The sequence below is a fragment of the Brienomyrus brachyistius genome, unplaced genomic scaffold (genome assembly GCF_023856365.1).
Source record: "Brienomyrus brachyistius isolate T26 unplaced genomic scaffold, BBRACH_0.4 scaffold147, whole genome shotgun sequence".
NCBI lineage: Eukaryota > Metazoa > Chordata > Actinopteri > Osteoglossiformes > Mormyridae > Brienomyrus > Brienomyrus brachyistius.
The window spans coordinates 115,664-253,744 of record NW_026042422.1 but is presented as its reverse complement, the minus strand read 5'-3'; the positions used below and the strand labels follow the sequence as shown (position 1 = coordinate 253,744).

Here is a 138,081-nt window from a genome sequence, read left to right as displayed (position 1 = left end):
CACCAAATCCATTACATTGTCACTTACATTTTATTTAGCTAGCAGATGCTTTTATCCAGAGCGACATACACTTTTGAGAAAAAGAGGTCAGGGTCATCCAGTCTCTCGAGCAATTTAGTGTTAAGGGTCTTGCTCAGGACCTCAACGATGAAATCACTTTGCGAACCCTGGGATTTGAACCACCGACATTCCGATCAAGGGCACAGCAGCCTAACCCCCCCCAAGCCCCCAAAATAATCTTACCTGCACCCCACTGGCCATTATAAGCCACCTCAGGTGATGCAAAATACAATGGACCACTTTGCGGTTCACAGTCTCCCTGAAAGAACTTCGCTGTAGTTATTCGTCCATATTTTTAAAGATATTAATAAAATTCCAAATAAATTCCTCCGAAGCCAAGACAACAAGGCTCCACGCGTACGAGTTAGCAACGTTCCCTGAAATGCCTCAGCGTTTGTGCCTGACACAATGTCACACGTACAATCCACACTGTTCCGGTCTGAACTGGCCCCCGCTCACCCCGCCAAATCCACGACCCCCCCCAACCAGGCATGTCCTTGTTTCTCATCACGGAGACGGGTGTGAGGCAGAGGGTCGGACGCTGATTAGTGGGCGAGGTGCAAGACGCTCCCCCCCCAACATCATGTCAGGCTAAGGGGCGCGAGGAGTGACATGGGTGGACTCACAAACACCCCTGCCATACCAGAATCGGTCTCCATGGAAACGGGGGCATCCACAATGCCTGGGGAGGGATTAGAACACAGTACTCCAGGTTATGCACATTCAAGACTCCCCCAAGTAAACATCATTATTAGCTTGTTTATTCTGAAACAATGTTTATTATTTTTTCACCTGAAGACCCACCCCCTGCCCGTGGATGCTGGCCAGCTGGACGGTACCTGCTGACCTCTGTGACCTTGACCCACGGCAAAGAGATTCACGCCGGCGGCCGTAACACGACCCCCTTCCGGTCAGGAACGATGCCTCCGTGCAATCAGTTCCGGTACAGTCAGCGAAAAAACATTCTCCCTTTCTAGGCTGGAAACTTCCACACGGGTCTACGGGAAGTGCAACACGGAGCAGGAAAGTTTTCCTCATGTTCAGGGCCACTTCCAGCCGATTCCATTGGGACGCTCAGGAGTGGCCGGTATGGCTGATCGCATCCCGGTCGCCGTCCGCGCAGGAATGCTGCGGAAGCTCGACGGGGGCTCTGTCACGCTGCTCCTCCCGCAGCCATCAAACGGTTTATCGGCCAGCTGCTTCCGTTCCACGGTCACCGAAAGATAACGACGTGTTAACGTTCTCTGACCGCTTCACTGTGGCGGCCATGTTTATGATGTTGGCTGTATGCCCCACCTTGACGGTCGTCCCCGCGTTTACGTATCTGAGGCCACGGCCAGGAAAATGCAGGCCGGGGAGCCTCAGAGGCGCAGAGGGAGAGTGGAGAACCTGCAAACCCTGCCTGCCTGAGTCTCCCTGCCAAGTCCCCAATAAACAGGCCAAGCTGGGCCATTTAAAGCGTTTGAAAGTATTTATTACATTACAGAGTGAAATACGCGCTCTGAAGTGCTCGCCGGTACTCCATCAGCACGATTTATTCTCCCTCGACCAAAGACTGGGGGGGGGGGGGATGTGGTCGTCGAGAGGGCAGGCTAAGCACCCAGAGGCACCCTCTGCGGACACTGGGGCCACGGGGGGGCATCTGCACATCTCGGCCGGTGCCAGACTCACCGATAGCAGCCGTGAGACGTTATGCAAGCTGGGTGCAGGGGGGCGACCATGACGAAATGGAGCAGAGGGGATGAATACGAACGTTAAGATGTGAAGCCCACATGCACACACACTCAGATAGACAGATGGGGTGGGTCGAGGGTCCCGAGAGCAAGATGGGGGGTGTCTGGGTGCAGTGAACTGGAAAGCTGTGCCAGGCCTCACGCTGGGTGTCTTTTTTGCCTGACCCCCCCTGCTAACAGGTTGAGTGAGTCAGTACAAGCGATGCTGCCTCAGCGTGGGAGAGGAGCACGGGGACACGGGTGACATAATTACTCACACTCTCACACACACACAGATACACACAAACACACACACACATACACACACACAAACACACACACAAACAGATACACACAAACACACACACACACACACACACACACACACACACACACACACACACACGCGCGCGCCTGAACCTTCCGGACTCCCAACAGTACAGGATCCTGACAAGCAACTCCGAAATAAAGATCGGTTTATAAAACTAAGATAAAAAAAACATAGATATGATTATATAAAGAAAAGAAAAACTATGAGACACAAGAGGGAAAATAATAACATGAGGAATTTTTAAAACCTAAGATCTGGAAAAATATTCATCAGAAAGCTGAACTTTCATTAGTCTCTCTCAGTGTGTGGGAGATTTCCATAGGAATTTCCAGAAGAGATGGGTGGGAAGGGACATAGCAGCTTCTAGAAGACTCCTTCAAAATAATACATTTCTAAAAATAATTAAATGTCGAAAAACAAAACCTTGCTAGCGGCATTTGGGAAAATCTTTTAATACCTGGCTGGGATGTATGGAAACGGGGAGGGGCATCTCTCAACCAATCAGCTGCCAGGTATACTAATGAGCGTCGACGGTCAAGACAGTAACTGGACTTAACCTATCTGCTATATACAACAACAGTTCTGTCTATTTTCTTCATCAGGCCACATCATTGCGTTTTAGTTTTATAATGATCAAAATACCACGAGGGAAACTTTTAAACAGGCACATCTGTCTCTCTCCCTCTCTCTCACACAAACAGCCAAACCACGTCCACCTCTTTCCACCGACTCTGCCCAAGCACTTGACTTCCTGCCAGGCTGTGTGTATGCGTGTGTGTGTAACAGACTCCTGTCACTCTGAGGGAATGCCGAGCTGCGGAGGACACGGGCAATCCCCCCCATAAATCAGGCCTTGGCACGCGGAGGGGACCGTTAACGGCGCAGGGCCCCTCGGCATTCTGGGTCAAGGGCAGGAGGCGGTCGGACAGACCGGAGCCCGAGGGAGACCGGTGAGCTGGGCTGCCCAAAAAGGCTTCAATTAAACTCCCAGCGGGAACAAGTGTCGAGCATATCAGTCGCCGAGGGAGGGGGGGGGGTGGTAAATGTAGCCAGGTGGCTAACCCCGATAACTAAGCGCCCACGCAGGCTGGGAGGGCCCATCCTCCGGTTCTCTAAGACCGGGCCGGACCCTAGTCCGAAGCTAGGCTCGGCCGGCAGAGTACAGAGATCTCCACAATCCTGAGCTGGGGTAGGGATCTCCTCACCCTCCTCGCCTTCTGCAAGAGGAGGCTCATCTCAGGAAATGAGGGCGTCCATCCAACAGAGACCCAATTCCCAGCTTCCCCCGTCTAATTTGCAGCCCCCTCCCCCCCCCCCCACCCCTGGAATCCAGTCCCGTACAAACGCAGCCATATTTTCCTTGAGGAAACAGGAAAGTGGAGCAGCAGCTTTCCTGGCGACGCTGGCTGGACAAGCCTGGCTCCTCCCCCTTCCGCACAACGCTGGGCGCTCGCTCAGGAAAGGCTCGGGGCCCTGGCAGCGCCATCGCCGCCGCACCGGCCCGGTCCACCACTCCCTGGCCTCCCCCTCCGCTCGTAAAGCCCAGCACAGGCCGTTTTCCCATTTTCCCCTACCGGACGGGCCACTTGACCTCACGTCCAGGGGCCTGCTGGGTAGATAAGAGGCAAGCGGAACGGCCAAAACGCCCAGACGGACCCTCCCCCGGCCATAAGGAGCCACCGGGGCCCGCTCCCGCATTACAGCCGGCCCCGGCTATTTTTATTTTTGAGTTACATCACACTCCCTTTCGAACTGAGACGGCACAGCTTTATATTAAACACGGAACGTCCCTTTGTTTTGATTTAATCCCGTGGCGTCCCTCAGAGTCGCGTTCAAAACAGCACCGTTTGTCAACCGCCCGGCCCGTCCTGTCAGGATCCTCTGTTTCTTTCCGGAAAACGTTACGCTTTATCTGTTGCCGAGATGACTTGCTGTCCAAAGAAGTGGAGGGAGGAGGCTGTAATTCAGATTAAAAGAGGGTGACGGTTTGGCACTCGATCCTTGATCCGTTGTCTGAAACGTACCGTATGGTCAGACGTATCGTGCACAGCTCCTCTCAAGTTCTCAGGTGTTTGGACTCACAACACCTCCTGCCTGTAAGACTTAACTCCAAAAACGGGTCCCATGAGGACTGGACCCACAACCAGGCACCGGTCAAACGCTTTCCGTCACTAAGGCAGGACAGCCCTGTGGTCTCCTGCAGCTGCATTCTGGGAAAACTGCAATGCGGACATTTTAATCCACGTTAACATATAATCCCTCAGTACACACACACGGCCCCCTGTTCTCAAGGCCACCATTGCCGTCAGATCTTTGTGAGGAGAATTAACATTAAAAAGACGAGTCACACCAGTCTACTGACAGCTTGAGATAATCTGAGGAGGAGGCGGAGCACAAACACATACAAGACGACCTTGAAAAGGCCCCCCCCCCCCCCCCCCCCCCCCCATGACTCTGACAGTTACCGGATGATTCCGAAAGCTTCACGGTAAAGAGACCACATCCGAACTGGGGAGCACAGTGACGTCAGCCCAGAAAGAAGCAGCACCCGTCAGTCAGCAAGAAATTGTGGGGGGGGGGGGGCAGAATCTCATCCGTCTGCGTGAGGGAGGGTCTCCCAGACAGGCCTACAGGAGGAGCAGATTCTCAGCTGAACCAGAGGCCCAAGAGAGGAGGCCGTGTGATACCCCAGGTAGCGGAGGAGAGAGGAGACAGGAAGATCCCGTCCATTTCTTTATAATCAGGATCCGGGGAGGCTGAGGAGGGGCCTGGGATCCACACGGCGATTCCGTTGTATGTCACTCCTATTTTTAGATGCGTATTTTTGGGTTCTTGATTAATACGTGTATCCCGCGTTATTTTTATGCATGAATAAGCGCCGCTAAGTGTTTCATGCCTTTTCGGCCCTCGTTAGTTAACGGTAACGTGACCGCAACCACCCCGGAGAGGTGGGACCAGGCGGCTAAAAGGGGGACCTCTGACTGCCCCTAGAATCCTTCTCTAAATCCTCTGGGGGGGCTTGGAGAAAGGGGCGTGCTGAATTCCAGGACAACCATCGCCTCTTAGCGGATCCCCAATGCATTCTGGGACAAGGCAGCAATTCCTCCACCCCGCTGCGACACCCCCCCCCCCTCCAGCAGGTCTGGTCAGCGTGAGCAGAAATCAGGCCCCTGCCCCCCACCTCCATCCCCCATGCTGCAGCCAGCGGTGCAGCTGAATACCAGATAAGCCGCGGCAGGATGCGGGCTGCAGACCTGGCCGATGGGGGGGGGGGGGGGGGGGGGGCGAGGCCTCGGATGAGAGTTGCACCCCCCGCCGCGGTTTCACTAAGGGATCTGCGCGCCACGATTCACACAACAGGAGCCGTGCGGGATACACGGCTGTCCTCCCACACACGTATGAACACAGACACTGCTCCCACATGCACGACGTCCCGCCCCGCCCACACACAGGCTCACTAACACCCCACCCCCCTCAACACAGAGCTTCTGCATGACAACGTGACCCACAGCTGAACACCGGTGCCACTGAGACCTGGGTGCAGGGTCTGCAAGAGACACTAACTGCAGAACTATGATGCCTGCCTTACTCTTGCACGTGCCACACTGGGTGGTCTGACCCATACACCCCTGGCTGCCCCCCACCCGCCCGTGAGACCATCTCAGCCCACACATTTCACAGCAACAACAGAGAGGGACAGCTGTCACTGTGTACCGATGCTACTGTGTACCAATGTTACTGTGAGTTTGTGGCAATATTAGCATGTGCAGGACATAATGTGTGTGCATCAATCAGTCTGTACGGGGCAGATGATAATGCCAGCACTGATGTGTATCTGTGCGGATGAGGTATCGTTAACGTGTGTATGTGTGTGCATGAGGCAGTACTGGTGCATGTGTCTGTGTGCATGAGGCAGTACTTGTGCGTGCGTCTGTGTGCATGAGGCAGTACTGGTGCGTGCGTCTGTGTGCATGAGGCAGTACTGGTGCGTGCGTCTGTGTGCATGAGGCAGTACTGGTGCGTGCGTCTGTGTGCATGAGGCAGTACTGGTGCGTGCGTCTGTGTGCATGAGGCAGTACTGGTGCGTGCGTCTGTGTGCATGAGGCAGTACTGGTGCGTGCGTCTGTGTGCATAAGGCAGTACTGGTGCGTGCGTCTGTGTGCATGAGGCAGTACTGCTGCGTGCGTCTGTGTGCATGAGGCAGTACTGCTGCGTGCGTCTGTGTGCATGAGGCAGTACTGGTGCGTGCGTCTGTGTGCATGAGGCAGTACTGGTGCGTGCGTCTGTGTGCATGAGGCAGTACTGGTGCGTGTCTCTGTGTGCATGAGGCAGTACTGGTGCGTGTATCTGTGTGCATGAGGCAGTACTGGTGCGTGTATCTGTGTGCATGAGGCAGTACTGGTGCGTGTGTCTGTGTGCATGAGGCAGTACTGGTGTGTGTGTCTGTGTGTATGAGGCAGTACTGGTGTGTGTGTCTGTGTGTATGACAGCCTCAGCGTGTCCATCTGCCTACATTATGTGCATTTTTGAAAACGAGAGTAAAGCAGCAAACGGGGATATTAATTGCAGTATGTGTGTAAGGCTGTGCCAGGACCGGCAAGCGCGTTTGGGTCCGTCTGCCAAGCGGAATGTGACAGGATCCGAAAAGCTGGAGCAGAGCAGCAGCAGTAAACAGGAACGTGACAGACGGGATTGTGGTTTGGGATCAGAATAAATTTAGTAAAAATCCATGGGCACAGGAGGACCGGTCAGCGTGTGGCTCAGGGGGCTAAGCCTGTGTGCCTGTAACCAGAAGGTCACAGGTTCAATCTCAGCCTCAGCACGTCTTGAACAAGACCCTTAACCCCTAGCTCCAACAGGAGGCTACCCGTTTCAGGCAGCTTACTTTACAAAGAGCAAGTTGAGGGAGGCATAAAGACAATTTCCCTCCGGGGATGAATAAAGTATTAATTATTATTATTAAATGGGCAGAGCAGGCTCAACGTGGCCCGTGTGGAATCGCAGGTCGCAGGCAGGGAGCACACCACCCTGGTCGTTCGGAGGGTGCGCAATACAGCAGTGAGTCCGAAGATTCCCAGAAGCACTACAGGGGGCGTAATGCGGCAGCGGTGCATGTGTCACAAGCATTACATCACAGGGCAATGGGGTGAACCTGCGACCACAGGAGAAATCAACGAGGATCACAGTGTGTCAGCTGTCACGTCCGGGAGAAACCATCCGTCCCACGGGAAACGGGGGCCGCTCTGTCCACGCTCCGGGGCAGCAGCTTACTGGCATATCTCCTTGCGTCGCCCCCCCTCCCCTCCTTTTTCAAGAAGAAGGGGCATGAAGATGAGAGAGAGAACAAAGAGGAGAGAGGGAGTGAAAGTAGCTGGGGGGGGGGGGGGGGGGGGTCACGAGGAAAGACTCCACTGCAGCACAATCTAAGCCACCCTGGACACGTCGCAGATGGAACCTTCTGGGCGAGCCCTGGCGACTCGCGGGAAAGACTGCCCCCCCCCCCCCCACTTTCGTCTGCTCTGTGTATAAGGAGGAGGGGGCTCTAGCCCTGCACAAGGGAAACAGATCTTGGCTCATTTCCAAGTAAGGGAAATTAGTTTTTATACTTTGTTTTTTAATACGGTCCCTGGTTCCCTCACGCCTCGCCCACCCCCCAGCATTTGAAGGACCTGCAGACACGACACCACAAAGGACCTCCAGAGCAGGTCCCCCGTCAGCAAGGGGTGTCGGCCTCCCTGCCAGAGCACTGCATGCCGGGGGAGACCGGGGCAGCCGCGCCGCAGGAACCTCACGCCGGAACCGTCGCCCACAGGGTCTAATCCCGACGGCCGTCTACTGAACGTCCACTGGTTTCGGCCCAGAGTAGCGTGAAAGGAGCGAAAGCTCTGGCCGATCAAGGGGAGAAAAACAGAGCTTTATATCCCTGCAAAGGTATTTTCATAAAATGGTGGAATACGGTCTGAGCAGAAACGCTGGCTTTTCTCAGATCCGCGATTATAAAAACCCAGCATTTTACTAGCCTACGAAGTGTAGTCATTCTCAGCAGCCTGAGACAATCACAGTCAGGTGATTCAATCCTACCAAAGGCATCGCTAACAATAAAACTTCACCCCCCCCCACATGCTTTAAAACAGCCCCCCAAGCCCGTTCTCCAAGAGACTCACATTTATACAGAATCCAAAATGAGTTTTCATACAATGTTGAGTGAGCTGGCTCGGAGGAGAGTGGGGGGCGGGGGTGTCTTTCATTTGGTAAAAGATTTCAGTGGGGGGGGGGTATGTGTATGTGTGTGCACGCATGGGAAATTAACTCCTGCTTGTGTGCCTCCATTTTTTTTTTGGTTAAAATGCACAAGGAAGGAGAAAAGAAATGCGAGACAAACACTGGGAAGTTCAGCTCCTCTGTTGGATAAGCAGAGCTCCACTGTGCGCGAGCCTCAATGCCTTCCCCACCACAACGCCGCCGCACTCCCTCAGCAGTTCCACGTGCCACCTGGGCCCTGGGGACAAGAAAGGGTAATACCCCGCAAAGTCAACTAAATCTTACATCAAACCAAAAGGTGGGAGGGGTTGTTATATAAGAAGATGGTGAATCTGAGGTGGAGGGGAGGGTCATCTCACGTTGCTACGCGATAGCTTCGTATCACACCTGGACCTCAGATGAGAGTGGCATTTATGAAAACTCTGCATATGCGGTTTCCAATTCTGACTACCAGGAAAAAAATGACTTTTTTCGTGACTCCAAGTTAGTTGCGTTCTTTGAGGCGAGAAGTCAGTCCTCCTTTACTGCAACAGAACTGAGGGGGGGGAGGGGCAGCACAGGGACGTGAGGGGGCACATTATAGCACAGCTGAAGTGGGAAAGCGGGCTGTGATTCCCCAGGTGTGTGAGGGGGCCCATGTAACACCAGCCAAGCCCCTTTTCCCTGGTCTAAATGGGTTTTAATCTCGTGATCGAAACAGGAAGACAGACACCTCTATCTGCAGAGTGGGGGGTGGGACATCGCTCATTCCATCTGCCCCATTTCAGAGTATTTACCTGCTTTTCTGTACCTTGGATAGATACAGCGGATCTTCCCTTAAAGCCGCAGTGACTGGCACAGGTTTACACAGGTTTAGCTGATCTTCTCTTAACGCTGCAGTGACTGGGTACAGCTTTGTTTTCCGCCCTGCTAAAATGTCTCTTCCACACATGCTTCCTCACTCTGCCTGCTCCATCTCTGGGAACTGGGGGCAAACACACCACCTCCAACCCCTCCCTCAAAATTCCCAGGTACTGTGCAGCTTCTCCAGCACGTTTTCTTGAAATGCCTGCTGCGCGCTTTCCCAGGTAGACCACTGGCCTGCAGTCTGCTGCACTCGGCCCCGTCCCGCGCTGCCTGGTCAGCTACAGCCCCGCAACCTACAAATAAAAAGCAGCTACGATTCCTTAACCGCGACGCCACCTGGGGATTCACCCGCACCTGTGCAGGAACCTGCCCACGCGGCGGTTCAGCAGGAGCGGGGCTCCCGCCTCGCAGCCCCCGGTGACAGCGGTGACGATCCTCACACGCGCATTCGTACGTCAGCGAGCGAACCGACCCTGGTGCCTCTGGCTGCGTTCAGAGATGACGTCGTGGTTGTAGCTGAGCCGACAACTGCGTCATGCTGCCGAGGAACCCCCACCCGGAGCTGTCCCCTGCATCCTCCCTCACCCCCCCCCCACCACCATATAAATGGCAGCCTACAGGACCCTTAGTTTTACACAGTTAATCCCCCCCCCCCCCCACAAGACAGCTCCCATCCCCACTACACACTACTGCCCTGGAGTGGGGGGGGGATTGTACTGCTCAGGCACATCAAGTGCTGGGCTCTCAAAGTAAGGGGGGGCATTGCGGCAATGTGCACACTGGGGGGTGGGGGCGTGGACGCCAAGATGCAACGCTGCACCCATTGCTGTGGTCACAGCTCCGCCTGATTGGTCTGTTGGCTCGGTGCTCTGTGGGGATGGAGGGAATGCCGCTTTCCTCCTCTCCTCTCCCTCACATTCATTCATCCCCTCACTTACTTACTCCCTCCCTTCCCCCATCTGCACACACCCCCCCCTCCTTTACTGCAGCAGCATCCTGCTGCTAAAGTGTGGCTCTGTTTTCAACGAGATCCTCGTGGGCAGCTCGAAGGGGCTGGGAGGGAACCTGTGAAAGGCGTGAGGCCGAGATCCCTGCCACGCCCAGCAGGGGGCGACACACCACGCATTTCCTGCAGAAACTCCACATAGCATGGATGCAGCCCCGGCCATAACTTGACGACATAACTGAGAACTGCTCAGCCCAGATGGAGGCAGTCAAGGGATCCAGGGACCCCCATCACAACCCACCCTGCCTGAGACTATTAGACTAACAGAGATGCAGTATTCAAGCCGCTGAATTAGCCTTGAGTGAATGTGACCTTGCGGCAAAGATGTGCGCCAACCCCTGGCCTGTCAAACCCCCAGGGAATCGGCACCTTTTATCTCGCATCCACAGACACGACTGCGGATGGAAGTGGCCCCGAATCGGAGAAATTACAGCAGTAAAATTTCACGCCATGCCGGACCCCAAATGCACTCGCAGCTCATGTTACTTTCATCACTCCATGTTTATCAGTGCAGGGCCTATCCATCATCCGAGCCCCGTTGCCCGGGAAACACAGTTAGTATTCCGAGTTCCGAGCCCTGTTGCCCGGGAAACGCAGTTAGTATTCCGAGCGCGAGGCCCCTGCGCAGCCGCTCTGTGGAGATTCCATTGGCTGTTGGGGCGGCTCGCTGTCCAAAGGCGTTGACCCAAACGTCGAATTCATGACTTCAGGAGAGGCGGGGGACTGCGGCTGGGGCTAGAACACACGCCTCCCCCCCCAACACCCATGTTAAAGCCCCCCCCCCCATTCTCAAATCTACCGTTTTCATTCAGTGATGAAGAGGCAGCCCAGAAACTCATTCATAAGCCTTTTCTCTGAAACGGTGAACGAGCTGGAGGGAGGAACCAACCAGCCGCAGAACCGCCATTCCTGTTGATCAACAGCCAATCAGGCGAACACCGGAGGGGTGGGTGTGGCCATGATACCACCCACCCTCCCCAACAAATCTCCATGCCCCCCCCCACCCCAATCTGCCTCTCATTCACCCATTCATTCCATTCATTTTCCTCCTTCATTCATGTATTTCAGTACGCTGTGTTTTTAATCACCCAGCAGGATCCCTGACACACGACATGTGCTCCTCTCTTGGAAACAGTATCCAAGGAACCTCAGTTGCAGGTATGGAAGGGAGGGGCTGTGAATCTCTCCACGATGGTTTATAGATCCACATCCCTACCAGGGGCCGAAATTCACTCTCACAAGAATGGTATAAAAATCCAAGATGCCTCGCAGACGCAGAATCATCTTGTCTGGGGAGGGAAAAAAGGAAAAACTCTGCAAACTGAAATCCATACGACGTTAATCTGCCTGGCAAGTTACCGGCGTACTGCAAAAGCAAAAAACATGCAAAATTATAATCATAAAAATCCGCTCTCGTTATCTCTCTGTCACAACGTTATGGAGCAAAAGTCGATTTTCGGTAAACGAATATGTGTTCGAAAACCTGAAGCCATCCCATTTAGACAATGCCACCGGGTGTGTTTCGGCACTCGGCTGGAACCGAGGAAATGGCGCCTTTGGGCCAAGCCGGGCCCCGTACGCATGGGGGCCAGGGGTCCCGCAGCAGCGCCAACTCGGGCAGCGGGCGCAGCCATTTGTGTCCGCAGGCCGTTGGCGGGGGTGTCCGCATACCGCTATGCTGCACTCGTGACATTTCCCTGGGGAGTCGACCAGGGAGGGGGGGTAACCCACCCGGCCATGCTGGGGGGGGGGGTCACGAGGGGCTGGGATTCTAGGAGGTGGCCGCTGGCCGACTCCCCAATGATATCAAAATACCGCCCCCCCCCGAAGGCTTTCCCCTGTCTACTTTCCATCCTGTCAGCGGCTGTCAGAATTAATCAAATTTTACTATCTGACGCTGCGGAAAATGGAATCCGGGGAGGACCCCCCCCCCCTGCTGCTGACATCCCAGACAACACCCTGACCCCCCCACCCCCACCGTTCGCCCTCCGCCAGCAGGGACCATCCCTCAACAAGCCAGCGTGGGGAAGGGGTACAAAATAACCCACCCACTGGGTTCAGACAGGCCTGCTGAATCTGCTTACTGCAGCCTGGCATTAAACATGCCACCACACATTCTGACGCCCCACTCGAAAATAACGGCAATGTATGTGGGGGAGGGGGTACCACATCAAAGAGAGATCCCTCCCCATCTCTGCATGAGGATAGAGGGGCACAACCCAAGCCTCAAATTCCCTCCCAACCTTTCAGGCTACAGCCTGATAGTCTTAAACATTCGGCCCACAGGTGCCTGTCTCTCCTGAGCAGTAATTATTTGTGTTTCTTTGAACATTTACCCCGGTAAGGCCACACAATCAGTCATCCCTCCACCGCAGACGCCTGGCGGAGACCTAAAAGCCAGCCAGCTTAATCTGGCAGGCATCTTCAGTGACAAACCAATTAAGGAAAGGCCCGGATTCTGGCCCTGGCACGGCCCCCGCTGCGCTCGCCAGCCGCTCCGGTTATCGCCGCGCACAAAGCCGCCATATCCGGTAACGCAGGGCTCTTTCACGGCCTGGAAACATCAGGTCACTGCGGTGGCCCACAAAGGATGGGCCCGACGGTCACGCTCACGTGACACCCGCATCCCACCGCGGCTCTGGTTTCCCGGCGGTGAGCGATCTGTGATGCGCCAGCGGGTGTGTGCCACCAGGGGGCGCCACCTCTCGTCCAGAGCCGTGGTGGAAATTAGGCCCTGAATACTTGTATCTAAGACCATCAATGATCCCGACTCCACAAACGCTCATGGGGAGAATGTTCACTTTTTACTCAGTAAACACACTTTTGTTCCATTTGTCCGTCAGTAGCATCATAGGCCATTTATATGTGCAGTCACACACACACACGTCGGGTAAACATATCTGTATGGCGGCCGCTCATTCATTTCTATGGGAAAAAAGCTAACGCTAACTATGACAACCTTAACCCCTACCCAGCCCTAACCTTAACCCATGAGAAACCAAGCAAAATGTGAGTCTTTGTATTTTTAGTTCTCATTGCAGTCACAGTCACAGAACAGGAAACTGGTCCCCATAATGGAAAAAAAAATGGGCATTCATCACTTTGTGGGGACATTGTGTCCCCATAACGTAAAGTATACCCGCTCGCAGATACACACACAAACAGTTTCATACGTCCGTCCCCCCCCCCCCCCCCCCAGACGGCACAGCTGCTCTCGCTGCTTGGGGAGGGAAACGCGCAAGAAACAAAGAGCTGGAGAGATAGACGGGATGAGAGACGGCCCACCCACGAGCCGCATTGAGCCCATCCACCCGAAGCTCAAAGGGGGGTGGGAGATGGGGGCCCGTTCATGTGCACAGCTGGCACAGGGCGCTCAGGAGAGGGTCTTCAATCCGGCTCACTTGTCTGAAATGCAATCAGCCCCCAGTTCCCTGCGTGCTCTACAATGCCGCCCGTGTATCACACAGAAGCAAGGTTTGCAAGACAGGTAGGTTCAGCGAACTGCCCCCACTGGGGACGCGCTAGCAGAGGTCCAGCGTGCCGAATGTCCGTGCGTCTTGCTGCACCACCTAGCATGTGTCTGATCCTGTATGTATCCAGCAAGTGTGAACTGGCTGCTACGACGTCCTGCATGTGCGGACACGCCTACACATACTGACATGTGTGCGTGGAGTCTCACGGCTTCACAGGAGAACCTGAACACGCCCGTGAAGGGCATCCTTCATTACCCTCAACACAATGATGGAGAAACTTAACACGGGTGGGGAAAAAGCTGAGTGGGGCATAAGGGGTATTCTGCAGTTAGAGTTGGCCCTCTAAGAAAGCAGAAAGCCCCTGTCATTCCCCGATGCATATTTGAAATGCCCAAAAGAACAGTTTTGCATGCAAAAAAGACATTCGTTCATAGTGTCGCAAAGCGCAGCAACAGCGCCATCTATGGGCAAAGCCGTGGCACCGCAACTACTGCGGAAAACGGCATTGAGGTTCAGCCGCACACTTCTGTCGGGTTTTTTTTAATGCCATTTCGTGAGGAGACACTGATTTGCGGGAGGTCTATTCTGATAAATTTGTACTGTGATATTATATTAAAGACCTCATATAAAATAAGTACTACTGCATTTATTCCATTGTAATCGCAAAACATGTTTTTTAAGAGATCCACAGTTCAATAATACAGTTACGTGAGGACAAATCTTTATCACACTGCTGCCATAAGATATTATTTACCTGGAATAAACGTTTACAGAAACGTCTTTCTACTAAGAATATTTGTAAGATAATATTTTGATTTGCAGAAAAAGAAACTATAATTGGCCCAGAGAGTCAGTGAATAAATGTTAAATTGTATAATGTATAATTAAGCATCAGTGGATTTGAAATGCTTAAACCTGCGGAAACATAAACAGAAATGAGCGTTTAATCTGCAGTAAAATACTTGGGGGGGAGCTACCCTAATACAATAACCTTAAAAAAATCATATATGGCTGAGGATGCTACCTATCGACTAAAAACGCGAAGGACACCCCAGCTCCAAATATGCATTTAATCCAAGGACGAAACCAAAGCCGCATTCGTCTCGCCTTTGGCTATCACAGGGGCGTCCAGGGGACACATCATCCGTTTATTCTAATCATTTAATAAACTCTGCGGTTACAGCGCCTCCTGGTGACCGCTTAGAATCTGAAACACGAATGAGAGGAAAAATCATATGTCCGTATATTTTAGGACTTCATATTTGCACAGGTTGTTTTTGCAGTGTGACGTCAAATACATAAAATACATACCAAGAATGAGAATGGCATCGTCCTTCTTGACATGCTGCTCAAGTAAGTGCTGGAATTTTGAAAGGTCTCCGAACCACTCGAACGACTCCTCTCTCCTGTACCTCTCATCCCAGTATTCCACGTCTTTATATCTCGAATTGCTGTCGGGCAAATACTCCATCGTATCGCCGTTGTATCTTTTAACGGAGTTACTGCCCTGGCACCCTTTTCAGACACTCGTCTTCAGACACTTTCAGAGTCCAGTCGAAGAGTCGGCACCCTGAACTGAACGAGATCAAGGCGTTAGAACGACATGCCTTTTTGGAAAGTTACGGAATGCTGTGTGCAAACAAATGTGAAAAATTAACAAAGGTGAACGCAGCCCTTCTGCTTTGAAGCCTATCACTCTTGAAAAATTACATTGACATCATATAGAGTTAAAAATCGCGCGTCAGCAAACCCACGTGTACGAGCTGACACCGGCAGCTCTCCAGTCGCCTCACCTGCGTCCGCATCGCCGCTTGTGCAACGTCATTTTCCTTCCCTCTGGAAACAAGGAGCCGTGTTACACCTTAATGTTCTCGGGTCAATTAAATGACGATGTTTTCATTTCTAATGTATATTAATGCAGTACTATACTAGTAATTAATATACAGAAATATATTCAGGGCTTCAGGGGCACATTGAGCCAAACATACACTAACAGATTCAGGGGACCCAGTACTTTACATATATAACACAATATATAATACAGCGAATAACATAACAAGAACCAGAGATGTAGCAGACAGTAAATAAATATTAGTAAATTAATTTGAATCTTCGCAAATGACTAATGAAACAAACAGCGATTATATTTATTCGTCAGCTGTTGGTACTGATAAGTGTAATGTTAAAGCATGCTATATATATTATGTTTTTCGCCTCTTAAAACGACTTACATTTTTAACGTACGTAAATTCTAATTAATCTACGTTATTATTTCTGTTAATGTTAAAGCGGGCATCAACGGCTGATTCAACGTACAAATGAAAGGGGGTAAACAAATTTTGTTTATGCATTATAATATATAATGAATCGATAATTTGATAGAGGACCATTAATTAACAGTTCAAATGGAACAAAAACTAATTCAACCATTATGCTCCATGAACCAGTCATATTACAAGACAACTGCGAGGCAAAACTTTCTAAGGTCTGTAGTTTGTAGTTTCACACATAACATTTAGGTCAGTGTTTTCAAACAGTCCATTAAGCGGTTAATGGTAACAAAAACAACATACACAGGAGTTCCCAAAACAAGGGCTGGTATACAGTCAGGACTGACAGACACCATTCCTCGACACTTCAACCCAGTTAACCAGTTCAATTGTAGAATCAGCGCGATAAAGTCAAAATTTATATGATTATTTTCTCGGCCTCTAGGGGGAGCATGTCATTACACAAGAGAGTATATCACCATCACACTGTATCGGAATAAGTACTGATAATCAATACATCCACGCTTCCTCCCAGCTACTCATCCAATAGGCTACCAGGATACGTAAATATTTATGAAATATTAATTCAAACGCCATTTGATCATTTTATTCATGTATCATTACATAGCCTAAAGGCCTACTGTAAAGTTTGTTGTAAAGTTTTGAACTGAACTATCGGCAGATGAACATAAGGGTTGCGTCTGGCAGCTTTTGGTGTTCCTTTCAAAAAACAGTGAGATCTTCAGTATGCATATTTTTTTTCTCTCTCCATAAATATTTTCAAATCGGAGAGAAAATTATTATTTCACGCGTTTCTATTTTTTTTTACATACGCCTAGGCCAAGTTATATGGAATTAATTCTATGCTCAATGAGATATTGATAGGCGTACAATATGAATAGCATTTTTGTTAGAATACGTCTTTAATAAATTGTTCTGTTGCACTTCTCGGATTTGAAACAAATGCTTTGACAAAAGTTTTGACTTAGATCTGGTCAGAACGTTTTTGTCCTCGATCCATTTGATATATTTGCTTTAATGATATTGTTTTCTGGTCACGTCATGGCCGTTTCGCATATAATTTTATATCGATTATTAACCCTTTATCATTAGCGGTCGAAAATAGCAAGATGTATTACTTTTCCCTGTATGCTTACAATATAAGTGAATGGGCCGTTACTTTTACGACAGGAGTAGTTAATCGCCCACTACCGTAATAGTTCAATCATGTATCCCTTTGTGTTTAATTTAATGTTGTGTACCAAAGGAATATTCTAATAACTTTTTTTTGCCATATGGAAAACTTGGAGTGGAGCGGCGTCTTGTTGAGGAGGGTATAATGGGGGCGCTGAATAAAATTTTAACATGTCAAAAAAGTTCAGGTCAGAAAAAGCTGTTATCTACACATATAAACGTGCATCTGAACTGTTATGCTGCTGATGTGTCTGCATGCCCTCAGATGTTTTTGCACACGCGATGTTAAATAATGTTGACTCTTCGATCGCGGTGTAGTTCGCTCCGCCTGGAGAGGGTCTGCGTCGGGTTGAATCCTCTGTACCACGTGGGGTAGATGTGTAATGAGAGAGTCCCGGCGGAGCCTGGCATTCCGGCGCTCGGGCATGGGGATGGCGCGCCGGCTCCGCTTCACACTAATCGCCATGCGTCGCTATTTCTGCATGTAACGCCTTTAAAATCGCCCATTTGCTTTCTTTTTTCTTTTTCTTTTCTTTGCGTTTATTTTTAACTAAAAATGGCTTGGCCGTGCATCAGTAGGGTGTGCTGCCTGGCTCGGTTCTGGAACCAGTTCGACAAATCCGATCTCTCGGTGCCGCTAACTATCCAGAACTACTCCGAGATCGGGGAGCAGGAGGTAAGATCAGTCGCCAAGCACGTACCGGCGGGCAGGACGCAGAAAGCCGGACCATCAGCCCAGGACCAGAGAACATCACTTGCAGCAGCGGAGGCGGGGAGCAGGAGATCATTGCGGGGACGGAAGGAACCGAGCTACAAGCCCCGAGAGGACTACCGTCCCCCCGACGTGCCTTTTCAGAGTGTCACTCAGTACAAACAAGATTTCAAGCCCTGGCCCATTCCTAAAAGGGAGAGTTTCCCCTGGATTACCAATGGTAGTAAGGACGACTCCCCTTTGGATAGTCCAAAAAATGCGAACCAGCACAAAAGCGATAACCAGGATGGAAGTAGGCAGAAGCGGGGCGATCAGTCGCTGGGGACGGCCAAAGGAAGCTCATACAGGTACGTGGCATCGGAGCTGTTCATTCAGCACCGTAACCAGGGCGCATCTGTACACCGGTACCAGCGACAGGCTCTTTTAACTTACTCCCTAGCAAACCTTTAGTGTACTTTTGATAGTAGTAAAATGTACAGATTACAACATTTAATAACTAAATTATGTTCACTTTTAGTGTATACAGTACTTGTATTCACATTATCGCAGGATATTTATTACTGACTTTTATTTTTAGCGAAACATTGTCACTTGGATACACGGTACATAAATATTTTCTTTTATGCGCACCCTCTTTTCGGACTTGGTGCATTTTAACACCGCAAATGAATCCGCTCAGTCGCTTGCAGGGGGGCTCAGGGAACCCAGAAAGAAAGACGCAACAAGCTGCTCATTTATAACGCAGCAGTTCTGAGGACCGGTTTTAAAATATCGCAGAAATTTAATGTATAACCCAGATTTTCAACGAATAGTATATTTAGTTGGTCGCCGGAAGCAGATGCTTTAATACTAGTAAGCAGAGGAGAATCTGCACGAGTTATAAATAGTCCATCACCTGATATAACCCATTGCGCTCAGTTTTCCAGCACCCTCCCCAAACGCGGTCGCGCAGAATTTTCTCCCAATTCGACTCATCGCGATCCGCGGCAGCCCCGACGGACTTCATTACCCCTGCTAGATAATTTGTGCCAGATCGTTACTAATTATCTTTTCAATGATTGGCTTTTCTGCCCGGAGAAATTTATTTCCGCCTGTTTTTTTCCTAAGTCCGCAGCGTCGGGTATTGCTGTCTTGCAGTAATAAATGTTTTTTTGTTTGAGACCCTTTTTGCCCCCTCCGTTTCACAAGGAAGGCAACGAGCCTCCTCTCTTACGCTTAACACATCAAATAGGGAGGATATGCGCATCGACGTCACGGATGGGGTGACCTGATTGATGACAACTTTTGAAAAATGGAAATAGGGACAGCAGTATAATTTTAGTTTTGTATCACACCTTTTGTGACCGTGCGGAGATTAATCTACCTTAGCTGCTTGTTGGCCATATGAACCGGTTCTTTATATACATACATACACACACACCAACTGCTGTGTGTGTGCGTATATATATAACCAGCAGGTAGTTTGATAGTCATGTAACTGTGCCAGAGAGATTGCATCAAGCCCCAAGTGACCATGCTGTTGTACCTTTGAAGGGAAACTGCCTCATCATTTTTATGGGCTATTTTTTTTATTTCATCATCCCCCCCCCAAGGCATGAATATCGGCCCTGGTCTGGAGTGAAGTCATCCAAACAGGTCCGTAAGAAGCCCCCCCTCAGCACAGCAGACCTCCCGCCTGAGACCAGCTACCGGGCAGCTTTCAGCGGGGACTCCTTCAGGCAGATGGAGGTGCTCCATGTGGATACCACCGGAGCCTCACGAGGCGACCTTCCTGACGGGCCGGACCTCATCCTCAGGACCAGGGCAGAGGTGAGCCCCTTGGGTACCTCCATCGAGGTCCGATTCAGCAGTATCAGTGTCACATGATTTATCATTTTCAGAAGAAATATATGTAATTATATATGGTATACATTAACTTTTAAAAGCACATTACTGAGATGTCTAAGGTACATTTGCTATGAACATTAGTGAATCCATCCATCCATTGACTACTTATCCAGTACAGGACTATGGAGTGCAATTTTATTTTATTTTTTATTTTACAAATAATGTCGGCTGTGATCAGGGCTGGTGGAGGGGGATTAAGAGATGGAGGGTCAAATGGGGACTTTCCTTGAGGTGTCATCGTGCCTTCCAGCTAGCACCAGCTCCAGTTAACCTGGAACTAACCCCACAGCACCTGACAGATGTTAGCACATCCCTTAGGCAAAAGCCTCTGGGCAGTCTGCTGATTCAACGTTCACCTTTAAACCATTCAAAGGCATTTCCTCTCCAAACAGTGTAACAATCCACCAGTTATTCTAATTCATTGGTGCTATGACACTTTTAGCATAAACCAATCATCTTTGGATTAATGGTTTCAGCGCTCGTGTTACACAAATGCGGCTGTCAGCGGGCAAAAGCGCAGCGCGAGTCTGTGTGATGAATGCACCACAATGTACAGGCCCAACACAAGAATGATCCTAAAAGTATAGACGCTGTGAGAAATATTGCCGAGGTACATTTAAAGTCCAAAAAAACACAGCAGTAGAAGTTCCAGCTTCTGGAAAATTAGAGTTTTAAAGGATTTACTGCCGGGAGCCTCTTTTCCGTTAAATTGGGTGGCTGGCGAAGGTTGAGAAGGTTCTGTGCTGTCAGTTAGTCAATCAATAAGTTTGGCCGATCAGAAAAATTAACTCTGGAGGGTGACAGAAAACACCACAGCTGGGGGGCCAACCTTGATTTACCATTTTCGGAAGGATCACGGAAAGAGAAGGAAAATGAAGACGCGGTATGTTATTTTCATTTGGTGCTTCTTGACACACTCCGGTACGCACTATTCGAGAGTGCAGGAGTGGCCGCAACTCTCGCCGGAACTGCGCCATCCACGCGCTAAAGGACGAGTGCAGCCTAGGTGAATCGCGCCCTACAGAGGGCAAATTGATAAGTAGGGCACACCCGGGCCCCTGGGGGCCCAAATTAACGTGAAACGCAGCACCTGAAGCCTGCCCAGCGCGATGCACATTTTAAGATACTTCAACGTGCATTTAGCTTGGTACAAGGGCGATGGCCAAGTACTCATACAGGACTGGTTAGGGGGTAGCTCACCGAGTGACGCTTCCAAAGTCTAAACTTCCCCACTGCTGGTGGGTGTGACGACACCAGGAAAGCTCAGAAAAATGCTCCGCTCACTTCCGATCCCAAGAGGTAACGCTCCCTCCCTGCAGAGCCATTTTCACACTTCCGGAGACCAAAGCAGCGCTTATGTAAAACAGACGGAGGGTTTACTGCTCTCCGATTTTACTGTCTAAGCTCATTCACTCACACAGTGTCCTAGTTCTGCTCCCCGTTCTCCCAAAACCTTGTACTTGAACAAAAGATGGCATCTACGCTCCACAGAGGTTGAGGCAAGATCAGACGGTTCAATTTTTCTAGTGGGGTCATTGAGTTGGGGGGGGGGGGGGGGGGAAAGGCGCCGTTTGCGACCCATAAAATTCAGACTCTAGCAGTTCTCTTACTCTCGGTCTTGCTCCAGAGGACACTTTGCCCGGGGAACGGCTCTCGGTGCACCAGAGCTTTCAAATGATGGATTATTTTCCATTCTGCCTAAGTGCAAAATCACTGCAGGCTTTTCAGTAGAAATCATCATGAACCGAGAGTGGAGATGGTAGCGAGTATATGTTTGGGGGCGGGGGGTGGGTAGGGGGGGCCTTGCTTTTCTGGAGCCTGACTCACTCATTTTAAAGCCGTTTTTACCGACTGCGCCAAAGCTAAAGCACAACTTCACTGACACCCACGGCAAAACACCGTGCCTCTTATATCTGATCAGAAAGTAAGGGTTTGAATTTCAGCACCATCCATCTGTGCTGGTCAGGGTGGGGCTAGACCTGACCCTATCCCAGTAAGCATGGTCAGGACCCAATGCTGGGCTACACTCTGGATTGGAGAGCATCGACCCCAGAGGTGAGAAACGACAGTGCTAATCACTGAGCGATGAAGCTGCACTGCACACAGCAGCAGAACCTGCAGAACTCATTTTGGGGGGGGAATCAGCAGCACTGATTGCCGGAAACCATATTCTATCCAGCCATAACCGTGTACAGTCCCACGTGCTACACCCTCAGAAAAAAGCGTAAACATTTGTACCCTCGTAATTGTACCTTTTAAGGTACAGAAATGTTCCTCGGAGTCCGTTCCTGTACCCTAAAAGGCACCATTATCTGCAGGTAAGGGTACAATTGGCAGACCCTTGAGGGTACAGCTCTAGTGGGAATTAAAGGTGCACATTTTTACCCTTTTTTAGTCCATCCAACCGTATCCGTTCCCAGTTCCATATTCTAACCTCACTGCTCTCTGTTCTCCAAACTAATTGATTCATTTCCCCCTTTTATTTTTCAGGAGCAGCTGGTTAAAACCAAGCTTTCCCCAAACCCCTCTGCGGTATTTCAGAGTGGATCCCGAATCTTCAATATATGACCAGGTCCCTCAAACATTCTGTCGTCAGCCTAGAGGAGGACAGTGGGCTTAGTTAACCCCATATAAGACAACTATGCAAGAGGTCCCAGAATGCAATGTCTGTGTACAGTTTGCTGTTCATTAAATTCAAAGTTTAAAAGCTTAGAAACTGAGACTGGTGGAGTCAGTAAGCATGTCACAAATTAAACTGTCTTTTTCTCCGTGTGTTAAAATGTTTTAACTACAGGCCTGTGAATGCGTTACACGTTCATGAGCATGTAACTGCTCACCAGATTAATTCAAAATGACTTTTTTCCCTGGTATGCATCTTTGATTAATGAAAGTTATTTTTTTAGTGTATGTGAAACGCAGTTTGATATCCAGTAAAGTACCCTTTATGTCTGCTAGATTTTTATTAATGGGAAAGCAAGCCTACATAGCCGTTCATTTAATTTTCAATGACTTGGGGACAAAAAAACACTACAAATACCTTCTTTTCTTTTTTGAGGTATGTTTATGAGATGTGATTAAAAGTGATGGAGTAAATAACTACATTCTAAGTTCAAATAAAAAAAATATGTTTTAGATGCTTCCTTTTGAGTTTATATGAAGTGTGGTTCAAATTAAATGGCTGGTTTTTCTTTCAGCAGTCCAGAAAAATGGGGACGATTCTTTACAGTGCTGTGTTCAGCAGAAGGCTGGGGTCCTCGCTTTGGCAAACGGGAAGTAGGGGCCTGCTCTGCGTGCCCGAGCAAAAAAACACACACTTCATTATTTTTATTATTATTCTGTAGCAAAGCCGTTAGGAGGACCAGCACTAAGCTCCGTCCACTGAAGACTCACTAGGCCATCTGACCCCGATATCCAACCGCTGCTGCATTCCAGACCCGGCCAGTAATCTCCATAAATCCACCCTGAAAAGAGTGAATTTTCAATTATTAAAAAGACAGCTGCCCATGACAGCGAGTCCCGAAAACCCTCCATGCAGCTGGTTGGTACAGAGCACAGTCTGACATGCCGACAACACCCACCCCCTCCTCCCCCGAGCCAGCAGCAGCATCAAGGAGGCTTCTGGGAAAAATTTGTCCTCTTACTATCCATCACCCAGTCCTCCCCATGCATGGACTTCTCATTTACCTTATACGCAAGAATAAATCACAGATGCTCCCCCACCCTTTTTATGGGAACAAGATCCACCTCGGAAAAGCCAAGCAGCTTCTGCTCGATTTCTCCCTTCAGGATGACAGATAAGGCTGTCAGGCTTTTTGAAGAAAGAAAAAAAAAATCTAATTCGCTTACCAACTTGTAAAATGATTATTTGCCATCCCAGTGAGAGCAGGCAGGGATGTGCAGAAAAATACTGGTGCTCTATAAAGCCACAGTGGGCAGGGATGTTGTACGCCGTCAATCACCACCATGGGGGGTGGGTGAAAACCATGGGGACGGGGGGGGCGGAAATCAGGCAGTGACGCTGCACAAGATCCCACCCACTGCTGCTTCCAAAACCAATTCCGTCGTCACTTGGAAAAAGATTTAATCGCTAATTATGATTAATCAAGAAACACCGGCCCTCGAAACTGGCCTTCCAAGCCTAGGATGCCGTCATATTTGGAAAATAGCATCGTACCCCTGACAGCCACCTGCATGGAAACGCGTAAATCACACAAGCCAGACCCAAGAAAGCACGTTAAATAACTTTTTCATTTTTAATACAAGAATATTAATTCAGTTTTCATGTGTGCGGGGAATGTGGGGAGGGGTCAGGGCCCTAACCCAGCTTAGCACAGAACCAACAGACTCACATGCATTCCAACTGGAAGCTTCTCCACTCTCTGTTCTTTAAAGGCAGGACATAAAACGCGGGGAACCGTAACGGCGACGCAGCAGACAGTCTCCTGCATGCACTCAGTGTCATATTTTAGCCAACAATATATTACAGGAACACCTGTGTTAAAAACAATACTTCCAATATGTTCTCTAGCTGTTGTGCAACTAAAAGTAATAACTAGTTAGGTCACTAGTTAACTCTCCTATTAGCTTTAATTCATTCTACAGAAATACTGATCATAAAATATGAGGAAAGTAATCTTGATTGTGCAGATAACACGCTTTGATGAGACAGTATGTCACTACTGTAAAATGCCGGTGAGCAGCTTGGTTTGCCACACGCGTCATCCTTACACCGTTTTTGCAGAATTCCGACACACCAGGAAACACTGGGATGTTACTGTCGTCGGCCACCTCTGGACCAGACAGAAGACACAAGTGTTTATCACGACGGCTGACTGAAACCAGAAACCCTACACAAATACTTTTAAAACATTGATTCCGTGATGTCACAATGCTATAGTGATAAAACACTGATAAAAGGCTCTGGCGGGGGAGGGGGGGGGGGGTAATTGTAGGTGGGGGGGAAATGAAGGGGCATAGGTAACTTCATTCATGCGCTGACAGGAATCACAGGAAGTTCAAGGTTGAAGAAGCTACCCTACTTAGCGACCACTGAATGTCAGTCATCCATTGATTTTTCACCTCAGTCCTCACCTGCACAGTCAGCAATTTTTGATTTTAGCGCATGTTAGATTTGACCGGAAGGGGTCAGTCAATGAGAAAAGGCAGAATTCCGGCAGCGCTCAACATGGAAACCGTACTGCAGGAAGTAGGCCCGGGTGCGAGATGGGCAGCAGCCAGGAGCTCCGTTCAGCTACAGCTCTGCATGCCAGAGAGACTGAGGCGAAGAGACAGGACTCAAGCAGCTGGCACTAAAACCGACAGGGACTGTGTCTGTGGCCCTTTAGGTCAACCAGCAGTGACCCTATAACCATTCTCACTGCTGGGATCCTGCCGCGGTGAGCGCCAATCCTGGTCTGAGACCACAGCAGAAGTCCTCATGCTCTGGGATTAAACCGATTCATGTTGGAGCACCTTGACAGGGGCTGTGTGGGGACACGCCCCTGCATGCCCCACCCCCCGACCACTGGGCACGCTCAGTCTGTGTGGGCCTCATCCTTCACCAGGCAGCCCATGTACTTGTTGGTCAGGAAGTCGCAGGCGGCGATACCAGCTACTGCCTGGTGGACATCGATGGCCGTGATCTCCCTGGGAGCTCTGGGGGGGGGGGGACAAACCTTAATATCACACAATGCAGTGCGGCACAGTCCTCTAATCTGACTGCTCTGGTCAAAGGAGTAAAGAGACTGCTGACCAGGGAGGGGCATGCAGACATTACCAACACAACCCAATGGAAAACAAATTTAACAGACTGAGCTTCAGAAATGGCTATGAGAATGCATGCTGCAGTGTTAAGTGTGCGTGGGGGGGGGGGGGGGGGGGGGCTCTGACCTGTTTTGTGGAGCTTTGAGGTACGCCCCAGCGAGAGACTCCCTCAGGACATCACTGGCAAATTGCTCCACCGCCTGAACCCCCCAGGGAACGCAAGAGAGATCATTAAAAAAGTCACCAACAGCAATGCCCAAGCAAACGTTTACATTCCGATTTTCACGCAAGTACACAAACAGACAGACAGACACGCACACACACACACACACACACACACAGAACTGCATGCAGGCTGGGCCACACCCCCTCACGGGCATATTACAGTACACAGCCCCCAGGTCTGTTGCCACGGTGATGGCAGGTGGGCTGCGGGCACTTGTCCTACGCACCTTCAGGATCATTTCCTCGACCACTGGGGCGTAAATGTTCTTCTCCACCTCTACCGGCTGGAAGGAAACTCCGATCTGGAAGAGAGGACAGCCAGTGAGCGTGAGAGGCACACGAAGCCTGGGCGGGGGTCAGCGATACCCACCAGCAGGGCACCCACCTGCTGGGCGGCGTCTCTGACAAAATGCGAGGTGGCTGACGGGCCCAGGTAAAAGTGGGACTCCTGCTCCTCGCCCAGCTCTTCCTGCTTGACCCGCAGCTGGCAGACCGGCTCCGCCACGCCCACGATGTCCAGCGGCTCGTCCTCCGGCTCCGCCTCCGTCTTCAGCAGCGCCTGCAGCTCCTCCAGCCGCTGGCACAGCTCCTCCGCATCCAGCAGCGTCGAGGGGCATTCTGGGAAATGCAGGCGGCTGGTGTTACAGACGTCCACATCTCTGCTTTCCATTCAAGCACTTCAATACAGTGTCTGTGTGCGACAGCAATTTTTAAATGGATCCGATACTGCTTGCAATATTAACACGCATCACCATGGAAACGCTGTCTTAGTACACAGGTCAAATACTTACCATAATTATTACTGGTACCACTAACATTTGCTTGCCTGCCTATACGATTCCCTCATTCTGATTGCTACTGTTGCAGTGCAGAAGTTACTGCCTGACTGTATACAGCAATATATATTGTCTCTGAAAAACTTGAGTTGTCTAAGAAAACATAAAGAATTAACAAACCTAGAGATTTCTGAACACTCGAAGGACAAACTAACTGCGGGATTCTGAACGCCTTGGGGTGGCAGGAATCGCAGGCCCCTCCCGCTCCCCCTCCCCCTCCCCACAAGCGCCCAGGGCAGCTCACACGATTCATTCACAGAGTGCTGATTACAGGACAAAGCCCCCCCCCCCATTACTGGGAGACATTACGCAACGGCGCAAGCTTGGCGACGCGCAACAGCGGCCAGAATGTATTCAGGACAAACGGTCCCATCTGAAACGGACCTCAGCGCCGACGTTGTGAGCCCAGAAACAAAAGAAAACCACACTGCAGAGCCAAATAAAGGGAACAGATGGGCTTACAGTAGGGCGGTGGGTCTGTTAGGGACACAATAAAAAGGCTGTTTAGTAATTTTCATAACAGTGGCTCTGGGATTTGATATGTGATCGACCGCATTCTCATATCCCACCCAGAATACCCTAAGAAGGGATTCAAATCTATGACCAGCCCTCGGTGCCGGGAGTGATTAGGCTCCAAACCCGACAATGGGTAGGGTTACAGTCTTTACCTGCCTGATTTTCAGCACTAATTCCCCTATCCCTGGTCTTTTTTGCCCATCAATTCATACACCGTGTTTAAGTTTCGACCCCACAACCTCCTGGCGCCGATGACACACTCTCACCAGGCTCGCTGTCGATCTGGGTGAGGATGTCCTCGATAGAGTCCTCCTGGCTGCGCTGGGGCTCCGGGTCGGGAGGGGTGTAGCCCCTCTGCCTACACCACTGCACCACCTCCTTGGTCTTAGGGAGGGCATTGGCCTGCAGGCCCGGGGATTTCTCCAGCACGTCCTGGACGAGCCCCTTCACAGCCACAGCTCGCTGGAGCTGGGAAAGCAATGTCACCAAGCACCATGCTTCTAGACCTAGTTTTACTTTCACTGGCCTATTTGCAGCCATTACTTGGGCAGTAAGGTGAAGTGTAGGTGAGTTTACAGGACATACACAGTAAAAGGAGATTCCATCATGCATGGTCTCAAACCCTCAAACCCAAGCAGCAGACAGTGGGGGGCACTGTACAGTGATACCTCAGCTGCACGGCGCTTTCCGATGTTCCAAGAGTAGTACTGCTCCAGTGAGTCGGCGCAGAACGGGGGCGAGTCTTCGGCTGCGGGGAACACAGGAGCCGCGCATCAGTGATAACCTCAGCTGTGCTCCCTTGAGTACACGCACGTACGTAACGGGGCTTCGGGGAGAGGAATTAGCCCTGTGGGCGGAAGGAGGGAGCGCCCCCCACAGGCCGCACACGGAACAGCATGCATGTGGACCTTACTCTTCTGGGGGACAATCAGCGGAAACTTCTTCACAGCAGCGGTCAGCAGCTGCGGCAGGTTCTCTATGTGCTCCGTGCTGATTGGAGGAAAAACAAAAAGGGGGCGGGGCCTCAGCAAACAAATTGTAAAGCTTGGATGAACCAACAACCAAGACAAGCGAGCAGAGGACTCGGGCACAGTACTCGATGAGGTCGTGTCCCGACTCTGCTCCCGGCTCCTGCTTGACGGGCCCGGGGGCGGTGATGGGGGTGGAGCCTTCTGCACCTGGAGGCGGGGCAGCACCTCCAGGGGCTCCAGTCACCTCGGGCTCCGTCTTCACTGCGGGCAGGAACAGAACAGGGAAGGATCAGCTCCCGTCCGCAGTCATGTGAGAAACCAGATGCTCATTTGCAAACCGCCTCTAACCTTGAGTGGCGGGAGGTATGGCGGCGGCGGTGGGCAGAGCTGGGGGCGTGGCCGAGCCCCCGCCTGGAGTGGTGCTGCCAGACGCTGCGGCAGTGGCGGGGGGAGGAGCGGTGGCCGCTACGAGGGTGGAGCTGGCCAAAGTTTTCACGGCCGAGCCTGACGGTACCACTGCAGGAGCGCAGAACCAAGAGGCAGCTCCGATTAGCCATCATCCATGACACTCAAGCGGCAAATCAACCCAGCCTGAAAACAATGCCAATGGAGTGTGGCCCATGCTTGTGGGGGCCCTCAGCGAGGCCCCCAGAACCCGGTAGAGGGGGCTTATTCTCACGCCGTCCCAGGTCCGGCACCCGGGTATGGAGAAGGATCCCACTCACCTTTGCTGACAGGCATCAGGATGGTCTGCAGACCCCCCCCAGAGGAGCTGCTCACCCCCAGCTGCTTCAGCTGGTTGGCAGGGATGGTTAGCACAGTCTGCTGGGTACTGGCCTGGCCAGAGTGGATCTTCAGCATACCTTTTGGGGGGGGAGGGGGGGGGTGGAGAAACTTAAAATTGATGGGCACCATGCACTGAAAACGCTACATGGAGCCATGCCTTCGCCCAGATCTCACCTGACAGAGCAGCGGCTTTCCCACCCACAGCGCCCCCCGCTGATGGGACCAGGGAAGCGGTGGCCGCGACGAGGGAGGGACTGGCGTTCTTGGGCGAGCCCACCAGGGACGCGGCTGCCCCCTTGGACAGGCTGATGACCGGCACGTTCACACTCTTGGCGACGGTCACCACGGCGGCAGGGCTGCCTCCCCTCGCCATGACAACAGTGCCCTTGGCGGTGCCGCCGACGGCCGCTTGGCTGGCCGCTACCAGCACCGGGTGGGGGGCCAAGGCTTTGCCGCCGGACGGCCCGGCTGACCCGGAAGACGGACCGGACCCCTCGGCAGGCTTCAGGAGAATTCAAAAGGTACACGATGATGTGAAGAAGGAACTGGGGAGGCGGGGGGGGGGGGGGGCACTAGTGCAAGGGGTACCGCAGATCCCCATTTAACTAGTGAATCTCACTGTGACATTTGTTGTTTTAACTTTATTAATATAAAATTATTGACTTTTTAAACAGATATTGATATATTCCTGAAAAAGATTAGCATAAGGCCTCTGGTACAGCGAGTCTGTGCTGCCAGGAAGGACCCCAGACATACAGCGTTTCTCTGGACAGCTAAGGTAGGCCGCTAAGACAGCTAAGGTAGGCCGCTAAGACAGCTAAGGTAGGCCGCTAAGACAGCTAAGGTAGGCCGCAGCTTCATTCGCTTATTGGAAGTGGCCCCACGTCACTGTCATGGTAACGCGGACAGTTGCTCACTAAACGGCTGTACAAGAGGCGGCGTTTCAAGAGCAGTAATGAAAAAGCGGCACGATGCCCAGCTTTGAGATTGAGGCGGCTGGAACAATTTCACCACCTGCGGAATTAGGACAAAACAACACTCGCTGGCAGTTAACAAGTCAGGCGGGTGCACTAAATAAAAAATTAATTAAAAGCGGACTTGCGATAGACAGAGGTTGGGGTTGTCATGCCAGGGGATCGATTGGGGGCTCTGAGGGTTGGAAACACTGACCTGCTGGGAAGGGGTTGCTGTGGCGACCCCGTGCGGCATGGCGGCAGAGCTGGGCGCTGCCACGACACTGCCCGCCATCCTCAGCGTGCTGCCGCTCGGCTTCGCCAGGTGAGCTGCTGCAGTCACCGTCTTCACAGAGCCGTCTGACAGCTTCACCTGGGACCCCTGGGAGCCGCCCACCACCTACCAATCACAAAAAGCAGCACCCACATTGGGTCTGCGGAACCCAGCTGTACCCTATGACGGCCCAGAACGTAACCGATCCGTTTCTGCGACACTACCCAAGGATACAACCGCAGTTCCTCTCCTGAGATCCCAACTTGCAACCTTTTTCAAACAACGCAACCCAAAAATTGTAACCTACAGCCGTCCAACACGAAACCACGGGAATGACGGACCTGAGTTTCTGGGTTCTGGTACCGAGAGCCTCCAATTAGGACACCATGTACCTGATGAAATCAATCACACCCATCTGTGACACACATGCCTGGTGTGTCATAGTAAATCTGCTTGACTTTTGACGGGGTGAGCAGTCGGCTCTCGGGGAGGGGCGGGATGCCGGCGATGGCCGCAGGCCTGCAGGAAGAGGTGTCCCGGTTCTGGCAATGTGTCACCAGACAAGTGACCACACCGCGAACCAGACCGACCGGCATTCCAGGACAGGGCCGCGACTCCGCCCTCGGGGCGCTGCCCGGCTGGCCAAACCAGAGACGGCATGCGGTCTGGCGTGACCATCGCCTCGCGGGGCGCGCCTAACGGTGAGGTCATTGCCGTGTCAACACTGCGGCACGCAAGGGCGTAGCAGTTCATGGAGGTCGATTTCATGAGGAAGTATGTGAAGATTTTTCAAATCGTTTTTATAATTCTGAGCTGAAAAACTAGTATGACCGAGTCTCTCGTCGGCCCGTGAGCATGTCCCAGACGGTCCCCGAGGCTAAAAATGGAAACATGCCGAACGCGGAGAGCCTTAGGGACAGCCGAGCGGGCGATACCTGGGCGAGGATGGCGGCCTTCTGTCCTGCCGTCACCCGGATGGCCTGCTGGGGCACCGGGGCCGTTGAAGACGTGCTGTTCCCTCCTGAAGGACCGGACCCAGGCTTCCCGGACCCCGGTGCGACTGGCTGGCCCACCAGAAACGTTCCCTGGAACGATGGACGAGAGCTGCGGTCAGGGTGGGAAAGCGGAGCGCACTCTGTGAAAACGCCCGGGGATGGCGGGGTCCGGGGATAGCGGGTGTGTGGGTAGCCAGGCACTCTGGGGGGCCCCAGCAAGAACAAAGGATTTCGACTGAAAGGTCGACAGAAACTCGATGCTCTCCAAGCGGAACTCTGGTGTCCATGGAAACACATGGGCTGCCACAGTGGAAAGAGTACGGCGCTGTGCGTGTGTGTGTGTGTGTGTGTGTGTGTGTGTGTGTGTGTGTGTGTGTGTAAGCGCTCTCGCATTGGGTATCAACATGAAACGATTAATCTCACATCACACTCAGAATGAATGCAACTGACTGAGTGCTTTTACTTACGATTACAAAAGCAAATGCTTTTCTCCTGTGTGTGTGTGTGAGAGAGACTGAGATAGACCAAGCTGCTGAGAGTTCCCCTCGCAATCCATTTCTCTTTCCCTGAACACAGCTGAAGCCTCAAACAGGAGGCTCAGCTGGAAATCCATGTCCTTGAAATCTTTATTTTTATTTTACGTTATTTAGCAGCGGCTTTTATCGAAAGTGACGAAGAAAACCAGGGTCAGACACCCCCAGGAGTGACTGTGGGTAAAGAGCCTTGCTCAGGGTCACAGTGGGGAAAAAAAAAAATCACCCTTGCAACTCTGAGATCTGAACCTGCAACCTTCCACTCATGGGCACAGAGGCCTAATCCACGGAGCCATACACCCCCCGTAACCGGGACAGGGGGGATGAATGATGTCAGCAATGGACAGGTGATGCCCATCATACCATCAATAAGTTCCTAAGCATGTAACTGAATTGAATGTTGGATTTTGGATGGGTTGATTGTTTTATTATCCTTGAACACATACAATATGGGAACTGGAGATTCCCAGCTGTATGCAGTCCCAGCTCGCTTACAGTATACGCTTTAAAAAGATAAAAATAAACCGCGGTGCCCTGGTGCTCAGAGCACACGTACCTGCGGAGTCTGTTTGAGGATGTAGGAGGTATAGGACAGGTTTGAAGGCAAGCTGCTACTGCTGCTGCTGGTGGAGGGAGGAGCTTGAGAAGTCCCCGCCCCCGACTGGGGCGTGGCCTGTGGCTGCTGACCTGCAGTTGGAGAGCACGGCCTGTCACCTTCAAATCAAGGGCCAGATATGGCGATGCGGCCAATGGGGAGAGCAGAGGAGGGGCTGACCTGAGGGATTGGAGGCACGCAGAATGGCCCCCTGTGGGATCAGAAGCAGCTTGCCCTTGCCAGAGGGGTTCTTGCTGTTGGTAGTCAGGTAGAGCTTAGTGCCGGGGGGCAGGTTGGCCAGGCTGGCCAGGTTGTTGGCTGGAAGCTGGAGAGTGGCCATGACTGGAGAAACATTGTGAAAGGGGACAGAGACAGGAGGAGAAGACGGTCACGCTTAACGGCAGATTGAACGTTTACCGAACGCCGAGGCCTCAATTGGCCCAATTGTCTACAGCTTCAGAGGTCTGAGTGCCCCCACTAACAGGGAATCTGGCTGGTGAGTGAGAGGGAAAAAAGGGGGTGGGGGGCAAAGTATGTCAGGACACAGAGAGGCGCTCAGCTGCCAGCCCCCATAGCAAGATCGATCCCTCCCCCCTCTGCCCCCAGGCCCACGTGACACATGCACTCCCCTCCCCCAACTCCTCTGTGACCAAGGTCATTCTCATTTTGCAATGAATGGCCTCAGTCAGACAGAGGAACAACAACAACAACAAATCTCACACACACACACACACACACACACACACAGTTCACGGTCCAGTTCCCTCCCCCAATTCCATCATGGTGCAGCCCTTGACTTGCGTGGGCAATCAGCAAGTTTGGTTGAGCATCGACACTTTCATGTGATACTTTCTCTTCATGGGGGAAATGCTAATTGAACTGAAACAGTAGCTGTGATTGGCTGTACACTTCAAGGACAGGCACAAGTAAAATCCGGTAAAGGGGGGTTCATCTCTCACCCCCCATAACCCCAGCCATGTTGTAATGAATAGTAGAACAAGTAGCTTTTTCCATCAGTACCTTCTATGGCAAAAACTTACGAGTAATTTTCACTAGTCAATGGAGCTTATACGGCAAAACTGCAAACTGCGATAAAGCTATAAAATGCTAACCAGTACCACGCCCTAGTGGCGAGAAACAGGAGAAAAAAACAAGAAGCGTTAAGGCCTAACCAGGTAACACCACTGCCCCCTGGTGGCAGGAGGATAAAAGTACATAGGGGAAAGTGGTTCCTGGAAAGCTTTACCTGACCCCTGGCCTCCAGCTTTAGCAGCTCCAGAAGAAGTGGCTGTTGCCTTGGTGACCGTCTGAACCTGTTGGCCCACGATGCTGCCGCCAGCCCCGCTCACGATGGCCTTGGCCACACCCTGGGCAATCACCTGCTTGTGCCCCATCACCTTGGAGACAGCCGGGCTGGACTTGGCCACGAGGATCTGCCCACTGCTGATGGCCACCTGCTTCACAGCGGACTGCAGGGCTGAGCCAACAGGGATTCCAACCACCTTGAGGGAAAGGTGAGAGGGGCATCATGGGAAATGTAGTTCTAGCACAGGTACGGCACATACAGCAACTGCTCCTATACATACATCACCTGTACACACCTTGTTCTGAGTCATGCTGGGCGCTGCTGGCCCAGCACTCTGCTTCTGCGGCGACACAGCAATTACGTGCCCTCCCTTCACTGCCACAAACTGCTGCGCGGCTGCGTGCTGCGGCGTGGCTGCAGAAAGCAGCACCTGCTGTGCCGGCTGCTGCGGTGCTGTGGACACCTCCCCCGGCTCCTGCTTGATGATCACCTGGCGGGGTGGGGGGAGCGAGACCAGGAGGAATGTCTATTCAGCCACGGTCTAACTGTACTCAGTTCTGGTCGGTGTTTCTTTAGTCACGGCCCATGTCCATTCAGTCACAGTCCTCATCTCTTCAGTTATGGTGCACGTCCATTCAGTCACGGTCCATATTTTTCCAGTTATGGTGCATATCGATTCAGTCACAGTCCATATATCTTCAGTCACAGTCCATGTCAATTCAGTCACAGTCCATATCAATCCAGTCACGGTCCACGTCCATTCAGTCATGCTCCTAACTGGTTATCATCACAATGTTCTCCTCTCACTGGGAGTGTGCATTCACCCCCCCTTATTATCCCAAGGTTGAAGCAAAGCGACGGTTTGCATTTGCGTGTAGCCTGACTAAATCCTGCCTGCCCAGGCCCGGGCATTGCTCTATGGCCCCGTGGAACAGAGCAGAGAGGCGTCCCAGTTAAACCGCACGCGGTGGGCCAAGATTATTAATACTGCAGTCTGCTGGGGGGGGGTGGGGGCAAGGGCTATGGCAAGAGGAGGTCCGGGGGACCTTAACCCAGAAACACTGGAACAGGAAGGTGCTCCCCTTGACCGGATTTAGCTGCCGGGAAGGGGCAGGAAGGGGGGGGAACGTGTGGAGACCCAGCGGGATGATAAACGGGCATGGCATGCGAAGGAGGGGTCTGCCCGAGCGTGGATGAGAGGATCATGGGAAAACAAGCACATCCCCCAGGGGCTACAGTCCTCCGCTGCAGGAACCAGGAACCAGGGCTGCTAAGCCAGCCAGGAAATTCCGGAAGCCGTCAGCTTCAGACACTTGTTTACCTTCATCCCGGAGGACAGGAAGCTTCCGGCATGCACCTTCGGGGCCGGGGAGTGGGTTCCTGGGGATGCCTGAGCCACGGACGTCTGCTTGCCCGTCGGACTGCCTGGAAAAAGGAAGCCCACAGTCAGGGTAGAGAGCTGTGGCTGTACTGGGGCACCGACCGCTTTCTCACGCACACCAGGAGAAGAGAAGAACGTATACAGGCCTCCTGATGGTTAACAGCAAGTGCTCAGTCAATGCCTTGGTACAGCACAGTTAGTGTAAATAAGGTGGGGGGGGGGCAGTATGCACCCAGTCACCCACCCCGGGTTTTACTGTCCTGATCAAACTGACAAGCACATTGATTTTATTTAACAGCTGAATGCATTAAAACATCTGGGAAATCTGGTATTTGTTTCTTAAGTTTAATCATGCAATGGCGCCTGGCTGTGGCTCCGCTGGGCCAGGAGGGGGCAGCGACACACCTGCGGAGACGGCGGCGCTGGGGGATCCCATGCCGGCAACCTGACCGGGCTTGTCCACGATGATGTACGGGTTGTTGATGACGGACGATCCCTGCTTCATGTGCACGGGCGTGGAGGTCGGGGTGCGGGGGAGGGGCGAGTGGCTGGGGGTGGAGATGGGGGAGCCTAGGGAAATTCGCGGGAATCACACAAACACCGCATAACTGCCAATGGAAAAACAGCATCACTTCAGCTAAAGATAAGTATAATCAGACCAAGGACTATTCATAAGCTTGGTGGAAACTTGGACATGAATTTTAACCTGAAAAATCTGAAGACTTTTAAGATGTAAAATGCACAGGAGAAAAAAACTCCAGAAATTAGAGGAGAGACACTTGAGATGTTTGATATGGGCACTGAAATCATTCCTGAAGAGCCAGCGGTGTCCCATTCCCACAGTGACGTACCAGACACGATCTTACAGCTCATGGTGATTGGCTGGAATGACTTCCCGGGAGACTCCGCGGGATTGGGGGCCTGTCCCTGCGGCACGATCTTGCAGCTGGCCGTGATTGGCTGAAAGGCGGAGTTGCTGTGGGAGCCTAGAGTGATCTTCTCCAGGACCTTGGGACGGGACGGGGTGCGGTCAGAGGAGAGGAGGCCGTAGCTGCCCGACCGGCCAACCTCGCTCTTAATGGGAAGACCTGTGGGTGAGAAAAGACTTGGGGTTACCACTGCCGCGTCAGAGGAGGAGGCTGCCACCCGCCAGCCAACCCCAGCATTAAATTTCACACCCCTCCCAATCTAATAGAAGGACAACTGCACCAACAAATGGAGAATGCAGCTCATGAGCCATCCCAATGAACCACGAAGGTGCGGATCCCACCCTAACCCAACCTCTTCATTATGTCTGGGCCCAGAACTTCTCCGAAACCCAAGACCAATCTTCTGGGCCTTCTACTGCAGAAGAAACTTCAGGCCCGTCACTTGGATCACAAGCAATGTCCAATGTCTGGGAAGAAGTCTTTGGGGGGGGGTGTCAGGGTCGTATGGAGATTGGAGCGTGCCGGTGGTACTCACGGAGAACTACCCAGAAACTGAATGGGGGGGGGGGGGGGAACAGCCACAGACACAAACACAGGCATACATGCTTGTGAGAGAGCTAACCGTGAGAATCCTGGGAAATCGACCCTGGGGAGGCTGGGCGCACTGATGCCAGGCCCAGGGGAGCCTGGGGGGTGGAGGAAGGGGGGTGGGTGGCAACTGCTTGCTGGGAGAAAGATGAGGAGGAAGATGACGAGGAGGAGGAGCAGGGGAAGGAAACAAGGTCCTCCCCCACGCTGTTCCGGTGCAGTTCCACATCCACCACCTGCAAGATGGACAGATAGGAAAAGGATCCAATCACCTTCTTTGTGCAGGAAACGGCTTCGCCAGCAGCGTGACGCCATTGGTCAGAGACAGACAGTAAGACCTATCAACTCTTTACCAATTTCTATCCAATGACAAACTGACACAAAGCCACGTGACCTGGCAACCCGTCTTCCATAACAGAAGGTTTCAGAACTGCTGGATCAAAATAAAATATACACAATCCAGCAAAGAAAATTCTTGAGAAAGAATAGTTAGATGTAGATTAAAGAGGGAGACCAGTTAAAACCAAAGAAGGCAAAGGTAGTAAATGGTAACTAGTCTTACCGTCTCTGCCCCCAGCGTCTGCAGGCCTGTGTAAGTCCTGTCAAGCTGCGGAGGGAGGAAGAGTGAGACACATGTGTTCCATGCAGGGCAACCCGGCGTCTAGCCGGAACAAGACTGAGGAACGTGGGGAGCACTGGAAACCCCAGGTGAATGTGTGAGCAGGAGGAACGCAGACCTTCAGGTGGTGGATGATATCGACACGCTTGTTCCGGGCGTCTTTGAAATGGATCTGCACGCGGACGGGGAACTCCCCCCAGCCGCGGCGGGTCAGGTGAAACGGGGGCTCGCTGGAATACATGGGAAGCAGCATGTGAGATCACAGAAAGGGGTGTGTGTGTGTGTGTGTGTGTGTACGCATCCATAATCGATGGTGCAGTGGGGGGGGGGGGGGGGGACTGGAGCTAAAAATATAAAGAAAACTCCACGCAAGAATGTTACATCATGTCCCCAACTAACACACAATGCTTCAAATTTAAATTCTAAACATTAATCTGATTAATCTGAGGTTTTTTAATGCTTCTGAAAAGGCCATATGACCCATTAGAACATTATCTGTCATTAGGACTGCTTTCCAGGAGGCCCAGCGGTGGGTGGGGGTGGGATTCGAACCTATAGGTGGGGGGGAACTTTCCACTTGCTGTAAATCACTAAAGCCGAATGGGTTCCTGAAACGTACCTCCGGCTTCTTCTGGAGGATCCTGAAACTAACATCTAAATTCTAGAAACTGCAAGACGTGCCTCTGTGTCTAAAAACATGAAGATCTCCCGGGCGAGGCAGATCTGGACACGCCTAGTAATCCCCACCTCCCCCCAACCCCACTGGAAGGCGTCGTTTCTCTGAACATCCGCGGATCCTCAGTTGAAAAGCACCCGGCATCCGTCCAACCAATAGGAGCACGGTTGGTGTAAACATGACTATCATTATTGGCAGGTTGGTGGAGGGAGGCGGTTCAGTGAACATGCACGCACCTGACCTCCACCAGGTCGTTGGGCTTGTAACTGGGGTGAAGGAAGAACCAGACCTTCTTGACAAAGTGGTCAATGCTGGGTTCTCTTCGGGAACCCCTGACGTACACCATCCATTTGTGTGTGGACTGGTCGTTCTCTTCTCGTTTGTCTGGGGGGATGTACCTGAGGGAGGGGATTTTGGGGGGGGGGGGTGGACAGGTAAACCGGTAATGACTTTCACAGGCAAGACAAAGCCCTTAGATTTTCATATAGATGTGGGGGCAGGGGGATGTGGCAGTCTGTCACTGGGGCATGATATCAGGTGTTGAATGCCAGGCTGACAGGTGTTCCGCAACTTTGGGGAGGGGTCTTTTTTCAGCCAATCAGAAATTAGATCGTTGCTTTACAAACAACCGAAGGCAATGCAAAAGGAAGGATCAAACAAACCTGGAGCACGCACGTTTGGATTTAACGACAACAGCAGCAGCAACTGTAAAAACTGTAAGGATAACACCGAGCATGCTCAGGACCGACCCCTCCAATAACAGGCATCACTGAGCATGCTCAGTGTTAACAAAAACAACCTTGGGCTCTACAAAGGACATCACTGAGCATGCTCAGCACCTGCCCTACTCCAGGCAACGCTCTTTGTTCACCCAGACCTTGATCACTTAAGACAGAATAACAATACCAAGATGGATTGATCATTATTCAAAGAACAGGATGTTTGGGTCAAGAAGGGGCATGTTCCCAGCAGCTCTGAGATTCAAATAGGCTGTATTACGAAAAGAGAGAGAGACACGCATCCATGCGTGTGCAAATGTACCTCACTGTCACCCAACCCTGAGGCCACTAAAGAAGTTGCACCTAACAGCTATTCAAACCAGCCTCTCTTTATTCTGGTTCTAAGGAGAGAAGCAGTCAAGCCTAAAATTCTGAAATACACGTGAAAACATCCCACTGTGCAAGTACCGGTGCGTTGACTTCACAGGGAAAGCGAGAGTGGGTGGGGCGCCAACACGGCTGGAGGTGAATATAATGGCACGAGAAGGCTGTACCTCACTGCCTCGGGCCTGCAAACCTGAGTTTCAGTACCTCACCAACCACCGCCTGCATTAGTCTTCACAAAAATAAATAACTCTGTTAAGTGGCGTCTAGGAATACTTCCCAGCTCACTCAAACCACAGTTCTGGATTCATGCACATACATGTGGTCTGATGCATTTTTAACGATCCTGTTCCCATCCTGTCCAACCTTTTTTTTTGTTTTTTTTTTTCCCTCTTCTCCATTCCAGAACATGTTCGCATCTGCACCTTTCAGCCCACAATAGCTACTGTGCGCTTCCTCAGCTGGTACGGCTCTGTAAAGTTCACCCCTGCCGCCGTCACTCTGAGTCAAGCAAAACCGGAGCCGAGAGCAAAGGCCGAAAGGGAAAAGAAAACGTTCTTAAAGTGGCGTCAGTCGGTGCAGTGAATTATCTGAAAGTCCCTGAAGCCGTTTCAGCCGCTCAGTGCTTCGCTGTGCATTCCCATGGCAACCCAGTTCCGCTGGTTTCCCTGGCGACCACCCGGCCTTCTCCCCTTGCTCTTACAAAGTATAATGTCTATTGTGCCGGACTGGCCATAGGAGGGGCGAGACTGGTGGGATACCCACTTGGACACGTTCCCAACCACGATGGTCTTCTTCACATACAGGCGTGACGAGTCCTCTCTAGAGGCACGGAACGTAAAGCGCGGCTCTGCGTCCACAGGGGGCAGCACACCGAAGCTGTCCTGCGTGAGGAAAAACAAATAAACAAACATTCTAGCTGCAGGGTAACACATGGGAGGGGGGCACCCTCAGCTCACCTTGCCCACATTGCGGCCTGGTCTCCGCTCCAGCCTCGGCCCCTCCTCCTGCTCAGGCCCCTCAGCCTGCCGCGAGGTCTGGGACAGCGACTCAGCTTCTGAGGGCACCAGGGAAGGCGTCTCGGAGCCCTGGTTGAAGGGGGACGAGGAGCGGGACGGGGACTCCAAGAAACGTTTGATGGCCGGGTGGTTCAGGACTGAGGCGTCACTCTTGCCAGACTGTCAGTCAATGGAGAAGGGTAAACTAGTCACGGCAGGCAGACAGGCAGGCAGACAGGCAGGCAGACAGGCAGGCGGAATTTCACAGGACACTGCAGACGTAAAGTAGCATAATACATACATTTACAAATGAACAGACAGTGACAGACAACAATAAACAGCATCAGTGCAAAGAATATAAGAGAAAGAGAATGAGGGCAAGACAGACAGACAGACAGATGGACAGATGGACGGGTAATCCAGTGGGATACTGCAGGTTCACAGTAGCTCAATATACATACAGCTCTGGAAAAAATTAGAGACCACTCTACATTTTTTTTTTTTTTTTTTTAAAAACTGCATTTTTAAATGCTGGCTTAATCCCGGATCTGCTGGCAGAAAGCTACACTGTGACGCAGGCTGCTTCCAAGCAGGACGTTTCTAAGACAGCAGTACACAAGGAATAAGGAGAGGCAGGAGACCCTGCCTCATAAATCAGAGGATGACCTCAAGTGACCTTAAAAAAAGAACGGGAAACATTAAGTGATGTGAAGTGCACTGCTAGGGCAATTCATAACAGGCTCCTGGAAGCGGAACTGAAGACCCATATACAAGGAAGAAGCCCTTCATCAGTGAGAAGCAGGGAAGAGCCAGGCTGGAGTTTGTGGAAAACAAAAATATTTTACACTGATGCATACCCACAAGACGAGAAATGAGTGAAACTGGTCATTTTGCTGTGGCCTCAATTTTATTCCAGAGCTGTATTTAGACATTAATAAACAGTAATAAATAAATAATATTTATTAAACAATAAATAACAATAAACAGTAAACAGTGACAGTCAGGGAAAGACAGACAGACACTTTATTAAGTATCTATTGTATGGAATTCCATAGTGAAGGCTTAGAAATAAATGCCCTTACCTCGAGCACCTTGGGCTGCCCGGCGTTGGCGTAGTAATTGGCCACAATGCAGGCTCGCAGCTTGTCCATCATCCTCCGTGCTTCATTGAGACGCTGTGCAATGGGCAGTGGAGATCAAACACTCACCGTACGCTATCAATCGTGTGCTGCCTGGTGCTGTGTTACTTTTGAAAAGATCTAGTGCAAATATATTCACCGCTGAATAAAACGGAACACACGAAGATCGACTGCACACCTACAGAACACCTGTTTCGTTACGGTTTATGACAGATGGCTTTGCCATGTTTTTCGAAATTTCAAAGTCTTCATTTTATTTCTCATCCGCATGTCTCCATTCAGCGAGTCACCACATTTGACGTCCATACCTTGTCACTCCAGCTTGAGTAACATTACAGGGTGGGGACCACTCAAACATAACAGTGCGGGACCAGGTCAACGGAAGTTTAGGGCAGTGAAACCGCATCTGGGCTGAGTGGCTGTAGAGTGGAAGGTTCTGGCAAATGCTGTTCAGAAGCAGCAGGCAGTGGTGGGGGAGGGCTACCTGTCCGATCACTTCGATCTCATGCTCCTTGCTCTTCATCTCCAGCGAGAACTGGTCCTTGATGATGCCTTCGATCTTCTGCACAGTCGCTTCCCGAGCTGAAAGACAGGATACGACCAACAATCTACGCACCACTATAAATGCCTTAACTCCACATGAGATCTGGAGCATATCTGGGAAGCTATTGGCGCATAGATGTGATGCAACAGTGCAGACCACTGCACCATCGTGCCTTAACTCAAAAATGTCCATAAATGCTTTGGGTGAATGTGCCTGCATAACTATTTATCCAACATACTTGTTAATGATGAACTCATTACCATTTTGTTCCACTGCTTTGAGCCTCTTGTTCTCAGGTACCACAGATATATCTTCATAGTCTGGATCATTGTCCTCTATCTTCCTCTTAATGCCTGACATCTCTGCAACTTCAGTCAGGACCTAATGAGAAGGCACTGATCACATTAAGGAGAAAGTACTGTCTGAATGTCTGTCAACATGCACTGACCCCCAAACATGGAACCACCCCTCTTACATCACAGACCTCAATCATTCAGCCACCTTAATGAAAGGCGGTTCTCTTATCATTACTCTTAATAAAGTGGACATACATCACGCACGGCTTACGGTATCCTGCAGACATGCCCACAAAGCCCGTAAAAAGATGAAATTTAAATGTATAGTTATGTAGTTCTATATATTAAAATAGAATTTTGTAATTAAGAATACTTCTATAAGTTTAACAACTTGCCACAAAAATGTGCATATGACATCTAACATGTAATAAAATGTTATTAAGCACCATAGATTCCTAGCAACATACTCACTTCAACTAACCACCCGGCTAATACCGATATAAAGCGCTGTAATTGTCAAGGTATCAATCATTCCTGGAGTTTTACTGACATGCTAACCGCGTTAGCTGCACTTAGCTAGCAATTAGTATATGTCCGGGAGAATCGATTCATTCATATGAAAACTCGTATCCCAGGTCATTGTATACTTTATACATTCTTACCGCCGCATAATTCTTATTTTATAAACGTGCTGATGGTTAGCAGAGCTACGGGGCCTTGCCGAAAGCGAGCTAGCAGGCTAGGCGGCTATGGAGCTAACGAGATAGCATGCTAACGGGCAAGCTATCCGCTTAGCGGGCCTTCGGCTCAACTCGACACAGGTCGAAAGCTCGATGTTAGGCCCCCAGAGCGATATAAAAAACATAAAAAGAACGACTAGTAGGAGGAGACGCCCGTGAACTGCATTACTACCCCCGTCGGTAGTTTTCTTCCCGCTACAAAATGTATCCGAACTCATCCAACAGCGGTCCGGAGCTAATTTACGCACCAAATAGCGGACAACTGGAGAGAAGCGGAGACGAGACGAAAAGCTGCAAACCCAGTGAATTGGGGATGGTTTCCGCGGACCGTAAACACCGTCCCGAAGCTCTGTTTGCAGAATATACCGCTGGGAAAGTCGGCGGTCTCGTCGCAGTCCCCTTTTTCCCTTCCCAGGCACAATGCTTTCTTTGGGTGGAAGGTTCTCAGCGCCATGAAGCGCCAGAATCAGCTAGGCCGCGCCATTCTACTGAATTGCCACTGGGGGGCGTTTCGAAGTAGCGTGCGTGCATCGCATCAGAAAGAAGTTGGCAGCTTTCATCCCACAGTGCGGACTCATCTGAGCAGTGATTAATGACAAAGTCCTGACATCGTTTTGCGCTCTGCTTGTGTTGTGAACACATGTTCTGCTAATTTGATGAAATCAGAAGCAACAATGTATTACTGGTATCAAAGACACTTACAGCTTATTTCTTGAATAATAATTCACAGCTAGCTCTGTTATGAAATGTATATCAATGCCTCTTGTGGTCATGGCCTCAGGATCTTGCATGTGCCTTCACTCAGCTTGAAAAAGAACAGATCATATGTTGTATTTTACTTTAAGAAAACGCCTTTATGTAGCCTTTAAATGAAACACCCCTGTTGTCAGATATGTTGAGGAAAACCTAGATTTCTATTCATTACACAAAATTACAGCCGTGATTCAGAATATTGCTGGCAAATACACAAAGTACATTCATCATCCATCCTGTCAGTTACGCCTTTAATGTTTGTTTTTATTATTGAATTTAATGAATGAAATACTTGCTATTTAATGATATAGGAATAATACAGACAGGAAGCAGCTGGCGAGGATCAGCGGAATATCATATCCGGCACCTCAAAATTAGCACTGGCGCCCCTTAGGGGTGTGTCCTCTCCCCTCTGCTTCTCTCCCTCTTCAGTAGGGGTGCTGATCCTGATCCAAGGTGAGCTGCTGTGGGTGTGGGTTTTTGGGATGACCCCTCAAGCAACCAGTAATAAAGCACTGCTTCTCAACTCCGGTCCTGGGGAGCCACTGTTATTGGTTGATTGAGCGGTCATCCCAAAATCCCGCACCCACACCGGCCCTCCATGGATCAGGTTTGCCATCCCAGCTCTACACAAATGATCGCACCTCTGGGGACCCATCTGTTAAGCTCCTGAAGTTTGTAAACGACGTGACGGTCATCAGCTTCATCAAGGGCAGCGATGGCAGACGGGAGGCCGAATAGCTGACCCTCTGGTGTGATCAGAACAACTGGGAGAGGACCGCGCTTAAAACAGTGGAAATGATAGTAGACTTCCGAAGGTGCCACCCAGTACTGCCCCCCCTCCCCCTATACAACAGCACTGTGTCTACTGCGGAAGCCTCCCGGTTTCTGGGATGCACGGTCTCCCGGGACCTAAAGTGGGCGGCCAACATAAACACAACTGTGAAAAGGGCCCAGTAGAGGATGCGCTTCCTGCACCAGCTCAGGAAGTTCAACCTGCCCCAGGAGCCGCTGATTCATTTCTACTCCACAATAATCCAGTCTGTTCTCTGCAACGTCCATCACTGTCTGGTGTGGTTTGGCCAGCAAACAGGACAGGAACAGACTACAACAGACAATCAGGACTGCAGGAGAATCAGCGCGGACCTGCCCTCCATTCAGGACTTATACATGTCCAGAGATAGGAAATGGGCAGGCAGAATCACTGCAGACCCCTCACATCCGTGTCAACACCTGTTCACACTCCTCCCCTCTGGCAGTAGCTACAGAGCACTGTACGCCAAAACAACCAGACACACAGGCCGCCACTCTGATGGAGAGTTAAGTGTCAAGGACAATACTGTGTAATAATCTGCTCTCACCCGGCATCCACCGTACCTCATGTGTATATAGTAACCAGCATCTTTACATTATGGTCCTCTGGCTCTGGTATCTTCTGCACATACTGTACTTAATTGTATCTTTTTTGAAGCCCCATTTTTTGCAGTATGTCTGTCCCGCTTATACTGGGAGCAATGAAAATCCGAAGACAAATTCCTTGTGTGTGTAAACATGCTTGGCCAATCAAGCTGAGGCTGATTCTGATATATTTTGAACGGATGTGGCTCAGGAGGCCTGGGCTTTGTGCCTGTGATTGGCAGGTGTAAGCCTGGCCTCTGTGCCTGTGATTGGCAGGTGTAAGCCTGGCCTTGGCACGTCTGTGGGTTCTTCAGCATGATCATTAACGCCCAGCTGCCTGGGTACCACAACGGGTGACTGCCCTTTGCAACCAAGCTTGCTCTCATGACAGACGTCAAGCTTCCCCACAGGGATCAATCAAGAGTATTAATTATGATTATATTATTTTATCGTTTTTCATGTAGAACCAAGTTTGGATTCAAACCTTGGACTCACCGGGCCACCGGGCCTTAGAACGCGTAGATAATTTCACCTTAAGTATGTTTCTGAACATGACAGTGATGTTGATTTGTCCCATTATTTTTTGAAGCAAATCTGTATCGAAGTGTCCCAAGCACGTCACAAAATAGGCCGTTATTGATAAATCAATCAACAAAACTTCCGGTTCATTTGACAAGTGGTTTCGAGCATCATGCTCTCTCGCTGTGTTTGCAGTCTGATGTGGCCCAGATTTAAATCAGGCTACATGTTATCTGCTCAGCGTCGTTCCACAACACTGGAATGAGAAGTTCTGCTTCACTAATCAAGTACAGATCCTGGCATTCTGTAAACTTCCAGTGAGAGTAAACTAAAGGGACATCGCTCTAGAAAACAGCTTGAAGATACCTACTTCTTTATTGCAGAGGGAGTCTGATGCAACTTTTTAAATGGGCACGGAGTTTCTGTGCCTTGCAGGCAGGAGTGTTGTAAATGGATTGGAATCCTGGAATCACTCAGGAGGACTGGACCATGCCAGCAGTCTTGGGGTGCAGGGGCCTGGATTTCTTGCTGTGCCCGTGTGCAAACTCCGAGTGTAGCGTCACGCCTCATAGCGTCATAGCTTTATCCGTGGCCCCATGCAGCAGACAGACAGACACGCGTGTGCGTGCTCACGCTTAGACAAATGCATACATGCCAACCCAAAAGCCAGCCTGCTGTTTTGAGAGTAGCTGGGGACGTTTGGATTAAATGCTTACAGAAGCACAGAGAGAAACTACGGGAGTATTTATTTGTATAAAAAGTTTATTAAAGAAATTAATATTCATACAAAGACTTTTGTCCTCAAAAAGGTAGAAAGATCAGGAAAGACAAGTTTACCGCATACATACAGCAATACAACCACTGTGTACTGGTATATTAAGGCATAAAGTTATTTAAAAACAGAGGCTATGTATAGCCACCTCTGAATTAAACCTATTGAAACAATTCTTTGTTAAAATTGGAATAATGAACCTACATCAGAATGTAGCTCTCTAATCTGATAAGCTAGTAACAGTTTGCCTGTTCTATCAACAGGTCTTTTAAAGGTTCTATTATGGAATTCCTTGAAATCCCAGAACCTCACTGCCCCTGCACTATTACATGCCAGCATTCCTTTCCGGGGAAAAGCTTAGTTTGTTCCCTTACTATTTTCCATTCTGCAATCAGATAATTACCTTAATGCAATTCTTGAAAAGGCTGTTTTCTGATGTATAATAACAGAATCGATATACATAACGTGTCTCTATATTTCTGGGAGTATAATGAAAATCAACCACACACATACAGTATATAAATCAAAGTCATACTTTTTTTTTTTTTAAATATACGGAATCAGCATTACTCACAGGTGGAAACAGAAAGATATAACTGTCTGACAGGTTAAGTAAATTGAACAGAGCATAGAACTCTTTGGAAATATCTCTTCCAGATATGAGAAGAGACAACTGTGGGCAAAGTAACAGAGCGACGATGGATCTTGACATTACCCCGCAAACAGTAGGAGGGCGTAGGTGGACCGTGGGTGGATTCGAGTACATGACCACTGTTCTCCCTCATCTCCCTCGATAGAGATTTCTCAAACCAGACCACCCACTCAGTCTCACCAAGGGCAACAAATAAAGAAAGAAACACAAATATCCAAGGCACTCAGTTACATGCAATAATTAAGTAGCAATCGGGGGGGGGGTCTCTATACCACTGTCAAGCATGTCAAGTAGACCAACAAGGCCGCATTACTGACTACTTACGAAACGGATACCAATCGACTCAAAGGCTTTAGCAAAGGACATGCAACATTACAACAGTCCTCCACAGCCCACTTGTAATATTCCAGTGAAGCCAGCCTTTCTGACACTTAACGCCGGTTAAAAGCTCCTGGCCCCTGCTTGTTATTACCCAAAAACACATCTGCCATCAGTGAGGCAAAGACACCGTCCACCTCCGTGTTCAACCATGACACTCACCAGTGACGTGGCCAATCAGCTAGCAAGAAACACTTAACAAGCATAGTGTAATGCGATAAGGAACACTGCTACAGCTGCAACAACAATAACAATAATAATAATAACAACAACAAGAATTAAATATGTACATTTTGATAAAAAATATAGAAGAAAAAAGTGCATGATTGGGGCTCTTAATCAATAAAAAAACGACAAAAACAAACAAAATGATGCATAGAAAAGGCACATTATCACTCTATGGAGAGAATACTTATAAATATAGCTTGCCAACCATGTTAATTCACAGGACAACCACACAACAGACGTCAAGAGAAATCCATGCTTACTGACCAAGGGTTCAACATTTTATCAAATCTCACGCAGCCCCGCCATTCATAAATCAGGTCGTAGTTCCACCCCCAACGCAGAAGGTGGCGCTGCCTGACTGAAGTGGGGCTCTCACTCACTCCGCTCGCCGGAGGTTTCCTCGGTTCCCTGAAGCTCCTGTTACCCAAACAGAAAGGCACCACGGCCGTGACGCCTAAAATAGGTGGAAATGGAACTCGTATCTCCTTATAGGAGAAAGAGGAACCTTTCACAGGTGTTCCATGAGGTATGGAGAATCCAGAGCCTGCTTCATACCTGATACAAATCCATTCACTTAAAAAAAATTACCCATCATGCCCTTCTGCCGCAGAACGGCCTACCGGTCATGCTTCCTGTTCCTCCTGAGCTTCTGCATGCAGAAAATAAAAATAAACAAGACACCCCAATTTCCATACATGACCACACTCAACAGCTACAAAGTGCAGCTGCACGACCCAACCAATGGTACTCAATCACACCACTTCTTCTACAAAGTCAAACACTAAATGAAACCCGGAAGTAAAACAAAAAAAAAGTATCTTTACAAATAAGGAAAAGGCACAAATATGACTAAAATGATATAAAAAGGTCATATGAAATAACGCATAAAGTAAAATCAATGGTCACACAGGGGAGGCTTAACCGTCCCACGAAAGGGTATAAAATGCACATCACACACATAAAAGATGGTAGGAAAAAAAGTGACCGTGAGGTCCATGATCACAGGGCATAAACACGGGGGGGTCGTGTGCGTCTATCAAGCCTGGAATGGGGGAGTGGGGGGGTCGCCTTCCTATGCATTTTGTCCTATTTAACATTTTGCAATTTCCAATGTGTAACATAGCATAAGATCACCAAGATGTGGGAGGCAGAGAGGTCGGGGGGGTGGGGGGGACTTGCAGGCTGGCCTAGCTACGGGAGCAGGCCCCTACGCTAGCAGTACAGTTATAACATCCAAACATCTGCACTCATTTTTGTCACATATCTTCTCATTGTTCTGCTGACTTATTCCTTTTAAATATGCTAGAAAATATTCTACATACAGTAAGACGATATCTTTAAAGGCTAGACGTGTGTTCCAGGTTAGGAAGCAGAAGATAAGGCTACATGAAGTTTACAAATCAATTTCCTCGTGTTTACTTTCACATTCTGCAAACTAACAGGAATGTTCCATTTACAGCAAAAATCGGTCTGGGTTGAATATTCGGGAAACTAAGAAATAAAAATTCAGAAAGTGACATCAAGATGTGCCTTCAATACCAGACATGCCCACTGATCCAATTCCAAAACAATGAGTGATGTAATCGGGGCCATAATGAATGTTCTCTGTCTAAGTGAGTGGAACAAATTCTATGCCCTGTGATCAGGGGTGGAACCAAAGCGCTAAAAAAAATGCTACACTGTGATTGGCTCAGATTGTCTTCCCAGGGTCAGGGCAATTGGGGGAGAGGGACGGAAGGGTGGGGCGGTCCCTGTTCTGGGTCTCCCACATTCATGTGCGAGGGAACTTGTCGTTGTAGCGGTGGATGGTGACACAGCCGTGGTAAGAGATCGGACGCGGCATGGCAGCCACGCCGGTGATGATTCCCGTGGAGGGGTCGTAACACTGCACCGTGTCCGAGGCCTCCCCGTTCTCCCCGCGACCTCCCAGGATGAAGATCTTTCCGTTGCACACGGACATCCCGCAGCTCTCCTACAGGAAAAGCAGAGTGTCAAACGCAGTGATTGACAGCCGGGACGGCCAATCGGCGGCAAGTTTCTAATTCCCTGAGGTACCTCACACCATATCTGAGTCAGATCCATGGACAAGCTGAAACTGGCACGAGACTATTTTTAATATGAAATCGGAGAATTGCAATTGCAGTTCCACTAATCATGCAGCAAAATAAAATTTACCTCTCAGCTATTTTTCATCTCTATCCTTTCAGTAACGTTAATTTTACAGCTATAATTCTGGCATGAAAATATGATTCTTTGCAGGCTCTTGGCAGGCAAGATACAACCTGTGGCTAAAGAATATTCTGCCATGGCAAGTGTGTGCTCCCGTTTTCCAGTCCATACCTGCTTGCTGAAGGTGTGGACCACATGCATCCAGTAGTCCTCACTGGGGTCATAGCAGAAAATAGACTTGGTGAGGCCCCCAGACACGTAGATGAGGTTGTTGAGGGACACAGCAGTGATGCAGCGTCTGGCTATGGGGATGTTGGCCCTCAGGAGCCAGGAATTCGACTCGGGGTCGTAGCACTGGACCTGGGGAGCAGAACCGTGAATTAGAGCGATAGATTTGGGATGGGTACGTGTTACACTTGCTTTCCAGCTATGGTGACAATGATAGTCCTGTCCCTTGCTAGTCCAGAAACTTCTGGAGGTGAAGCCAAGATTAATCCTGGCAAACGCCTCTTACTTTCCAGCTGCCGCTCTTAAAATTGCCGTGAGCCATTCTATATAAACCTTCACGTCTCCCATCTACAAAAGGAGCTGGGGGGAGGTGTGGAATCCATCATTCCAGATGTTCCGGAACTCCCACAGAACTTCAGAGGAATGCCTCACAGCTAATGGTGTGCAGTGTCGACAGAGAGCCCACATGCATATGTAAACCTCCGTGAGTTTGGGCTCTGGGACCATGTCCAAGAGATCGCAACTTCAAATAATAATCGATTAATAATAATAAAGGTGTTTTCCTGCCGTAAAACTGGAGGATGTGGAAACCTTTCTAAAGATCTTGGCATACGTCAAAAAAAAAAAAGAAAAAAGAATGCTTTAATGCTTCTAACATGTTTTCAGCTCCACCAGTCAACCGGAAAGCACCAGAAAACAAGATTCATCTGTGGTTGATACCCAGGCACTTAACACAGGCGGGTGACAAGACCTGGTCATTAACAGGACTTACTATTCCAACAACCAACTAATCCCACGGTAGGTGTTTTTGTACAGGACACCACGCACCTGCCCTGCCCGTCTCACTCTAAAGGTCTGTTTAGCCAATTTTGTATGTGAGAGGACCTGGCGTCTTTGGCTGCTGGAAGACGTTCCGTGTGCGTAGCAGCTGGCAGGTGTGGACGAGTGGAGACAGGTGCAATGCAGTGATATTTGAGTCCACGCTTAGGTGCCGTTTACCTTTGTTCCCATTTTTCCATTAATGTGATGCAGCTGTATGTTTGCGTGCGTGTGTCACATTTCAGTAGCATCAATATGACATCACAAACCGATCTGGCCAGTCCGCTCCAGCAGCCTTCCACATCTTCGGCTCCACATTCCGGTTCTGGAAGTTCATCGTGCGGTCGCTTCTTAAGTAAAAGCTCCGGCCGGCTCACCTTGTCGGAGCAGGTGGTGTCATCCGGCCCCCCGCCAATCACGAACAGCTTCCCGGCGCAGCTAGCCACTGCCGGGGAGCTCACCGCCTCCTTCATGGGGGCCACCTCGGTCCAGCGGTTAGAGAAGGAGTCGTAGCACTCCACGCTGCTCAGGCGGCTCTGTCCGTCGTAGCCCCCCACCGCGTACACCTGTGTGCAGGACACGCGCCTGTGAGGTTATGGGAGCAGCAGAGGGGTCAACACCAACAAAGGGGTCCTTTACAAAGGAGACAGTCAGCCAGCGGAAAGGGTCAAGTGAATGAGATGGTTGACTTAAGATGAACTACATTGCCAACGTGTTTTGCATTCATTAAGCCGAGGAGGGAACGTGTATCTGCAACCACAGCACGTTATTGCATAGATACCATCAAGGAAATCCGCCCAGTTTCAGATTCTGAAGAAAATGCTTGCATTCCCATATATTTGTATAATTTAAATAAACAAACACACACACACACGCACACAGATCTATACTCATATCTTTGTAGGGACCGTCCATTCATTTGTATGGACCAAACCCTAATCCCAACAATGACAACCTTAACCCCTACCCAGCCCTAAGCTTAACCATACAACCAAACAAAATACAAGTCTTTTGACATTTTTAGTTTTTTGACTGCAGTCAGTCTGTTTTGGAAATCTGAATTTCCCCCTGTGGGGATTGAAAACAGGTTTTTATCACACTGTGGACACACACACAAACACACGTACATATTTAACGTTACTTTCAATATACATTATGGCAGATGAAAATTCCAAAACATATATTCACAGCAGTGCATTATTAACTAGACTGTTTGATGCAATAAACTGGAAATCCAAAGGGTGGCACCTCCCAACTGCATCTTGGTTGCATTCAACAGGCTCAGTTGATTATTTCACTTTTTATCTAGATCTCCAAGGAGAATCTACTGTACATTAAAGAGCTGTAGCATGTGTGACTTCATATGAAACTACAAAATGTTCCACATCACAGGAGAAGCCGCAGACCATAAGCTTAGTCACGTCGGGCAGTAGTGCAGTGTACTGACAGGCAGAGCCATAGGGGCAAATTACTTAGAAAAGAAGACTTACAGAGAACTACCTTAAACCAACAATACCAAAAGCAGTACAAGGAACTTAATTATTCAGTGGTATTATCTTCAAATTCCATTGCAATGCAGGTTTCATTTTCAATCACACATGGTGTTTATTTCTTATACAAACTAATTTTATTTCTCTTTCCTCATATAACATACTGGTCTGGTGAGTATTGTTTCAGAGACTGCATGGGACAAAGAATATAAAGATTTTGTGAGAGGACTTTGAAGCAGGCTGTAAACAACACCATGTAACACTAGGTTTGTGCAGTGGAAGGGAGACCTATCAGGGACAGAGTTTTTACTCAGAGTATAGAGAGAGTATGTCCTGAGCGTGGGCCGAGTAAACCATGAGGCTGGTTTTCTGTGCTGCGAGTCAGTTCAATCTAGCTCAGAATCTCGATTTTATTTAGGTTGACTGAGACTTGGACAGACAATTAGAAACATGAGGACACAACTATAAGCACGTGAGGGTGTGACACGCTGTTTTAGGGGGTAACAAAGACCTCGCTTAAAGTTCTCTCATATACTCTGTACTGTGCAAGTACACAGTCAAAGAAAATAATGTTCAAATGATTTCTGTGTTGGTGTAAAACTACGACACTAAGCATGTCAAAGTGTATCAGCTTACCAATTTCAAAAACCTTAAAATGACCCCAGTATTTGCAGCAATCCAATACACCCATGCATATTTGGCCCTACTGAATTATTTAACTAATTAAATGTATTTAAGTGAGCGGGTGGAATTCAACAAATACACGGAATAGCTGGGATTCTTTGAGGAGAGGTTTGGGGACTGAAGCGGAGTTCATCTAACCAAGATATCAATAACTTCTTGGAGAATAGAAGTAGTTCTTGTTAGTTTTTATAGTTTTACTGTTAATCTGCATATGTTCTAGTTTTAAATTCTATTTTCTTCTGAGAAAATATACACTTACTATGTAGCTTTAAACAGTTTCTTTGAGTACCAAATACTTTCCACAGTACTGTATTTTCACATTAACTCTACTGCAGGAGTCCTGAACTGAGACTGATTTGCCTAAGCATCTAACTTTAGACAAGAAACTGACCTTCGTACAGAGGTCAAGGCTGAGTACCCCAAAAGAGTGTCTTTTCCAAAGAGTGTCTCTACATCCAAGTGTCTACCTAACGCTTACTCACAGACACAAAAACCATCAAATTGCACAATGCTCGTTGGTAGTGTGCAGGAAGATGAGAGCATGAATCAGGATATTAACATGCTACTCTAATTAATTCTCAAGAATTATGGATGTTAAAGATACCTGCATACCATAAGAGCTTGCCGGTTTGAAAGGAGGATCAAAAATGCAGAAGCGCTGCAGGGTCAATAGCCGAAACGAGTCTTGGCTTCAAAACCCATGGAGGTGGGACAGTCATGGTACGACGACCATGGGCGTCTCGTCACATTGAACCACATCCGTTCCAATGCAGACCTGAGGCTCTGAGAGTTCCTGTACCCTCACCAAATGCTTAAATCTCATTTTATGTTCCTTTTTCCCTGGAAAGATAACTCTATTCTATTTTCTTTGAAAACAGTTCTGGGCGTTTCTGAGTACCACTTTGAGATAAAAGACCAAACCACCTGCTCTGCTGGTAGAGACCGAAAACATGAGATAAAAAAGCATGTTAAAAGAGAAGCAGTCCTCAATATAAGTTACTGTCCCACATCCGTTCCAAAACAGATTTTGGTCTGAGAGTTACTGCCCCCCCCCAACCCAGCCATTAGTTATATGTATTTTTTTCCTTCACTTTTTTCCATATTCCCTGGAAAGATGTTTCTGTTCCGTTTCTGCTGGCAAACAGCAATTCCAGGCCATTCTGAGCGTCACCTTGCGAGAAAAATGTTGAAGCAGAAAAAATGTGCAATTTCAGTATAATCCTGAGTATACCAGGAGTGGGTTCAGAGTGTGGTCTGAGTATACCAAGTGTAGTTTCTGAGTGTGACCTGAGTATACCAAGCGTAGTTTCTGAGCGTGGTCTGAGTATACCAAGCGTAGATTCTGAGTATGGCCTGAGTATACCAAAAGCGGGTTCTGACCGTGGTCTGAGTATACCAGGCATAGTTTCTGAGTGTGGTCTGAGTATACCAAACGTAGTTTCTGAGTGTGGCCTGAGTATACCAAGAGCAGGTTCTGACCGTGGTCTGAGTATACCAAGTGTAGTTTCTGAGTGTGGTCTGAGTATACCAAGCGTAGTTTCTGAGTGTGACCTGAGTATACCAAGCATAGTTTGTGAGTGTGGCCTGGATATACCAAGAGCAGGTTCTGACCGTGGTCTGAGTATACCAAGTGTAGTTTCTGAGTGTGGTCTGAGTATACCAAGCGTAGTTTCTGAGTGTGGCCTGAGTATACCAAGCATAGTTTCTGAGTGTGGCCTGGATATACCAGGAGTGGGTTCTCAGTGTGGCCTGAGTATACCAAGCATAGTTTCTGAGTGTGGCCTGAGTATACCAAGTGTAGTTTCTGAGTGTGGCCTGAGTATACCAAGCGTAGTTTCTGAGTGTGGCCTGAGTATACCAAGCGTAGTTTCTGAGTGTGGCCTGAGTATACCAAGCGTAGTTTCTGAGTGTGGCCTGGATATACCAGGAGTGGGTTCTGAGCGTGGCCTTAGTATACAAAGAGGCTGTTTTTTCAGTGAGACTTGAATCTGTTGACTTTAACTCAGAGTCTCGACCGTAATTAGAGTACATCACAAATTCCCCGGAGCAATACATTCTAACTCGATGAATGTGACACAATATCTGGGTAAAACGAGAATAAAAGAATGATATTAGTATATTTCTCAGAGGGAAACGAATAGACTGTTTGAATACAGGGCCTAGCACTCGTTATTACAAAAGAGAAGGCCACAGGGGAACCAAACTGTCTCTGATTAGACAGCAAACAGACGAAACAGAGACACAGACACAAAAGACAGCCATGGGGAGGGACGGGGGGGGGGGGGTTGGGAGAGGCAGAGCAAGATAGAAAAACAGCATGAAAGAGAGAGAGAGAACCTGTTCCACGGATGACACTCGTAAAGGTGAATCGGTTCACTGATTACAATCTGCCACGCAGACAATATATTTTACAGGCTACTAGAAAATGCAGAAATACGTCCACGACATTCAGACTAACAACGCCTGATGCGCTTCAGGAGGAAGAATTTGGATAGACAGGCCTTCCAGTATCCCCCGTCATATACAGCCAGAGGCTAATTTAAACAAAGGGCCGACACTGGATGCATTTAAGCAGGGTTTATCCCTAAAAGATTACTTCATCAAAACTCAACCACATGACAAAATTGGCCAGGATATTCTCCAGGAACTTATTACACCAATCTAGAACTTAATATGCATGTACCATTGTCACTGTTTTGAGTTTGCAATAGGGTGTAGAATATTCTGGAATGTGTGTGTTTTACCTCACTTGAAACGAAAACATGAGGAAAAGGCCCAATGTTTACAAACAGCTGGACTTTACAAGCAGCTCACTGCCTTTCGGAGACAGGGCTCCTTTGAAAACATCTGTTCTTGACCAAAAAGGCTGTAATGGCAAATCCACTGAAAGAGACCAAGCCGTAGAGCCATAATTAGAGACTCAGCAGCAAAATAAGCACCTGGGTGTGATGTTCTGATTGAGGCCTGGAAATACAAACAGCAACGTAAAACGCGACAGCAGACATGCAGTGCTGTGAGCTGTTGCTTCTGGGAGGTGATGGCCCTTTGTGGACAAACCTCTTAACCGCTTTATTGGGACACACCTCTTAACCGCTGAATTCAGGTGTTCCATTCAAACCCATTGCCACAGGTCTACAAAATCAAGCACCTAGGCATGCAGTCAGGTTTACAAAAAGGTCGTTGTGAAGAGCTCAGTGAATTCAAGCGTGATACTGCCACAGGATGCCACCTTTGCAATAAGTTAGTGCATTTAATTTCTTCCCTGCTAGATATTCCACCGTGAACTGTGAGTGGTATTATTGCAAAGTGGAAGCTTTTAGGAACGACAGAAACTCAGCCAAGAAGTAGAAGACAACATAAAGTAACAGAGCGGGTTTGCTGAGCGCCGAGGCGCATAGTGGGTAACCGTCACCAACATTCTGTTGATTCAATAACTGCAGAATTCCAAACTTCCTCTGGCATTAACCCCAGCACAAAAACTGTGAGCTGAGAGCTTCATGGAATGGGCCTCCATGGCCAAGCAGCTGCATGCAAGCATCACATCACCAGCCACGGATGCAGTAGTGTAAAGCACACTGCCACTGGACTCTGGGGCAGTGGAAATGTGTTCTGTGCAGTGAGGAATCACGCTTCTCTGTCTGACAGTCTGGGTTTGGAAGATGCCAGGAGGATGTTACCTGCCTGACTGCACTGTGCCAGCTGTAAAGTTTGGAGTAGGAGGGATAATGGTGTGGGGATGTTTGTCAGGGGTTGGGCTTGGCCCCTTAGTCCCAGTGAAGGCAACTCTCAATGCTTCAGCATACCAAGACATTTTGGACAATTTTATGTTTACAACTTTGGGGAACAGTTTAGGGAAGGAAGGTCCTTTTCTGTTCCAGCACCTTGACCTCAATACTATCAAACATCTTTGGGATGAACAAGAACTGAGACTGTGAGCCAGGCCTTCACATCCAACATCACTCCCTGACCTCACGAATGCTCTTCTGGATGAATGGGCAAAAATTCCCACAGACACACTCCAAAATCTGATGGAAAACCTCCCCAGAAGAGTGGCAGCTGTTATAGCTGCAAAGGGGGGGACCAACTCCATATTGATGCCTATGGATTTAGAATGGGACATCATAAAGGTTCCTGTAGGTGTAATGGCCAGGTGTCCCAATACTTGTCCATATTTGGTCACATGAGCCCTACAGCTGGTGCCAGGAACTGGGAACAAGGCGCTGCTGCATGTCAGCCTCCAGATCTAGACAGAGAGGTCAAGGCTGCACACCTTGAAATAATTTTCGAAGAGCATCCCCTACGTCCGAGTGCCAACCCAACGCCTCGCAAACACACGAAGTGTGACATTACACAGCGCTCGCTGGTATATCACAGGGAAATTAATTGCTGAGTTCCTTCACTGAGAGCAGGAATCAGGATATGAATGTACTACAATAATTATTTCTTAAGAATCTGGGTGATGTGAATGACACTTGCATGGCATAATACCTTGTTGTTTAAAGATGAAGACCAAAAATGCAGAAGCCCTGCAGGGAGAATAACTGAAACAGGTTATGGGTTTGAAACTCGTGGGGGGGGCGGGACTTTCAGAGAACGGGCGTCACGTCACCTTGGCCCACATCTCGAAATGCTTAAATCTAGTTTTATTTTCCTTTTTCGTTCATTTCCTTATTCCCTCGGAAAATCATTCTATTCCATTTTCTTTGAAAAACAGTTTTGGCCATTTCTGAGCACTGTCCTGAAATACAGAACCAAACCGCCTGTTGTGCATCATCAAAATATGTTATGAATTCTGGCCAATCATGGCTGCGACATGCGTGACATAAGTAATACGGATCGATTGAGGATGGGACTGATACAACATGGTGAGAATAGCAAAAATGTATGCCCAGCTCTTCTAGGGCCTTGAGTATACCATAGGTACGTTCCGAGTGTGGCCTCAGTGTACTTCCCAAGTCGTTCCACCTTGAGATAAGACTCAGCGGCCTGAGGTTTAATGAGCGATGATATTTTTAGGAGACTGGCAACATGAGATGACAGCAGACGGCAGGCTATTTAGGGAAAGAGTCATCAAAATAAGTCACGGCATCTGGATCATGCTATGACGTGGCCGCATCGCGTGCATCACAACACGCGTGTGACTGTCGTGCCGTTACACCTCTCGGCTGCGTTAAATCATCTGCGCAAATCTCCATGGAGACAAAACCCTCACAAACCACAAGGAGGGTAAATGCAGCCTGAATTTAACAAACTGCATATCCAGGGTAGTTTGGGGGGGATGTTTGGGGGTGTTATTGCAGAAATCAGGTAGATAATATACATTTATTTATTGTATTTGTATTTATGCAGAACACTGTACGCGTCCCAGGGAAAATGACATTGCAACGCACTGTGAAATTGTATATGGATTTGTTGACAAGAAACTCTTGCGTTTTGAGGTACGGCACGGCGTGAGCTTACCTTGCCCAGCAGCACCGCCATCTTGTGTCGCCAGCGGCCCTTGTTGAGGGAGGCGACGCGAATCCACAGGTTCAGCTGCGAGTTGTACATCCAGACGTCCCGGCTGTTGATCCGGCCCCCTATAGACGCAGCGCAAAGGGCAAGTTAACCACATGGTCTCCCCAACACCTGCAGCCCACCGGAACACATCAAACGCTGCACTCAGCAGGTATGAAACATGCATATTTTCTACTGTAGGACTCAAAAGGCTCCAGTCATTTTGTCTAGCTGTCCCCACACATGTGTTAGAATCAAACTCACATAGAGTACAAGTGAATCAAAAGTGTTTGCTTTGCTTGTTTATCTTTCGGGATTCGCTCCCTCTCATATAAAGGCTGGGTTGAGGACAGTCAACATCCAGCCTAATCTGAAACTCAGATGTTTACCTCTGGAGATAAGGTGTGACCAGTGAGCTCCTGTGTCCTCCCTAGCAACATGTCAGGCTGTTAAGCCATGCCCATCTTAGAATGAGTACAGGCCAAACAGGTAATGAAACAGCAGTGACCAGTCCGGCTTCATCCTGTTAGTTTCCCCTTACTGCCCCCTTCAGGTTGATAATGGAATGGCACCCACCCCATCTTGACACTGCTTTCAGTCAGTGAACTCCTGGCCGTGGGATGGGCATGCTGGCACATAGACCGTTGGGGAAGGCGGGAGTCAGATAAAGATCAGCATCCGCGTGCGTTTTAACCGCGGGGCACGCTGACAATGCATGCTCAGTTCCACATTACGGAAGTTGCCGTTTTTCTGGCCGGTACAGTCTGTGTGGGGAATGGATGAGGTGAAGGATGCGTGAGTGAAGAAGGCATAACCTACCCATATACACATCAATGTTAAAAATGATTTATAAAAAAATCAAAACAACAGCAGACGCCTAACCTGGGGCACCTTGGAGGCTGATTTAGTTTGTTCTGATCCATTTTCATTAAAATCAGACCCCCCCAGTAAAGACTTAACCTCCTTAAATCTCTAGTGAAGCCTGTGGGCAGTACAATCAGTCATGTGCATATTCTGCTTTTTCATTTTACATCTAAGCATTAATTACTAAAGATCCATCGACTCTCTAAAGTAAATCACGGTATATATATCCATCCCTGACTGGCAGCCAAGTCATCATTTGCACTTATCATAAATGCCTTGGAGGGGGAATAAAGAAATGCAGCTGTCAAAAACATGCCCATGTCAGTGGTCACAACAGGAACCGTCAATTACACACCAGCATGAACACAGCAGTGGGGTTCTGCTCCAGACTGTGAAAGCCTCTCTTCGCTTGCAAAGCACAAAGAGCTAATTCTCCTGCTTTCAAAGTTCTGTGAATTTCACGCAGGCAGTTCTGAGGACGGACGTGCGGCAGGAGACGTAATGAAGCCTCTGTGAGACCCATCAAACAGGCTAGTTGTTAAACTAGTCGCTTCCTGCTCACTTGCAAGACAGACGGCTCTGATAGGACAGCGGCCTGCAGATGTGTAATTATTTAACTCAGTGGAAGGTTATCTCTGTTTAATCACTGGTATTTTCATAATGTCCGGTGACCCCAAAAGAGAGAAAAGGAGGAGCTTCTGCCCGGCCAATCAAGTAACTAATCAAGCAGCCAATCAATGGACTGCAAGACCACCACTTAACCCGGGGCCGGTCCATGCAGCCACAGTGTAACTAAAGACTTGGAGCAATTATACTATTCTAAGCTTACAAATACCCCTACCAGATGAAACAGAAGCCCCACTACATCAGGCTGGCATATCTGGGAAATTGTGAAAGCACAAGATTAACCGGCCAATCTAAATTTCTGTAAATCAAACGGGTGTGACCACAGACAACAGATAGCATAGGGACAGCCGTGCCTGAAAAGCATGATTCACGACACACATAGGCAGGCCGCAGAATGCAGGTCCAACTCGCAGGCCTGCATTTTTATATAAAGACCTGATGGGGGAGAGGAGCGTTCGCCACACAAGCCGTGATAAAGCGTGCCTGGTATTTTAAATTCAAAATTAAACTCACAGTGCAGGAGGACAATGTTTATAATGTCCTCGTGCCAAGCACACACGCACCCATCCATCCAGTACGTACACACACACACACACACACGCACCCATCCATCCAGTACACACACACGCAGACACACACAGACACACACACACACGCACCTCTTGCCCTCTAGCTTATAAATGACTATTTCCCTGGCAGCATCTGAGTGGAACGGTTGATCACAAAGTCTAAATTCATGCTACAGCTCGCTGTTAAACGGAGATGGAAGCACGAACGCTGCAGAGAAAACCATGTACGAAGAGGGGATGGAGAGGCTGAAAGTGGCAGCGTTCCATGTGAGGCCATCGACGGCCTGGCTAAACACAAGACAGATGTGGCTTTTAAAGGGAGGTGAAAAGCAGCCTCGTTCCATGTTTTCTTTCCATGCTGAAGCGCTCCATCCCTTTAAGAGGCTTCTCTGGGGGAGAGCTGTGGAACACTGACCGGGCCAATGGGAAGTGAGCGCTGGGTGACAGGAAGTCTGAGAGTGTGGCGTTATCGTGATGTAGCCTCATATTTTCCTCCATCTGGGCAGGCCTCCAGAGAGCACAGGAGATAAACAATACAGAGCTCACTAAGTAAAACCTAGTAAAATAAACTTTTCGGCCCCTTACCCGACACCAGAATGTCGTTGCGCAGCGCACACACAGCGTATTCGGACTTGGTGAACTCGGGCAGCTTGGCCAGTGACTTCCACTCTCCGGTGACGGGGTCATAACATTCCGTGTAGGGCAGGTTAAATCCCCCCACCCTCTCGCAGCCGCCCACCACCACGATGACCTCCGAGAAGCCTGTGGACCTGTGGCAGGGAGAGGATGGAAAACGTCCCGTCAGAAACGCCCAGACCTGGCGGGCATTCAAAAGAAGGCCCCGTGTGCAGTGAGGCCCAGGAGCAGAGCAGGTAGGTACAGGAATATGAGTGCCCATTCTGTCTCAGCACGTAACCTGACACCCATCACCTGACACCCCCACTCTGCGAAGCTGCTGGGTGGAGGGGCAGGGGGGGGCGGGCCGTCCGTTCCCTCTGGCGAGAGCCGTGCTCTTTCCGTGTTCGATCTGTCCGCTTACGAACAGTGGAAGTTGCGTCACCAGCAAAGAGGAGGATGTCACCCAGAGGGAAACAAGTTCATTTCTGTCCCAATGCTAAGTAAATGACTAAGACGCAAACACACCCGAAGTTAATTACAGCCATTATTTATAACAATATAATAACGCAGGCTTAGGGGACAAAGAACTGCTGATGTCACATCAGTATCTCTCCCAGCATTTGAGAAAATTACAGGCCCCCTGGAAGTGCCTTTCCGGAAGTGCAATATTCAAAAATATGTCATACGGGAATGATCGCTGCTCAGCTCCACCCCATAAACTTCTTTTCATTTTAAGGACGGAAAGACTAGCTCTGAAGTATCAATGTATTCATAACCTATTCTGTTTCTGATCTTTTTAAAGTCACGTGTAAACAGGTTAATTTGAACATGGGTTTCTTTTTAATCTGTGCTCTTCACGAAAAGAGCAGACTGGTCTTTAATTATAGACACGGAGACACACAGAAAGCTGTCTGTTTCTTGGCAGAAAAAGGTCCCTTTTCCTCCCCCTGGCAATCAGGTTTAACCTCAAACATTTACCGAATTTCAAAGCTAAAAGACTGATCGTTGTGTAATCAGAAGGTTGCTGGTTCAAATCCCACAGTCGGAAACTGAAAACTTTTCTTCACGGAAAAAAGACACATCCAGAGGGGCTTGGAATTTAAGGGACTGACCCCGCCTCTCAAAAACGATACATGTCTTTGGATAAAAGTCACCAAATTAACAGAAATGCAAATGTAGCTAGGTTCTAATCCCCTGTTAAGAAGGCAGACCCCCCCCCCGGCGCTGTGCTGGCACCTGCGTGGCCGGGTCCGGGGAGACATCATCTCGTTACCCAGCACATGGTATCGCCGGGCCTCATGCAGCAGCTGGTAGCACTCGGGGGCATTCTGGATGAGTTGGTCACCCTCCACCGTCTGCACGAAGTAGTTGGGGTGCAGCAGCGGCATGCGGACATGCTGCAGCAGCTCGCAGAGCGCAGGCCTCCGCTGGTCGACATCGTGGTACACCCAGCGCATGACTGCCTCGAACGCCATCTCCTCCTTTCCCACCACCAAGTCGTCGCTGCCGATGTACTCCTCCAGCTCCTCCTGACGGAGGTCCAAGAACTCCTCGTGCTGGGCCACCTCGGTGAAGTTCTGCAGGGCGTAGGTACGGCAGCGGCTTGCCAGCTGCTTGAGGGAGTGGGCATCGGCGAAGCACTGGATACCCAGGCAATTGCACGGGTCCAGCTGGTCCTCGAGGAACTTGGCGCAGGCGTCGCGCAGAGTCCCGATCTGGAAGAGGCTGGAGGTCTCAAAGAGGAACTGGACATTCTCGGTGGTGATACGTGCCTTGCCTGTGTAGACGAACTGCAGGAAGCTGTCCATGGCTTCGGCACGGATGCCGTTGATCTCCACCAGCATCTCGCGGCTCTCACGATGGTCGTTGCAGAACATGGCCCGAAAGTAGGCGCTGCAGGCGGAGAGCACGGCGCGGTGGCACGGGAACTCGCGACCCTCGACACAGATGACCACATCGGTGAAGAGACGGTCGTCACGGAACTCGTTGAACACCTGCAGTATGCCATCGGCGTGCGTGGGACCCGAGGAGAAGTCGAAGATGTCGTGGCTCGACAGCGCCTTGGGATCCATCTCCAGCACTTTGCGCTTCACCGCCGGTGAGTCGCGGACACCGGAATCCTCCCGGTTCAGCCGTCGTCCCAGGATCAACACCATGACTGCATGCGAATCTGAGCAGCAACGTTTTTTTCAGCCTGTATATATATGAGGAAAGGTGACATCACAGTCACGAGACCAGCAGGTTCTGGGAGGCCTGATGAATAACTCAACATTAGTAAGGTTATGTAAACACAGAATACGCTTGAGTTATTCATAAATTATACTGCACCCAACAGACATGTAAACACACCAATCTATCTATATTTAGAGAAATCCACCTAAAAGTCACAAAATTTGACAGAAGCTCTCTGACACCCAGGTATATGTCCTTCCATTATTAAGTTCTGGTAAAATATGGCGGCAAGTTGTTCTGCAAATTTTTCTACCACGACAACCCCATCCCTCCACAAATTTCCATCTCCCAGAAATCAATATGCCTAAAGTGGGATGTCTGCATTTATGTTACACAAAGCAAATGTCTTGTGAGTGGGGCTGTTCACAGTTTTAATGTAGTCAAACCCAACTGAATGCCCCAGGCACAACACAACAATAAGCATGCATGTAATCAAAGAGGGGGCAGTAAAAGGAATTCTCATTTTCACTGTGATTTATGGCGGAACCCTAACCCTGAACACATCCTTAGACGGTTCATCATAAGCTAGTCTCTGGCTACTTAAATTTTTAGGGGTGAAAGGGTTTGCGATAAAACCAAAAGGTTTTGGAGGGGTCCACGAGGATCATCACCGAAAACAATTGCCAGCAAAACAATAACGAATGAAGAGGCTTAGGTTAAGACTATGGAAATAGAATTAAAAACGAAACAAAATCACGCACGTGTTTAAGCGGTAAACACATCTAACCTAATCCATGAGCTCCACAACATAGGTGCCCCAGGCATAAGGACATTACTTGTACAGTTCAGTTCCACGAAGAGAAAACACAGGGGGGGAGCCTTTTGCGCAACACGCTCCCTTCAGACCGAGCCTGTCATCATTTTGAGAAGCAAATCAGTATTAACACAGCACACTATTTCGTAACCGTTTTAACACTATGTTCGAATTTACAAAGGCTAAGTGGTTAAAAGAGTACGAGATGCATACTGAACACCCCCCGCGTTTTTTTCCTTCGTGCGGCCACCTATTTAAGGCGGAGCCGGCGCCGAGAAAAACATTTCCGCCTACAGTCGCTGTTGTTGTATACATAGGTTTATCCCGCAAAGCAATCAAATAAGTTTAAAAACAGTAATTATATGGCAAGGAGCGAGTTTGTTAACTGGGTTTTTCCCTTTCTAACCCCTACGTACTGCTATTGCGGAACACATCAGGAAACACAATAAGCATGTGCGCAGTAAATATTATGTATTGCGGATCATTAATTATCTCTGATGGTGGAAAGGCTTTAGTGTTACGTCCAACAAAACAATACAATAACCGCAAATGTTTCAGAAATACGAAAAAAAGATAAAATCATTATTATGGTTTTACATTGCAAATAAGGGGTAAAGCTTTGTCAGTACAATACTGTCATAACACTTTTTGCGTCTTCATTTTTACTTTTCTCTTTATCGGGCAGACCGACACCTGGAAGGGCTTTCGTCTGGGACATTTTAACCTTCAGACAGACTGCAAAAACACACCAAGGTCCTCCAACATTGCACAAAAAAACGCACCTCTGAACGGTATTCCTGCGTCAGTACCTGAAATGACGAAGCACTCTTCACACCTACCGAAATGTAACGCGAAAGTATATACAAAGAGAGGGAATGTTGCGCCAAAAAAAAAACCCCGATTCTTTTACTTTGCCACACGTCATGTTCAAAATAAAGGGTATCGAAGAGTATTCTTAATCCGCTTTCCATTGTTTTACCAGCGGTGACGTAAACTTTAAGGAAATTTTTATTTTAAATGCATTATGGTCGAATTTCTACAGTATATTTTGTGAACAATTAACATAATAGTAAAATATGAATACAGCAAAAGGAGTAACCTACCCTAAATTTCAGGAAAAGTTTAAAAAATCACTTTAAAAAATGGACGGTCATCGACTCGTTTTGAAATGTGAATTTTTTTTAAATGTGAGAATTTAATGAAAACGGCAGATGTAGCTCCGTTGTAAACAAAAAGCCTCAAGAGAGATCACGTGTCAGCTAGCCGTCTCAGATATTAAACACAGATATTACGTCTAAAGCACACTAGAATGCGTTATAATCGTTACCATCATGACTAGTCTACAGGTTAAACGGAAAGATTGAAAAAAATATTTCCTACAGTTAAAACAGAAATGTTGTCAGTCGCATGGCCTCAAAACAATATCATCAGCCCCTTCGTGAACGATCTACGGGTTTTTCAAGGCTAGTTTTACAGTAGACAGGATCAGTTTTGTATTAACAGTATATACATACATTTTTAAAAAGTCTCACGTTAAAGATCTTACCTTTAAAAAACTTGGCACAAGTTTATATGCTCATGAAAAAAAATGATGAAAATAGAAAAAACATAAAAACTATTTCAAATATTACGTTAGTTTTTAATTCAAATTCACAATACCGCAGTAGAATAATTAATCTGTTTATTTAATGCAACCAAAATACACATATTTATCCACGACCTCACATTCTTCATCAGCACAAAGACAACTGTTAAAACAGCCAGCGCAGAATTAGAATATATGTCATCATCGCCACATGACACGCAGCAGTCGGCTGCTAAGTGGCGTTTGTAGGGGATGTAGTTCATTCCCGTGTGTACGCGCGGTACAACGACGCGTCCTCAGACAACAATTCCCATAATCCCCCAATACTCCACGTGGCCGGCTTTTGTTTGCAAACATAAGGTTCGGTTACCCGGCTCTGTATATGGAGCGGTTAAGCAGGCTCTTTTTCTGTGACGTAATTCGAAAAAACCTGCTTTTCATTGCATGCAGTTAAATACTTTGTTCTCCGTAACAAAAAATCCAATGTCGGAAATAAACCGGTTAATCTATTGTTTATTTTGGGTCTGAGTAAAACAGAAGGCGCGCAATTAAGTTTCTTACCTTGTCTATGACTGTTTTAATGAAACGGTGTAGAGTAACACCTTTCCTAAGGGTAAAAGTGCGATTAGAAAAATTATTAGAATCATTTTTGTCATTATATCAGATTATTTTCACACAAATGACTAAGTGAGCTGTCTCTCTGTCCTTAACACGCCACAAGTCGGTTCCTGGCGCCAAAATATGTAAGATAAGTACTTAAATACATGTTGTTGTTTTGTAACACGCTATTGTTGTACTGTTTTGTTGCCCAAAGAGCCGTCAGAAAGGGTGATGTATCTTTCCCCTGGAAGCAAGTACAGATAACATTTGGACTCAAGCCCTCTGGAGCTTCGACTGTTGCCAGTGTGTTGGACCCGGTTTAAACACTCGCCTTCTCGTGCTCCGTATACCTCCTATGCTTTGGTGGCACTGTAGTCATAAACGCCGGTTCCCGCTAGTCCAGCTGCGTTTACACTTTATTCACTTATTCTTTTTCGCTAATCATACCAGCGTGTTTACGTTTTTGCACCACGCATCACCCTGGGGAGGCTACAGTGTCCTTTAGTGGCCATTTGCGGAATTGCACTTTGTTTTCAAAATTTTCTCCTCCAAGTCATTAATTCAATACGCGTTGATGTAAAAAAAAATAGTCTCGGAGATCCTATTACTTTCAGGAATGAAAAACGCGAAGCGAGTACAAATAATCATTGTTTTAAAGTAAATAACAACCAAACAAATGGTGAAGAGAGTTATTCTGGAAGACGTGACACATGTATAATGAAGAACATCTAATGTCATTTTGTTGGAATTTTAATGTTAAACTTTTATTCATCCATCCATTTTCCAGCCTCCCAATCCTTATTAAACAATTAAGGAAAGTACAAATCATTTAAACAATTATTTAATTTATTATAACAGCAGCAGTTCCCATTTCATTAGTTACAGTCGATTTCAAATAATTTTAATTAACGTTCAAATACCAACGCAAAAGCTAATATTATACGAATTAAATGTTACGTGAATACGATACACACAACTTAAGAATCCTTTTCAAATTACAAAGAAAAGTCTGGGGAGGGGGGTTATTTTCAAAGGGAATGGGGAGAAATCAAAGGTGGCGAGTTGATATTACTCATGGGGACACATTGTCATAGGTGCTGATTTTTAAAAACATATAAAATATTCACACTGAGATTCACCTTTCTAAATAAATAATTCTGCAAGTCTAAGATGCACAGCTCTTACATTACTGGGAAAACCAGAGTCTTCCTGAGCCTGTAGAAAGTCAGCAGGTTTCTGCGCAGATCCCGGTACCGGAGTCCATACAGGTAGGGGGCCAGCGCCTTGGGTAGCACCAGCAGCACATTGCAGACGACCAGGGAGACCCAGAGTTTGGCCCGCAGGTCAACGGCGCGGAGCTGTGTGTACAGGAGCAGCTCGACGATCAGCACCAGCATGGGGCAGAAGGAGAGGAAGAGGTGCATGTAATGCATGAGGAAGGTGCCCTTGGCCCGTGAGCAGCACTGGCCGCTCCGCACCCCCGAGCGGCGGGTGCTGCAGCAGAGCGCCATGTAGCCGCAGAAGATCAGCAGCAGAATGAGCAGGATGCCGGAGACCATCAGCAGCATGGAGAGCTTGAGCACCGGCGTCCGGCCAATGGTGAGCACCAGCAACAGGGGCATGGAGCAGATGTGAGACTGGCAGGGGCTGGCGGCTTGGAACCACACGAAGGCCCCCACCATGGCCAGTGGGAAGAACACGGACAGCCCCCACACAGCCCCCACCACGCTCCTGGTCCGGGAGACGGGCCAGAGTGCCAGGTAGCGCAGGGGCGACAACACGGCCAGCAAGGTGTCCAGTGCCATGGTGACAGTGCTGAGGATCCCGGCGGTGTAGAGCGCCCCCAACAGTGACAGCAGAGTGGCGCATCCCCACTCGGACATGAGCACTCCGGCGGCGTTGAACACCGACGTGAATGCGTACACGGAGACGAAGGCCAGGTCGCTTAGCAGCGCGTTGGCCAGCAGGAGGTAGCGCGTCTCTTGCCGCAGGCGCGGACTGGACAAGACCTTAGTGAGGATGACGGGAGTGATGGGAAATACCACCAAGAAGCAGATGATGGGACACATCTGCAGGGCTCGCATCTGCTGCGGGGGCACGAAGACCTGCCACTCGTGGGTGAACAGCTCCACGTCGCTCAGCGACAAGTTGTAGCCATCCGGTCGCTTGCCATGTTTCCCCCCGTCGTTGGTCCAGTTGTACCAACTTCCGAACGTGCACAGCAGCGACCAGAAGGACCCCCTGGCATTCATCGCACCGTCTGACTAAAGTCCGAAGTGGATATGCGACTCTCCTGGCCGTGACGGGCTGTCACCAGGTGCTTAAGCCAGGAGACGAGTGAATGTCAGCCATCGATTAACCACAGAAACCTTTACTAATGGTTTCCCAGGAAACTCATATTTGGGCAAACAAAGTCAAACAAGCAAATGTGCTCAAGGGGATGATGGCGCCCTTTTCCTAAACAGCTGCTCTAAAGCTGTATCCTCCATGGAAGCAGGACACATTGATGGTTTGTATACACATACTGTAAGTTACAATTTAATGATCACAAAAAAAACTCCTAAAATCTATAGACAGCTGAAAGTATTTTCATCTAACAATGAGATGAAAACAGAACTAAGTCAGTGATTAGTCAGCATTTAATGCTGTGGTTAAAACCTATATATTTACAATTGTATCTGTACCATTAATCTGTAACTGCCTGCATAAATAACAAAAAAGTACAGAAATTTGCACACTGTACAGAATTCAGTGTTCACTTGGGAAAATCCACTTTGGCTCTAATCCAATAGGCAGTTCCTAGATTGTATCTTTGGAAACATCAGGAATTGTTGAGATTTTTGTTCCTCAATAGACCTCCAGTGCAAGCTGAGCTAATGATCACGACTTTGGGTGGCTACACTGCGATTACAGTTGTTTTTCAACTTCTGCATGTGATCTTCATTATTTTAACTCGCTACATACTGAAGTTGTAATGCCACATTTATCGGCCGCATGGTTCCCTGACTTTCTGGACAACATTTCCTTGGAAAGCCGCTTTGTGGGCGGGCCTAAGCCACAGTCACCTGACTCCGTCCCCGGAAGAGATTCAGGACAGTGTCGCTGATGTCGCGGTAGCGGAGGCCGTACAGGTAGGGGGCGCCGGCCCTCGGCAACAGCGTCAGGAGGTGGGTGTTGAGCATGTTGATCAGCACCAGCTGCCGGTGGCCCAGCTTGCGGCTGTGGAAGAGCGTCAGCTCCAAGGAGAAGATGAGGCCGGGCCCGAAGTGGAGCAGGAGCATGGTGGCGTGTGCCAGCAGTGTGACCCGCGCACGGGAGTACCGACTGCGCCATATACCCGACGTCCTGGTGATGAGGAACAGCCGAGCGTAACAGTAGAGGATGAGGCTCCCACAGAGGATCACTCCCACAGAGTAGTACATGTGGATGCCCACCATCATGTTACCACTGGCCGAGCCCAGGAGGGTCACAACCAGGCAGGGCGCCTGGTCCCAGGGCACGGCGCTTTGCGTAACCTCCATGACGATGACCTGGGATGCCGGGTACATGGTGGACAGGATCCAGGTCCCCAGAAGAATGCGTCGGGTGCGGGCCGGGGGCAGGAGGCGCTGGTAGTGCAGGGGCCAACGGACAGCGACGTAGGTGTCAACCACCATGAGCGTGATGCTGAGGATGCCGCAGCAGTAGGCGGTGATGGAGGCGGCGGTGAGCAGTTCACAGGCCAGGGGCGGCATGCTGGCCCCCAGTGCGTTGCAGCTCACCATGGCCACGTTGAATGCCAGGAAGACCATGTCGGCCGCCAGTGTGTTGGCCAGCAGCAGGTAGCGCGTCTCGCGGCGCAGAGCGCGGGAGCAGAGGATGCAGGCCAGCAGCAGCGAGTCGGCCGCCAGCGTCAAGGCCGTGAGTGTTACCGCCGGGATCAGGAAGAGATCCATGTTCCAGCGCTGCACATCCTCCAGCCACGTGGAGTTGTACATGGTGGAGCTGCGATCCGGATCGTGCAGGGATACGCGGCCTGGTTATTATCTGCTGGGGAAATGGGAGAGAAGATCTGACGGCGAAGCCAAGAGCCCCTGAGAACATATAGAATCGTTATTATTATTATTATCATTACCATGATGTAATAAACATGGAAACTCCACTGAACCAGCTTGCCTTTTGTACTTTGCCCTTGGTACAACCGCAGTGGCAGTTTTATTTCACACAATCCCTCATTAATTCTTCTCATTAATTATATCCGACGTTGTAAAGTCCCTTCGGGTGCCACTGTTGTGAAAGGCGCTATATAAAAATAATTCGAATCGAATGCAACATCTTCCCCTGAATAGGCAAACGAGAGGGGGTGATTCTGTGTTCAGATAAACAAAACCCCTCATCAGTCCCATCTAGGCTGTGATCTGCCCTGATTCACAAATCAGCATTATGGACTGATGTCAGTCTGCTCCACTTTTTAACCAATTATCTTATTAGGGGATTAATAAGACACCAAAGAAATATCCCACACTGGCAAAGAGATGACAGTGAAGTAAAGACCCGTTACCTGCCATTTCCACACAAGATATCATGACTCTAGAGACTGAAGTCACCACGCTGGTGAAATTCTATAATCACGGTCATGCATCAACCAAATATTCATTATGCTTTGACGGGCGCAAAAAATGTACTTTATTCTCCACTCATTTGCTTTTTTTCCCAATACAAGGAACAGTGTAAAAAAAAAAAATCAATAAAGACTAAGAGAAAAAACACAAGAGGCCATTAACGAAAGATTTAACCACGAGCTCAGGAGGTCACTACTTGGGTGGCAGATACAGTCTCTTACCGGCTGATTTTATGTCGTGTTCAGTGGCTCTTTGCTAATTCGACATCCGCCGAGGGCCCAACTCCCAGCCAGCACGTCCGTCCACTTGCCTCCCCTCTTCAGAAATCGATTGCCCTTCTGGATGGTCACACGACACTATCAGCGGATGAACACGCAGTTCGCTGATCAGCGCAAAGGTGGCCCATTCAGAAGCCTCACGGCAACATGGCTCACGGCCATTTAAAACATATCCCATAATACACATCACGTCCTCTTGCCTGTTATTGTATTGACTCTGAGGTCCGTTGCCCTGTTGCGTTCATGTCTCATATCCGGCATGGAATACCCCGGCAAGGTAATAAACCAGACACAGGGTCCATTTTCGGGGAAGAACCTGGATTAGGTAATGAGCACCATCCTAAGCACTATCGGCCGGCTCTCTGCAGAGACGGGGCAAAGGGCGATTCGGAGCGACTGCAGGAGTCATGGAGCCTCATAAAAACAGACGTCGATGCCTAATGAGCCGACCTCAGAGCAGCTCATAACACATCGTAATAACAGGAGGTTATCTGTGTCCTTTTACGGGATGTTAAAGTGGAACAGACAACAGCGGGAAAAACTCCTCACATTCTATTACCGTGCAAAGATACACAGATTTCCAATGGTCTGCTTCACTAAAGAATCTAAATTATCTAGACAAACAAATCAGTCAATCAGCAGTCCACACACAGAGGGCACCGTGAAAAGCAAAACTAACTTAACTGATTATATGGAGGTTTACAGAATCAGTTGTTATAAGGACCACACTGAGACTTTGAGTAATTCTAAAAAGAAAAATAGTAGGAATTATCTGTAGGAATTATCTTATATGTAGATTGTATTGTTTGTCCAAGAAAACCAAAGCACATGAAAAACTGAATTTCTCTTCCGATTTATTTTGCCTTTATTTTATTATACAATATTTTTCTCTCCCACACATCACCCCGTCTCACTCATTTCCCTCTCCTTCGATGGTTTGTGCTTCTCCTCTCCTCGCTTCTGAGATCTTCTTCCACATCTTCATCCTCCTCCTCCTCCTCCTCACTATCTTCCTCTTCACTGCTCAACTCCAGCCCGTCCTCATCCTCCTCCTCCGCCTCCTCCTGCTCCCTTACCAGCAGCTTCCGGAACACTTCAAACTCTTCTTGCGTTGCCTGGGCAACTCGGCTAAGGAAAGTGTTCTCTGATGGACAGATGACGTCCTTGAGGCTGGGGTTCGCGATGCGAGTCTGCCCTTTCTTGTCGGGCGTCTGGTACTGGCCGCGGCGTTCCAGAAAGCTGTGCCGGCATCGGAGGTCCTCAAGCGAGACGCGGAACAGTCCGGAACGCACCATCTCAGCCTGCCGGAGCCCCATGCGGAAATAGGCATACTGCAAAAAAGACAGAAATGTGTAACTATCCACCAGAGGACAGAAGACAGCTGCCCTGGCTTTTCCACTGCTGATCCACTGCCATGGATTTTCCACTGCTGATCCACTGCCCTGGCTTTTCCACTGCTGATCCACTGCCCTGGCTTTTCCACTGCTGATCCACTGCCATGGATTTTCCACTGCTGATCCACTGCCATGGATTTTCCACTGCTGATCCACTGCCCTGGCTTTTCCACTGCTGATCCACTGCCCTGGCTTTTCCACTGCTGATCCACCGCCCTGGCTTTTCCACTGCTGATCCACCGCCCTGGCTTTTCCACTGCTGATCCACTGCCCTGGCTTTTCCACTGCTAATCTACTGCCCTGACTTTTCCACTGCTAATCCACTGCCCTGGCTTTTATTGTGCATAGGGCCATGATGAGAGTAGCGTGTCCAGATAAACCTTCCTGTCTGTAGGTCGGCTGTGGAAACACTCGTGGGCAGCAGGATCTATAACAGGGGGCTCCAACTCCGGTCCTGGAGAGATACTGTCCAGTAGGTTTTCTGTCCCACTTGGCTTCTGATGAGCCACACCTGTTCCTGGTATTTACCTGAGCACAGGTGTGGCTCGTTAGAAGCCAGGTAGGATAGAAAACCTGCTGGATAGTAGCTCTCCAGGACCGGAGTGGGACAGCCCTGGTCTACAGGTTTTCCCCTTGAATAAGCAACTGATTTACAAATACATCATCTTATCAGGGGATAAAATAAACAAATCAACATATGAATGAGAAATGGGGGGAAGGACAGAATATTCCCTTTAAAATTAAACTCTGAGCCTGGGCTGTGGGTAACGTTAAGGCCCGTCCCCAGGGAGGACGACACCCGCTAACCTGGAACTTGTACTCGAGCTGGACGGCGTCCTCCAGCATGGTGCTCGGGAAGTCCCGCAGTATCTCTGTGACCTGCTGGCTGGTGAAGAGGCACTTCTCCTGCAGACAGCGGCACACCAGGTTTAGCCTCTTTGGGGGCAGAGTCAGGAGTGTTGGGCACTGGCTGATCACCCTCTGCAGGCTGCCTGGGGAACAAACCGTTGTGGAATAACGTTACATGCTTGCATTGGGTAACACGCTACACAGCTTTATACTGTATTCAACATATTTTCATCTGGCTTTTACTATATGGTAGAAAATACATCACTGAGTTTCTCTCACACTGGAACATGGGTAGATGATGCCTACAACAATATGTACCCGATCATTTTACTTAATACTAACTTTTCAATACTTAAAGTCACAAACTAGGGGGGTCAGTACTTCATAAAACAAGAGTACAGGATAACAACATCACCATATATAACGAAAGTACAAAACATGTGGGGATCACCTTCCACTAATCCCAGCTTTCGGAGGTTGTCGATTCGCTGCTGCATCTGTGTGCCATTCACTCGATACAGTTTGGGACACTTCTCAAGAACCTTCAGGATGCTCGTAGACTTCAGGCCTAGGGACAGCAGGTTTGAAATGCCGCACAGGTGCAGCGGCACCGTTTGAACGGCTCGGTTATTGCAGGCTCCATTCAGGAGCAGTTCAGCCTGATCTTCTGAGAAACCGAGCTGTACCAGGGCTGGCAGTACCTCCTCCCTGACCGGCCGACGTGGCGGCTTCTGCAGGCGGCGGTCAATCTCTTGAAGCACACCATCCGATTTAAAGCAGATACGCCTGAGCATAAAAACTGACAGGCTCCCAGTCCGCCTCTCAAAACTGACAGCACGCGTGCAACGAAAGAAAAACGTCTCTGGTGTCATCCGGCAGGTCCATCGGAACACCTATAATTATAGAACAATGCATAAAACCACGTTACGTGTTACTTTGACCTTATACAAATTAATCGAAAGCTAACTTATATTCGTTATTTTTCCAAGTGGTTATGCATGACAAACAAATAATAATATTCATCATTCCAATTAAAGTTTTACATTTTCCTTTTAATTGCAAAGAAGCACGTACCCGCTGTACGGACAGCCTTAAAATCATGTCGGTCCAGCTGAAAATATGTCCGGCGGGAAACTGGTCGCACTTTTAGTTCCGGGGATTAAAGACTCACGTCGGTTTTTATATTTTATTATCACATTCTCATACATCATCGTATTTAATTTAGAATAAAAAAATACAAGATTAAAAGAACTACACTTCTACGATATGAAGAGAATGTAATTTTCGGATGATTAAAGACTGACAGAACATCTTTAGGCGAAATTTGTCCACAAAAATTCAATAGAATCAATTGAATAGATTAAAATATTATTAAACATGCGTTTTACAAACTACAAACAAATACATGCATACATTTTATTTATTCATTAAAACCATTTAAAACCCAAACAATTCCTTCATCTAAGTGACTCACAGTGTACAAGGGACAAGCGCAGAGTGCATGTGAGACCTTGCCACACAGTTTCTGTGAACAACCTTCAACTGCAGACGGCATCGAGTCACAGCGACACAAAACCATGTTAGACATGCTATTGATTTCCCCTAAGTAAACCAAACTTGCTAGACTGAACTACGAATGCCTAAATTTGCCAGTTTGTCGCTGGGTGAGAGATCAGTGCTCCCAGATGACTGGAAAGCAGGCCGATGTGTGCTGCATGCCAAGTGCTGTACTAAACATCCGATGATGCAAATCAAACCTAGAGTGACTGCAAACACACCACAAGCTACACCCCACCCCAGCCCAGCCCAGCCAGTTCCTCTACAGCCACTCGGTGCAGGGGTTTGGTCCCCGCCCTCCCCTTTAAGCCCCTCCCCCAATCCCTCATGGCTGAAATCTGCTTTAGACTCCATTCTAGGAGGCAAAGGCTGCATAGGAACCCGAGTCATACAGCACATGATCAGACTTCACTCAGAGAGGCACTTGAGAAGTTCGCTCTCCAGAGCAGCCATGGACCTCTTCTCTTCCTCCGTGTCGTCATCTTCCTCGCATGGCAGTGCCTCGACAGAGCCCAGGCATCCATCCCCACACGGGCCATCACCTCGGAGAACCTCTGGACTAGACCCGCGGTGGAGAGAGGAGTCTGTAATGATGCAGGAGTTTATTGGGGTTAGTGGGAGAATCCATACAGGTCAAAGAACTTAAAGAAATCAAAACTCCTGATGTGGTTTCTTAGGAAAGGGGACTGGCTCAGCAACTTCAGCACAGGCCATCACCATAAACTTCTTTCCAAAATAAAAAAGTTAAGGGTAAAATTATGCATCCGTCCACCTTCCTCACAAGGCTCCATGAGCCCAGAACTGATTCCAGCATTTATTCATTAGCTCAGCACAGGGACGCTGCTGCCTGTCCTGATCACTTCCATTCACAGTGTCGCCAGCTTGACATTCCAAAACAATCTATCCAGCTCACTGCTTACAGACGTTATTCAGCTCCGAAGGTAAATCCTCGAGAGTTGGATCTGAGACCTTACTGAGAAGAGGGCTTCCGAACCCCACACGGCACTCACCGTGGTATGCGGGGAAGACTTCCTCCCAGCTGTAATGGGCCAGGTTAATTGGCTGTCGGAGCCAAGGCACTAGCAGTAACTCCTGCAGCGTTGTCCGTTCCACGGGGTCTGGGTCCAGCAGCCCGGAGAGCAGCAGGTATAGCTCTGATGGGAGATGAACGAGGACCAGGTGGTCATCGAGCGATGGGCCAACGCGACAGCAACTGGCAATTCTCTTGGTGGTAAATGTAGAGACTTCATGACGCCAGTAGACATTTGGTTAATGAGCTGGATTAACGGTGCAAATGCGTAGCAGATAGGGATATCGCGATATAATCCTGATCATATGATACATGCTCAATAAACACTATGATTTTTATGATGGGCGTAAACATTTGTCCGGAATCCGGCTTTTTGGTACTATATGGACGTATATTATGCCCACAGTTTGGTAAGCAGATTAGAAGTATGCCTAAAACATCAATGACATGATGTCCATAACTTAATCATCCATATAAATTTGGCATATCCATATTCCATAAATGTCAGACTTCAAAACTGCAAAAAATACCGCAACACTTTATCTTGCTTATCTACAATAGCAAAAGATGCGGTAGTCGCTGAGCTGTCCCTTTCCTCATCGCCACTTCAGCGCTTATAAAACTGCTTCTATGATTTATTAATAAAAGCAGCAAAAGTAGCTCCACTAACCAAACTGAATAATTATCATCCATGAGCCACATAATCGCAATTATACTGTGACAGTCCTAACAGCCAACATTAAATATGCTGCGTGTCGACCTGAAACAGGAACGCAACACATCAGTAAACAAGGTGTCTGCATGCAGACAGGAGCAAATAGAGACCAACCCCCTCCGTACCTTCTGATATGGAAAAGGGGGGGCACAGTTGTGCCTTCAGGGCCTCCTCCACCTCACAGAAGGGATTTTCACCGAAAAGTAGAGTGTAGAGCAGTACCCCTAGAGACCACATCTCCAGCTCTGGGCCCTCATACCTTCAAACAAACAAATGCAAGAGAGCAGCTACAGTGAGGCGTGTAGACAAAGCTTTGCTTCTTTCTCGCCAGCATCCCCGCCGGGAAACGCTTCCGCTTCCCAGGGAACCCTTCAAAAAAGTCTGTTAGTCGAGCTGAATAGCAAATGACCTTCTCGCTTTGACATTTCCACCTCCGGTTCATTGACATGCTGAGATACATACGGGTTTCCTAGCAGCACCTCGGGGGAGCAATACTCCAGCGTCCCGCAGAAAACGTGGAAGAGCTTCCCCGGCTGCAGGAAGGTGGCCGAGCCGAAGTCGATCAGCCGGATGTGGAAGCACGTGTCGATGATGATGTTCTCGTCTTTGATGTCTCTGTGCAGGATGTTCCTGTCCCGGAGGTAACTCACTGCAGCCACCAGCTACAGCAAGGAGAAAGGGACTCCTAAGATGAGACTAACTGGCTATATGTAGTGCAGTGGTTCTCAATCCTGTTCCTGGTGCCCTCCCCTCCCCCTCCCTCCCCTGCCAGAATGTTTTCATTCCAAAACCTACTTTAAATCAGGGCCAAATGGTCCTTAAAAGACTAATAATGAATGTGGCAGGCTGGAAGTGTTGTGGCTTGGAATGAAAACATTCTGGAAAGGGGGGGGGTGCCAGGAGCTAGACTGAGAACTACTGATGTTGTGGAACAGGATCTAAAGCACCCCCACCTGTCTAAAGATGTAGCTGGCCAGAGGTTCATCGAGATGAGGCTGACGCTCGATGAACTCGAACAGGTCCAGTCCCTCACCATGTTTCTCCATCACCATTTGGAAGAAGTTCTCATTTTCATACACCTCCAGCACCTGAAGAGAGGAATATACCGATTTCTGTAACCAGTCAAGTTAGCCACTCTCTCTCTCTCATACCCAATATGCCATAACATGGGACCTTTAGCATCTGAAGCCCTCTAGTGGACTTAGTGACACAATACGCTTATTTAGTTATGTCCATCTCTACCCTGGAAGCCCAAGAACAGCATCCAGGTGAGCATGTTGCGCTCCAAACTCTTCCAAAAGTTCCTTCACCTACTCCTCTCCCGGCAGCCAGACCCCTCACCTTCACGATGTTGTTGTGCTGGACCCGGGCTAGTATGGCGATCTCCTGGCTGACCCGACCCATGTCCGGGTCGTCCACCCAGCAATCGCTCACAACCCGAGCCTTTTTGATGAACTTCACCACAACCTTACAGAAACCAGTCAAAATCAGATCAGTGAACAGAAAGCTAATTAAAACTCAGATGGAGCAAAGACATCCTGATATTTCTCCTTGTTTCAATGAAAACACCCACCTGTGAGAACACATTTCACTATGCATCTTTACATCACCAGCAAAAATCGTTTTTTTTCCCTGCCTCTCAGACCGTAAACAAAAGTGACCGCTAGCTATGCACCCACCTCCTTTCCGCTGGCCCTCCTGCGTGCCTTCCACACAAAACCGAAGGCCCCCTTGCCCAGGGCGCAGATGGGGCTGTACTCCTCCCCAAATTTGCCATCACAGGCATGAGATTGCTCGAGATCCTGGGTAGAGCGCAGGGTCTCCCCCTGCGCCGTCTGCTGGACGGCCTAGACAGACACACATTTCGTTCTTAAAGATCTAAGGAAACGGGGAGTGGTTCATAATGGGATTCAAACCCATAAACATTCCTAAACCACTGAGCATTAATTCCCAGATATTAATTTAAACCAACAAGTATAATGCTTCTGTCCAGGATGTAACATCTTCAGAGGATTAATCTATACCCCTTGGATTAGGTGTGGTGGGGGGAGCGGGTCTCACCTCTCCAAGACTCCAGGCAGAATCGTCCCGCAGCGAGGTGTCGTCGCTCCCCGTATTGCACCTCAGCTTCGCCGCCGGCTCCTGTACCGGCTCTGCACGGTGCCTCCTGGCCAGCCACAGGCAGAAGAGCGGCTGGCCGCAGGGGACCTCCACCCTACGGATCGCCATCTGCACGTCTGAGGTGACGGCACAGGCCTGTCAGTGCTGCTCTGAGCCGCGTTTAACATCCCCGTCACGATACCCCATATCCAGAGGAAGGCTGCTGATATTCAGCAGGCATATGCAGGCCTAACAAGCAACAGATCCACTAAATGTCAGAAATAATATGACTTGCCCATGTTAATAGTTCCTAGCTAAAGAGAATGTAATCAAAAGGCAAGAGCTCTCTAAACTGAGTTCTCTCGCTGAACCAATCAGATTGTAGAGCAGGTGGGTCCAATCAGATGTCATGGTCGTTTGTCCTCTAGCTGCTTGGACCCACCTCCTCTACAGTTTGGTTGGATAATTTTTCGTTCAACCCTCCAAACTCCTACAAACAAAAACAGCATCCAAATGTCATAACAATCTAGCCACCTACTAAATTAAGTACTAAATTATACTATATACTATTAACTTAATTATCTACGCTTTGTTAAAGTATTTTCAGTAGCCAGAAATCTGAAGGAGAGCAACACACCGAGCCTGGAGCCATCCCTGTGGTAGCAGTGACCCTCAAAGTAGCCCTCCACAATCCTGTCCGGGGGGTCCACGTTCCATGGCGTATTTGGTCTTCGCTTTTGCTTTTTTGGGGTTGAGGTTGTTGGGGTAGCAGTGTCCATGAGAGAAGCCGGCATGCCCTCGTTCCTTATGCCATTGCCAAGGATCTGCGCCTTGGCGGCCACGTCAACACACAGTGCTTCTTGCTTTCTTCCCAAGGAGCTGTTGATGCTACCCCCCACAGTTCTGGGATTGGTGGTTTGTTCCACATGGCTCTCACCCTGCATGTCGGACTCCACCACGTACGGTGAGGGGGTGCGGAGCAGCTCGGCCGTGTCACAGGAAGCCCGCGACAGGTCCGCGGCCGGCAGCTCCAGGCTGCCGTTCAGGTCCAGGTCGGCGAGTGCTCGTGTCACCAGGCCTCCATTGGAATCCATTTCCAGGAAGCAGCTGCCAGAGTCCACCGGCAGGGCTGGTCTGCGATCTGGACGCACGTCCTCCGTCCGTGGACCGGATCCACCCGCCCACTTCTCACAAAACCCGGAGGATGACCGACTTCCCAGAGATATGACCTCGAAGCTGGAATTTTCACCGTCGTCTGTGTTACAGCAGTGGTGACCCAGCTCTTCGGCAGTGCCTGGCACGGCTCCGGGGCACCCAGCAGGACCAATGCCCTGATCTTGGTCAGGGGCGGACAAGCGGCTCACATTCTGGTTCTGCAGCTTCTCTGGACCCAGGGTCTGCAGAAGGGCACTGGTATCATCAGAACCCTCACCCCCGTTAGGTCTGGGACACACTAGGGCTGCCTCTTCCGAAAGTTCAGCAGTGGCTTCCTGTCTACAGAGGAACAACAAGGACCAATCAAGCCTCATGGAAATGGGGGATTTTGAGTTATTTTATAATGGTTTCAGAGTAAGATTTATATGGCCAATTTCTTTTCTTTCGTTTTAATGGTAAAACTTCGCTTAATGAGCACAAACTTAGCAATAACTCAGTTACCACTGATACAGTCTACTTGTGACAAAAGATCTCACGTTTGTTCGTGATTAATGAATTGTGACATCAGTATTTCACTTGTGTTGTTCTTTACTCGTTCCTTCAGTAGTTCACCGTTAACAGAATATAGTAACTGCCTGGAGATTACAACATGCGTCACAATTTGTTAATGATGAATTAAACACGAGATCAGTATGTAACTAAGTGCTTAATTAATACATAAGTAATTGCATACTATACTGTCTGTGGCCCATCAAGTACAGCGTTACCGTTTTAACACTTGGGTCAGAAAAACACTCAAGCCTACCGCTCACAGGGCGTAGATGCCACGGCGGGAGAGGAGACTGCAGATGGGATCCCGGCCTGGTTCTCCAGGTGCTCATTAGCTCCAGTGAAGATTCTCTCTCCAGCAGCCCCCTTCAGAACCATCATAGCGTCCCCAGCAAGCAAAGTGCTGGGGTCTGCAGGAAGAAGCAAGTTCCAAACTTGAAATGGACCACCGGAATCAGTGGGGGGGGGGGGGACACACACTCACGCAACGGTAAAGCACTAATGATTTATACATTTTAAAACGCACTGGAGAAAATGAGATGAGGAGGTGGACGAAATTGGACTGAAGGAAGTCAGTAATCATGAGTCCTGATACTTTGAATAGAAAAGACAGCTTACCTTCCTTCAGCTGTTAGGTACCAATGGAATCCAGAGTACTAAGGAGGACTGGACAAACTATAGCAAGACTATGGTAAGGAGTGTCAAGAGGAGCTGTTTTTCCAGGCTTACCTTTTCCACCTGGTGGTTCTACTGATCCAGGAGGACAGGAAGGCGGAGCCATTCTTCCAGAGGGAGGGTTACTGCTACTAGAGTATCTACAGGGGTCTTATTTTAACAGAGAGCCTGCTTAGCAGCCTGGATATCTTGTGTGCATCCCAAAAAGTCCATGCCCCGTGATTTCGGTTACCAGTGTGGGTGCCAGAGAAGCTGGAATAGCCCGTTTGAGCACGGAGGCCTCTGTCTATGCCGGATCGGTCCTCACTCCTACGTCTGTGGAGGAGGGTGTCGCTTGGGCTCCCCCCCACAACACACAGGCTCTCGTAGAAGCCGGGCATCAGGAAGGTGATGCTCTGTGGATACAGCGTAAAGCGGGCCGCGGATCACACACTCGCATGCGCTCACGCTCGCGGGCACGACTCGGCTCTGCCGCCGCACCTTGTCTTGCAGCTCGGCGCTGGAGTAGCCGAAGAGCATGAGGGCGAAGTTGTCGTTGACGCTGCGTATGGAGCCGTCGGGCCACAGTGTTAGGAGCCCGCTGAGAGCACAGAAGACGTGGACCGTGCAGACATACAGGGGCCTCGGTTGCGGCGGGGGGAGCCAACGACCCTCTGGCGAGAACGGGAGGAGGGACAGACTAACAGGAATGCACTGGCGGTATTTTTTTTTAGCAATTTTGCGGAATGCTCACCCCGCTAGCTCACCGTCAGGATCAGAAGCATCGGAGTGCTGTACGCCCAAGCCATCCTGGGACGCCTCACCCGGCTCAACCGGATCCTTATGATCAACCACAACTTGCAGCTTGGCGCACATTGGGAAAAGGGAGCCCGTCCTGCCTCTTCCGGTCACCTGCTGGACCCTCAGCGTCTATGCAGGTGGGTGGATAGCAGAAACAGGCTAACACCACTCACTGTTGGTGCAACTGAAAGGACTCTCAATAAATAAACCACATCAACGTACTCAGGTGTGTGTGCTTATGCCTTACGCCATTCTCCAGTGAAAAGCAGACGACAGAAACCTTTTGCAGAGATGCCAGTAGCAAAGAGTGAGATTTATAGATTATCATTTATAGTGTGCTTCTGATAACACGAGAAGGGTTATGTATTGCTATGGTTAAACCTCACCTTGGGCAATATCTCACAGTGCCTCGGAACCAGCAGCGACGGAATGAGCTCGTGGACAGACAGTCCCACCACGTCACTGACATGCAGGTAACCATGGAGATGAGCAAAAGCCAGGTCACAGTCGAGGACCCTTTCCTAATTCGAGAACGCTCATTAAAACAAGTCACACAGGCAGTAATCACCAGGTAGCAAAACAGGAAAAGCTGTAAAATCAGAATCATTACTTATGTCATTAGTCATAATGGTGGAAACTCACATTGGGTGCGAAGGTCACATGACCTTCTATTTTCTCCACACATTCCAGCACGACCAGACTACGGTGTCCCTCTAGAGTCAACCTCCTGGCCCACACGGACACAGGAAACACCTTCCCATTCTTGTTCATTGCATCAACCTGGAACATAAAAGCACAAATGGAGAAGTTTAATTACCTTAGTGATCTGTGCACTTGGCTGATCTTTTCAGTCAAAATGAATCACTGGGGTTGCAGAGGGGTGGAAAATTTTTGGAAAATTTTCATGGCAAGTTACGCTGAGGATTTTGGGAAATATTCCAAGTTCCCATGGGCATTAACGGGAAAATTCCCAGAATTTTACAACCCTAGTCACCACACATTAATTTCAAATACAAAATTGTAGTTAATTTGATTATGCAGTTATGCCAAATGTTAAAATTCACTGCAGCTTCCCCATAATCACAACAGCAATCAGTTACATAACAATGAAATATTTTCTTTAAAGGAATCCTACCACTTTTCCAGATACCACAACCAGTGTCCCATTAATTTTCAGGTGCTCCTCCCCCAGTGCTTCTTCTAGGGACTGACTGGCCATCTTCAGGAACCAGGAAAGCTTTGACCCAATCAGGTCATCGCTGCTGTACTCAAACAGCTTGCAAGCCTTTGCATTGGCGACCAATATCTGTAAAACGGTCACAAAAATTATTTCATTCGACTGTCCCAGAGGAGATTGGTGCACATTTACATGAAATCGGAGACCCAAGACATATACCTCTGTGGTCTTGGTGTCCACAGTGAAGACCGCTTTGTTGGGATTGTGGAAAGGAGGGGGCCCAGAAAGGACAAAGCCCCCACGATGCAACTGTTCCAGCATGGAACTCTCAGACCCATCAAAGGAGCCGGAAAATAAGCCGGACTGGTTTCTGCCCCCGGGGGTGTCTGACAACCGAACCTTTGGCATCCAATTGTAGCTGTAGGAGTTTAAAGAGTCACCTAAAGAAACGAGGAGAGGAAGATGTAAACGAGTGGAAATACAAATCAGCAAAACTCCTTCCAATGGTCTCACTCAGGAGGGAAGATCTATGAATGCACAAAATGTCCATAAACCCACCAGTTTACAATGTGGGGGAAAAAAAACAGGCTTCGTCAGTCCAAAGGGTTTCGAGTTTAACAATCTGTTATTTACCATTCATTCACACAAAAAAAACACTGCAAGATATGAACACTGTGACATAGCTCTAATTTAGTTTGTTTATTATTGTATGACGGCGATAATCCTAATGATCAGAGATCATAATAAAATGCGGCCTCTCTGACCTGACAGGGCGCTGTTGAGGCGCCAGTACCGCAGCCCGAAGGTCCCCCTCGCCGAAGGCCTCCGGGCGCAGGGGAAAGACCGGTTCAGCTCCAGCGAGTCGTCAGACGGCGGAGGCGAGCCGGGGCCCGAACGGACGCAGCTGATCGCTTTGGAGCTGGGGACGGCCATCTGCAATGCGAGCAGCGGCCAAGGAGCAGCCAAAAAGGAGGGGAGTTACTGGAGTAAAGGGGTAACCAGCAAAGCGGCATACTAACCCAAAATTAATTAACATGTTTTCCTAGGCGCTACAAATTGCTAAGTGACAGCAGGGAAAACATTTCAAAAGAAAAGTTAACAAGATAATGACGTACATCCCTATCTTTACCTTTTTGTGCCAATCAGCATGTAGCCATTGTGCTAACAGGATTATTTCGATTATGTTCCGCTTACCTCACGTCGGTAAACAGCTGGGTTTTCCAGATTTTCTCAGGATACGTTCAGGAATTAAAAACCTAACAAGCGACACCGGGACGGAGTAGAGACCGTAGCCTCAAAAAAAAACGCATAAGGGGAGTTTGTACACGCCATTCACCGATGAAAAGTAGACAACACTTATATCACTCCACATACACACAACTTTCAATGAACGGTTAGCCCTGATGCTAAAATATGCCGAGATACTTCAGCTTGCGCGGGAGCGTTTGAGCAGAGCGAGGTGTTGGTACTGACCAATGAGAGCACAGAGATTCCGAAATTGATGTGGATGAAAGCCAATGAAATCGCTGAGTGGCCGGTCGGCGTTTTGTTTAGGGATGGCGATGGTTTCTATGGGAACGGCTTAGCAGTTACCTGTTGAACTCTATTAAAATGTACTTAAAGTCACTTGTAGATCTGACTACATCATATAATATCATTCGGTTGGCAAAATAGTTATTTATTTTGAAACATAATAATGTGGCTACCGACAGCACAGGAGAACGGAAATGCATTTTCATCTTGAGGGCTGGATTTTGTGTTGTAGTAGCATGGTGAAGTGTCGCTGTGGGCAGCTGGTGTTAAAGAAACATCAAAAGCAGTTTCAGTATCTCTGTTTCCTGATGCGTTTAAAGCAAATGCGCCAGTGTTCATCAACCCCTACTCTATGCTATGTATATGACTGTGTACGTGACGAATAAACCTCTTGAATCCTGAATCTATTTCGTAAACCTGTCAAAACGTGGGTTTATACGTTAATGACGCGAATTTTGAGAACTGGAACGCAATAAAACACTGTTATTCGTAGAACACACACGCGTTTGTATTCATGTCTTAGTGGAGACCCAGATATTTTTAAAAATGTTTTTTTCTCTTGTGGGAACTAGATAATGCCCCCAAAAGATAAAAATAAGTTTTTTTTAATCAAAATGTGAGATACATCCCCCCAACACACACACATACAAACACACACACACACACAGAGTATTAGTTTGCAATGAAGAGCTTTTGGAGACGAGGCTGCACTCAATTTGTGATAAATAAAAGCCAGAAAAACCTAATTATACTTTTTATATAGAATATTTTATTTAAAGTCAGTTTTGAGGTCACCTTTTGCCTCCATTGTTCACCTATGAAAAAACAGGATACCAAAGGAAGAAAAGGCTAGTTGATTCTGTTTGTAAACAGTGCAGTCAGCATTCTAGTGCAATTTTTGTTAGTGCACTCTGTTGTAAGTGTAACAGTGCTTAACACACAGTAGAAATCTACAGGCAATGCATCAATTGTCCAGCAACAACAGATGATGAATTCTGCTCAGTGCTGATCTCAGATCAGTTCAGTAAATTCCTTTCATAACACAAATAAATAAATGTTCTGCCTTCGACGAAGACGGTAATTTGATCTTGTGTGGTTTGAGGTAAAGTTCGCTTCTCTGTCCCTAGTCTAATTCGTCGTTCGCCCCACCCCTCAACGTCCAGGGTTATGTGGATGCAGCGCCTTGTACGGGAACCACCCTCCGGATGTGCGTGTACGACTTTCTCAGTGTGACGCTTCCATGGTGAGAAACTCCGCGGGGGAGAACGCACTCCTCTGTCAGCTTCTGCACTTGCGGGTCCCAACACAGCACTGTGGCGATCACTTCATTTCTCTCATCACGCCCCCCGGTGATGAAGAGCTTGTTACTGCAAGCGGCAAGCCCGCAGCTGGCTCTCTCGTGATTGAATTGCGTCACGGTGCTCCAGGAGTCCTCCAGGGGGCAGTAGCAGTACAGTGCCTTCATTGCGCCGCCTAATTGAAGAAAAGTTCGAAATAAAGACAAGAAAATCATTGTCACGGATGTCATGCTTCATACTGCTTGACCACGCAATAATTTCCCACAAATATGCAATACTTTAGATAAAAGCAACAACTAAATTAATTAAATGATGATACCGACCTGCTACATAGATGCAATCTTTGAAGGTCACAGCATTTATGCATTTGGCTTCAATGGGCATCGGTGACTTAAATGTCCATTTTTTGGCAACGGGGTCGAAACACTGTAACTTGTCTGTGGCCAACTTGCCGTTGGGGCCGCCCCCGATCACGTACAGCTCGTCATTGTGACTCGCTGTGGCGAAGGAGCTCACACTGAGCAGGAGGGGTTCTTCCTGTGACAGACGCACATGGGAAGGACTTGTGACAACAAGCGACGGGTGACACGCTTTTTGGGAAACCATGAAACTGTGTTTTCAGATGGGTTTGATCCTGAAGACAGTGTTTCGTATTCAGAAGGGTTGACTGACTTTTCAGTTGCATATAGCTAACATTAGTGCTAAGTGGTAAGATGTCATGACCCAGTTAAATCATACCTCTGTCCAGCTGTTGTGAAAGGGGTCATAGGCCTCCATGCTGTTGTGCCTCTGAGCGCCATCAAACCCACCCAGCACATAGACCTTCCCCGCCAGGACGGCCATTTTGTGTCTCCAGCGCCCGATGTTCAGGTACTCGATCTGGATCCACTTGTTGAGGGCTGCGTTGTACTTCCATGCCTCATGTTGGGTCTCCTTTCCTCCTTTGACATTGGTAGAAAGAAGCCAGGTGAAAACATACTGCGACACACTTTGAAATTTGAGCCGAGACAAAAACTTCTTCAAGGTCAATGTACTTAGACCTCTGCTTGGAATGCCAAACGCAGATTTGTGTGTTCAACTATAGACTTAAAACTCACCTTCCTTAAAAAGGATGTGAACATCCCTACCCACACTACAGGGCTATTCAAGTTTGGTCGGCCTTGTTTTCAGTTCTCCCAGATAGTGAGTTTAATAATTACAGATTCTGACTAGGCACAGAGGCTTCACACATTCCTTTATGGTTATGTTTTGAGCTCACTGGAGTTTTACTTACACAAAAATGTTCTGAGGACAGAAGAAAAAATGATTGGTTCAGAGAAACAGCCAATCATATTACAGAGGAGGTGGGTCCAAGCAACTTAGGGGAGGTGGGATCAACCAGTTAGATGTCTAGCACCCATCTCCTTTACAATCTGATTGGTTATATCTCTGAACAATCGTTTTTTTTATCTGCCCACAGGACATTTTTGTGTAAGTAGAACTCATATGAGCTGGTTTTGCCTCCCTTGACCATTGTCTTCTATTACATCTCATGGTTAAGGGTGGGAGAATGCTTGGCTCACCTACCTGTAAGGTACACCTCATTCCTGAAGGTGATGCAGGCAAACTCCACCCACTTCCTGTTGTCCACCTCCACCTCCATCTCGGTGATGGGAAGCTTGGCCACCTCCAGGCGGCTCCTGCGCAAGGGGTCCAGGCAGGTTACCTCAGAGACAAACTTCTCATCCTTGGTGCAGCCCCCGATGATCATGAAGACCTCGGACTGGAACTCCCTCTCTCGTGGTTTGGTACGCTCCGAGACAATCTGGAGTTGGACGTGGTCATTCAGTTGCTTCACATGTGGAGAACGATCAAGCAGTTCATTCCAGAAGGTCACACAAATGTACGTGTGGTCTGGGGCAGGATTGTTGGTTTGGGGGCCCACTCAAAAAGTCACTATTGGCCTTCAAAGATGTCACAAAAGCTCAAAAGCCAGTGAGGCAAATGATTGTATCTAGCTAGCTGGTATGCAGAAGATCCTGCTTCAGCATCTCCTAAATAAGGTATGCGTTAATTTAATATTCAGTGTAGTGACTAATTCTGACCAACAGGAGGCCCAACGTAAATGTGTGTTTTGATGGGTGATAGGCACCACTGCTGTATGTGCTTACATCATTCTTATTATTGTAGCTTTTAAATAATATGATGTTAATGCATGGAACCTTGCAGTTCAGTACATTTACTCAGGGGCGCTGCAAAGGGGGGAGGAGTTAGGATTCCAGGATTCCCTAAAAAAATTGATACATAATTGGATTGGTCTGGTTTGGGGGCCCAGTATCCTTAGAGGCAACCATGCATTTACTCATCTATGCAGCTAAATGTTGAGTCTAAGCATGTAGGAGACGCCTTCTATGTGTACTTTGGGTATAAAAGCAAGCTTACCTCGCTCCCGGATAAGTGGTACCTACGGGCCTCTTGGAGTAGCGGAAAAGCCTCAGGACACTTCTGTATCAGGGGGTCCCCTTCCACCTTCTCCACAAAGTACCAGGGGTCCACAAGGGGCAGGCGCACGTAGTGCAGGAGCCGGGCCAGTATGGGCAGCCTCTCGGCCTCGCAGGCTCGTACCCAGAGCATGGCCGCCTCGTACGCCTGCTCCTCCTGGGTCACGTTCAGGTCGTCACGCTGCAGCAGGTTTGCCAGAGCTTCCCCCGGGAGATCCAAAAACTCCTCATGTGACACCACGCAACCGAATGCCTGGGTAATGTAGTTCTGGACGTGGACCTTCAGAGGCGTCAGGGAGTGGGTGTCAGCCAGTCGCAGGACGCCCACACAGTTTTCGGGCAGGAGCGCGTTGGTCAGGAATCTGGAGCAGGCCTCTACCATGCGCAGAAACTGCAACCACAAGGAGGCGCAACTTAGCTTAACTTTGATTGTTTTTTGATATTCTAGATTGTTCTGCGACCAGGGGCCTGTTTCACCAAGCAGGATGTCTTGCTTAGCCAGATAAGTGTCGGATTTAGTATAGTCTGGACTAAATTGACTTTATTTTTGTTCGCTTACATTTAGGCCAGACGATGGTAAATCTGACAAGTTATCCAGCTAAGTAAGAAATCTTGCTTCATGAAACGGGCCTCTGGCCAATTTTGAGCCATATCTGGTTTAAGCTGGGACAGCAGGCAAGGTAAAATAAAGCAAGCGCAGTTAAACATGTAAAATAAGCTTTTGAAATGGTTCTAAGGAAGGCTGGTTTAGGCTGTCCCTTTGTGTTCAGATTCTCCACCCTCCTCCCCAGCTGTGCGAGTTAAAATGGGCAGGGGGGTAGAGCGAAACAACAGCATAAACAACAGCGGGCAAATCGTTTTCAGTTCCCCAATTAATGGTTTTAATGGTTTTAATGGCAACACGTGTCTCTGCTGTAGCGCAGCTGGAGTCACCTGAATTATGTGGAAAAGATATACATGATATTTGTAAAAAATAATGCAGGTTTTTTAAACAGAATTTTTCACTTTCTGTATTGTAGTTTATGTACGCTTGCACTATAAATTCATAAACAGACATATTCAACAATTGTATTGAAAGTCGTGATGCTATGTGAATACACTGCAGTACTTTCTTTCTACTCTTTCTGTCTGTTCAGTAAGGCAGAAAATGACTCCTGATGAATTCCGTTGCTGCTGACTCAGAAGGCGGTTAGTGAGTCGTGCCTTCCCCAACACAGCGCCAATGTCCATGCAAAAGGAACGTTCGGCTGAGACCTGAAAGAGGTTCGCGGCTTCTAGGATCTTCTGGACGTTCTGCTTGGTGATGAGCACTTTGCTGGTGTAGGTGTAGTCCAGCAGGACCGCCATGGTCTCTGCATCCACGCCTTTAATGTGGATTTGCTCCTCGTGTTTCTCCCGAAGATCATTACAGAACATGGCCCTGGGAATGCAGGGTACAAGGAGAGTCGAGTAAACAGACGAGAGGGTGTAGGGAAGAGTTTGAAATTGGACGGGACACTAATAATTTAAATGGAAAGATCTTTTTTTTGGGGGGGGGGGGATGCATTTGACTTTCCAAGTATTATTTACAATGGATTTCCAGCATTAAGAAGCAAATGAAAACCGATAAATAACAATAGTAAATAATAATAATAATACATTTATTTCAGACCCAGGTAACATATGTATTTACGGGGGCCAGAACTACCCCTGGGAGGGACAAATGAAGGTAAATTAAATATTGGAGGTACATGCCCCCCCTGCCCCTTCCCCCCAGTTCCTAGTCCTTTGTAAACAGATGTAAGCTGAAATGCTTCATACAGGAAATTCTGATATTTTCAGACATACAATCCATGTTATTCTGTCAGGACTTGGTGCTGATTTAATAACATCATCTCTGCTCATCCCAAAGTGGTGCTAATTAAGGTGGGGGGGGGGGGGTTCTCAGCGTTTTTCTTATTTGAAGCATTGACAGGACTCACCTGAAGTAGTGGCTTGCAGCAGCGAGGACCACCCGGTGACAGGGAAACTGCCGTCCCTCCACATGCAAGGTCACGTCTGTGAGAGACTCTTCCACACGGAGGCTCTCCAAACCGCACTGGAGCTGGGTGGAGAGGCCCGAGTCGTCGAATCGAGCACGACTCTCATGCCCTTCCTCCTGCCCGGAGGTTTCCAGGAGGCTTGTTACCCCAACGGGCTGGTTTGTGTCTGATGCCTGATGCGGGAGAGGATCTCTGTTCTTTGCCCCCGAGTCGCCCATCTCAGCTCTTCCGACCCGAGCCAGAGGTGAGGTGAAACCTGCAGCAGTGACCCCAGGGAAGGGCACCGCAGAGCATGGGCCAACGGCAGAGTGGCTTACAGTGTCTGCACATTGAGGCGGCTGCTCCTTTCCTGCTCAGCGCGGCAGCAAAGCGTCAACTCGACAGCAACGAGCTGGGTGACTTCCTGAACATGTGACTGTTGTTTATCAGTTCTGGGTACGTGCAAAAGAAAAAAAAAAAAGAGAGAAAAAGGAAACTGAATTTTCACAACCACTGGCAGGTCTCACTGGCGCTCAGGCAGCCGAGGGCCTCAAAAACTAGCGGCCCAAAGCTAAACAAAAAAATAGCAGCGACTCGCACTTGCCTCGAAAGAGCTGGCATGCATGACGATCCTACAACGAAAATGTAACGAAAGATTCCCGAAAACCATCCTTTTAAGCCATGTGATTAACACGCTCAGCTGGGTGACACGTGTGACAGACACCGTCCTCTTTCAGAAGTCTTGCCTGAACACACAATGTTAGTAGAGCAGGGGTGGACTATCGCCTCTGGGGGCCCCCTAAGTGGGCCATCTATTTTTTGGAGCCAAAAGAAAAATGAGGAACATCAATAATCTTCTAATCAAAGGGTGGGGTGCCGGAGGGAAAACTTACCAATCAGGGTGGTTGCAGGATTACTTTTGGTAACAACTGCAGATCAGGAGGGGGAAATTAAGCCGGCAGATTGATAGCCCAATTTAAGAAGTATAACCATTCCTTCTTTTGCGGTGACACTAGGCTTTAGCTTGGGATAGCCTATGCCTTACTCTACCCCTGAGGATTCAAGGGCTTTATGTGTCACATGCAAGGCATACAGTCCAACCCTAACCTGCAGTTAAATACGAGGCGCTCAGCTCCGCCATAGTAGGAATTAGTGAAAAATTAATGAGGCTAAGATTAGTCTTGAATTTTTGCATACATCCGTTTATTTGCATTCTCCCCATGACTATTCACAATATTTCTAGCAGGATTGTATCAAAGACACTGGAGATGAAATGTTAACTTTGTATCTTTGCGCCATTTTCTACTTCTGTTTCCTTGGCAGTGAAACAACTGGTACCACTAAACTCCAGCAGGGCATGGGCTCCAGTGCGACGTGAATGCTGGGTGGCCTGTCACTTAAGCGGAGATATGGACAAATGAACTGACCACCAAAATCAGTGACTTTTTATTTGCATCCGTCTTCATGAGGTCACAAGGTCACGGAAAGACCTCCCGACGACCATCAGTTTTCGTCACACACTTAATGCATCACATCCAGACGATAGGATTTCATTACACTGCAGTTATTTGAAAGTTTCACCAAAAAAAATGTAATTTCTCAATCAACAGAAGAGATGTTGTGAAAGGGCACAACCGGTTTGGGTGGGAAAGTTGGGTGAATTGGCCAGATGTTGTTTATAGAACAACATGCAAAGCACACAAGCTACGGGACCGTGACGACAGGTGACTGCCAGCGATATACTATTTTTCACATTTGGTTTGTTTAGTTTTTTTTTTTTTTTTTTGAAAAAGCAGGGTCAGCCAATCCTGAACGCAATTGGAGTTTAAGGGCCTGCTCAACAGTGGAATCGCTCTGACAACCCTGGGATTTGAACCAGCAACCTACCAATCAGACAAATCAATCACTTAAGTTCCAAAAATCTGTAAGAAATGGACCATAATGACTTTGCCAATGCTGTGTCAATCATTTATTCCTTGGGTCTTGCTTGATTATTGGTCCATTTGTGCAGTTTATTCATAGTAGCCAAAATTTGAGAGCCCTGCCTTGCACCATAGCCTTTGGGGTAGGCTGCAACCCCCCTAAGCCTGAATCGCAGAAAATAGAAATGGGTGGAATTTGTCATTTTCTATGCAGCACCCCACTAGACTACTATTAAAACCACCAAATCAGCAATTTTATGCACCCATTCAGCGGTTTTTCCACTCATTAATGACTTTTCTATTACATAATATTTATACTGCATTAACCTTACCCATAACCAATCCCTTGTACTCTCATACGAGTCATCATCGTCTACGAAGGGGCAAAAAACTATAGCAATGATGTCGGCAGCCCTGGTTACAACCATCAACTGTGTGTGTTCTTCTATAATTCGAATTTCTATGCTTTCTATGGCTGGCAGTGCAAGCTGCCAGTGCCGGATGACTGTGACCGGAATTAAATAAGCCGCTTCTGAGAACTTTTCATACACCAGGTGGCGCTGTTGCTCAATGATGTCAATTCCAATCCTACAATCATTGATGCCATTTCCATGGTAGGAGCTAGATTTACCTGACGCTCCAGGTGTGCATATTGCTAAGGAAGCAATAATTCGAAATCTGGAGAATCCTGAGGTCCTTTGTGCAGGTTCCCCACCACTGGCTGTAAAGCAATAGATTCATACACAATAATAGCTTACATACGATAGGAAATGTAGGAGCAGAATGGAGGAACCATGCATCTCCTCGGGGAGGTTTGAATTCCGATTTCGGCAGAAAAAAAAAAGTTGCTCTGAGGCCTGACCCAACTCACACTGCGTACACAGAAATAGACCAATAGAAGAACGAGCGGCAAAAACCTTACTGAAATTGTGAGAATGGTAAAAATTTATTATATATAATGACTTTAGCAAAATAATGGGGGCCCCAATGTCTCAGGTTTAATCTTAAATTAGTGGGGGGGGGGGGGAGGGAGGGGAGAATTACTTCAGCTCAAATTCAAAAGATTGTTCTTTGATTTTGTGGACATGTAGTTTTACTAGCAAAATGAGAAACAAAACAATTAAACATATTAAAAATTAAGACAACCGTTTTACATATTTAACCTTGTAATACTCCTTGTTAGTTTATACCTATACATATAAAAACAGCAAAATCAGTTTGAGTTTCTATCTTTGTTCTCCAAGTACATAATATACAGAAGCTTAAATTTTAGTCTCCTACTTCCCATGCTATTAAAAGAACTCATTGTACACAGTTTTCTGGCCTTTTTTCTTAAAAGGAGAGCATTGTTCGGAGATGACTTGAGTTTCAAGTATTATGATACGAACGTGAAGGGAAAAAAAAAAAATCTGGACACAGATTTTCTGAGGCGAAATATGAGCTGTACCCATAGTCATTAACATAATCGGGGATTATTAGGACAGCAGGGCTGGCTGAATAAAGGCACCCCTGCTTTGCGGGGTCAAAAGGAGACAACCCTCATGCACACTGCCCCCCAATGGACACTGTGTGTAATAACAGGCAACACTGAGGCCAGATGGAATCGGCGGGAAACCAAGTTCAAAGGGGGCGGACCCAGAAAGGATTTGAGGGGGGGCTAGCGGTTGCTCTTCATGGCGTCCTTGGCTGCGAGGATGAGGGGCGTCAGGCTGGAGAGAGGCTTGGCTACCTTCAGAAACTGGTGCTGTGGGGGAAGATGATCGGGAATTACGTTAACGACAAGCTCGTTAGTTTCATACGGTCACCTCGGATACACTCTACGAAGTGAAGAAGCAGATCTGCCGTTTGTGCCGTTTCCCGGCTTTCTTGAAATCAAACTGAAACTGCACGTTGCACTTCTGGTCACCGACTAGTCTTGTTAGGTTCTTGCTTTGTTGTAAAATCAAAGCGCGGCTCCCACTTCTTACACGTCTGCCTGGGCATCCATTGGAGGCTCAGCCCAGCCGTACCAATGTCTAGCTGACGCCGTGACAGCATGTATGTTTGCGATGCCGAATCCGTTTCACTTGTACGGTTCGTTGGACAAAGGCGCCCGCTAAATGTGCAGATGTAAGGTATAGGAGGTATAGAATGTGCACTGACAAAAGGTACCGGATGATTATTTAATAGATATTAGGCAAGATCTGCACATAAAATGAACCACACGGAAATGTAAACACGGTCAAAATGGGAGCAAGAACACATGAGCTTCTGGTTTCAGGACTCACCTGCAGCAGCTCCTTGCCCCCTCCTCTCTTCTCCACGTCCATTTCAAGACAGCGGTTCAGAAAGTCCCGGAATGTTGGGGAGAGCCTCTCTGGGTTTTGAAGTTCTGGGGTGCCGTTAGTGGCGATCAGGTACAAGGCCTGGGGGGAGGGGGGGGGGGGGTGGATGGGAAAATAAAATAGAATGATCCAAAACCTTCAGGCTACATTTTGATCTGAAGATGCTGATGGTCTCTTGTTAGACGTCTAATTGTTAGGATCTGTACTGACCCAGCCAAAATGCTCCACCAAACCAAAGCATTCCAGAACTTGGAGAGAGCAAGAGTGGAGACCCAAATGTCGCTCACCCTTAATGGGTTCTCGTTAAGGTATGGGGGCTCGCCTTCCACCATCTCAATGGCCATGATGCCCAGGGACCAGATGTCCACCTTGGGTCCGTACGCCTTCCGGGTCACGACCTCGGGCGCCATCCAGTAGGGCGTGCCTACCATGGTGCTGCGCTTGTTCTGCTCAGGGGTGATCTGGGCGCAGAAGCCGAAATCAGCTGCAAACGAGAGTCAGAAGCAACGTTAAGGCCAGTTATTACCAAATGAATATAAAAACGACTGTAGATGTGGTCACTGTTATGGGGGAAACCCTGAAATCACCCTGAGAAAAGTGACGGAGCTGAACTCACTGAGCTTTACAGAGCCGTCCATGCCGAGCAGCACGTTATCGCTTTTGATGTCTCGATGGATAACTTGGTTGGCATGCAGGAACTCCAGGGCTTGTATACACTACAGACAAACGGAGAGACTTCCGTAAAAGACCAAACAAGGATGCACCACCGAATAATTCTGACAAAGACGATTCGTCGATATTTCTCACCTCCGACCACCATCATTACATCCCCGATTGTGTCTTACCTCCCGGCAGACGGCAGCGATCTGAGCCTCGTCCATGCAAGTCTCCGTCACCACATCCGTCAGGGAGCCGCCGGCCAAATACTCCATCACCACAAAGAGCTCCTCGCCCACCAAGAAGCTGTCGGCGCAGAGTTACCTGGTCAGCAATAAGGCATACCCCAAAGCCAGAAGCACACACGCGTGACGAAAGACCTCACCTGTCCAAAAAGTTTACAATGTTAGGGTGCTTCAGTTCTTTCATCACAAGGATCTCGTTGATGATCAACTCCTTCTTGGGCTGTTTCTGTAGGTTGATCTGTTTAATAGCAACCTGGAAAGCAATGTCACCACACACCCTTAGTTCAATGACATCTCCATTGGGTCAAAATCAAGAGCTAGTTAACTGTCCTATAGTGTTTCTACAGCAGGAACAAACTTGAGGGAACTTACCTCCTGTCCAGTGGCGATGTCGATGGCTGTAAACACGGTACCGGAAGCCCTGGGGGGGGATTGCATTGCCATATTTATTTACATCAAATCATTATAGTCAAATGTTGGGTACCAACACAATATTAGTACTGCAACCAAAAGCAACCCATAGGAGGTTAAGGGTACTCTAGTACCAGGAACAAGTATAACCACTAAAAGACAATGAGGGAAGCTCTCACCCTTGTCCAATTTTCTCGTAACGTGTATACTTTTTCTTTGGATCTCCAATACTGACAATGGTTCCTAGAAGACAGAGGGATATTAGTAAGAATTAGCTGCAATTATTCATCTTCCTCTATAGTGCAAAAGGAGGGGAAAAGCTGAGGAGAGGGCCATACTCAGTTTCTCCATGATCTCCTCATCCGTCATCTTGCCCTTCTTCTTCTGCTTATCCGCGGCTTTGGACGCAGCGTCCCCATCTGGGCTGGTAGCTGGTGCAGGGATCGGGTCGATGACAGAGCGGGTGTACATCTGCAGATGAAGGGACAAGCCACCTCTCATCACGGTCACCAATTCGCACTTCCTCGACCTCTTGCCGTAGAGAATCCTTCTGGTCCTCTAATCTTCTAATGATTTTACTGTACAGGAAGCTGCCTCATATTTCAAGAGTTGTGTGAGGCCTGTTTAGGCCCACATACCAGTTTAATGCATACTTGACTCTACCCACTAAGGAAAACACAACAATCTTATTAGTAATTCTATTTAAGTCATAGTTCGAGCCTTTCTGGATTCCTGTGGAATCCTAACCAGTTCCCCTAGGATCTATGACTGCAGTCTGGTTCACTGGAGTGGGCACAGGCTTACCTGAGCCTTTTCAAACTCCTGACTGGGGAATTCTGGGAAAAGCAGGGACTGGTCATGTGGATGTTTAAAAGGGTGGGATACTTATTTGTTTCAATTGGGAAGAATTTAGATACAAGTTCCCTGAATGGTCAAGCACCGTTGCTGGCATGCATATGTAAGGCTACATGGTTCCCACGACTATTGTATGTTACAGGTGCAATACTAGGTTCCTGGTGGAAAGGTACCAGCAGTGGTTCCCCAAGCAGGATTGGATGGTATGTCCCCAAGGGTGAAAAAGATGGTTCCAATGCAAGAAGATTTTTTTTTGTTTTGATCCCGTTGAAATATAGATATCTGGTAAACAGTTGGTTGAACTCGATCACTGGTCGAGGAACATTAACCATGCATGCCCCTTTAAGAGCAAGGCTGGGCCTTTCTTAGACCCAGAAGAACCAAACTCACTGATTTGGTATGTTCCGGACGTGGAGCCACAACGGGGGGTGGGGCCCCTTCATCGTCATCATCTTCGACTTCCTTAACTGAAGTTCCAGGTCCCTTTTTGTTCTGCAAATTAAAAAGACGACAAGCTCAGCCACGGGGGGCACGTCTTGCAAACCAAACTATAAGGTGTTATTACAGTAAGGATGATAATTCAGTTTACTACCAATAACAAATAGTTTTAAGTCTGTTTAACCGTTTCCTGAGTCACCACAGGCAGGCAGGTCGCCCCACTTCACGAGGCTAATGATGGGTTTGTATGTTTTTGAAGACTTTCAGGGTGTTAAAGACACTTACTGCTTCTCCATCCTTGTCTGGAGGAAAAGTTGGGGGAGAAGTGGGAGAGAGAGAGGGGGGGGGGATTTAATATTAAATCTCAGTGGAATTATTTGTCTTCAAAAAGACATGGTACAGTCTTTCCCGCACGTGCTCACTTACCTGAGGCCGAGAAGCTGAGGTATTTCTGTCTGCCGTTGCCAGTGGAGTCATAGAACTTCAGAACATCCAACACGGCCTGAGGGTTCTTCTTCTGCTCTGACTTGGTGATGTTAGATGTCTGGAGAAGCCGCGCCCATTGCTCCGGCATGCCCTGTAGGCACCGGTACCATCTCACAACACGGTCTTTCGAAAAGACAACTCTTTAATAACGACTTAAAGAAAGAGGAACCTCCTTGAAGACTGAATTAAGTCACTCACAGTGAATTCTCCGGTGACGGCATCGAATCCCACGTGAATCGTGTGCTCGAAGTCGGACGGATGCGAGATCTCCGGTCGCTCCTTGTCTCTATCTTTCCTCCTACCACCTACACGAATCAAAGTTCAGATAATGCTGAGCTCCAAACCTACCAAACCCTCCTCTCAGAGCCATCCAAGAGGCTGCCTGTAGCCTCTTAAAATTCATCGTTCAACAGTTCCCACCTTTTTCCGTTCCAGAGAAGATGGATATAATTTTGTTCCGGGATTTCTTCTCCTCTGGCACTGAGGGCAGGGGCTTTGAGCTGTGATTGGCTGACAGTGGGTCCTTGCCGCCAGGGCTGAAGGTGCTACTCATTCTAACTGGGGGCGCCGGAGGTTTGTCTTCCAGCTCACCGTTATCGGACATGACAGGGGCGCACTTAGGAGGGGGAGGGGGGTAGCGAGAGGGGCACAGAGACCGACCTGCAGACCGACAAAGAGTTGAGATTAGAAACATCTATTAGACAACTGATACGCAAATTGTATTCCGGCAAGGCTATGGAATATATTAGTCATTTAGCCTTGACATTTAGCCATAATCATCAACGCACAACAGGACACCATGTTTCATGGGAGTGTGAGTCTAGGAAGGAAAGATGTTCAACTGAAGCGCCAACCAGGGAAGACGACCGGTGTAACGGCACGGCAAATTCTCAACTGAAAGATGAAACAAGAGCCCGACCGGTAATGACACGATGCCGACGGTTCGGAGCATCCTGTCTCAGGTAGCCAGATAAAGGGTTTCGTGCGACAGGCTTACTAAGCAAAAAAAAATATATTATAAAAATCCCCATACATGGTAGTAGATGCCAAGACACCACAGTCTGGAGAGAAGGAAACCTCAAAGAGTCTGATGAGTCAGCCTTTGCAAGCAAGCCAACACATAAAAAAGCCCATGGCCCGTATTCCATTCCACAACTCAACTGACTCAAGACCTGCCCCGTGTTGTTCCGCTAATGTGCCACCTCTCTACTCAAACAAGTATATGTCAATCTGTCATTCGCCACGTTTTCTTCCTCTGCAGACCCACTGAAATGCATGCTGTCACAACGCTGTCTCCTGTCATGTACATCACATCAATGTATCACTTCCTCCCTACACCTGCCACTCCCCGTCTATGAAAAAGGTGACAGCCGCTGCAGTGCCAAGTGATCAAGATCCAACGACCCAGCGGTGACCTCTGTGCACCAAGTCCCGTGAGGGGGGGGGGGTCTCGCGTCGGCAGGAGAGAAGAGGGAGCAGGTTTAGCATCGCCTGAAAGCAAGTGCTGGTATGTGTGCAGGTCTTGGCTTTGGGGAGTAGCCTGCAGGTCACCCAGATGAAGCGTTCACCCGCTATTCCTGGATGGCGCTACTCAGCAGGTCCTCAGCATGCGCCGAAGCCTGCCTCACAGAAAAGGCCGTGCATCGCTGTCATGCTTCCCAGCTCCAAATCAGCAAGGAGGGTGGTGGTGTGTAATGCCCCGAGATGGAGAGAGAAGTCTCAGACCAGACATGTCTCAACCCAACACCTCGGCAAAAAAAACAACACCATTGGTCTCCAGTCTTAGGTCTGTACTCAGCAATATGGTCACACTCCCCTCCATGCCCAAATAAGGTAACACAACCCAGCATCCGCCACGGTCTGTCAGCGTCGGTCTGACCACAAGCCAGCCCCTGTCTCTTCCTCCTCGGTGAATGCAGGAAGCTTCATTGGCGGGGAAAGCCCTGTCACTCAGGAACATGCATGCAGATCGACTCCATTCTTGCTTTCGTTGATAATGTTTACTATGCGAGCAGATGTTTTATCCACTGCGACATCCACGGCTTGCCGCGCCACGGTCTTATTCGGCCGACGCTATCTTTTACTGCGGTAATTAAAGATTTCAACAGGCGACAGACAGGCCACACGCCTGCCACCGTAACCAGTGGAAACAAACCAAACTCAACATTCCGTGACTCGCACGAGGACCATCGACTGGATGCCTTCTCAGGTAAAGACCTGCAGACGTAGCAGGCTGGTCTTTCGTCAGAAGGCTAGATAATGATCTTTCAAGAGCACGCAGTCAGAACCTCCATCTGTGAGCTGAGCAGTTTAGAAAGCCACGTTTGTGTTCAAACGACCTTGAAGTTCGAAATCCGCCTCAGAGGATTCTCGACCTTTCAACGACTATCACACACAAAAACTTCAAACCCTCCAGGAGAAAAGAAAACAGGAACCACAAGTGACATTCCACATATACATGCACTCCCACCCACTCAACTCCGACATGTCCTCACCCTCAGCACCCCGGGGAAGTCCGACAGGTTCCACTCCAAGGGTCTCCGCACCCTGGCCGAATCCCCGCCTTTGACTTTGCTGAGGAACGCGGCAGACGGGTCCCTCTCCCTACGTGTCCCGTCGTGTGTGCAGTTTCTCACTCGCTTTTTCTCTCTTTCTAACCCTCCCTCCTCCTTTCTTAAGCAAACAGAGAGGCGTGCATGTCCCGGCAGGCGCGAGACCCAGCCAGTACCAGGCGGCCCTCATTCTTGCTCAGGTTCCAGCGCTGCGAGTACAGGCACGCTGCAAGCCGCCTTAGCGACTCCCCTGCTCTGGGCGACTTCCAGTCTCCTGTCTATCAATATGCATTTAAGCCTGATACTTCAAGAGACCTAGACTGTCAGCTCATCATTATACACGTCTACAACTATAGCACCTAGCTTATGACTATGCTGCTACATTTACACATTTATTAAACCACATACTACAACCTACTAATACTTACACAATGTCTAGATTATATACTTCACGTTGCATCATCAATATGCTTCACGTGCTATTGTCCTGAAGCAAAACAAGTTTTTATTTAAAAGTGTCGATGTGTAATGAGTTAGGGATGAGGTAGCTAGTCAGTCAAACCAAAAACCCAACTTGGTTGCCAGAGGATAGTATGTCCATAGTGCTTTGGGATAAATATTGCGCAAATATCTCAAGATTTACAGCACAGACGTGTTCTTCAGGGGCTTATTTGTCAACGGCAACTACCACAAGGCAGAAGGACAGCACAGAAAGAAAAGCCCATTACGGCAGAGGACGACTGGCAGAAATTCTCCCAATGGAACTTCAACGCCTTAGGGAGCATCTTGAGGAACGGTGTGACTCACACTTCCCAGTTAAGGCACCCATCCTAGGTGCACACCACTGCTGAAACGCGAATCGACGTGACACCAACTGGGACTGCCCGTCCCAAATGCGCAGCGCCTCCTCAGCTGAGGAGATCGTTGCAGAATGCAGTCTCCTCCAACTTCTGCCTCCAGGCACCACATTCAGAAACATATACAGTCACGTTTACAACACAGTAAGACCTGAAGGTATGGAAGAAAAAGGAACTGCTAGGAAACTGAAGAATTCCAGAATCGACTCTCGCCAAGCGAATGAATGGGAATTTGAATTCAGGAAGGAACAATTCAATAGAACTGATACAAGATTATTGTATATGCATCCATTGCATTTACAGGCACTTTCATCATGTATACAAAATAAAAGCGACATTTAGCAAAAGGCTAAGACTGCACGGTATTGGGAGAGAAAATATATTTGCGTATTTCACATGCAAATATTATTATTTTGTGATTAATATTTCTATATGGAAAAATATGGAAAATGTAAATTAAATACAATGTAAATTTTATATAATTAAAATCCCATTCTCCTGTTGTGACTGAGCCCAGTAAATAACGTTTCTCCTGGAAAATATATCATCATGTGTGTACTTCATTAGTAAACAGGAATGTTTTCCTGGTTTAAGGCAAGCTGGGGAAAAACATTGAGATCTCAAAGGACCCCATTATGCATACTGTCTGTGTTATTTCAATTTTTTTTTTTTTTTTACAATAATTTAAATACTAGTCTTTCTACATTCCAGCTACTGCCTCCATTGCATAAAGGAACTGTTTACAGGAAGGGGCAGAAAAGCTTTTGTACTCGCAATACTTATAAGAGGAAGTTCCAAGCACAGCTTCCTGAAGTCGCCCCCCTTCAAAAACGTGCTATTTCCTCTGGTACCTGGGCCCCATTACCGAAAACCGTGTTTCAGTTTTTCAGCTACTGACTGCTTGCCTGTGCTTTTGCTGCTGCCACACACATATATACACAGAGGCAAGTGTTGTGTGCATTGCACGTCATTTCCCTTCACTTCTTTGAAGGAAAAAACACGACAGCCCAGTCACTTAAGCAACTGAGGTGAGAATTGGCCTGGAGGTTTTGCGTAAGCACAATAAACATTAAAACAACATATACACTGTCATATACAATGCAATTTACGGTAGCTCACCGTCCGGCTGCGCTTCATTTCAATCGCATATTATACTAAGCTAAAGTGTTGTAATCTCATCCCCAGGGTTCATCAAAGCACTTCCTGGTGGTAATTAGAACATGAAACCTGAAATATGAGCAGTCAAGTGTACATTGATCACACGCCTCCATCACATCGTGTATGGTTCCGGATTCCGCAAGCAGGAATGCAAACCGTGAACTAGAAACATCACGAGGATCATCGGTACGGCGTTGGTGCACGATTTTTTGCGTCTATGTTTTTTTTCAATGTCATAACTACATATGTATACAAATTCTTCTTATATTGCATTATATATATATATATTTAACTTACGTCAACACATGTTTACGCTGTCAAATATAGATTCCAATTCCAATACATTATATATTCTGACAGTAGAATAAAGACGGGTCAGGTATTAAGTAAAATTTCATACATCTTTCAGTAAAAGTAAATATGAGATACCGCATTTTTCTTTGATATCCATGGGAACAGAACCAAATTAACTTTAGCTAAAAGTCACATTTGATTTCTACAATGAAAACTGCCTAAAATTCGTATGTCTGTGGGCTTAAATGGCAGTGGAGCCTTAACTGCACGCAAACAGGGGACTTATTCTCAATCTAGGTAATCAATCTCTGCGCATCTTCCCCGCGACACGCCACCGTTTGCGACAAACTGTGCTCAGAGTAAGATCATTAAACAAAACTCGCGTCAACCTTTATCCCGACGCACACAGACCGCCTATTAGTTAAATTAAATTTAGTTTAAAATCTTCCGCAGGACATTTATAACTTACCAGCGAAACTCGGCACCAAACTCCCGCAGAACTCCTCTAAGTTAACCCCGCCTCCTCGGTGAACCGCGTTAGATTGCAGGGACCCGGTGCCGAATCCCACTGTATAATACAGTTTGTATTATATATAAACGTGGCTCTCCCACCGCCAAATTACTGGTATCTTAACTTGATTTTTATTCCTTTACCTTGTTGGACCGGACAGATCCGCAATGGCGGAGGGGAAGCGGAACTACCGACCAAGCCCAACTTGGAACAGTTTGCAAACAGCTAACACTATATTTATGCTTTTTAGTTTACACGCTGTACATGATTTTTGAATATAATTCAGAACAGTGGAACATATGGTATTGCATATAACGCCTGCAATAAAACCATCCAAAGTCAGAAGTCAGAATAACTTTTTTTTGCCATTCGAAATGCATTGTGGTCCTCGAGGTCCACATTTACGTAGTTGGCATGTAAAAAGCAACTTGAACGTAATATAAACTACTTTTCCCAAGAGCCTCAAGAGGACCTCTATACATGTGCGGGCAGATGTGTGTAATTCTTGGAAGCTCACGAACTAGAATCAGTAGAAAATTCTATGACGACACTGAAATAGTTCAAGCACAAAAAAGATGTAAATATTCAAGTTGATTAGTGAAGCGATGTAGTCAGGCTTAACTTCTGATGTGTAATGTATAAATATTTAAACTCCAGAACCAATAGTTCGCCCCTCAAACATTTCACTTCTACATTCTAACCTGCAACCGACAGATCTTCAGTAACATTAACAATGCAGCAATATTCTAATTTACCTTTTGACATCAATTCCACAAATTCTATGCACTATACAAAGATTATAGTGCTGGTTCTGTGCGTCATTGGGTTACTGAGCATAATTTCTTGGAAGTCAACCGTATAGTTAGTAGTTAATTGAATTAGGAATCTAGTTTATCAGTTCACCTTTCAGATGGGATAGTAATTTTTGGATCAACTTGATGACTATAAGTAGGTTTTATGACAATGCAGAAAAACGTCGAAAATTATAATTTTTTGGGATAAACTTTAATATATGAAGTATTTCTTCAATCTCCATCTATGGAGTATCCAGTCCACATCCGGTACATTTCAGAGCATTACCAAGTGACACAGAAGCCATTCAGATGCAAAATAGCGCCATCTGGTGAACAAACGATCACAGGGACGCTGATTTTCGTACTGTGGAAGTGTACCGATTATTTCCAGCAGAGGATTTCAAACTGAAGTCCATCGTACACCGCGTATTTTAAAACGTCTTACAAGAAAATGTTTACGTTTGGAAATCAACTTGCCGATGACACCCATGTTTAAATTACATTTAAAACGCAATTAGTATAACGTTTGACAGGTGTGTGCCTGGAAATGATTTACAGCAATGACTTGATCCGTAAACAAGTATAAACCCGGTCTTTTCCAAGATATCCTTTATTTATAAGAATATAGCATGGCCAAAAATACAGATATACAACAAAAGTTTATATACATCAGTTATCCAATGCTTTGTTTCTTTACAAAAGAAAATAATGCGTTCTCTTTGGAAAAGCATTTGAGAAAAAGCAGCAAGCCTGAAGCAAGAAGTTGTTCTCCAATACATATTCATATAGTGCTTTTCTGCTCCAGCTGACAAAAGGATTTAGTGGCACTGATGAAAGTGTGAATATTACAATAATAAACCAGAATATACAGAACTACCACAATATTTATGACATCCAAAGACCCTGAACAAGATTAGTGGCTAGAAAATAGATGGATTTATGACATTCAACTTTTCAAGCTTCTAATCCTAAAAGAAATTACCTATACTTTTGCATGCAAGTTATAAGAAGCCTTATTGCAATAATTCAAAATTAAAAATCTCTGCTTATAAGCTAGCAAATACCTTTCAGCTTCGTCAATAGAAAGTCTGCCAGTGGACCAGGCCAAGCGACACAGCCATATGACAAAGCTAGTTATATACAGTCAACTTGTTAATCGAGGGTTTAAAATACACAGCAAACTATGTGGAATGGGCTTTTTTTAAAATTAGGCTCCTCCCACAAAAATGAAGCCCATGCATTTTTGGTGTTAAAAATCGTAGAAGACTCTACACAGGTATGTATATTTTTCAAATTGTGCAATTCATTCATTTTTCATAGGAGAATCAACAACCATAAATGTTGTGGAACCATTTTGAGGATCATGGGCAGGTTCGAGGAGCGCACAGCACACCGGCACTAAAACCTGAAGCAGGATTTCCTTTTGCACAACCCACACAAGCTGCTTGACAGCTCTTACCAACGGCAGACAAAGGTAACTGAAGAAAGATCCCTTTACTGCAAGAACATTCACGGCCCAGCAAACAGAAACTTTGGACGCCACACCTGAAGCCGACTCCAGCAATGAATGAGCGTAAACAAACTGCATACAAGCAATGGGACAAGCAGAACCAAGGAGGCACCAACCCACATGCCTGCTCCTCACTATCCACCTCACACGCTTTATTACCTGCATTTTTATCCCGTCTTTAGTGTTCAGCAGAACTTTGGCCTCAATTCAGTAACACCCACAAATCACATGTTCATATTGCTGATTAATGAGCTCACGTTGCTATTCTCTTACTCACTTGGCAAGATCAGCGTCTACCTCCTACAGCACAGGACCGGCCCGCGACTCAAACCCCTCCCACCCCCTGCCCATTTTTTTTTGGTTCAGAACCAAGAGCATTTCATCCAGTGAGGTAGTTCGTTCAGCTGAAATATTTCTCTTCTCTATATGCCCATATTGAGAACTGCTTCACGGCGACTACCTAGTATACCAGTACTTTGTTTATAGCTCAGCTAATACGACGACTGCTTGCCAAAAATTATTCATGTATCCTCCAATACAGGAAAAGTATTGGCTGATTGTGACACTATAGCCCATACTGACAAAACATACATATGTACCTGTACTGCATAAACAAGGAAGCATTTTATATATGAAAATACTTAAAACTACACAACAGTGCAAACTTATTTCTTCTTCCGGTCTTGGGTGCAGCGTGGACAATACCTGACGAGACAAAGGAAGAATAACACACATGTAACAATTCCCATGTCTTTCTCCCATCAAAATGAACCTTATTTGCACATATTTCGGGCACCGTGTCTTTTAGCCGTAAGGCCGTCCACCCACCATTTGCCTTTGGGCTTTGTTGTGAGGTCCACGCAAGCGAAGTGAAACCACTCGATTGGACACTATAAACGGCAAACAAGAATGCAGGAAAAAATACCAATTAACATGGTACAATAAAACTGTCGGCGCTACATGAGAGGGCCGAGCCTCTTATAACGTGTTATTCCACTAGTAAAAAACAGAGCTAACTAGCCAAAATTAAAAGCTGGCAGTTCACATCTTTATTTTACACAAAATAACCCTCGAGTTTAGAAAGTTCTTCCTGAAAATTCTTTATCCATCACATGCAGTCGTACTCGGACAACACAGCTGCAGGTCATCCTATTCAGCAAAAGTTTATTCAGTGCCAAGCTAGCCGGGGGAGCGGCACACTCACGTCAGGGTTGTCGCAGCCGATCATCTCGCCGTACGACACCTGGTGACACAGGCAGTATGTCGGCTCGTTGGGGTCCACGGGCATGTCCAGAACATCGGACGGGGTGGACAGCCAGCAGGGAGTTACTGAAGTCAGGACTGAGAGAAAGGAAGCGGCGTGAAAACATGAAGGGATCATAATTTTTGTCTTTGCCATTATGAACATGTATTATTTATCGTTAATGTATATTAATGTCTAAATTCCTTTCACTGTCTAAATATAAGTTGTGCTACTGTAAACCTGCAATTATCTTCAGGATTAATAACATACCCATCTACTGATCTATCTAAAATGACATTATACTATCAAAACAAGAGCCAAAAATCCGCAAACCAAACAATGCAAAGCACTTTTCCCGTATATCCAAGGTCACTTCAGGGACTCAGAACCATTCTACCCGCAGCGGGTGTTTCTAAGGGCGAGGTTCTCCTTAAGTCGAAAACGCAACAGTCTATTGTGAAAAGAACATGAGGGAGGTGTTCAGACCCATTCTTCATCTTCTTCTTCCTCGGCGAATCTTCGTCTGACCCCTTCTTCCCCCTTGTCCTCGAGCTCCGCTTTTCCTTTGGGTTCTTCGTTTCTGGAAAAACACGGGTCAGGTCTCATTCAGACCTCTCAAGTAAGACAGCTTTTGGGAATAAAGGGAAACAGGACCAGTAAGATATTAAACAGCAGGCCCATTGTGCACAGGGGCTACTATTCAACCGACCCACAATGCGCCGTTCTGAATGACTGACTCCAATTTTTAATGGCAGAATAGTGGACGCTTCCAAAATATCACATGACATCATTTCTTGCTCCAAAAGACATAAAGGGTCTGCTTCAGCAAGGGTACATAGGCCCGAGCGTGATAATATGGACATAAATCTATTTACCGTCTCTGCTTATTAGCTTAATACAGTGAAAAATGCCACCCAGGATTTAGCCAGTGTGAAATAGAATGTGATTAGTCATCCAAATTTATTGTGGTCATGATGTCACAGAGATAAAAACTGCAGTCTCATCTCGTCATTATCACAATTACCAATAGCTGTAGCCCCCTCCCCTTCCTAGATAAACATGTAATTTATTTGAGGATTGGAAACTCACTGACCTACAAATGCTCTGTGTTTGGGCATCTACCACGATATAAATAAGACCCGAGTGATTTCACTGCACCCGCACCCGCCCCCACCCCCCCGCAACATGAAGAAAAAAAATGGAATCAATGTAATTGGCTCCCATACTCTTTAAATCCTTCCCATCTGGACTCTCGTAACCGCTCGTGTCCAGCTTCTCCTTCAGCTCGTTCTCGAAGCGGGCGAGGTCAGCATCCAGCCTGCGGATGTGCTTGTCCACCTGTGGTGAATCGGCACAGGGCCGCTCAGCGAATCGCCACGATACGTCTGCCCCGGCGTCTGCCCCAGCGGCACGGCCCTCACCATCTCGTACGTCTGCATGGCCAGCTGCACCTTGTCGTCGCTGTACTCCCTGCACTTGTCGTAGGCGCTCTCAATCTTCCGTAGGTGCTCCACCCTCTGCTCGGAGGCCAGCGTCTTCACATTTGCGATGTACTCCACTGCCAACTTGTCGATCTCCCCCTTCTTCTCTACAGATGGGCACGTATGGAGAGAAACGGGCACGCAAAGTTAAATCATGAACATAAAATGCTCGGACAGCAATGGATCAAAACCAATCATCATGGAGGTGCATGATTTTTGGAGATGCACAGCTTTAAAGGCCCACAGGTGTTTAACATAAAGTTGCAGCACGTACCTTCAGTCCTGGTGTCCAGCTCACGCATAAGGGTGAAGCTCCTCTGCAGTTCACACGGCAGGCTTTCAATACCTCAGATAAAGGAAACAATCACCCTGATTCCACCAAAGAGAATTCAGACATCCTGTGCACCCTGAATGTGAAGCGACACCCTGCACATCATAGATACTCAACAGTCAACAGATTCCAGTTTAAATGATAAAGTCCAAACTAGTAGCTTGTTGTAATACACGTTTACCAAGTCCATTAAAATGCATCAGTAGGCATTAAAAACAAAACCTCCTGTTATGTGCATGGCAACTGGTTTTCAGTAGATGTTAGGGGGGACTATTGGAACAAAACAATTCATCTATTTAATAAAAACCTTGGGAATCCTTGGTGGAAACACTGTAGGGGAACAATTTTAAGCCAGTGAGCCCATACTTTGCTGCCTGCATACATACATACATACATACATACATACCCAATATCTGTACCATTGGGCACCAATGAGAATCTACCCATTTTATATTTTGCTTTGGAAACAAAACCTGTCATAATCCCGTCTGACCCCATGTTGAAACAATACAACAACCCTCGCATGAGATTCATGATTTTCTATCGCCCGTTTTAATCAAATAGATTTTCTTGCTTTACTATCTATGTTTATGAATAACATGCATCCCTTATTACAGCGTTACCCAAACTCGCAGTGAAAACAGAAAAGCTGCTAGTATTAAAAGACCAGGCATTGGAAAATGTATAATTAATAATTCGTCTGGAATTAATGTGTCGTATTGCTGTACAATACGATAAACACGGTGATCCGAAACAAAAATCTGCTTTATGAGCGTTACCTCAAAACACACTCAAAACAAATACAACGAAACATACGTCAAATGTGTCAATACACTGGTGCTTAGGCTGTTTACTTAATGATATCAGACAGAAAAGGGAATCATTAAAAACAAAACTTCATAATCAACTTCCGCCGGGTTTCCTGTTTGTATCTAACTCGCTCAAGCTAAAACGGCTGCTGAAACCCTTCATTAAGCTTACTATAAAGACTTGTTAAAGCTGCAAGAGATACCACTCAGCGGGCATCAGAAACACTGCATGTTGTTTTTTATATTTATTGATCATTTAGTAATTAGTAATTTAGTAATTAACCAGATTGCGACAGCGCCAAACTGTTAGCTTCCCGGCTAGCTATTCATTCCATGAGATAAGCGATGACTCGGAAGCTATAACTCAAACAGTGAACGAAAGTGATCTTTATTATAACGACTATCGTATACTGTCACGACATTTATTCATATCTTGGGACTTACTGTCAAGATAATGCTCCAAATATATCGCTTTCGCCATCTTTCCTAATCGCTATACACAATTTTTTTAATCCAGCCCGCGTGAACTCGAACGCCGAACTCAATTACGTGGTCGGGACTTCCTCCCGTCCCATTGGCTGGAATAGAAATTCTAGCTGATTGGTTGGAACAGGGTACAATTCACACCGCTATTGGTCAGTATTTCTACCTTCCTTTACACGCTCTCTGAAGTGTTTTCTTTACAGTCTATGCTAACAACACATTTCAAAATACAGTAGAATATGAGCATTTCTGCAGTAATTCACTGAAGGATGCAGTTACATAATTAGCGACGGATGCATTTTTGATGAAAAAAAAAGAATTCCTGCTGTGTCGTACGTAATACGTAAGTGCATATACAAATCTGAAGCTGATCATTTGCTACTTGTCGGACTTCATTATGAATGGAGCTTGTTAAAGTCAGTTTGGTTGTCATGCATGCAAATATATTGCAATTCGTCAACATTTACATTTACAGCATTTGGCAGACGCCCTTACGACATACGTAAGAGCTTAGCATATGAAGAAAGCCATGAACAAAGAATTGTTGCTTTGCCGTAACTGGCACTGTTTAATACGAGATAGATGTTATTGGTAGTACAACGTGGGTGTGTGTATGGGAAGAGAATAACATTTCCACTACTCCGATCTATTTGTGGAAGAAACAGCAGTTTATTTTAGAAAACTGAGCTTTATTTTTGGATTTAAATTGACCGATTACCTTTATATGGCCCTGACTCTGGTCTCTGCCCACGCCGGTATTTCGATTTGGTATTTTTCTGCCAGTTAGTGTTTGGTCAGAAATATGTGTATGGAGTATGGATTTCTTATTGTAGAAAACAGACATAAAAATTTCTGTGATGTTTTTTTTGTTTGTTTATTAAGCCATGGCGAACTGTTTTCATGGACTCAAGAGTTTTGGAGCGCAAGCGCCATATCCCTGGATTCGCTCGCAGTGTTTGTCCAGCCTGAGCATCTTGGGAGGTGTGTATGCTGCCCCGGAGACAAACAGACTGGTGGCTTCGGGACAGACCCGTGGGATGAGAACCACCAGCACTGCCGGCGTCGTGATAAAGCGGCTTCCCTTCTCCAGGGTCTCCCAGCAGGACTTGGCTTTCTTTGAGAAGGCGCTGCCTGGAAGGACCATCACAGATCCGGACGTGCTGGCATCCAGCAATGTCGACTGGCTGAAGTCTGTGCGTGGTAAGTATTCCCATGGCTGTACATTATTCTACCAAGAGAATAAGGTATTTGTATTTCCAGCAACCACATTTTCTGTGACAGTCACATGCTCGGCACCTGCACTTTATAGCACTGTTGATGCACTTTATCAGTCACTTCATTAGTGTATTCTCTACTTCTTGTACTATTTTGCACTCGTCTTTAGTCTCTTTGCAACGGAGTGTGGCATATGGCCAGTAAAGACCTTGAATTTAGTTGGTTAAAACGTCATTCTTTGATTTTTGCTCAATATTCAGGGTCCAGTGAGCTTCTCCTGAGACCCCAGACTACTGAAGATGTCTCTCAGATTCTCAGGTTAAGCTTCTCTTCTTAATAGGACGGTACTTGACACTTGAAAGTCACTTCTTCATTTTACCTGTTGGGGAGTCCCTTATGCCTGTGTTTGTTCCTGGCCTTACAGATATTGCAATGAGCGGCGATTGGCAGTAAACCCCCAGGCTGGGAACACGGGCCTGGTGGGTGGCAGCGTGCCCGTGTTTGATGAGATCATCCTCTCCACCTCCCTCATGAACCGCGTTCTGCACTTCGACCAGGTGTCCGGTCTGTTTGCCCGTGCCTTCGGCCATGTTGCCCTGGAAACCCAGCCAGTCCTTCTAGCGAGCAGACGACATGATTAGGGATGCCTTGTGATGCTTGGCTTTCTAGTGAGGCTGGTCTGGTCGCCTTGCAGGAGTCCTTACCTGTCAGGCAGGCTGCGTGCTGGAGAATCTTTCCAGCTACGTGGAGGAGCGTGACTTCATCATGCCCCTAGACCTTGGTGCCAAGGGCAGCTGCCAAATTGGGGGGAACGTGGCCACCAATGCGGGGGGACTTCGGCTCCTTCGCTATGGCTCCCTACGGGGCACGGTGCTGGGCTTGGAAGTGGTAAGATCACTTATGGATCAGCAAGTGGTCATGACCTTCTGCTGCACATTCTGCCTTAAGTTGTTGTCATTTTCAAACTGGCACGTTTGCTCTGCAGGTGTTGGCCGATGGGAAGGTTTTAAACTGCCTTACATCCCTGAGGAAGGACAACACGGGCTATGACCTCAAGCAGCTGTTTATTGGCTCGGAGGGCACGCTCGGGGTAATCACAGCTGTGTCGATCCTGTGTCCACGGAAACCAAAAGCAGTCAATGTGGCCTTCTTAGGTATCCAAGTGCTTTCACATATTCACATGTTATTTTGTGCTAAGTGGCTATTGCCATTCTAGAAACATTTCAGACATCTTTGTTCTGATTTTCTTTTCTTTTTTTTTTACAGGTTGTTCTAGTTTTCAGCAACTGCTGAAGACGTTTCATTGCTGCAGGGGCATGCTGGGGGAAATTCTGTCTGCCTTTGAATTCTTAGACAGTGCCTGCATGAGGTTACTGGAGAAGCACCTGAAACTGAATAATCCCATAAGAGGTAAACCGAATTGGCTTTACTGGGATAGCTGGAGTGGGGGCATCTCTCTAGGATTTGGCCAGGAAGTCCCTTAATGGTCTGTTTGCATTTGACTAGAATTCTCTGAGATTTGCCTCTAGTGAGGATCCAGCATATAGAGGCTCAGCATCATGACATCATATGTGTATTAACTGATAGACCTTGAAGACTGAGGCAGCTAGAGCAGTGTTTCCCAATCCGGTCCTCAGGGTCACAGTCAGTCTATGTTTTTGCTCCCCGCTAGACAGTGCACATTTTTGCTCCCCTCCAGACAGTGCACATTTTTGCTCCCTCTCTGTCACAGTCTGGTTAATTACTCTGGGTCCCCAAGGACCAGACTGAGAAATGCCGAGCGAGAGGACCCAGATTTTAGATCAGGAGGACCTCACGAGTCGTTCTGTGCCACAGAGAGCCCATTCTACATCGTCATTGAAACGGCGGGGTCCAACGCCAGCCACGACGAGGAAAAGCTACACGATTTCCTGCAGGAAGTTATGGCACTTTCGCTGGTGACCGACGGAACCGTGGCCACCGAAGATGCCAAAATCAAGGTCTGCATCCACTTGTGTCTTGCGGCTGGTCATTTTGCGGTTCTGCAGAAATACAGCAGCACATCTTTTGAAAATACATGTTGTCTGGATAGGACAGCCAGTTACTCCTCTGTGTACAGGCACTCTGGGCTTTAAGGGAGCGAATAACAGAGGGATTGACACACGACGGTTACACCTATAAGTATGACATCTCCTTGCCCGTGGAGAAGATTTACCAGCTGGTGGAAGACATGAGGGAGCACCTTGGAGACAAGGCCCAGAATGTTGTTGGTTATGGGCATGTTGGTGAGAGCTTCTCTACTCTGTTTATTCTCATTACTAGGTTCTGGCATAATTATGGTAACCACAATTTCTGATACTTTCAGAAATAGCACTCCACATGCCAGATAGTGGATTCGTCACAACTCGTCATGCTTTGCCCTTGTCCCCCCGATAGGTGATGGGAACCTCCACCTGAACATCACGTCCCATTCTAGAGACCCTGCTCTGCTGACGGCCATCGAGCCGTATGTGTATGAATGGACCGCCAGGTGCCGAGGCAGCATCAGCGCTGAGCATGGATTGGGCCTGAAGAAGAGGAACTACATTCAGTACAGCAAGCCTCCAGAGGCCGTGGCCCTCATGGGGGATATCAAACGCATGCTTGACCCACATGGGATCCTCAACCCTTATAAGACCCTGCCAGACAACTGCTGAGAAGAGAGGCCAGGCTGTCGTTCCAGGCCGTTAAACTGGACTCCACTCAGGGATTATGAGTTGAAATGCGTGTTGTGGGGGGGCATGACTGTTTATACATTTCAGGATTTTTTTTGACCTGACATGCTCTTACATATTGCTTTACAGCAAGATTACAGCAACCTTTCAATACATTTCAGTGTGAAAGATTACTAACGGGCCCGAACAAACATTTTTCTTCCTCTTCACCACCCACACGAAGTGGTCCTGGAGCCATGCTACTGTTCATGGCCAGGCACCATCTACAAAGGAGAGACGAGTGCTGTGAACATCTTTATTGCATGTAAAAAAAAAAAAAAAAAAAAAAAAAGAAAAGCGACATAAAAACTGGATTTAAACAAACGTGCTTCTTTAAAACAAATATATCCAAACAAATACCATAAATGCCTTTTTCGCAAATACTTAAATGCAGAAAGTTTAAGTTCCGATATTTAAATACTTGTATTTGTGTAGTGTGGATTGGCTGTTGTCCGATAAGAGCCGACTGTAGAGCTTAATTTGTAAAGCACCGTTTCGTCGTATATTTGTAGTGTCTCAAATGTATTACTAGTGTTAAAATCAGTGCCTGTACTTACTGATTGCTTATGCGTCCTTGTAACAGGACGTTTCTGACAATAAATAATAATAATAATCACCATGATAACTACATGTTGTTTAATGGCCCGTTAGGTGCTTGCCGCTGCAGCAGAGCAGCAGAGCAACAGAGCTGCCAAAGTGAGAGGAGGGGCTGGCCTGCTTTCTCATGCTTAGTGTCTGGGAATGAGGCGAGTTTAGCCTCTGCCGTCACCCCCTACGGAACGTCCAGCTGGCTGTCACTTCTGTCGACGCCCACTACATACTTCTGGCGCCAGGTCACCCAAAGTGCTGAAATGTCTGAATGATGCGCCCAGCGGTCGTACATCATGCTCCTTGCTCTCCCGGCTTCTTAGACCATCTCGACATCTCCTCCTCCCCCCTGGCATTTTCACTCTGAAGCCCTGCTTTGCACATTGGGGTTTTACCACCAACCCCCCCCCCCCCCAACACGAGATCTCTACTGTTCCCATCCATGTCATTTAGAGATTTTTTTTTTTAGGCATTCACAGTTGCAATTTAACAAAGGCAAGCTCATAGCAGTGTTTATGCTATACAGTAATATCTTCCACATTTGTGACAATATTCTGCTGACGAAAATAAATTTCTGTAGCGTTTCTTGATACAGTATGGTGTGAGGTTCCCCTTCAGTAGACAATCTTCACTAGGCCTGGCTGAAAGGTAACTGCAGGAATCTGATGCAAAATGCATGATGCATTTTTTTTTTTGTTTTAACCATAGTATCCTTCTTCAGGTCTTGGCTCTGCCCCTTAACCGATGATAAAATGACTCAATAAAAAGAAAAAAAAAATTCCATTCCAACTGGAACAGAGAAACTAATACCAGTAACAGGACTGGGAAAGTGGCAGACGTACATATTAAAACGAAGCACAAGATTTTTTGTTTTCAGGAAGAAACTTAGTTTTGTGCGTCGACGACGCCTCCAGGCTGTGGAAACACCCCCTCCCCCCCCCCAATCCCTCCCCTCCCCAACCCAAGTAAGATCATGGAAGCTTGTCTTTGCATACAGCCATGGGAAGAGCTGGCAGGAGAGTCATGGCGGACGGGTCCAAAAACGGGCGGCGGCAGTGGGGGCGCTGACATGTCAGACGACGGACCCCCCGCACCAATCAAGGTTCGAATATATAAAAAAAAATTCAGGACCCAAAACAGCAGAGAGCCCGGGAGCGGGCGTGCGGCACCACGTGGCAGTGGGCTGCAGTGGGCTGCAGTGACGAGCGCTCCCTGACGCTGGCAAGCTGGCTTTCGCACCGAGACGCTTCACGCCGATAGCTACCGCCTGGTTCTGTTCGAAAGCCACATGCGTTTTGTTTTGTTAAACCGCTGGAGAAGTGGTTGGAGGGACTACAGGAATACATACTTACAAACTTGTTTATATATTAATATATAGAGAAGACATGATCAGGAGCTATGGCACTTTCGCAGGCAGCCGTTAAGCTTCACTGCACAAGGTGTTCAGCGGTTTGTGGTTCCGGTCCGATCTGCTTTGTAAAAATGACATTGTGACTCTTCTGTAAACTCCAGCGGGCCAGCAGGGAGATGGAGTATACACACACTGATCTAAGGCACCCGTGCCGTTAAAACGTCAAACGTTCCAGTAGCCGCCCTTGCCTCGTAAGGAGTACAGAGAAAAAGCTGCTTTTGCATAACGACGCCGAACTAGAAAACTTAAGGGGGGGGGGCGCGATACCCAAGGACTGAAGTTTTAGGACGGAGAGACCCCGGGGTCCAAAAAGCTTGGGCTGGGCGGGAGGCCTCCACACACAACGGTATGCCGTGCGGGAGGCCTCCACACACAACGGTATGCCGTGCGGGAGGCCTCCACACACAACGGTATGCCGTGCGGGAGGCCTCCACACACAACGGTATGCCGGGCGGGAGGCCTCCACACACAACGGTATGCCGGGCGGGAGGCCTCCACACACAACGGTATGCAGCCAGCCCAATGCAGGGAAGTTCACTGGCAGATTAACACAAGAATAAGCCAGAGATAGTGACAAAAACAAACAGCAATACAAAAAAATAATAATAATTACCTTACAATGACAAAACAAAACACCCCCCCTTTCTCATTTTCCTCCTGCAGGTGTTTGGATGCGTGTCAGTCTGTGTACAAGCCCCGCCCCCAGGTCCCAGCCCCACCCTGCTCCTCCCTTGCCTCGCCCATGCTGGTTCAGGCCAACCCCTCCAGAGATGTCCGTCTTCAGCAGTCCACTTTGCCTTTCTCCAGGGAGCTGTAGATTTTATCTAGAGTCTTTTTGATTCGCAGTGCCGTGAGGCGGGCCGACGGGTTCTGGTACCAGCATTCCCGCATCAGCTTCACCAGGGCCGACAGGGTCTGGAATACAGTCCACAGGTATCGTCACAACCGTCAAGATCCTCTGATAGGAGCTTAAATGCATAATTAGCAGCCCAACTACCCCTGGTAAGTTTCCAACAGTCCAAATGGCTACGAATTACATGTGACTCAACGTCGGTCTCTCAGGGTCGCAGCCAGCCACTCACCGGATCCGAGAACCATCTGTTGGGGATGAAGGGCCGTTGCTGTTCCACGCACACGACTTTGCGCATGTCGTCGAAGCTGGGGTCGTTGGGCACCAGGTCGTAGAAGGGCGGCTTGTACTCTTCGACGATGCCTGGATGACAGGTTGGGCGTGGAATGTCAAACGAAAAATGCCCTCAACCGAAACAGCGAGTATTCTTTAGCGAAAAGGCCTCCGGCACATATGGGTAAACATGCAAGCCGGGGGGGCTTGGAAATGGAGGCGCCAGAACTTGCCGTTACTGTAGGTCCGGCGAGCAATTTCCCAGAGGACCAGCCCAAAGGCCCAGATGTCCACTCGCTTGTAAGCGTCGAAGCAGTCTGTCTGGATGGTCTCGTCCAGAACCTCCGGCGCCATGTACCTCTTGGTACCAACCTTGGGGTTATTTCCAACATCCAGCTGATTGTCTGACTGCGAGTGCGTGACTGCCAGGCCTGAGGAGGCGGAGAGGCCGAATTTTATCGTAAATCTCTTCCGCCCGTCACCTTGAATCGTGAAGACGTTTTTGCGTAATGCAAAGATTAAATTTAATCAGGTGTCTGAAACGTAATTCCGGCTGGGCCGCAAGGCATACTCGTTTCCATTCCACCTGAGATCTACATTAACCTCCATCTCCCGATGGGGCTGCTGACAGAATGAATTACAGAATGCAAATAAAAATGACACTGAACTGGTTTGCTGAAGACTCGATATGAAATTTCCATTTGTGTTAGTATGTGCATATATTGGCATAATACTGAAATAAGATGCGTGTTAAATTATTTTCAGCTCCTAAAACAGCTATTAATGAAAACCATTACACACAGGGGAGCTTAAGACTTCAGGTATAAAAATACACTAAATTACTTTTAAGACAACTATATTGATCTTGCAATAAATACTTTCTTGTCCGAGTGAGTGATAACTAGTGAAACTAAATAAATACGTGTGTAAGAAGTAGATACTTAAACATTCTACATCATCAGCTAATCGGATAAAATATCAGGTCTGCAGGGGTGTGGCCAGCCTTTGTAAGCCACTCCCACTCACCGAGGTCAGCGATGCAACAGCGTAGGTCCTTCTTCACTAGGATGTTCTTGCTCTTGAGGTCACGGTGAGCTATAGCCGGCTTCCCCTCTGTCCCAAAGATCTCGGTGTGCAGGTGCACCAGTCCGCTCACCACCGACGCTGCCATCTGCAGCCCGTCCGCCGTCTCCACGGCAACGCGCTGCAGGTAGTCGTAGAGCGAGCCGTTCTCGTGGTAATGTGTGATGAGCCAGAGCTGCGTGCTGGAGTTACGCGACGTCATGTCGGAAGCCATGAATCCTGTGCAGGAGGAGGCAGGTCTGATGTGTTAAATCGCTAAACACATAATTAAAGGTATTACAGACGACATACTGCTTAGCTGTTAGTAACGGCGCCCTCTCTCTGCTCACTGGTCATGTTTTTCCATCGCCCGTTGATACCAAAATGTACCGTGAAGTTCTTCTCATTTTAGATGTCTGTCCATTACTAACTTGTGTGACAAATGATAAGGCACGAAGGCGTCAGCACTGCGCCGTACCAGGAACGATCAGGACCAGAAATAGACTCTAAAGGGACCATTCTAACATTCTGTCCTGCGAGTGCGTCACCACCAAAATCATACAGTACATTCTGCACAGTGCAGTATTCTTCTGAACAGCAGGTTCCAGTAAATTTTATAAAAGTGACATAAAGTATACCTAGTTCATTTAGTGAAAAATGAGAACCAATTGCTATTTTTTTCAAAACATCTATGACTATCATTTATCAACCTAAAATAAAAAAAAAGGCACTTAATGCCAAGGAACAAGGCAGGTTGGCTACTTTTAAAATGTATTTCTAAAAATATCTTTTGTTTATTGCCCTTTTCACTTGCTGGTATTTGGATTCTCAGCCAAGAGATTAGTTATCACTGCAGCGACTGATCAGTCGGGCTGAGCGAGCCTCATGACAGACTTCTCCCTGTGTCCTGGCACAGGTCTCAGACACTGACGTTCAAAACAGATTAATCCAGTGCCTGTTTCATCCTGGTCTGCCCTTGTTCCTGTTTGTTCTCCTGTTTGAGAAAAAAAAACCCCCAAGAAACGTCAAATGAGAGGAAAGACCCCGTTCACTGCCATACCGAGGATGTTTTCATGCCGCAGCAGGACAGTGTTGTAAATCTCTGTTTCTCTGAACCAGGACTTCTCATCTCTGGAAGAGAAGATCTTCACTGCCACGTTTTCTCCCTGCCACTGGCCCCTCCAGACTTCCCCATAACGCCCTTTTCCTATAAAAAGCAGAGACAATGGGGAGGGAGCTGTTACAGAAATTTGCCCTTACAAACACCTCTCTCTCTCTCTCTCTCTCTCTCTCTCTCTCTCTCTCTCTCTCTCTCTCTCTCTCTCTCTCTCTCTCTCTCTCTCTCTCTCTCTCTCTCTCTCTCTCTCTCTCTCTCTCTCTCTCTCTCTCTCTCTCTCTCTCTCTCTCTCTCTCTCATCACCTGCATACAGTGGACTGGCACCGACGCCCCCCCCCCCCCAAGCATGGAGCCTTACCAACACACTCTACCAAGCTGATCTGCCGTGCCACAGTCCTCTGAACCAGGAAGGGAAGGCCAGAGCCACTGCCTGAAGTACAGGAGTGGTCCAGGAGATCCTGGAAGGTGATTGACAGCAACAGTGGAAGACTTCAGGTCCAAGCTCACTGGTCCTGAAGTATCATCTTTGAAAAGGTTTGTGAAATTCTATCTAATGCTACCCTATCCATATATGAAATCTTCCCCAAGTTTCATACAATACAAACATGTTCTTTCAATTTAAAAGAAAGGTGGAAGCTGATCAATTCTCGTTGTAGTGCGGACAGGAGGGACGTAAGCCTTACAGCCAGGGTGCCGTCGCCCACGTTGGAAGCAATGAGGCCGTCGATGGCCCCCTGCTCAGCGTCCATCTCGTGGAGCCTCTCCAGTCGGCCGTGGTGCAGCCGCCGACACACCAGCACGGCCAGCAGGGATAGGAGGGCCAGCACCACAAACGGGCCAATCACGAAGATGACAAGGGTCTCCACCCGGTACCTGATTGGCTTTCCTTCTGGCACTGTGTAGAAAGGGGCAAGTAAAAAAAAAACCTTGATTTTCAAAGACCTTCCCATCCTTCAGTTGGACTGAAATGGAAACAAGTAATTCCACTTAAAAATGCTGTGTGAATAACATTAAAACTACCCTATACCCTATATGTTGCACTTGTCATCTCACCCTGACAAGATCAATAATAAGTAAAATTACATTAAACCATTAAAAATATTAAGCCATAATAAAGTCAGACACTCTTATTTGTAGTACTTCATGTTTATAATTTAACACCCTGTATTTTAACATATTAACATGATTAGACTAGACTAGACTCTCAACCCAAGATACTTCCAACGCCTTGACGTGTGGCAGGTGCAGTTCCACCTGTGAGCAGCAGAGGCAGAAGCGTGTCGGTGGTGGCGTTGGCGTTGCACATGTAGTGTGAGCAGCACTCGATGGCGTAGCTGGCAGAGGGCGCGTTGGAGCAGATCATGCGGCTCTGCTGGGTGTTCGTCAGGCAGCCGCGGGTGAAGACGCGCTGGTCCCCACTCACCGTCACCGAGGAGAAGCACTGTTCGCCATCGCAGTGCTCCCCCGGGGCACAAGAGCTGTCCTCGCATGTACACTGGATGTGCCCGTCTGGGGATGGAGACACACGGACACGCATTTAATTTAGCATGCGGGGGCTAAACGGTGGCTGAAACTCAAGGGGCTGGCAGTGCCAGTGAGATCTAAAAGACTACAGCATACAGTGTTCTTTCACAGTGGGGGGGGGGGGTTACAATTTAAAAGATATCCTGCCTTCAGCTAACGCCCCCAGGATCTTCAGGAGCAGCAGGAAGAACAACGGGACGCGACGCTGAGCCATCAGGTTCACTGCACTGGTGAGAGAGGAGGGGGGATAGGGTTCAAACTGGGCGCCTAGCCCTGCACTCGCACACATGCAAGCACACACCCACAGCGGGACACCAAGAGCATCGAACCGTGTGCCCTGGAAGACAGGCAGGCTATCGACCATCAGGTCGCACGCCAACTGCAGAGAACTTCAAATTAATATCAGTCTCAAATGATTCACTTGCCTCCAATAACAAGCCATTTTAGTAAGGATAAAATATTGTCCTTTACAGGGGGTGGTCCCAGGGGTTTAACCTTATATTAAACAAGCTGACTAACACAAAACCTTCAAAAGTCTGAAAGAAAAGTGATTCTTCTGTACAGTTAAATATAATGGGTGACTACCCAGTTAAGATGTCTCACAGATCATGCATTTATTGTATAAAAATTTTACTGTACAATACACAAGTTATTAACTGCACTGAAGTACACTGCAAAAATCACTTCCTAAGTAAATAATAAAATGTAAAACTGACCACTACAGCTCAAACATCTCTTGGACTGCGGAAGAGCACACATTTCTACACTATATTTCTACACCACCTTCACTTCAAGGGACACAGACTCGTCTGTGTGTGTGCGTGTTTCAATGTGTGGGCCTTTGTCATGGCAACCAGAGAACCAGGCCCATTACAGAACAGCATGGAAAATGACAGGACTGCAGACAGGAACACTGAGATCAAGAGAATATTTAACTGACATATTGCACTTTTGAAAGTTACAACCAAACTGGTCTAATCTTGCCCTCCTAGAAAAACTATACGTGTATGTGGTTATTGTGCAAATCAATGTAATCTATGATATATGTAGCTCAATCCCCACTGCCGATAATGTATAATGTTTCAAATCCTTTTAATATGCTTCTAGTGTTTATGTAAATATGCTGGTGCAAACAATTTAATGTAAAAGGTTTGCAAAACACTGATTCCAACTCACTTTCAAGCCCATTGTCACTCATAGCTTAGCATTAAATTTGAAACAGAATGTCATCTAAGATCTAGTTTACATCTTTGGAAAACTATACAATAATGCTGTATATTTACTATTTTGATATATACAGAGCCAAGAATTAAATAGTTACATTAATATATTACACATTGGTTGCACTATACTCAGATTTGGGTATGATCCTAATTTCTACAAGTAATTCTTAGAAACAAATAATATATAAACCTTCAACAATACCAAACTGTAACGCTGTTATACAAAAATAGCCACTACATCAATCCATTCATCTTACAATAGCTTAGCCTATAACCACCACCGTATAATCAAGTGTATAGTTATTTACATGTAGTACTATCTAATGTGTGTAAGTGAGCGTTCAATATGTGAAATTCCATGTACGCACAAATACACTTGGTCACTAAAATGCTGTCTATTCTCTTCGGTCTTCAACAATAAAGAAACTCAGTAGATCTGAATCAAACTTGACATGTGCAAATAATTTCAATTCTATTCATGAAGACTCTAAATACAATACGAGAGGCTATATTACCTTTGAACAGCACACCACTAGCATCTCTAATGCCTGCAATTTCAAAGCCATATGAAACTCAACAGTAACTCATAGTGCAGTGGCAGTGTCACAAAGCATTTGGTTCAATTTCAATATCTTGGCCAGCGTGTCATGTCAGAAAATTCATTAATTATTGTGATTCAAATGCGCACACCACCAGACAAGGACACATATACACACAAAATGTCACCCTTTCTACAAACCAAAGGCAAAGATCAGCTCTCTAATGATTATGCAGTGTGAAAGTGACGCTCTGAAAGTCTTATTAAAAGTCTGAGAACCGCAGGCCGAAACCCATTCCCACCCCTTGATAATTAACAAGCCCTACTTGTATGACCTCTGGGCAGAACAGTTGCTCCGTCTTTGGATACACGCATAGCCAGTAGAGCGTTGTCCCTGGAGGACTGAAAGAGGTTAAGAAAGAAAAGGAAACATTTAATTAAACGTTCTGATCATCACTTTATCCGCTTACAAACTGAGAAAAATTTGCCTGCAACATCAACAGCAGAGCAGAGTTCACATAACTGTGAAGTATCAAATCACACCAGCAAATAAAAGAGACTAAGTAAATTAAATCAAGACATTTCAATAGAAATAAAATTCACTTGTGGACTGGAATATTTTTAACACCATATACTGATAGCTAGAGAAGATCCTAGAGAAATCTTTGAGATGGACCCTTAGAATGTATAAGAGCGTTATAAAGCATCGCCACGACACAATGTAACTTTATTAGTTTGACAAGTCTCCAAACATTTGGAATACCTGCCATGATATTTCACTTCACTCTTTAGGTTGCTGGTGCTCGTATAATCGTGTTAAAATCCGGATCTTGTCCACTGACCGACAAGATAAACGAGTCCAGATTAACTGCGGAGTCGATTCGGCAACGCCAGCACTCAGAATATAAGGCCGCCGTTATAAAAGATCCTCGTTAAACATGTCAGTGATGGCAACGATCCCCCCAGCAGTATCAAAATGAGAAACACAGCAGACGGGGAACGTGGCATGGAAAATGGCACATACAAAATAAAGCATACATTTTCCTTCAAAATAATCCTTATGTGCGAGGGAAGGAAGCGACTAAATTATAAGGATTTTACCCAGCCTGGGGACATCATTTAAAAGGCACCCCGACCGGTTTTGACTCACACCCACCGTCCCTCCGGGCGACAGCTACCGTCTAACCCTCACTCCAGCAGGGGGGCCCTTTTCGTTACACCCACCCTCCGTCGCCGATCGGGCTAGACGCCCACCGCGGCAGACGAACCGGCGGCCGATGCCAGCAGGAATATAACTGCGAAATCCCTACGCGCAGCCGGACAGTCTCTGAAAGCGCCAGGCGTCGGAGCCGCAGCAGACAGACAGTAAACAGCCCTGCGACCGGCTACGGCGGCGCCAGACGCTAGTCGAACCACCCGATGAACTAACCGTCATAATATACCTAGTAACGGTATCGGTAACAGTTAATCAGCCTCTACCAGCGATAACAATCTAATGAAGAAGGACTCGGTTGAGGCGCCGGCATCGCTTTCCTTTAGATAACATCTCTGGGCAGCTACGCCAGGTAATGCTAATAATCCCGTCGCCGACGCTGTCAGTAATAGTTAGGCTAGAGCAAGGCAGCCGACTAACTTGGCACGGAATATTACCTGTAACAGAGCTGACAAAGGTCGCAACTTTGCGCTAGTGCCATGAAACCCGCCTTACAGAAGGATTTTGGTGCGAGCGGAGAGGAGAACGAGCTCGCCGTTAGCCGAGGCTAACCAGCTAGCCTCTCTGCACTGCGTCCTAATTCAGACACAACACACCAGAGTCGCTGCCAGACGACAACGCGGACCTCTTACCTGTTCGGCTAGTGATAGGCGTACATTTTTTTACGACGAACTAAATTCCACCCAGAAACGTGCGTGTACAGTATTATTATTATTATTTTTTCTCCCGTACCAAATTGCCACACACAGCACGACCACCTCCCACAGGCTCTGGGGTCCGCTCATGCCAAGACAAGCGGCCGTGTGACGTCACTGCAACCGACACCGTTCGCCGCAAAGCATCTTGGGGCGCCAATGGTCCTCCGAATGTAAAATGTGGTCTCTCGTAATAATTAATGGCAGTTCTATATTTATCGTATTATTGTTGTGTAAGTAGTATATGTTGTTTCTTGTCCTCTTTATCTTCGCTAAAATATGAACAGTATACTAAATAAGAATATAAAATAGAATACTTGGCCAGTGCGAAAGAAAGTACTACAATTCCCTGCAGCCGCCAGGCTCGATCAGCTGAGACAGACACAAAATCAGGAGAACGATGCTGCGCTCGCTAATTCATCATAACCAAAATTGGGAGAGTCGTCTGCTGCAAGGTAAGTGCGCTTAAAACTTCTGTTGGGAAACTTCAAATTAAATTTAACTATATTAAGTATCAGGTAAAATTCCTCGCAATGTTGTGGATACCTCGATCTCTTTTCTAATTAGATAATATTTTCTAGATGCGTTTTATTTACTTATCTAAATAGTTTCTGTAGCTTGATTGCGTATTCTTTCGGTGGGCGTGTATCATTATTTTTGCAGGATCTTCAATCATCAAAAGCATAATATAAATTCTTGTTTTTTACCCTCTTCACCGCAGTTAATTATGGCGCTGGTGCGAAGCGGCTGGCTTCAAAGGCAAAGTGAGTTTTTAAGTATCAGGTGGACTTCAGAATTGTAGGAAAAAGCAGCATGCATGGTTAATGAAGTTTTAAAAATATAACCACTAATGTTGGTGGCAGGTGTAGCAATAATAATAATTATTTTTTGGTAAATTAATTACAGTTAGTACATTTAGATTTAAAAAACGAATATTATAAGTTTACAGTACAGAATTATTTGATAACAGCAAAATCTTGGTTTATGCAGGCACAATTTTGCGGCGGTGGAAACGAAACTGGTTTGATCTTTGGTCAGATGGCAGTTTAGTCTTCTTCGAAGACTTGCACCGACAAGATGTGGAGGACAAGATACATATGGCACTGGAGTGCATAGGCATCTGCGTCGGGAGTCAGTGTCGAGGTATTACGTTTTCTGGGCACCTTTATATTATCGTGTGATCCGCCGTTATTAAGTTTTAAAAAACAGTGCGGTGTCATACACGGCGATATTCAAAGCTTATGTTGCAAGCAGCTACAGGTCTCACTGGGTGCCATCAGGTGGGCATGACGTCTCACTGTTGACCAATTAAACTGCTTCCCCCAACAGGCTTTAAGCCTCCAGATGGTAAGACGCAGGAGTCGTTGCTCCAGATTGTCTCTGGGGATGGAGCCATAAATATCTGCGCAGAGAGTCCGGATGATGCAAAGTAAGGGACAAGGAGCAGTGACTATGGCACAAATTGCTTTTTTTTATTCAAAATGGCATAGAATTTTTTGCACCATACCAGACTTATTCAAATTCATGTAAAAAAACTTTTCCAAAAATTGTGTTGAATAATCTAGTGCACTTGGTACTGTTAAATTGTTTGAATTGTTTGATCAACTGGAACATTACCAATGGTGGTGGTGGTGGTGGTGGTGGTGGTGGGGGGGGGGGTTTCTTAGTCCCTGCCCCTTATGCATAAATGATTGAAAGCCCCTTTTCAGTCACCGGTGATCACGCAAACTCCCCACCAGTCAGGCCCCTCTGGCTCAAGAAATTATTAACAATTACCCCTTTTTGATCACCTTGGGGGGTTACTGTATAGCAGTCCGGGTTATTTTAACATCTGCATAACTGTCTGTTCCATTCAACATTGTACGAAATGAAACCGTGCTCAAATAGACCCGTTAACAATGTGAAAAATGGGTATGTTGCTATGTACCGTGTAATGTTTACGCTATCAGGGGTCATGTCTTGGTAATTACCTGGGACTGCTAAGCGTGTTGCCTCTGCGTTTCAGGGCCTGGGCGAAGGTCCTGGAGGATGCCAGGGTAAACACGGTAAGGTAGCGTCCACGCAGCAAGGAGTCGTAGCGTGCCGCATGGACTGCCTCCCCAGGAGTGCCATTAATTTTCCCCTTGAATGTCTCGCTTGTGCCACAGTTCTTGAGGTGTCCTCAGACTGGGTTTGCTGAAGATGGCTCCGCCTCCCCGCCCCCCCCGTACTCCGAGTACCCCCCAGGCGTGCAGGTCATGACTCGGGCTGTCTCAGTTCATTGCCATAGCAACTCGGCATCTGCCTTAAGACCTCGAAGCGTGACTTTCTGTGGAGTTACTCTAGCGCCTCTCCGCTCTGCTCTTCATTTTTAATTTTGTTTTGTTTCTAGCACTGGGATTATTATTCTTACAGTGACTATGGGCCACCTCCACCCAAGGGGGCGCCAGTGAGGCACCACCAAGGTAAAGAGCAGATTCCTTTCTGTACCTTTATTTTTTTTCCAATTCCTCAGCATGTGAAGTTGCTGTAGTTTTCAGCTGTTTGTAGGGCATTGTCCGCTTTCTATGTGTACCTATCTGAGTGCCGCCTGGTGTGTGTGGGTATTTGTGTGCTCCATTTACACCAACCTGTCACCTTGTCGCTCTCCAGATACCGGCATGTCTCCGGGGGTACGTCGTATCATGGTCCAGGAGCGGCGCTATGACGACCGCGAGGACTGGACGCTGGGGATGCTCACCGGCGCTGCCACCGGCATGGCTATCGGCTCCCTCTTCTCTGTGTTCTAGCGATGCCCTAGCAGCTGCGGGCATCATCACCCCTAACCCCTCCCCCCCCAGCACATCCCGTATAGCACTCCTCTATCTGCTGAATACCTTCTCTCCTGCAGATGGCATCAGCAACTACGCTGAGCTGACTGTAAACTCGGCTCAGATCGCGGCAAGAGTTGCTTGGATTCATCATGTGAGTTAAGGGCCAGTGATTTGTCTCTGCTTGTATTTTTCCCACTGTAGTATAACCCCCATACATTAAATGTACATTTTATAGTCATATTGATAACAATTGTTATAAAATTGCTAGTCATGAATACTTATGTGTCCTATAGCAGTCAGTTGTGATTTTACCAGACATTCCTATGTCTCAGAAATCTATGCTTTTCAGTAAGGCTTTAATTCATTTGATTTCTGATACATGTCTAACCTTTTTTATAAATATATTACTGTTTAAAATTTCACATGCATATTTCTGCTCGTATGCAAACTGAGAAGCTTCCTCAGCTTTTCCAATTAGCTTTTTATACCCCCTATCTGCCCTTCTACTTTAAGTAAGCATTCTGTTTGCACAATATTCTGTTTGTGTTCTGTATCCTGTTTACACTATGCCTACTGTCTTTGCACTTTGTGATGAACTGTATGTTTGTATCTGTGCACTTTATGGAACTTGCTGCAGTGAGCAAAAGACTCTCTCTCTGGAATCAATAAAGTATAAATCTTACCTCATCTTATATTCTTTTTTCAGAGGAAATACATTTCTTTTTTAAATGAACTGATTATGTGTTTCTCCTTGGTAAGGTACGGCAATGTAGTTTTGTCCCTCGATGTTGCTGTTCTGAGAAGAGATTCATTGTTCAAGTTTCTGTCATCGTGCTGTGCACATAGTACAATGAAATTCTTGCTTGCAGACCGTGGCAGACAATAAAGGAGCTGGCGATCGATAACGAGTACAAAAGCCGATGCAGACGAACGCTTGGCAAAGTTCTTCATGCAGTTTTCATCACCATGCAGCCACACACTCAGGCCCACCTTGCGTCCAACATTTGGAGGAGGAACCAATGCCTTTAATTACATTTTAGTGCCAATTGCTAAACAAGTGCACAGTTACTAAAATATGACAAAACATTAAGCATTACACCATTGGGGTATACACCAATCAGTAGGCTATTTAAATGTCTTGTCTTGATTGGTGATCATTATGGTAAAATTATGCACAAAAAATATTGCATCTTTTTTTTTTTCTTACTTTATACAGAAGTACCGTGTCTTATTCGTCCAGGTCAAAGACCTGTGAACGTGTCTGGTAGCAAGAACCGATCTCCTACTTCGGGATCTATTATAAAGGCAAAGATTGACGACGCAAATGCTTGCAATACATTATGTACCTAAACCATCGGAAAACTGCACTTCCTGTGGAGAATCCACTTTTTTTCCTTTTCCCCCCGTAGGCATATCGGATACCCTATATGTTTTCCTTTAAGTATCCGCAAGAGCGTTCGGGGACAAAAGCACCTGCTGTTGCCTTAGCTGTTTCTGTGATTAATCAAAGCAGTGGCCTCTGCCAGCCATGTAAGAGATTTCATCTTCTGGGTGCATTACTCGCTTACAAAAAGACATTGTCTCCGGCTTAATTATAGAGTAAAGAAATGATATGACTTGCACTTTGCCAGGCTAGCTGGAGTGTGCAAAACCTTCATGCCATTAAATCTTAATGTGACTGAAAGGGAAACGCAAGACGGCCATCACTAGCAGATGAAAAAAATGTAGCTAAAATACCTGATTAAAAGCCGGGGAATAAAGAGGGGTTTTCTTTTCGCCGGACCACCCCTCCCCGGTTCCCTCTAGGTCCCACGGTTATATAGGGCGCGCGATGTGAGCACCTCCTTTTTTATACTTGAATGACCAAGTCGTGCTTGTGAGGTTCTCCGCTGTCAGCATGGCCCATCAGGCGAGGGACCCGGTGCTGGCGCTCCTCGTTCTCGCGCTGGTCCGCCTGTCGAACCAAAGGAGCATAAGTAAGTTTTCGATTTATGATCAGAGGAAAATTGAAGCTCTGGCACTTTTTTTCCCCAGAGCGCTTTGTCATCATAATGTAGAGCTCCAGGGCTTATGGACCGCAATGATCAGAAAGTACACCGAACCGAGCAGATCGGAAAATAAATTACTGTAATTACTGTTTGCAGATACTTCTCGGCATTGCATGCTATAAATCAGTTCGCTTTCATAAGTATAAAAAGTATGTTTCTAAATATAAAAGGAAGCAGTTTATTTTATAGTGTATAATAAATATATTCAAGCAACGTCTATTTGATTTTTAACATTTGGAAGTGGTCTTTAATAAAAGGTGAATAAATTATTCATCAGTCATAAATGCATGAAAATAATTTTATTTTTTTTCCTTCAACGACTGATTCAATTAACATGCATAGAGCTCATTCATTTTACAAGCGGGCCCTTGATTTCCTTAATTACAGTTATCGCTCATTTTTTTAATCGTGCTTTTCCAGCGATGGTTTAATATTGTACTGATGCTTAAAATTTTTATTTTTCAGTCACCTGGTGTGTAGTATCAGAAGCAGAAGAGCAGAAGTGTCTGGATCTGGCGAGCAACGTAGCCGCGAAGAACATCCGCGGCAGACTGCAGTGCGCGCGCGGCTTGGACAATGTGGACTGCATGCGGAAAATTAAGGTAAAAATCCAACTTCACGTTACCGCTGAACTCTACTTTAAAAATGCTGTTCCGGGAATTATAGAATTTGCTCCTAATCTTTAAACTTAATCCATTCTTTCTCAAAATATTTTTTGCAAAATAAAAACAACTACAACAAATCAGATGAAATTAGTATGAGAGTGAAAGAATGATCCCCGTTGATGTCCAGGTTTTAATTTGGGTGGATAAGGAGATGAAAAGGGAAATTTGGCTGAGCTGAGGCTTGTTCTGAGTAGCAGTGGTGAGCCAAAAGGTTTTGACCGTTTGCGGTCCCCTTCCACAGAACGGGACGGCGGACGCTGCCACCATGTCTGCAGACGACATCTACACAGCCGGCTGGTGCCACGGGCTGGAGCTGGCGGCCGGGGAGTCCTACAACGGCGAGGGTGAGCTCCCACACGGGTGGGAAGCGCTTGTTCGCTGGTGCTGTAGGGTTTACTCCTGGTGTAGGTGCCTGTAGGTTGACAAAGGCACCCCGTTGCAGATGGGGTGAGCTACTATGTGGTGGCGCTGGCCAGACGCTCCTCCAGCGACCTGTCTCTGCTGGAGATGCACGAACGCAGCTCCTGTCACCCGGGTATCCGTACCACGGTGGGCTGGACCGTGCCCATCGGCTTCCTGGTCAACACTTCGCAGATAAGCGTGGACGAGCAGTGCAACTTCCCGCAAGGTTGGTCCCCCCGACGCAAGCTGCGGAAAGGCGAGCGGGCCAGGGGCCCATGCCGTCCCGCGAGACGTGAACGTGCCCCCCTCCCCCTCACGCGCGCCAGCGGTGGGGGATTTCTTCGGCTACAGCTGCGTCCCCGGTGTGAAGGACCCCGAGCATGACCCTCGGGGGAAGAATCCCAAGAACCTGTGCGAAGCCTGCATCGGCGACGACAACGACCGACACATCTGTGTCAACAGCCCCCGGGAGAGGCACTTTGGGGAGGCAGGTGCCCTCAGGTAAACATGGAGGGCTGGTGGTTCTGTAAGGGGGGTGGTAATGGAAGGACTGTGGCAGATATGGACGTAGCGTTCTCGATCCCAACTCCGTGAAGAGACTAGACGTACTGTCATAGAAGCATTTCAGCACCAAAGCCTACACACTTGAGTCAACGTAGTATTTATCTGTAAGTAAACAGCGTGGCTTTTTAAATGTGGCACTTCCTATAGGTTCTCCTTTAAAGTTCATTTTGTCATCCTTGCTTCCCCCCATATTACCCATTATATTGGCTGATAAAGGAACTTGTTTCCCCCTAACGATGCTTTACTGATAATCGTTAATTAGTCAATTAATACCGTACACCCAAGTGACAATTCTGGCAGTCTGAGAGTCGATTGCAAAACAATTTGTCCCATATTATAGCTTTGATGGGCACGAAGACATAAAATATGGTTTGTTTTACCCAGGTGCGTTGCTGAAAACCTTGGCGACGTTGCTTTCGTCAAGCACACGACAGTGTTTGACAACATGCTTGGTAAGTACATTTATGTACGCTTCCTGCACCATGAACATGCAGCGCTTATTATGCATCAGGATGACGACGTCAGTGCCCTGGCTAAAACGCGGAGCGTTTTCAAGTCACCCTAATGACAACATTTACAAATTCCATGTGTCAGAACTTTAGTAAGCAATTACATGAGAAATATTGAAGTGTCAGTCATGGGTGACGGAATGAGTAACAGAAATTCAGCACTTCTGAAGTAAAGTAAAAATAATTTATGGAACCAATTACATGTAAAAAACCAACTGTAACAAGCAAGTAAAATATCGAATTTAATTTGCGCCAATCGTATTTCAACCCGAGAAGCAGAACGTTGCAGTATGTTTATACCAGCAGATGGCAGTATCTCCTTGTCTGGTAGATCGGCGTCTTTTGCAGCGTGCATTTAGATTAATTTGATCTCTTGCGTTGCGCTTATGTAATGCACTGGTTAGCGAGAGTGCGCTCACCCACAGAAACGCCTTCATTATCCCCTTGCCCTCTTGAGTTTTGTCCTCCGAGTCACGTCCTGAATTAATGAGGATTATTTTGGTAGCCGTGGTTATTCCAGCAGCTTGTAAGAGCCGCAGCCCCGCTGTGTGCGGGACTTCCGGGGTTTCGCTAAAGTGCGGTCTGTACAGCTGTTAGGCCTACCTTTCAAAATCTCCGCAGCAATAAATCAAAAAGATTTATGAGTTTTTAATTCTGGCGTCTTTGACCTCCGCGGTGGGTCGTGAACATGAGGCATCTTTGAGGTCCTCGCCATGTCTGACAGCGCCGGGCCGTTCCTCTGGAGTGTCTTCTCGCTTCCACCTTCTCAGGTAAGAATCAGGAGTCGTGGGCTTTGGACCTGGAGCTGGAGGATCTGAAACTGCTGTGCCCCGATGGCACAGAGGCAGCCCCACCGGACCACCTGAGGTGCCACCTGGCCGCCGTCCCCGGCAAAGCCGTCGTGGTGCGACTGGAGGACAAGTGCCGAGTGTACAAGTTCCTGGAGCGCGTTCAGGTCAGTGGCCTGCAGGTGGCGCTGCGGAGCGAGCGAGCACCCGCACCTTTTGCCCGAATGACTGAAAGTGCCCCTTGTCGGTGTTCTAAGTGCCCCTTTTCAATTCAACGTATCAACGATCACATAAAATCCCAACCCCGTCAGCAAAATTTACTAGTTGGCCCCCGGTTCGAGCACCTGCTCCTTGAGGTTTCTGTGGATGGCACTGGTGTGCTGAGTCAGAGTCGAGCCAAAGTTGCCCGGTTTAGACTCAAAGGCGCTGTGACATTGGGATGCTAACAGCCCGGTGACATAATGGTTCCTCTCCCCTATTTTGAAAGTCTTCGCTGTCCTCTTCTCTTTTTTTCCCTGGTGATTTACGCCCCCCCCCCCCCCCCCCAAACAGACAGCATTCGCCAGCTCCCCACAGGGTTTCTCCCTGTTCAGCTCCTCGGCCTACGGCGGGAGGGACCTCATGTTCAGCGACAGCACGCGGCGCCTGCTGCGGGTGCCGGGCGGCTTCAGGTCGTGGCTGGGGCACAGCTACACCACTGTGCTGCAGGCCTTCGAGTGCGAAGGTGAGTCAGCGTGTCACATGACCACTGGGCGGCTGGGTCACAGCCCAGGAGCATGATGGGAGGGGCGGTTCTGTCCAGAAGAAAGCTATGAACATGGACAAAGGACATTTATAGAATAGAATTTAATAGAATATTTGTCATTGTACATGTAGAGCAAAACTGTATGCTTTCCTGTAAATGCTAAATATTATATAAAAACAAATAAAAGATACATCTAAATAATAATCTATACAATATAGAGACAGAGTTGGCTGGTATGGTGATGCAGTGGTTAGCACTGTCGCCGCCCACCTCTAGGACCAGGGTTCGAGTGTCTGCCATGGCTCTGCGCGTGTTTGCATGTTCTCCCCATGTAGTCATGGGGTTTCCTCCAGGTACTCCAGTCCCCCCCCCCCCTCAGTTAATTGCAGTTACCAGATTGCTTGTAGGTGTGAGGGTCGGTGCCCCATCTTGTGTTACTCCCTGCCTTGAACCCATAGCCTCCAGGACAGACTCCAGACCCCCCCTGATCCTGAATAGGACAAGCGGGTACAGAAGATGGATGGATGGATATACAGTTTAAAGCTGAATAGTGAAGCAAAGAGTAGCAGTGCAGATAGATAGACAGATAGATAGATAGATGAGCTATTGCTGATACTGAGATGTTTTCTCCAATGTGTCTGGTTTCCTCCGCAGGTCTGTGTTAATGGGGGGCAGAAGTCACATCGCTAGCCCCCGCCACACGCTGTTCCCCTCCTGTGCTTTATATCTGCGGTAGCCAAGCTTTCCTGTCAGTTCTCACGCCTGATTTCGGACACCCCCCACTCCCCCCGGCACCCTGGTCCTACCCACCCGGCCATTACCGAACACCAGGACTGGATTAAGTGTCCCCCCCCCCCCCCCCCCACTGAGCCGCTTTCTGTAATCTCTGCAATTTGATACATGGAGTCAGTTCAAAAATAAAAAACAAAATCCCTTTGCCAAGAAGCAGACACACTGAGGCCTGTGTCAGGGCGTGTGGACGGTGCGGATCCGCTGGTTTGCATTACAGAGCAGCGTTTCCTGAAGGGTGTTTGCATTTTGGTGAAGACGAAGTTCTGTACGTGTCCACAACACTGAGTGTACAAAGAAAAAGGCGTATAATTTGAACAACGAGTCCCTGGTGAGAGCGATGATCTCACGTTCATGCGGGCGGACCCCACTAAAGAATCCTCTTTTAGGATTTCCTCAGATTCCTTTTATTTCTTAACTTAAGCGGCTGAATATTTTGAGCAGCTGAATAAAATTTTATGTTCTCTTAATAAAATAAAACTGGTGCTTTGAGGGTGTTCAGGATTTTTTACATTTTTAAATAAAAATGAAATGTAAATATGCTTATCTTGAATGTGCAGTACAAGCATAACATATGCAGTAAAGTGTTCAAATGAAAATGAATCTATTTCCGACTGTGTTTATTTATCTACGAGCACCACCACATTGCACACAATTTTGACCTTCAGGGCCACCGTACACAGCCATTCCAAGACTGCAAAATTTAAGGCCTGTCATGTGGTCAAACGCGAAATTGCATACAAATGCAAAAATGAACTGCAATGTAAAATAACATACGAGGTTTTCCGCAAAGGGGAAGGTGCAAACTATAGGAAAAGGAACCACCACCCAAAGCCAGCAAATGGACTTAAGATAATGGATCTGACCCTAATTACCAGTATAATTACGTTCACTATCCCCAATTAAGGATGATGGATTCCTGGTTTGACAAACCCGGATCTGACTCATTTCCTTAAGCGGTGCTTCATCCAGTGGATTCCGACGGTCAGGGTTGTTGGCTGAACATGGACCATGTTTGTGAATGGTTGTAATGGTTACTGGTCTATTTGTTTTCTGTTGCTCCGGGGGGTGGGATCAGATGTTAAAAAGATTTCTGGGTGTGAAGGTCTGCAGAGGGGGCTGGTATCCGGTGCGGGCAGCTGGCACGCACCCCAGGACAATCCCCATCCGAAGGCCTTGCTCATGTCACAGGCTGCTGCCTCAGTTGCACTGTTCCTACTCCTCGCCATGTGCAGTGTTGGCCTCCTCTTACTCATAGGGAGACTGATTGAAGGGGGGCAGGGGCCCGGCTGCGCCTTCCAGAAACCCCCCCACAGAGACCACACATGGCATGACTCCAGAAACGGCACAGGTAAGCGATCCCTATCCCAGAGGTCCAATCTTGCACAGGTTCAAAGCCCGACCCTCCAGGATCTCAGTGTCAGTCTCTGAATCCCTGATCCCGTCAATAAACTTCCTTCTTTTGCTTTGTTGAATGAACGGCAGTGTCAGAGTGCAGGTGTGCTGCACAGACCCGCAGGCCCCGCCCACCCCTTTTCACCTGAGAAGTAAAGGACAGTAATCCACTGTCGGGATAGAAACTCAGATTCACAGCCTGTACACAACCTTCCTCCTGCCGTTATTTCATCTGAAACACACAAGCCTTTGACAGCCGCGGTGTTTAATCTGTGTCTCTGATAACGATGTTTAACTTCTGCACCATCGTTGCGATGTGAAGACAGCCTTCCTCCGAGCTGTTTGCAAATTACAAAGGGGCACCCGACAGATGAGCAGGGAAAACACCGGCAAGCTGCGCAAGGCGACTGGCTTCCGCATTTCTGGATGTGCTGAAGGTGCACGTCCGAGCAGGCAGCTGATTTAACTGAAATACGTTCTGTTTGCTTTTTTGTCCTCCACATCACAGCTGCACCGAGGATCTCTCAACATTTGAAGCTCTTAAAATTAGCGACGTCAGCAGAGAGCGTTCTGCGATCTTTAAAACGCGACGGGGGAGAAGCACGGCAGTGCAGCTTTCTTGTCTGACAGGCTGTTGGAGTTTTCATTGGGTCACGTAAAGGTCGCTGTTCGGCAGTGAACTTTGACACGCGCTGAGGGGGCTGTGGCCAAGGGGTGCATATAGGGGTGGAGCCACAGAGCTAAAAGCTGATTGGTCCCCCGTGTGCCCCTTCCCCTGTCACTCACCGATTCAAAACATATGATTGGCTAATGATAAGGTTGGTCCCATGTAATTATGGTCCATTTCATGTCCCCTCACCTAGAATCGGCCCCATACCAACTGTCAAGAGTAGAACCCAGAATCCCACCACTGGGAATAGAACCCAGAATCCCACCACTGGGAATAGAACCCAGAATCCCACCACTGGGAGTCTCCCGGCTCTTCAGCTGTCAGGCAAAAACTCACAGACAGCAGCGGCCTTCGTCACGGCGAACGGAGCCGGCGGGTGGCCACCGCAGCAGACGGCATGCCGGAGGCAGACACGAGGATCGATGGCTGTTTAATGAGGGGGGGGGGAGGCTTCCCCGCCCAGTGCCTGGCATCCTGCTGGACTTGGCGCCAATGAGCAGCCTTTGTGATCTTGCTTTCCAGGCCTCAGACAGCGCAGAGACAGCAGGATGCAGGCGGTCAGACACCGAGCAGATGCCCCCCTCCCCCCCCCCACCCCAGCTTTACAGCCCCCTTCGGCGCCACCTCCCTCAGTCCCGATGAAAATGTGAGTAATCGTTTAAAAAAAAAAAATAAAAAAAAAACCTCATGTTGACAGTGACAGAGGGGCTGAGGACCAGGAGGTGACAAGGAATTTTTCAGTCGCCCGGGTGTCATTACTCATTTTCTACTCATCCACGTATGAACTTTCAAATCCAGCTTAGTAAGCCGTTCTTCTGGGCCCCGGCCGCTGGGGCCCGGCGGTCCGATTTGCTGCCGGGCCGGCTCTTCAGCCACTGCTAAAAGGCCCCCCCTGGTGAAACAGGTGATCAATGCCAACCCTCACGCTGCCCTGGGGCTCTCAGTCGCTCAGTCCGAACGTCGGGGAGCAGGACTGGGACCTCTGCGCTGTTAAACCCTAATTTATCTCTCCCTACTCGCTGTTGCAGATCACACCTCAAGAGAATGATGGAGAGCACACAGATAGGGGAAGTGGGCGCCCTTAATTGGGCCCGACATGCTCTTTGTTGTATTTGCCCCTCGTCCTCCTTATAAGCCGTTCGGCGCTCTTGCTGTTCGCTGCATGCCCGGGGCCTTCGTGCCGATTTTACGCCCTGCAGTACACTTATCCATTTTCTTTTCCCCGCTTAGCTGCTTAGCTTAGCTCACTACTTAATATGTGAGTTTCCTCCCGTTAGCCAAGCTGCCCACATGGGAGCAGGGGAGGCACTTACCATTACTCAGACCACACATTCGTGTGGCGCCCAGTTTCGGCCACAAACAGTCACTACACTTGGATGGAGGGAAGGGAGGGTAGGGGTCAGGTCATATGAGCCCCAGAACCAGCAAACCGACCCTTGTGCAGGAGCACCTGGCTGTCAGCCCTGTTACTGCAACACAGATGGAAATCTGGAGCTCATCTGCTAGAATCCACCTCTGAAAGCGACCTGATGCCACCTACAGTGGGAGAGATGGGACGCGAGTGTCGGCACGTAGCTGAGGTCCGACCCGACGGTGTCACTGGTCCTAACCAGAACCGCAGATATGTGAGAGCATATGTGGGGGCCTGTTTAATCCAAACTTTGCAAGGTTTGGCGCACACAGAAAATTCCCATGATTCCCACGCACCCATCCTCCCGCGCATGTGATCTGGCCAATCAAAGCTCTTCCCAGCTTACACTTTGAAGCGGATTATGGCTGCCAGCGGACTGAAACGGAGGCAGGGAGGAAGATACGACCGAGAGAAACAAACCCACAGGCGCAGGAAATGCAGCAGGTGGCGTACAAAGGAGAAAATCACCCGCAGGGAGCAGAACGGATGAGAATATAAGCAAAAAAAAACACACACACACACACACACAGCATCCCTGGGAAATGATGACAGGGCCTACACACCACTCAGCCACGACTCCGCGGAGATCTCGCCCATGCAAATGTTTGCGAGAGCTGAAAGGGCATGTGAGGTATCTGTGGAGCAGTGTTTCCCAATCCGGTCCTTGAGGAGCCACAGCAGTTCACGTTTTTGCTCCTTCCCAGCTCCCTACCGGAAGGGAGCAAAAATGTGGACCGTCTGGCAGGGAGCTGGGAGGGAGCAAAAACGTGGACTGACTATGGGTGCCCGAGGATCGGATTGGGAAACAGCTGGAGACTCATGGCGGGGGGGGGGGGGGGGGGGGGGGGGAAATCTTCGGTGGCTTCCTGGCCGCCGCTGTGTGGATGTCGGCTGCGGATACAGAAGGGACGATGCGGAACACGGACAGAGGTGCACGCAAGGTGCACGTTCCCAGTCTCCTGTGAGCCAAAACCATCCTCAGGTGCAGCTGCGTCCGGAACGAGAAACTGAAGTTATAGGTGTCACAGGTGGGTGATGTCACAGGTGGGTGATGTCGCAGGTGGGTGATGTCGCAGGTGGGTGATGTCGCAGGTGGGTGATGTCGCAGGTGGGTTGCTCCACCTCCAGTGTGAGCCAGCGGGTGTGAGACACTCTGTTTAGCTTTATACCCATGTAAGCTCGCCGTTACTAAAATAATCAGACAGGCCCTCGCATTAAGTGTTAATCGGTACTTTCGATTCACTGCTTCTGCATTTACATGCACCTTTTGCAGTCATTTATCATGAGCCCTGCCGCGTGTATACTTTCGCATTCAATTACTTCAGACGCAGCTCTGATATCGGGAACAGATTTTTCCCAGCGGCAGAGTGGACTCAC

The 138,081-nt window shown here is 47.9% G+C and overlaps 15 protein-coding genes across 29 annotated transcripts in view; 4 read left to right on the top strand and 11 right to left on the bottom strand.

The window, feature by feature from the left end:
* Positions 1-15,537, bottom strand: part of ece2a (endothelin converting enzyme 2a) — a 60,968-nt gene extending 45,431 nt beyond the window's left edge. For 2 of the 4 annotated variants that reach the window (XM_049005099.1, XM_049005103.1), the window contains exon 1: positions 15,001-15,431. In XM_049005099.1, the coding sequence (XP_048861056.1) occupies positions 15,001-15,160 (160 nt within the window). In that variant the 5' untranslated portion in view covers positions 15,161-15,431. The other 2 variants (XM_049005101.1, XM_049005100.1) reach the window with 2 other exon arrangements.
* A 2,010-nt stretch (positions 15,538-17,547) lies between these two features.
* On the top strand, positions 17,548-22,904 carry map6d1 (MAP6 domain containing 1). Its single transcript, XM_049005107.1, has 3 exons — positions 17,548-18,212; positions 19,458-19,674; positions 22,243-22,904. The coding sequence occupies exons 1-3, from the start codon at positions 17,710-17,712 to the stop codon at positions 22,318-22,320; spliced, it is 798 nt and encodes a 265-aa protein (XP_048861064.1). The 5' UTR covers positions 17,548-17,709; the 3' UTR covers positions 22,321-22,904.
* Positions 22,905-23,982: 1,078 nt separating this feature from the next.
* yeats2 (YEATS domain containing 2) lies at positions 23,983-43,036 on the bottom strand. Its single transcript, XM_049005088.1, has 30 exons — positions 42,767-43,036; positions 41,743-41,863; positions 41,423-41,520; positions 40,882-40,974; positions 39,761-39,979; positions 39,567-39,685; positions 37,935-38,096; positions 37,141-37,252; positions 36,966-37,010; positions 36,438-36,639; positions 35,738-35,974; positions 35,292-35,456; positions 34,827-34,930; positions 33,801-33,995; positions 33,446-33,701; positions 32,380-32,541; positions 32,161-32,291; positions 31,012-31,161; positions 30,020-30,202; positions 29,024-29,351; positions 28,789-28,926; positions 28,412-28,579; positions 28,189-28,324; positions 28,006-28,082; positions 27,761-27,840; positions 27,359-27,560; positions 26,126-26,358; positions 25,968-26,042; positions 25,642-25,715; positions 23,983-25,407 (listed from the first exon to the last, which is right to left on the bottom strand). The coding sequence occupies exons 2-30, from the start codon at positions 41,840-41,842 to the stop codon at positions 25,287-25,289; spliced, it is 4,365 nt and encodes a 1,454-aa protein (XP_048861045.1). The 5' UTR covers positions 41,843-41,863; positions 42,767-43,036; the 3' UTR covers positions 23,983-25,286.
* A 2,896-nt stretch (positions 43,037-45,932) lies between these two features.
* Positions 45,933-65,546, bottom strand: klhl24a (kelch-like family member 24a). Its single transcript, XM_049005056.1, has 7 exons — positions 65,315-65,546; positions 62,019-62,976; positions 60,750-60,934; positions 58,069-58,187; positions 50,812-51,000; positions 49,559-49,747; positions 45,933-49,190 (listed from the first exon to the last, which is right to left on the bottom strand). Exons 2-7 carry the CDS (start codon positions 62,936-62,938, stop codon positions 48,990-48,992), a joined length of 1,803 nt encoding a protein of 600 aa, XP_048861013.1. The 5' UTR covers positions 62,939-62,976; positions 65,315-65,546; the 3' UTR covers positions 45,933-48,989.
* Positions 65,547-66,790: 1,244 nt separating this feature from the next.
* On the bottom strand, positions 66,791-68,229 carry LOC125728044 (probable G-protein coupled receptor 148). Its single transcript, XM_049005096.1, has one exon. It carries the CDS (start codon positions 68,203-68,205, stop codon positions 67,135-67,137), a length of 1,071 nt encoding a protein of 356 aa, XP_048861053.1. The 5' UTR covers positions 68,206-68,229; the 3' UTR covers positions 66,791-67,134.
* Positions 68,230-69,003: 774 nt separating this feature from the next.
* LOC125728045 (probable G-protein coupled receptor 148) lies at positions 69,004-71,552 on the bottom strand. 2 transcript variants are annotated; one of them, XM_049005097.1, is made up of 2 exons: positions 70,776-71,552; positions 69,004-69,982 (listed from the first exon to the last, which is right to left on the bottom strand). In XM_049005097.1, the coding sequence occupies exon 2, from the start codon at positions 69,928-69,930 to the stop codon at positions 69,004-69,006; it is 927 nt and encodes a 308-aa protein (XP_048861054.1). In that variant the 5' UTR covers positions 69,931-69,982; positions 70,776-71,552. The 2 variants fall into 2 exon arrangements, with proteins under 2 accessions (XP_048861054.1, XP_048861055.1); XM_049005098.1 differs by having other exon boundaries at positions 69,004-69,979.
* A 117-nt stretch (positions 71,553-71,669) lies between these two features.
* mterf4 (mitochondrial transcription termination factor 4) lies at positions 71,670-74,345 on the bottom strand. The gene is made up of 4 exons (XM_049005095.1): positions 74,150-74,345; positions 73,527-73,968; positions 73,034-73,218; positions 71,670-72,163 (listed from the first exon to the last, which is right to left on the bottom strand). Exons 1-4 carry the CDS (start codon positions 74,174-74,176, stop codon positions 71,747-71,749), a joined length of 1,071 nt encoding a protein of 356 aa, XP_048861052.1. The 5' UTR covers positions 74,177-74,345; the 3' UTR covers positions 71,670-71,746.
* Positions 74,346-74,477: 132 nt separating this feature from the next.
* pask (PAS domain containing serine/threonine kinase) lies at positions 74,478-84,764 on the bottom strand. 2 transcript variants are annotated; one of them, XM_049005093.1, is made up of 20 exons: positions 84,008-84,764; positions 83,578-83,746; positions 83,033-83,253; positions 82,772-82,942; positions 82,279-82,416; positions 82,023-82,157; positions 81,603-81,765; positions 81,337-81,509; positions 81,089-81,251; positions 80,911-81,006; positions 80,438-80,591; positions 79,115-79,971; positions 78,439-78,614; positions 78,057-78,224; positions 77,719-77,844; positions 77,331-77,465; positions 76,840-77,039; positions 76,503-76,636; positions 75,643-75,786; positions 74,478-75,216 (listed from the first exon to the last, which is right to left on the bottom strand). In XM_049005093.1, exons 2-20 carry the CDS (start codon positions 83,744-83,746, stop codon positions 75,041-75,043), a joined length of 3,699 nt encoding a protein of 1,232 aa, XP_048861050.1. In that variant the 5' UTR covers positions 84,008-84,764; the 3' UTR covers positions 74,478-75,040. The 2 variants fall into 2 exon arrangements, with proteins under 2 accessions (XP_048861050.1, XP_048861051.1); XM_049005094.1 differs by lacking the exon at positions 80,911-81,006.
* Positions 84,765-85,092: 328 nt separating this feature from the next.
* klhl6 (kelch-like family member 6) lies at positions 85,093-90,553 on the bottom strand. Its single transcript, XM_049005105.1, has 7 exons — positions 90,086-90,553; positions 89,379-89,544; positions 88,066-88,515; positions 87,211-87,448; positions 86,383-86,585; positions 85,968-86,181; positions 85,093-85,819 (listed from the first exon to the last, which is right to left on the bottom strand). The coding sequence occupies exons 1-7, from the start codon at positions 90,361-90,363 to the stop codon at positions 85,512-85,514; spliced, it is 1,857 nt and encodes a 618-aa protein (XP_048861062.1). The 5' UTR covers positions 90,364-90,553; the 3' UTR covers positions 85,093-85,511.
* A 994-nt stretch (positions 90,554-91,547) lies between these two features.
* On the bottom strand, positions 91,548-103,091 carry LOC125728036 (serine/threonine-protein kinase PAK 2-like). 3 transcript variants are annotated; one of them, XM_049005087.1, is made up of 15 exons: positions 102,978-103,091; positions 97,883-98,122; positions 97,661-97,767; positions 97,403-97,553; positions 97,262-97,278; positions 96,929-97,030; positions 96,022-96,154; positions 95,863-95,926; positions 95,645-95,693; positions 95,413-95,525; positions 95,216-95,333; positions 94,987-95,086; positions 94,658-94,854; positions 94,314-94,451; positions 91,548-93,790 (listed from the first exon to the last, which is right to left on the bottom strand). In XM_049005087.1, the coding sequence occupies exons 2-15, from the start codon at positions 98,064-98,066 to the stop codon at positions 93,704-93,706; spliced, it is 1,560 nt and encodes a 519-aa protein (XP_048861044.1). In that variant the 5' UTR covers positions 98,067-98,122; positions 102,978-103,091; the 3' UTR covers positions 91,548-93,703. The 3 variants fall into 3 exon arrangements, with proteins under 3 accessions (XP_048861044.1, XP_048861043.1, XP_048861042.1); XM_049005086.1 differs by having other exon boundaries at positions 102,793-103,030; XM_049005085.1 differs by lacking the exon at positions 102,978-103,091 and adding an exon at positions 99,958-101,161.
* A 1,129-nt stretch (positions 103,092-104,220) lies between these two features.
* On the bottom strand, positions 104,221-109,595 carry LOC125728028 (inhibitor of growth protein 5-like). Its single transcript, XM_049005066.1, is given in 9 exon segments — positions 104,221-105,843; positions 105,967-106,028; positions 106,343-106,444; positions 106,446-106,479; positions 106,868-106,961; positions 107,608-107,719; positions 107,803-107,969; positions 108,137-108,208; positions 109,447-109,595. Coding segments are annotated over 9 exon segments (720 nt in total). The 5' UTR covers positions 109,484-109,595; the 3' UTR covers positions 104,221-105,803.
* Positions 109,596-109,646: 51 nt separating this feature from the next.
* d2hgdh (D-2-hydroxyglutarate dehydrogenase) lies at positions 109,647-114,049 on the top strand. Its single transcript, XM_049005057.1, has 10 exons — positions 109,647-109,828; positions 110,368-110,685; positions 110,961-111,018; positions 111,125-111,264; positions 111,395-111,588; positions 111,686-111,854; positions 111,967-112,110; positions 112,537-112,679; positions 112,799-112,964; positions 113,116-114,049. Exons 2-10 carry the CDS (start codon positions 110,370-110,372, stop codon positions 113,373-113,375), a joined length of 1,590 nt encoding a protein of 529 aa, XP_048861014.1. The 5' UTR covers positions 109,647-109,828; positions 110,368-110,369; the 3' UTR covers positions 113,376-114,049.
* On the bottom strand, positions 113,817-124,029 carry acvr1l (activin A receptor, type 1 like). Of its 8 annotated transcripts, none has more exons than XM_049005059.1 (11): positions 123,964-124,029; positions 122,345-122,420; positions 120,405-120,484; positions 119,988-120,242; positions 119,417-119,628; positions 119,092-119,191; positions 118,677-118,823; positions 117,581-117,856; positions 116,788-116,985; positions 116,514-116,644; positions 113,817-116,346 (listed from the first exon to the last, which is right to left on the bottom strand). In XM_049005059.1, exons 3-11 carry the CDS (start codon positions 120,469-120,471, stop codon positions 116,212-116,214), a joined length of 1,521 nt encoding a protein of 506 aa, XP_048861016.1. In that variant the 5' UTR covers positions 120,472-120,484; positions 122,345-122,420; positions 123,964-124,029; the 3' UTR covers positions 113,817-116,211. The 8 variants fall into 8 exon arrangements, with proteins under 8 accessions (XP_048861016.1, XP_048861018.1, XP_048861021.1 ...); XM_049005061.1 differs by having other exon boundaries at positions 122,354-122,420; positions 123,864-124,018; XM_049005064.1 differs by having other exon boundaries at positions 120,157-120,242; positions 122,354-122,420; positions 123,864-124,018.
* A 43-nt stretch (positions 124,030-124,072) lies between these two features.
* Positions 124,073-127,405, top strand: LOC125728029 (pleckstrin homology domain-containing family B member 2-like). Its single transcript, XM_049005067.1, has 8 exons — positions 124,073-124,381; positions 124,648-124,690; positions 124,917-125,069; positions 125,256-125,355; positions 125,932-125,971; positions 126,074-126,160; positions 126,298-126,370; positions 126,558-127,405. Exons 2-8 carry the CDS (start codon positions 124,654-124,656, stop codon positions 126,692-126,694), a joined length of 627 nt encoding a protein of 208 aa, XP_048861024.1. The 5' UTR covers positions 124,073-124,381; positions 124,648-124,653; the 3' UTR covers positions 126,695-127,405.
* Positions 127,406-128,615: 1,210 nt separating this feature from the next.
* Positions 128,616-133,297, top strand: LOC125728023 (otolith matrix protein). Its single transcript, XM_049005054.1, has 9 exons — positions 128,616-128,694; positions 129,232-129,368; positions 129,673-129,775; positions 129,874-130,059; positions 130,160-130,334; positions 130,782-130,849; positions 131,677-131,861; positions 132,247-132,418; positions 133,094-133,297. The coding sequence occupies exons 1-9, from the start codon at positions 128,616-128,618 to the stop codon at positions 133,102-133,104; spliced, it is 1,116 nt and encodes a 371-aa protein (XP_048861011.1). The 3' UTR covers positions 133,105-133,297.
* The last annotated feature ends 4,784 nt before the right edge of the window (positions 133,298-138,081 follow it).

Bases quoted from the DNA above. Each gene is read 5' to 3' on its own strand.
- mterf4 (XM_049005095.1), bottom strand. From the start codon at position 74,176: ATGATTTTAAGGCTGTCCGTACAGCGG. The intron at 73,969-74,149 runs GTACGTGCTTCT...CTATAATTATAG, and splicing joins TAAGGCTGTCCGTACAGCGG to GTGTTCCGATGGACCTGCCG. The intron at 72,164-73,033 runs GTTAGCGGGTGT...TCTTTTTTGCAG, and splicing joins AGCTCGAGTACAAGTTCCAG to TATGCCTATTTCCGCATGGG.
- acvr1l (XM_049005059.1), bottom strand. From the start codon at position 120,471: ATGGCTCAGCGTCGCGTCCCGTTGTTCTTCCTGCTGCTCCTGAAGATC. The intron at 119,192-119,416 runs GTAAGGCTTACG...ATCACCTTCCAG, and splicing joins TGGGCGACGGCACCCTGGCT to GATCTCCTGGACCACTCCTG. The intron at 116,645-116,787 runs GCAAGTTCTGGC...CCTGTCATCCAG, and splicing joins TCGCCGGACCTACAGTAACG to GCATCGTCGAAGAGTACAAG.
- LOC125728044 (XM_049005096.1), bottom strand. From the start codon at position 68,205: ATGAATGCCAGGGGGTCCTTCTGGTCGCTGCTGTGCACGTTCGGAAGT.
- pask (XM_049005093.1), bottom strand. From the start codon at position 83,746: ATGGCCGTCCCCAGCTCCAAAGCGATCAGCTGCGTCCGTTCGGGCCCC. The intron at 81,510-81,602 runs GTGAGCTAGCGG...CGTTCTCGCCAG, and splicing joins CGATGCTTCTGATCCTGACG to AGGGTCGTTGGCTCCCCCCG. The intron at 78,615-79,114 runs GTGTGTTGCTCT...CCGTCACCTCAG, and splicing joins CAGGGATGGCTCCAGGCTCG to ACGTGCAGATGGCGATCCGT.
- klhl24a (XM_049005056.1), bottom strand. From the start codon at position 62,938: ATGGTGTTGATCCTGGGACGACGGCTGAACCGGGAGGATTCCGGTGTC. The intron at 51,001-58,068 runs GTAAGCTCACGC...TCCTGCACACAG, and splicing joins TGGCGGTGCTGCTGGGCAAG to GTGTACGCGGTGGGGGGCTA. The intron at 49,748-50,811 runs GTGAGCCGGCCG...TCTGCTCCCCAG, and splicing joins ACACCACCTGCTCCGACAAG to GTCCAGTGCTACGACCCCGA.
- map6d1 (XM_049005107.1), top strand. From the start codon at position 17,710: ATGGCTTGGCCGTGCATCAGTAGGGTGTGCTGCCTGGCTCGGTTCTGG. The intron at 18,213-19,457 runs GTACGTGGCATC...CCCCCCCCCAAG, and splicing joins GCCAAAGGAAGCTCATACAG to GCATGAATATCGGCCCTGGT. The intron at 19,675-22,242 runs GTGAGCCCCTTG...TTTATTTTTCAG, and splicing joins TCCTCAGGACCAGGGCAGAG to GAGCAGCTGGTTAAAACCAA.
- d2hgdh (XM_049005057.1), top strand. From the start codon at position 110,370: ATGGCGAACTGTTTTCATGGACTCAAGAGTTTTGGAGCGCAAGCGCCA. The intron at 111,019-111,124 runs GTTAAGCTTCTC...CTGGCCTTACAG, and splicing joins GATGTCTCTCAGATTCTCAG to ATATTGCAATGAGCGGCGAT. The intron at 112,965-113,115 runs GTGAGAGCTTCT...TCCCCCCGATAG, and splicing joins TGTTGGTTATGGGCATGTTG to GTGATGGGAACCTCCACCTG.
- LOC125728023 (XM_049005054.1), top strand. From the start codon at position 128,616: ATGGCCCATCAGGCGAGGGACCCGGTGCTGGCGCTCCTCGTTCTCGCG. The intron at 128,695-129,231 runs GTAAGTTTTCGA...TTTATTTTTCAG, and splicing joins GTCGAACCAAAGGAGCATAA to TCACCTGGTGTGTAGTATCA. The intron at 130,060-130,159 runs GTTGGTCCCCCC...CACGCGCGCCAG, and splicing joins GCAGTGCAACTTCCCGCAAG to CGGTGGGGGATTTCTTCGGC.
- yeats2 (XM_049005088.1), bottom strand. From the start codon at position 41,842: ATGTCAGGCATTAAGAGGAAGATAGAGGACAATGATCCAGACTATGAA. The intron at 32,292-32,379 runs GTCAGCCCCTCC...CTCCAACTGCAG, and splicing joins GCGTGCCTCCAATCCCTCAG to GTCAGCAGCCACAGGCCACG. The intron at 28,083-28,188 runs GTACTGTGCCCG...TCCTCCAATCAG, and splicing joins TCGGGACACGACCTCATCGA to CACGGAGCACATAGAGAACC.
- LOC125728036 (XM_049005087.1), bottom strand. From the start codon at position 98,066: ATGTCCGATAACGGTGAGCTGGAAGACAAACCTCCGGCGCCCCCAGTT. The intron at 95,927-96,021 runs GTATGGCCCTCT...TCTGTCTTCTAG, and splicing joins GGAGATCATGGAGAAACTGA to GAACCATTGTCAGTATTGGA. The intron at 95,334-95,412 runs GTGAGGTCTTTC...CTGCGCCGACAG, and splicing joins ATTGTAAACTTTTTGGACAG to CTTCTTGGTGGGCGAGGAGC.
- LOC125728029 (XM_049005067.1), top strand. From the start codon at position 124,654: ATGGCGCTGGTGCGAAGCGGCTGGCTTCAAAGGCAAA. The intron at 125,070-125,255 runs GTATTACGTTTT...TTCCCCCAACAG, and splicing joins CGTCGGGAGTCAGTGTCGAG to GCTTTAAGCCTCCAGATGGT. The intron at 126,161-126,297 runs GTCATGACTCGG...TTTTGTTTCTAG, and splicing joins AGTACCCCCCAGGCGTGCAG to CACTGGGATTATTATTCTTA.
- LOC125728045 (XM_049005097.1), bottom strand. From the start codon at position 69,930: ATGTACAACTCCACGTGGCTGGAGGATGTGCAGCGCTGGAACATGGAT.
- klhl6 (XM_049005105.1), bottom strand. From the start codon at position 90,363: ATGGGCGACTCGGGGGCAAAGAACAGAGATCCTCTCCCGCATCAGGCA. The intron at 88,516-89,378 runs GTCTCAGCCGAA...TTGTGGTTGCAG, and splicing joins AAGCCGCGAACCTCTTTCAG to TTTCTGCGCATGGTAGAGGC. The intron at 86,182-86,382 runs GTATGATTTAAC...CGTCTGTCACAG, and splicing joins TTCACAACAGCTGGACAGAG to GAAGAACCCCTCCTGCTCAG.